Raw genomic sequence first — 109390 nt, 5'->3', positions numbered from 1 at the left:
CAGATTGTGAAACTAATGGAAGCATCCAGTGTTAACTAGTTTTTAATAACTAACGTGGTTGCAGGTCAACCAGCTTAAGAAATGATGGAGGCTCAGACTGGACACCATCCCTGCTTCTAGGACACATCAGTTCCACCCACAAACGCTGCAGGTCTGCAGGACGAAGAAGACGATCAGCTGAGGAAAGAGACGCTGCAGCAGCAGAGATGGAGTCCACCAGGATGCAGACCCTGGAGATCTACAGACCATGGAGTCCACCAGGATGCAGACCCTGGAGATCTACAGACCATGGTGTCCACCAGGATGCAGACCCTGGAGATCTACAGACCATGAAGAGGACTCCTGATGCTGGAGAGGAAAGCTTCAGATACAGCCCAGAAAGGCTGGAGAAGATGGAGATCAGCTGATCAGAAGATGAGACACATGATGAAGATGATGAAGATTATGTGTGTGTACAGTCAGACAGCTGGAAGTTTTTTTTGTATTAATTGTGCAGCAAAATCTGCATTTTTTTTTGTTTTTGTACATGGGTTAAACATGAATAATAAAGTGTGTTAAAGGCATTTTTTTATGTATTTTGACTCTTCGTTGCCTCTTAAGAACATAAACAACCAGCATCAGTTTAATAATGAAAATTACTTTAAATTTTAATTACATTAAAAATGAGAAGTTTGACAGTTTTACTTTTTCATCTAAGTTTTTATTGAAATTCTCAGTCAGAATAAACAGTAGCAGCACAACGTTAAACAGATCAAATTCAATAAAAGGAAATACAGAATATGAACACGTGATATAATGAAACACTGAAGTTGTGGCAAAATATCTTCAAGTAATGTAGAGAGAGAATTTCACCCTAAATTTTTAACCCTGAAATAATATAACGAGCAATTGTGCTAAAAACTGCTAAATATGTGTAAATTAGTCACCAAGAGGACCAATAAGAGCAGATCCAGAAATCTTCTTTATCTGCTGCAGTTAGACCTCCATGATGGCCAGAGGAGAGTCAGCCATAACTTCACTAGCAGCAGGTGAGCTTACCTGTGCAGTGAGAGTGTGTGTGCAGTCCTGCGGTGGAAGTGTGAACAGATCTGCATCCAGACATTCCTGAAATTTCCGTGAGCTTCCAGAGATTTGTAGTTTCTGAACTGTTCATACGTGTAAACACTGATACCATAAATGAGGTAGCTTATGTCCAGCGATGAGGTTGGAGGTAGTAATGTAGCATCGGAGCTCCGTTACTTATCTGTGGGGTCATAAGGATCTAAGTTATTAATTGTTGATAGTTTGGCCAAAAACCGATCCCGGTCTCCTTGATAAGATTGTTCCTGTACGGAGGAAACGGTTTTAAAAGGTAATACCAACTAAAATACTGCTCTTCGTGTTGCTTGTTTATATCTGAGATGCAACCAGCATGGCGCGGAGGGGGGCGTGTCGGCTAGTTAGGGAAAATGAAGGAAGCAGAAAGCGTCCAGAGGCCTTTACTATGACGCTGGATTTTCTCTTACCGGGGTAACTTCTGGGTTAACTCTGGGTTTTCTGGTTCCCGTCTTACCAAGCTGGCTAACCAGCTCCAGAGCAGCTTATGTTCTGGATATGAGATCAGGAGTAGAAAAGCGCCACCTCCTGACAAATCAGATCTCATGAAAAATGGCCTGCCCGTTTTTAGAAGATCCCGTTGACGTTGGTGCACAGATAGTAAAGGAGAGAAAGAGTTTAGGGACAGATCCAACGCGTTGGACTTTCCTGATGACATTCTGCAGCAAAGGTGGAGATTTTCAACAAATGGGCTGAGAAACACGTCAGCTGGAGCCGGCGGAAGCAAACGTCACCCATCGTAGTCGGGCTCTTACTTACAGACATGAACTGTGCTCCTTTCATCCATACAGCAGATACAGTAATGAAGCCTGGTCACCGACCGCTCTGAATTATGTTTCTATATTTCTTCTTTACTTGCTTCCAAGTCCTTTCAGCTCCACCAGGGTTGCTTCTGACATGGAGGTTAATAATAGAGATAATTCTTTTTCACACATAAGGACAGAAGCATTGAGTAATGGAACCTACGACTATCCGTACGTTCATGGTGGAGGAACTGATATACCAACATATAATGCGCTCACATGGGATCCTTTAAAGAACTGGGAAATATGACGTAAATGAAGCATTCCCAGGAATGTTGGTGCTGTCTTACAGGGATCTGAGTGGTGTCAGTTTATATTTTTACCCAAAAATAATTTGGATCATCTGACGAACTTACGCATTAACGGAGTCGGGAATTTCTTGCCAGCATTCCTTCCTGGCTTTTGCTGCAGCAACCGTGTTGCTTTTAGCCTGAATTATACTTTTAAATTCTTCATATTTTTGAAGAATAACAGTCTGCTCCTCCACGTTAAAACATGGCTCTGCAGGTTCGTCCATGTTTGCCATTGGTCAGAACCTCCAAACACCACCCTTTTATGTGAACGTGCACTAATCTTAACTGGAAAACCCTGGGTGGAGTTATCGAGTTGATAACCAGCTTCCTACTACAACTTATCCAGATCCTGAATGTCTGGGTAATGGAGAGGAATCCGGGGAATGTTAATCTAGATTCGTAGTACAGGCCCCAGGTTCAGAGATCTAACGAGTGTCAAGATTAAACAAGAGAACGTCGTTTTCTAATTTTAATTTGCTGTGCAGATGTTGGACAGGCAGGATTTTTTTTTTAGGAGCCATGAATGTGTTGAAGGGAAATTATGAACAGGTTCAGAAATCCAAATCAGAGCAGGAGCTTCTCCAATCAGGTGGACAGGTGATTTACTGTATACACAGGGCCAGATACAGAAAAGTTCTGATGAGGGGTCCAGGCAGGAGCTCTAACCAGGAAAAGGATGGCAAGAATGAGAATCTCATAAGGCCTAGATTTTACTAGATAATTATCTGCTTATTAAAACTTGGTCATCAAATGTGAAATGTGGAAAAACAGTGTACATTTGTCAGTGCTGAAGGAATAAACCCCATCCCCCTGACTTTTGAAAAGCTTGTTACGCCCCTGTGTGCAGAGCAGCTCATACCAACCCTGCCTGGTTCAACACATCCTTACACACTAATATCGCCATAAACCAGCACGACAAGTCACAGACGAAACCACCCAAGCCTTCATTTCAGTTTACTAAGATATTTTGAACTTTTTATGACCACCAGATGTTCCGAGCGATCGATTCTTTTTCTGAACGATTCTTAAATGATTCGATCTCCCAAACGTTTCACTAACGATTATTAGAAGAAAACTAGATTGTTTCGAGTCATCTGTTTAAACATTGTGTTTTTCAGCGTAAGGCCAGTCACGTGACCAGGTACGAGTCACGTGACCGAAAGAGTTTGTGACGTTGCCAGGGAAGATGGCGGCTTCCTAAGAAACGAGGGTGGTTGTGTTTTCTGGTTCAGTTCTCAGCCTCGTGCAGAAACGCCTCATGGCGGACATGAAGACCTTCTGTGGGAGAACTAACCCGATTACCGGAGCTCTGGACTGGGCGGAGGAGAGCGAGGAGTACGACTACCACCAGGAGATAGCCAGGTAGCACCGAGGCGGCACGCGGGGTTAGGATGACATCATGTCATAAACACCGGGGAGGGTCGTTTTCACGTGTTTCCTGTGTTGGCAGGTTAGATGGAAAGTTCAGGTGAGTTTAGTATGAAGGATTTACTGTAGTTCCTCTGCGAGGAAGCTCCATAGATGAGATAAATACCTGGCTAAAAATGAAAAGAGTCCACCTGGATTTAACTTAGCCAGCAGGTAGGAGCCTGATGTAATGAGCAGCTTCTCATTTCTTAAACAACCACATGGAAAGACAAGAAAACGTGTTTGTCTGGTCCAGAATGGTCTCAGATCATCAGCATCAAGCAGAGAGAACATGTCAGAAGAAGCAGAAACTAGAACTGGGTTCAGAACTGTCCAACCATCATAAAAACTGGAAGGATGGAGGGAACCATCTTCTTCCAGGAAGAAAAACATTCTGAATGATGGTGATTTAACGTTTGGTGGAACCAGATGGAAGAAAAACAGCAGTAGAACTCAGGACCATGTTTAATAGTGAAAGTTAGAACATTTCCACATGAACAATATGAAGGAACTCAAGGGACCGAACAGCTGTGGAGCCAGAAGAAAACCACTAACCAGTGAGGCTAACCGGAGAAAAAGGCTTCAGGTTGCTAGGGAGCATAAAGACTGGACTCTGGAGCCATGGAAGAAGGTCATGTGGTCTGATGGGTCCAGGTCTACCCTGGTCCAGGGTGATGGAGCATCAGGGTAAGAAGAGAGGAGGATGAAGGGAAGCCTGTGGGGGCAGTCTATGATCTGGGGTTGCTGCAGTAGGTCTAGGATCAGGTTCAGGTCTAGGTTCAGGACTAGGATCAGGTCCAGGCTCAGGTCTAGGTACAGGTCTAAGCGGCGGTCCGGTAGGTGTTTGGGGAGGAGGTCCGGTAGGTGTTCGGGGTGGAGGTCCGGTAGGTGTTCGGGGCGGAGGTCCGGTAGGTGTTTGGGGTGGAGGTCCGGTAGGTGTTTGGGGTGGAGGTTTGGTTCTGAATGGATTTTAATTAAATGTTCAGAAAATGTGAGAAATGGAATAAGGGACTAATGAGCAGATTTTGGGGTGATCCGGATCACCGTCTGGATCTGGATCAGCGTCTGGATCCGAATCACCGTCTGGATCCGGGAGGTTTTTAACGGATTCTTTACTCTGTGGAGAGGAACAGGGATCATTTTACCAAAACAGCTTCTAACTCTATAAAACCCACAATCAGTGGAAAAAAGGAAGTCTTGGTGAAGGTCTGCGTCTCTGAGAGCTTCTACCTTATTCCTGCTCTAGTCCAGGTCCTGACGGGCCGACTAACCCTAACCCCATCACCACGATGCTTCGCAGCTTTTCTTCCACTGGTGACTCCGCCGCTGTGGCCACCAAACATTTCTGTTCTCGCCTCCACCAACAAGCACTTCAGTTTCTGTTGGTAAAGTTTTTCCGTTTGTTGCCATGGTTTCCTCTTTGATCTGCAGCTTCTTCACACACATCGTTGCGTGGACCTTTTACAGCTGGTTTGGGTGGGACATCAGGCCGGTTCAGGTGCACATTTCCAGATAGTCTGACTTATTAAGGAGAACTTACTTGCAGGTGTGCGTATGCGCGGTTTTATAAGTCTGGATTTGTTTGGGCAGACATACACTTTTAGTTTAGATCCTATTCAATGTTTTATAAATGAGACCCCTGGTTTGGACTTTAGTGTCTATATACCAACATGACTGATGTGGTTTTTAATGTAATTTGCTGGTTTGTTTATCTTTCAGGTCCTGCTATGCTGATATGCTACATGATCATGACAGGGTGAGAAGATGAAGGTTTCTGCTCTGTAACAGCAACTTTGTGGTGTTTAGTCCTGGAAGATGGTAGACGGATCTCAATTTAAAACAGTTTCATCTCCAACTTTTACTCTGAATCTGAAGCATCAGTTTGAGGCTGAATGCTTAAAGGTAGGGTACGAGATGTTGTCCAGGAGCATTTTTTACTATATTGCTTAAAATCCCCTTCACACCCAGACTGCAGCCAATTAATGAAAAGCTCTAACACAAAAATAAAAAAAACTGTCACCTGGTGATCGGGGAGGACTAAAAACACACCATCCTATCAGTTTAAACGACCCCTTCTAAAAGATGGGTTGGTCATGTGTCTCTCAACTCAACCCCCCCGCGCGTACCCCTCTTTGTGCACGAGTCACAGAGCTTTGCTAGCTTACTACATCAATATATGGTACACACTTAAACGTAAGGGACATTATGGTGTTGTCGGGTATTTTCTTAGCTGTGAATGAACCATGAGGAAAGCGTTGGCCAAGGTTAGCCAATCGATGCTACCTTTGGGAACAAGCATTGCGAGTTTCTGTGCTTTGGAGGCGTGGCTTCAGTCTGATGAATTTTACAATGCAGCTTGCTCGAACCGTTCCAGGATCTCCTACCCTGCCTTTGAGTCAGCTGAATGAAATCATGTCTGGCTTATTTAATCCTGTAGCAGTAATCACATCCTGAGGATTTAAGACAAGCGTTTCCGGGTTGGGCTGATGACGTCAGAGTTCATATTTCTCTCTCATGTTCAGTGGGAACAGGAAAAAAAAATCCTCCATGGATTTGATCATTTAGCCTCGGTACTCTACCTCATTGTAATGATGTTGCTGGTTTTGCCCACAAAATCCTACAAGTATTCAGGATGCTTTGTGACAAAGAAAGTCAAGAAATATTTACAATGTGTTTAAATAAATAGTTAAACTTCTACATATTGATTTCCATTTGTTTGTACAAATGGATCCAGTCTCGTACCGCACACACCAGAAAAATATCTGTTGGCGTCCTTTCAGAATGAGAAGTACTATCAGGGCATCCGGGCCGCTGTTGCCCGGGTAATGGCTCGTGGTGAAAAGGTGTTCGTCCTGGACATCGGTACTGGAACCGGCCTCCTGTCCATGATGGCCATCGCTGCAGGAGCAGACTTCTGCTACGCTGTGGAGGTACCAATAAGCCAGCTAACCAATACAAGAAGTTAAGTTTCTGTTTAAACTAACTAAATTAACTAACTAAAACTTACCTCCGTTAATCCCGTGCACTGCGTTTTCATGTTTGTATAAATGGCAGAAAGTCGATGGTTTTCTGGTTTTTCTACAGGTTTTTAAGCCCATGGCTGAAGCAGCGCAGAGCATCGTGGAGAAAAACGGCTTCTCCGACAAGATCAAGATTATCAACAAACATTCAACAGATGTCACAGTCGGCCCAGGTGAGAGACACAGATCACCCCCCCACCCAAGACACGACTCAGCCGTCGCTCGCCCCCCCACCACAGATCACCCCCCCCATCCAAGCCGAGACACAGCCGTCACTCGCCCCCCACCACAGATCACCCCCCCCCCCCCCCCCATCCAAGCCGAGACACAGCCGTTGCTCGCCCCCCCACCACAGATCACCCCCCCCACCCAAGACACGACTCAGCCGTCGTTCGCCCCCCACCACAGATCACCCCCCCATCCAAGCCGAGACACAGCCGTTGCTCGCCCCCTCCACCACATATCACAACTCCCCCGCCAGTTTTAAACAGAGCTTTATAAGTCTTGTTTAGTTTTCACCATAAATACTTTATAGTATGTAATGTGACTTTAACATTAAATTTGGTTTTATTTTAATTTAATTAAAGTTTTCAGTCTGAAAATGGCTTCATTCATATAAAATATATTTATTTATCTGGAGGTATCTTCCATCCAGAGGAAATCTCTGGCTCACGTTGGAGGGTTCTGTAGGAAAACCTGTTTTTCTTTCTGCAGACGGAGACATGCAGGTGAAAGCCAATGTCCTGATCACGGAGCTGTTTGACACCGAGCTTATTGGTGAAGGAGCGCTGCCCAGTTATGAGCATGCTCACCAAAACCTGGTCCAGGTGTGTTTTACACTCTGAAATATTTGTAATCCGCCTCCTTATTTTCCTTCAGATCCACCCAGAAGCATTTTATTTCAAAGGTTCTCAATCTTTTTTACACTGGGCCCCAGTACAAAAGTACAAAAGTACAAACTTTTTTGGGGCCCATTCAAACATTAATACTGTAAACTATCACTCTTAGTTTAATTTGTATTCAAGAACTAAACCAAATCCACTCACAGTTTAACAGCTAAAACTTTGTAAAATATAAAAATGCTAAAAGATTAAAAAGAAAAATCATGTGTGACCTCATTTTACCTCATGAAGGTGATTTTATTTGTCCATAAAGGTGTTTTATAAACTCCTGTTAACCCACTTCACACTGCGCCAACTCCCAGAAGAAACCAAACCAAATTTTATTTGTGGACCGTTCTCAGTGACGTCACACTGTTCGCTTGTGCCGCCATGTTGGGTGGTATAAAGCTAGCTGTTCCTCATCAGGGATGGCGTTAGTGAACTTTCCAAACCAGTTCAGTTCTTATGTGGTCAGACAGCGATATTTAGAAAACATGCACGTTGGTGCTGAAAATCCGTCTGATTTTCCAGATTCCTGGTTAAAAAACTTTATAGAAGGAAAACCAGAGGAAAACGTGTGTTTGCTAAATGGGAACTTACTGGGTGGACGAGCATGAAGCCGTTTTATTGGACGTCCTTTAGTAAACCTGTGGCTGCTCTGCCTGCAGGATGGCTGCGAGGCGGTCCCTCACCGGGCCACCGTCTACGCCCAGCTGGTGGAGTCGGAGCTGCTGTGGAGCTGGGCGCAGCTGCAGCCGGTGGAGGTGGAGGGGGGTCGGCTGGTTCCGCCGCCGGCTGTGGGACGTTGCGCTGGAGCTCACGCCGTCTGCGACGTCCAGTTGAGCCAGGTGTCTCCCTCCAGCTTCACCCCACTGAGTCCTGTCTGCACCATGTTCAGGTAATAGACGGAGACGTCAGCAGTTTTCTGCTGTAAGAATCATTTCCATCATCAGAGTGAACACATCTGGAGAACAGGTCAGGGGTCTACCTGGTCCGCTAGACCTGGACCTGGCGCGTTTCAAATAGTTTGATAATGTAGAATTAAAATGAAGAATTACTGAACAGTTTTTCTACTTGAAGGATAATAAATTCAGTCTGAGAACAAACATTTAACAAGATTTAAACATGATGTCATTAAAAGACACGAAATAAACCGGCTGGTTGGAAACTGTCGTGTATTACAGTTTATGGTTGGAAATTATTCATCATTATTGTAGTTTTTTATGTTCTGTGAAGCGCTAAATATTCTAAAGAAACGTTGGGAAAGTTTGACCATTTAGGTATTTTATTGACAAAAATTTTCAGGCTAGAAAAGTATTTTTTATTCTCAACACTTCAGTTTTTAAAAGATTTCATTTTGGGTTAAATGTTCCCTGTTTTTGTTCCATAATAAAATAGAAAATAAAAAGAATATAGTAATAAATAATTGCTGCCATCTGGCTCTCTGTTCCCTCGCAGTGTGGACTTCAGTAAACCAGTCAGCAGTGCCTTCCAGTGCCACTCTACCCAGTTTGTGGCTCAGTCTGACGGCCGGGCCCAGGTCGTCCTGTCCTGGTGGGACCTGCACATGGATCCCGGTGGAACCATCGTCTGCACCATGGCTCCCAGCTGGACGTACTCGCAGCCGAAGAGGGCGCCAGTGAGACATTTTTCAGTTGTTAACGTAGCTGCTGAAGCGGTTAAATATCCGTAGCTTCCAGCTTTCTGACTACCGTTGTGTTTCAGTGGCGTGATCACTGGATGCAGAGTGTTTACTTCCTGCCGACGGAGAGTCGGGTGACGGAGGGAGACCAGCTCAGTCTGACGGTCTGCCATGATGACTACAGTCTGTGGTACAGCCTGCAGCCTAACAGGTGCACTTCCTACTCTTATAAATTTATATTATTTATGTTTACCTGTGGTCAGGGCTCTAAATGAACTGTAACAAATGCAGGTAAAATCAGTTTGCTGTGTTTAAATAAAAACTTATTTTCCACTTTGGTGGGTCACCATCTTTGAAGCTAACGAGAAGCACTGACGCTTCGATGGGTAAACCATGCAGCCAATCATATGCCAGGGAGACTAGGATCGTACCATGATGTAAAAGAAGGGAGGGGGGGGGGGAAACGCTCTGAAGTATCAGCTGAGACCACTTCTTTAAATGCACCTTTGTGTTGATTCAGCCAACAGGACACACAGGCTGAGGCTCCTCCCTCTCGGCCATGCTGCACCTGCCAGGCTCACCTGGTTTGGACTCGGTCGCGCTTTGGTGAACTCAATGACAGAAGGCGTACAGAGAGCTACGTCCGTGCCCTGCACAGTGTAAGTAGGACTCTCCCACTCTAACATCTGGTTGGACCTCCTCCATCTCCGACTCCAGCAGCTTCTCTGTGCCATCGTCTCTAGAAGCTTCTGCAACGTCACATTTATTTCCATCCAGCGTTGCTTTAATTTCTCTCCAAGATCTGGTGTTGATGATGGAGAATGATGAATAATTATTACAGGTGTTCACCTGACCATTTCTAGCCACCATGGGGCATGCACCCGCTTTAGATTTATAAACAGTAACAGGCATAGGACGTGCGTGCGCACGCTTTTATAAATTTGAAAGTTAAAGTGCGCCACTTTTCCTTTTTCCCTGCGGACGCCCCCAGCAGTCTGCTTTGCTACGCTCAGGTTTATAAGTTAGGGCCCAGGTCTGGACTCTGTGGTGATCCATGTGTGAAATGATTATTACCAGGCTCATCAGGCATAAATGAAAAGGAAATAGTTACAAACGACTTCATGGGAAAATGAATCAAACACTGTAAAGTGCAGAAGATGGTGTTCAAACCAGAATCTTATTTTAAGATCGTGTAATGTGTCAAAATGAATGAAAAGTATGCAAGAAATGAAACAAAAGTTAATTAACCTGCAGTGTTAATTAAACTAATGTTTAGAACTGAAAACGGATAAAGAGGGAAAACTGAATCTCATCTGTTTAAAGCTGGAAGTTTAACTAAGATGTAGAACTGCTAAGGTCACCGTTATAACCAGCCATTCCTTGAGCTGAGACTTGATCCGAGCAGGACTCGTCTGGTTCTGTTTGGATCGAGCTGACTTACGAGCGTTGTGGTGACTCTCCCGGGCAAATGAGGAAGTTGGTGCAGGTGGTTTGGATCCCGAACGACTCCCAAGAAGACCAGAAGATGCGTCACATGGTGGTCCGAAAGGTTTGGATCAGGCCGCTCTGCGGATGCGGACCCTCACGCGGCTCAGCTGGTGGTACCGATGATGGACGTGAATGGTTTGCAGTGGTTGGCAGGAGAGAACAGTCCAGCTTTGGATCAGTCCAAAAGAAACTCTGTAGAACTGGTTCTGGAGCTTTGGTCAGCCTGCGTTAACCACTTATCCCAACTAAAGATCAAAATCTAGGATCAATATTAAAAGTCCAAAAGATAAAAACATAACTAAAGAAAAGCAAAGTATCAGCTGGAAAAAGAAATGAACTACGGAGTTAATCAGTCCAGAAAAACTAAATCAATCTTGCATCTTGAATTCAGGCACAAACTTAGTATCTGGTGATGTTCTTCACATCACGGAAAACTTAATTCTTCATGCCTTCTCTCTCTCTGGCGTTCCGAGAAAGTGTCTGAAGAAAATCCAGCCTCTAGGACCTCGGAAAGAACTCCAGACGAGGTTGAAGACAGACAAACAACTCCAACTAACTTGAAGAGAGAACTAAACTCTTTGTTCTCAGTTCAAAAAGTGTTAGTTTGATGACCCATGAAAGGATGTGGGACCATTATCTTGACCAATAATCAGTCTTGTGGGCTGGTTTTGGGTCAGATAGCAGATGTAGGGCTGGTCTGATCATTTTGTAAAGAATATCAAATTAAACATTTTGTGAATATATCTGCATGTCCAAGTTATTAAAGCCTTAAATGGAACATCATCAAAATCATCAGTGAATCATTGAAAAGACAATAAAATAGTAAGAAGGTTCTCAAACACAGTAATAAAGTTTCAGATCACAAATGAATCAAGCTTGTTTATTAAACCTTGTACAAAAATGATAATGAGTATATGCATGTACATGGTATCAAGATAAAACACATATGTACGTATATATAGGGGTGCAACGGATCACAAAACTCACAGTTCGGATCAGTAAAAAGGAAAAACAAAAAACAAGATAAATGCTTTGAATTTATTTTTTTGAACACTTCAAAACATATATGTTTTAAAACATATATATAATACTTCAAAACATATACACATAAATGTTAAACACTTTTGCCCATTGAGTAGGCCTATTTAGAAAAACAAAACACTAATGACATCTTTGAACTCCAGACGTCCATATAGAAAAACAAAGTGCAATATGGGCCATTGCATCTTGAAAAAAGTAAAGAAAAAGCTAAAAGAAACAAGGATTTGATCCATTTAATTGATTGTTTTATTTTAATATTTCAGATTTTGTATAAATATAATTGTATCAATAACATTTATTAGAACAGATTAATCTGCATATTTAAATTATATAATTTCTCAAAGCAAAAGAGCCAAGACTAGACTGCAGTACACTATTCAGGTAATTCATTCATATTTTTTTACCTCATCACAGTCCACTTCAGTGCCGAGACTGGCCACAACCTCAGCGGTGAGGTCAGAGTAAGTTGTGAGGTGCAGGGAAGGATCGAGGTGGGATAGGGTCGTGAACCTTGGGTCCAATGCAGTTGATCTATGAAGGTAGTCCTGTAGATTAGCGGGATCAGTGTATCTGGGCTCCAGGTCCTCTTTAATGGCAGCCTTGACATCTCTGGTGATGGTGCAGTCTTCCTTACTTGGGGTCAAGGATTGTAAAATCCTTGATTTCAAGGGTAGGATCATGGACACAGACGGTGCTGACTCAGTGCTCAATAGGGATGTGACCATTTTGAGGGGTTTGAGTACCTGGAGAACCTCCTCTGCCACTTTCACATCATCTTCAGACACGGTAACAATATCTCTGATATTTTTTTTTTCAGGACTTTGTCAGTAAGCGCTGAGAATATAGCTGCCTGCTGTTCAAGATAACGCTCTAACATGTCATAAGTGGAATTCCACCTTGTTGGCACATCATGTATGAGCTTGTGGGTGGGCAGCTGTAGCATTTCTTGCTTGGTCTTAAGCAAATGAGCTGCTGTTGAGCTACGGTGGAAATATTCAACCACCTTTCTGACTCTCCTGAGTAGACGTTCCACCTGGTTCACTCTGATTCCCCTTTGGGATGCTAAATTGATGACGTGCAAAGCATCCTACTTGAGGGCCCAATCCAGCCTCATATACTGCATTAATTTGGTTTCTAGCATTATCTGTGGTGACTGGAATGTTGGGCCTCTCTAACTTCCATTCTGCTTCTGCTCCTGTCAGTACCTGCGCTGGATTGGTGCTGGTGTGACTCTCTTAGAGAGGGCGTGTCTGCAACACTGGGCTTCTCATCTCCCACTCCGATGTGATAAAGTGAGCAGTAAACGTCACGTAGCTTTCTGTAGCTCTGGACGTCCACCCATCTGTGGTGAGAGCAACGAATGATGCACTAGATAATTCCTCTACTACTCTGTTCTTTTCCTGCTCATAAAGTTCTGGAACGATCTTTGTGCTAAAGCAGTGATCCTCACTATTTTTTTCACAAGAGCCGCATTGGCAGAGCAAAGTCAAGAGGAGAGCCACTTTTTCGTTGTCCCACAAAAAAAAGAAACAACACAGCCAACACACTTTCAAGTAAGACCATATTTACCTTAATACTGGGATGAACGGAAGCTGGAATGCATGTCCTTGACTTTTTTCATGTTGTATTTGTAGTTTGTTGCAATCACAGTAAGGCATTCAAGATGAGCATGGGTCAGCCGGTTTCTGTCTCCTCTTGATCGTGTTCATGGTTGAAAATGTTGCCTCACAGGTGTATGTGCTCATAAAGAAAGACATCACTTTCTGTACAAGTGGTTTTAGAGTGGGAAAGTCTTCTTCAGAAATCAAATTCCAGCTCTGAGCTCAACTTGGAGAATGTCATTTGTTTGCAGCTCGATTATTTCACTTTCCAGAGCAGCACGATTGTCAGGGCAGAGCTGCATGATGGTTGGAGTAAGAGTGGAGATATCCACATGGAAGGGGTTTTCAATAAAATTGAAAATCTCCTTATGTTTACTCACATCACTGAATCTGGATTCAAAGTCACCCTTCAGCTCCTCCAAGACTTCAACAAAACCTGTAGCTGAAGTGCTGCTGCAGAGATGGGTCACTAGTGGTTGTTGCTCTGAGTTTTGGGAAGTGGATGAGTTCTCTGTCAGGTATCCACAGAGCAGTTATTTTGTTTTGGATTGCTCTGATTACCTTCACCATGTCACTGGGGAGCTCGTCTCTCCCTTGGAGCTGCAAGTTGAGAGTGTTCAGGTGACAGGTGATGTCTGTAAGGAGGGCCAGCTGCACGATCCAATCTGGGTCTTTCAACTCTGGCTGGTGTTTCCCCTTGCTGTCCAAGAAAGTGCAGATTTCAGGAAGGAGGATTAGAAATCGCTCCAGCACCTTTCCACGGGACAACCATCTTACTTCACTGTGCATCACTAAATCTCTGTACTCTGTGTCATAGTCTTCAATTAACTGCCTGAACTGTCTGTGGTTTAGTGCTCTTGATACAATATAATTGACCACATGCACAAACTTTTGCATCACATTATGGAATTCATTGTTTCTAAGCTTTGATACCAACGACTCTTGATGGATGATGCAGTGGAAACTGATAAAATTGGGTATATCATCTCTTATTCATGAGGCCAACAAGACCCTTTTCTTTTCCTCGCATGCTTGGGGCACCATCAGTACACACACTTGAAAGTTTGGACCAGCTGATGGCTTTTTCCTCAAAAAATACCAAAAGTGCATTCAGAATATCCTCTCCTCTTGTTTGGCCAAGAAGTGGTAGTAGGCACAACATTTCCTCTCGAAAAGAATTTTCTTTTGGGAACCTCACCCAAACAAACAGCTGAGCAACATCGGTGCATCTGTGCTTTCATCCACTGCTACGCTGAAACATGGTCACGTATGTCTTTTCCAATGTCTTCCATCCGTCTCATTATTGTTGAATCAGACAACTGTAATCCTTTTATTTGTTTAAGAATCGTATCCCTGTTGTCAAAGTCTGCAAACAATATCTCTGCTGACTCCAAAAAGCAATCTTTTACTATTTCAGCGTCTGAGAATGTTTTTTTTGCACGCCCTAAAATCCATGTTATCTCAAAAGTTGCCTCTGTCAAATGTTCAGCAGTTGAAGTTGTCCTGTGGATAAGATTTTGCTGCCCAGAAAGTGAAGCGGTAAGTTGTGCTATTTTTGTGTTTCTGAGTTGGCTTCCACGTGGATAATTTTCATTGAATTTTGGATGCATGGTTTTGAAATGCCGCTCCAAGTTGCTTTGTTTGAAACAAGCATATTAAGCACAGGGGCTTCACGCCATGAAGGACAAATAAGAATTCTTCCCTCCATTTTCTTGAAATTTCCGATGCTCATTCTGTATAGCTCGTACCTTTCGTTGTTTCTTTGGAACACCTGTTAGCCTGCTCGTTCCCTCTTCGGCATCTTCATGTTCACTTGAGTTCATGGCATCCTCACACTCCTTATCTTCACTATTCCTCCCCCGTGTCTGTTCATCTGTTTTTTGTCCTTTTTTTTATTAGAAAACAATCCATTTTTAACGTGTAGCCTGTATCAAGATGGCTACCGTTGTTAACCTTGCAGCACGTAGCTTACAGCAGTCAAATGCGCCGCTGTTATAAACAATGACATCAGCATGCTGCGTTGCCAGATTTGACAGTTACTCCCTTTTGGAAACAACATTAATTGTGGCTGGAGGAAGAATATAATGACTGTTTGTAGTCTAATATTCTGTCTCTAATATTGTATATTTATGTGGCACATTTAAAGAAAATGTACTGGCTGTGTTATGCCTTTTATATGCTACCATTTGAGCCGCCAATCAAAACATGACGAGCCGCGCAATGAGTATGACTGTGCTAAAGTGTGTGCTCGAGGGGATTTCGTACCGTGGCTCAAGTTCTTTGACCATATATTTAAATCCCTTGTTCTCCACGAGGGAGTATGGCCTCATACCTGCCGCTATAAACACTCCGATGGATTTTGTAATATTTTTAAACCGCTGTGATGTTACAGGGAAAGGCTGCTGAAATGCACTGGTGATTAGCTGCTGTGTTGCCTTTTTTTCCGTCGTTGTCAGTGACACATCTTCATGTGCGTGATCATGAAATAAAACACACCCAATCCGCGGTACACATGTGATCCGAACCGTGGCTAGTGATCCGTACGGCTCCGGGTTCAGTCATGATCCGTTGCACCCCTACGTATATATATATCTATTTAAATGAACATTTTAAAATAATAAGAGTGCAATCTTTTACTCTTCACACAAAGTCTTTGTTTTCTCCGTGCTGGCACAGAGAATAATTAAATCACTTTATTACCCTCTGGAATGTAAGATAAACGTTTCTTGATGTTTCCGGATGTCCTGGCCCAGTTAGGATTGCCTGAAAAAAAAGGTGGAGAACGTCCCAGATGAGTACCACCTGGGAATCATAAAACATTCATTTCGTTAACTATAAGGCAGATATATTGCAGAAGATTCAAGTTCAGAAATTTCCCAGATCTTGTATATAACTTAAAGTACTTCCGAGTCCAGGTGTGGAGGGTTGACGTTTGTTGACCTGTGGAACTGGAAACCAAGTCATAAATCTGAGTCCCACTTTGGGAGTGAGAGAGACTGTTTGTCTGTAAGGAGAAAAATCCTCAAAAATGGTTAATTCAGTCAGGATTAAACAAAAGTTCCACTCTTTATTTTGAAGATGCTGGAATTCGCTACAGTAGGTATTTCCTGTTTTAAAACAACAACGGTGTCCAGTACGGTTCAGTGTCTTTATTAGCTTGTGAGGAAAACAAAGAAATAATTCGATCAGCTTCTCATCAACTCGATCCACCGGTTATTGTTTTTAAAAACGGTGGTTACCACACAAATTCAGCGAGAAGATCCTAATATCCAGCAACACGTGATCCCAAACTGACCAAGAGAACAAGACATGGGAGAACCTCCGCGTAACCGTCTGCGTAGCAGGGGTGCACATCAGGTCTGGAGGAGGTGCACGTCAAGCCTCTGCGGAGCTACGCCGAGCCTACAACCATAAATACGCCTTTAGATGTTTCCTCTGCTTGATGCCGATGATCTGACCCTTCTGAAACAGACTAACATCTTTTCCTTGACCACGGATGTGTCTTTCCACATGCTTTTTTGTTGTTTTTTTTTCGTCATTTATCTATAAATTGGCATTATTAACAAAAAATTTCCCTCTCACATATCACCATGAAGGGTGTACTTAACACATTACACAATTAAAATAAATATACAATTACACAAACATCTCCATATATACACGTGATGTCGACATGATGACGACAAATCATGGACCCAGGTTTCCCTTGCCCGAACGTAGGTCACCGGGTCCCCCCTCTGGAGCCAGGCCTGGAGGTGGGGCACGGAGGCAAACATTTGGTGGCCGGACCTTTGCCCAGGGGGCCCGGTCAGGCTCAGCCCGAAAGGGTGACATGGGCCTCTCCTCCCGTGGGCTCACCACCTGCAGGAGGGGCCATAGGGGTCGGGTGCAGTGTGAGCTGGGCGGCTGCCAGAGGCGGGGACCCTGGTGGTCTGATCCTCGGCTGCAAAAGCTAACTCTAGGGACGTGAAATGTCTCCTCTCTGGGGGGGAAGGAGCCTGAGCTGGTGCGCGAGGTTGAGCGGTTCCGGCTAGATATAGTTGGACTCACTTCGACACATGGCTTGGGCTCTGGAACCACTGCCCTCCAGAGGGGCTGGACCCTCTTCTATTCTGGAGTTGCTCCCGGTGAGAGGCGGTGAGCAGGTGTGGGCATGCTCATTGCCCCCCGACTTGGTGCTTGTACGTTGGGGTTTACCCCGGTGGACGAAAGGGTAGCCTCCCTCTGCCTCAGGTGGGGGGATGGGTCCTGACTGTTGTTTGTGCTTATGCACCAAACAGCAGTTCAGTCATGGACTGTCCATAACGAACATCAGACACAAGAATGTCCACATGTGCACTTGACACCAGGACACTCTAGGCCGCAGTTCGATGATCGACTTTGTAGTCATGTCGTCGGACTTGCGGCCACATGTCCTGGACACTCAGGTGAAGAGAGGAGCGGAGCTGCCAACTGATCACTACCTGGTGGTGAGTTGGCTCAGATGGTGGGGGAGGATGCCGGTCAGGCCTGGCAGACCCAAGCGTGTTGTGAGGGCCTGCTGGGAACGTCTGGCAGAGTTCCCTGTCAGAAGGAGTTTCAACTCCCATCTCCGGCAGAGCTTCAACCATGTCCCGGGTGAGGCGGGTGACATTAAGTCCGAATGGGCTGTGTTCCGTGCCTCTATTGTCGAGGCGGCCAGCAGCAGCTGTGGCCATAAGGTCGTCGGTGCCTGTCGTGGTGGTAACCCCCAAACTTGTTGGTGGACACCGGCAGTAAGGGATGCCGTCAAAGTGAAGAAGGAGTCCTATCGGGCCTTTTTGGCCTGTGGGACTCCAGAAGCATATTAATTTAAAATGTTGTCATTTGCTGCGAGGGATAAAAGGAAGCCTCCCTATAAACAGTCTGTCTCTTTACATCAACAATGTCTTTGTCAAGTTTTTCTCCTTTCAAAGTAAGAGTAATGTGCTGGAATAACTTTTGTGAACTGTGTTGCTCTTTCCTACTTCCTGGTTCATTAACCAATCATATGCAACTCCCCACGGTTGCTAAACAAGGCAGTGTTTGGTATTTTATGTTGGCAAAAGAGCAGCAGCGTGCAGGTATGGAAGCTAGTAAAAGAAGCGGACCAGAAATAATTCCAGAAAAACATAAAAAGCCTCGGCATCCTGCTAAAAAAGCAAAGGACCAAAAACGGAATAAACCGAGGATCAATATGGGAGAATCTTTTGAGAGGTGGAAAAGTCTGACCTGGCACCTCGACAGGTAAGCACCGGAATTTTGCTTAAATTAACCGAAAAGTTTATCTTGATTTACAAAGATTTTAGTTTAATTTATTTCTCGGCACTCATTAAATGAATGTGTGTGACTGTATGGACTTATTAGTGGAGTAAACTGGTGGCCTGTTAGTTTACAACAACAAATGTAATGATGTTTGGACCAAGTCTGTGTTTGTCCTTATAAACTTATGAAATTACTATCAAATTAATTTATTAAGTGAGACTAAGGGAAAACAGCCGCTGCGTGGCATTTGTTGATTAATGTAGCGTTTTACACTATTTTATGCTAACGTAAATTAGAGCATGAAATTAGCGCTAGCATTGGAAAGCATATCAACTAACTGTGTGTGTGAATCATCTTCGCTCTTCATCGTGATGTTTGCTGGTGCTTTGTTCTCCATCCTTCATAGACTGTATAAAAGAACCGTCCTCTCTCTAACCGGGAGGAAGAACGCTCTCCGTGTTTTCCTCTTTCCACTGCAGTTCTGATTTGAAACACTAGGTGTCAGTGCTACTTATTTCACCTTTAAAAAATCCGATATTAAATTTAGAATATTCTATTCTACAGTCATTTAGCAGACGCTTTTATCCAAAGCGACTTACATTTGAGAGCAAGAACAACACAAGCATGAATTCAAACAAGATGGGACGTCATAATTAAGTGTCAGACCACTTTTGAGTCCAGTTGGACCTAGGTGCTGTCATGTAGTGCTAGTGCAGTGAATTAATTTTTTTTTTTTGTAGTCATTTTAAGTAAATACAGGATCACGATTCATTCATCAAACAATATCAACATGGTCATAAGTGCATGATTTCATCACGTAATATCAACTTGGGCATAAGTGCATGATTTCATCACACAATATCATCTTGGGCATAAGTGCACGCAGCTTCTTCAGTGCTTGGTTGAGCCAAAAAGCTGGACAAATCTTTCTAGCTTATTTAGTTAAGCTAAATGTGGAAATGCTCCTTAAACAACTGAGTCTTTAGCTTAGTCTTAAAAGTGGATACGGACTCTGCGGCTCGGACGGAGTTTGGTAGATCGTTCCACCACCGGGGAACAACAGAGGAGAAGAGTCTAGCTACTGATGTGGCGCCACCTTGTGGTGGGAGCACTAGGCGTTTTTCACTGGCAGAGCGTAACTGTCGAGAGGGAGTGTAGCTCTGGATTAAGGAGTGAAGGTAGACCGGAGCCGTTTGGGTTATTGTTTTGTAAGCCAGAAGCAGAGCCTTGAATTTGATGCGTGCTGCAACTGGAAGCCAGTGAAGAGCAATTAGCAGCGGAGTGACATGAGCTCTTTTAGGCTGGTTGAAGACCAGACGTGCTGCTGCATTCTGGATCATCTGTAGAGGTTTAACTGAGCATGCAGGCAGGCCAGCCAGTAAGGAGTTGCAGTAGTCAATGCGTGAAATGACCAGAGCCTGGACCAGGAGCTGGGTCGTGTGTTCAGTCAGGTATGGTCTGATCCTCCTGATGTTGTAGAGAGCAAATCGGCAAGACCGGGAAACCGAGGCAACATGGTCCTTAAAGGTCAGCTGGTTGTCTACCATGACACCAAGATTCCTGGTAGAATATGTAGGCACTAGTGTGATTGAATCAAGCTGCACACTTATCTGTGGCGGTAAAGAAGGACTGGCTGGAAAGACAATAAGCTCAGTCTTGGACAGATTTAGCTGAAGGTGGCGATCCTTCATCCATGCGGAGATATCATCAACATGCTGATATTCACATAGAGACATTGTGTCATCAGGTGGGAAAGAAAGGAAAAGCTGAGTGTCATCTGCATAGCAGTGGTAGGAGAAACCATGAGAGCTAATGACTGCACCGAGTGAGGAGGTGTATAGTGAAAAGAGAAGAGGGCCGAGCCCGGAGGCACCCCTGTTGTCAGCCCATGTGATCTGGATACGCCCCCTCGCCAAGATACTTTGAAGGATCTCCCTGTGAGGTAAGATGTAAACCACGAGAGGACAGATCCTGAGATGCCAAGCTCCAAGAGTTTGGAGAACAGTATGTGATGGTTGACCGTGTCAAAGGCAGCCGACAGGTCCAGCAGTATAAGGACTGAGGATTGACCAGTGGATCTGGCAAGCCGTAGGGAATCAGTAACTGACAGGACAGCAGTTTCAGTAGAGTGACCTTGCCTATATCCAGATTGATATGGATCAAACAGGTTGTTGTCTTGGAGGAACTGTGAGACCTGACTGAAGACGGCACGCTCTAGTAGTTTAGACATGAATGAAAGCAGTGAGACCGGCCGGTAGTTTCCAACCTGGGCTGGGTTGAGTGTGGGTTTCTTCAGCAGCGGGGTAACCCGAGCTTGCTTGAAGGCAGAAGGAAAGACACCGGATTTAAGAGAGGAGTTGATAATATGAGTTACTGCAGGTTTGACTGTAGGTAAAATGCTCTGCAGGGTGTCAGAGGGAACAGGATCAAGAGGACAGGTCGTGGGTTTTGAGCTGACTAGAAGTTTAGAGACTTCGTCCTCATTTAGACAGCGGAAAGAGCAGAGTGAGGCACCAGTAGCTGGTTTGGCAAGGCTGAGTTGGTCAGGCTCAGTGAATTGGTTACTGATGGTAGCGACCTTTTCAGTGAAGTAGGAAGCAAACATTTCTGCAGTCAGCACAGTGGGAGGCTGAGCAGGTGGTGGAGATAGAAGAGAGTTAAACGCCATGAAAAGTTGTCGTGTGTTGGGAGCATTGTGGATCTTGTTCTGATAAAAGGCTATCTTAGCCGCCTTTAGACTGGATGTGAAAGTTTCAAGTTTTTGCTGGTACTCAGACAAGTCAGTGTGTTCTTTTGATTTGCGCCACTTTCTTTCTGCTGTCCTGAGTCCAGCTCTGTGCTCCCTTAGAGCCTCTGTGAGCCATGGACTGGGAGGGTTTTGTCTGGCTGGTTTTGACACCAGAGGACAGAGTTTGTCCAGAGAGGAGGTGAGAGAGGAGCAGAGTGTTTCTGTAGCCTCATTAACAGACAGTAAGGAGAAGTCTGAGTGGGAAGGGAGGGTAGAGTAAACCTCATCAGACAGCTGTGTAGGTCTGAGGGATCTCAAGTTTCTGCAGTAGGACACCATTTTTGGAGCTGCTTGAGTGACATGAGGAAGGAAGACAGAGAATTTAACCAGGAAGTGGTCTGAGAGGTGCAGCGGGGTAACGGACAGGTCGGCTGTGGAGCAGTTTCTGATCAGCACCAAGTCAAGAGTATTGCCAGCTTTGTGTGTTGGAGGAGTCTGAACCAGTTTGAGATTGAAAGAGTAGATGAAAGCCAGAAAGTCAGTTGCCTGTGGTTTGTCAATGTGAATGTTCATGTCTCCCATGACAGTTAGTGGTGTGTCATCATCAGGAATGTCAGAGAGAATCGTGTCCATTTCAGAGACAAACCCATCTATGCTGCCACCCGGAGGCGGTAAATGACCAGAATGTATGCAGTGATGGTGTAGAGACCTTTACTGGTGATACTCAAGTGATGAGCAGTTAGCCATAGGACGGACAGAAGTTAAGTTCCACTTTGTAGAAATAAGAAAGCCTGTTCCACCTCCTCGTCCAGCTGAGCGAGGTGTTTGGGTAAATTCTGTATTGAGAGAAAGGGCAGCTGGTGTAGCTGTGTTTTCTGGACGGATCCAGGTTTCAGTCAGGGCTAGGACCTGAATGTCAGAGACATTTATCAATGAACTGATAAATTCTGTTTTGTTCACTGAGGACTGACAGTTCCAGAGACCAAAGGTAACAGAGGGTGTGCCAGACGTGCACGCCATTGGAAAGGAAAGTATATAAAGGTAATACTGACTCATCTGCAAGTAATTCAAATCTTGGGTTTAAAACAAATTCAGAACCAAAAACTTTTGCAATGTTTTACAGAATTTGTCCATTTAGGAACATGACCGAACATTTATGGATTAGAGAGCCAGTCTCCCTTTTACTTCGAGGGTACAAAGCTGAGAGTTCGGGGTTCATTTTATTTATACGCTGTGGTGTATAGTATACTCGGTGAATCAAATGAAATTGTTACAGTCTAAGGTAACTGTTAAAAGGAAATGTCTGATTCTTTTGACAAATTGCTTTCCAATGTTCATCTTTAAATTTAATCCCAAGATCTTGTTCCTTTTAAACCTGGCACCTACTGGGCCGCTAACAGAAAACTTCTGACATTTTCTACATAGTTTAAACATCTTTATACACTATATAAGTGTCCAATTCCAATGGCTATAAAGACAGTAGTTTACCTCCTTGTTGAACTCTAAAATAATCTCTAACCTGTGGGCACTTAAAAAATGTTTAGACTCCAGACTGAACAGTTAAGGTCAAAATTCTAAGGAAAACAAGGACTCGTGATCACATCGGCCACCAGATGTCTGAAGGATTTTTAGTTTTATTCTAGCCGATTTGCCCCATCATAGAAATTTAGTTACTATTTAGATACTTAAAGGTCCCATATTATGCAAAATTCACTTTTTAATGGTTTTGGAACAGTCATACTGGTCCCCCCGCATGTGTAGGAGACCCGTAAGTGTGAAACTCTTTCAGGCGCTCTCTCTCCCCCCTGCTCCACCTCTAGGGAAGTAAGCGCTGAAATGAGCTTGTTTGAAAGCGTGTACGTTATGACGTCATAAGGGACAATAACCACTCCCCACAGAGCGATGGACCCGTCTACCGGCTCTCAAAGCCCGCCCTCTAAAAATCACCTAGCGCCCAGTGTTTTTCCCTCTTCGGCAACCCTCGTTAGCGGACATGGCTAAGCGACAGAAGCACTGTTCTGTTTGTGGCTGCATAAATGAACACGAAAACGTTTTTTTACTTCCATCCACTGAACCCACGAGGACTGAGTGGATTAATTTTATTTTTGGAGGAAATGTACCCGGAAAACTTCCAAAGGTTTTGCATGTCTGTGGCCAGCATTTCAAAGAGGACTGTTTCCACAACATGGGGGCATGGAAAGCAGGCTTCGCCAACCGTTTGAAGCTGAAGCCAGGTTCAATACCAACTGTCCGTGACACAGCTGGAGAGGTAAGAGCTGGCAGTTATTTTATCGTTTCGGCCTTATTAGTCTGATAGCTTGAAAATATATTAACCTGTCAATCACCTCATGACGGGCGATGCGATGGGCGGAGCCAACAGCTGAGCTGCTCCACCATGGTTCCGCCCACCATAAACGGCACATTTCTGAAGCTGCTAAAAAGAGGGAGGTGAAGAGAAGCCGCTGCACTCAAACTGAGGGTCGATTTGTCCATACCATGGCGGAAATATTTCATTTAGATATTAATGAATGGTCTCAGATTGGGAATAAAGTGTATAATATGGGACCTTTAAAGAAAGATTGAGGAACACGACAAGGAAGAATCCTAAAAAAAAATAAAAACCTAGGAAGTACACTAGTTTTAATACAATTTACGCTACCTGTTAATGAAATAGGTAGCGTTTTCTATCTCTCCAACTCTTGCCCCCGCCTTTTCGACAATGGACAAAATTTTGTAGTGAATGTCTGGTCTAGTTTGATATTTGTAAGCTAAGACATGTTAAGCAAGTACCAGCCCATGAAAATGGCATATTCAGTTTGGGCATAGCTTCTGCAGTTGAATGGAGAGTCATGATAATACTCTTTGTGTTGTTTACCTTGTACTCTGTGCAGGAAATGACATCTCAGGCATAGTAAAAAAAAAAAAAAAAAGCATTATGTCATCAGCGTATAATGAAATGGTATGTTTAACATTTCCAACTACTACTCCATGAATCTGTGAGTTTGATCGTATTGCTACGACTGGTGGTTCGATTACCAAAGCAAAAAGAAAAGGTGAGGCGGACACCCTTGCCGGGTTCCTCTTGGCAATATAAACTGAGATGTCAGAATTAGTGAGAATTGCTGCCTTTGGGTATTGATTAAGGATTTTAATAATTGCCATAAATCTGGGGCCGCAATTCATTTTCCAAAGAACACAGAATAAAAAGTTCCACTCAACATGGTCAAAGGCCTTTTCAGCATCCAAAGAGACAGCTGCAAATGAATACTATTGTAAAACCTTTGACCATTTTCATAGCTAGAACGGTTAATGATGAACCCTGTTTGGTCCATGGCTACTAGATCAGGTATAAGGGGAACTAACCTGCTTGCAATCATTTTGGCTAGAATTTTGCTGCGTAATTTCCCATTAAACAGGGTCTCCTTGTTGATATGGGCGTAGGTTTATAGACAAAAACGTCCTATAAAAATCAATGGAAAATCCATCCGGCCCAGGAGCTTTGCCACCCTTCGAACCTCCTCTTCAGTAACATCAGCTTCTTTTAGTTTTGTTTTTTTCTTTCCATACCTTGAGGGATTGGTGTGTCCACACTCAACTGTAAGATGATAATAGACTGTGTCTAAACAGAAAATCCAGAGACCTTGTGCATGTTTTGGTGGCGCCTGTCAGTCAAAAGTTCCCAATGCTGGAGTTGTGGAAAGCGGGCCCAGAGGTTAATTATGTTAACTCGAACTCAAAAAAATTCAGGATGATATTGTCGCAGATGTGTCTGGGCTGATTTTGGAGAGGTAAAGGAATGACGTTCTCCAACTAGATGGAATCGCAGCGTTGTCGGCAGGGTCCAAAATTAACACTCGCCAGGCGCCAAATGCAAGTAAAATATCCGTTTGGCGAGTAAATCTCAGAGGGTTATCCGCCATATGGCGAGTAAATGCTTGTACCAATTTAGTCATGTTTTTCAGTCTTCATTTTGGTGGCTTTCTTTATGTTCCTCAGCTGTCTGTGTGTATGAGCGACACGCACGCACACACACATACACTGATGCAAACATATGCACGTGACGCGAGAATGCCACCCACAACATCACTTCTCTTTACCAACTAGCTCAGGCTAATTAAGTAGCAGGAATATGTGGAGATTTTTAGCAGGAGTCGGCCAGCTTTCCAAAAGAAAACACGGTGAACTGGAGGATAAACCAGCAGCTTCCAGCTCCAACCAGAAAGTTAGTGAAAAGTGGCACTTTGGAGATGCGGCGTCACAAGACATTGGCTACATTATGATTGCGGTGTCATGCGAATGAGCTGTTCCGTGTGTCACCAGTTTGCTAAAGAGAACAGAAACGACTCATTTGTAGTAGGAAATAAAACTTTGAAGCTGGAGAGCATCCGTGAACATGAACACAGTAAATGTCATGCTGCCTTTGTATCTGTGTCCCGGGCTCAATCTGAGCCTCGCGACACCCTCGGTGGCGGCGCTGATAGCAATGTCGGAGCAAACAAGCTCAAAAGTGAAAACACTGTTTCGCACCGTACATGCCGTTGGCAAGCAAGCAAGGCCATTTCCCGACTTGTGTGAGTAAGTAAAACTTTTGCTTCTTTGTAAGATCTAAGCAGACAGCAATGGCTGAGTAACTTCACAATACAAAGGATCATTTTCAAGAATGCCAAGCTGTCAGTTACACTGCATAACATGGTTTTATATCGATTTTTAATTAATTAGATTTTTGTTGTTTGTTTTTGCAGTTTGGATGAACAAAAAGGAATTGCTGTGCAATCAGCGTACAGGAATGAGAAGCAGGCCAAAGTGTTTATGCATTACGTAGCAGAGGTGGAGAGAAACGACATCAGAGAGAATCTGAAAAACGCTAAATTTCTCTCTATTACCACAGGATGGCTCCACAGACAGTTCTGTGAAAGAGGGGAAGTTTATGTCAGATTCTGTCACCAGGGCCAAATGTTTGTTGGCATCAAGTCGGTGGAGAAGGCAGACGCATCACACATAAGCAAAGCCATCAGTGCCATCATGGATGAAGCGAGTGATGACTGGGGGAACAAGTTGGTCGCTCTGGGAGCTGATGGAGCTTCAGTAATGACTGGAGCCAAAAATGGTCTTATCAGCCAGCGGAAGGGCGACAGGGCCTACATCATTGGCATCCATTGCATGGCACACCACCTTCAACTGAGCTTTTCTGATGCCATGTGGTCAAATGTGATGTTCCAGAAAGTAGAATACCTCCTTGGTGGCCTTTTATCACACCAGTGCACTTAACAGGGCAAATCTGATAAACAGCTTCCAGGCTTTCGGGCACACGCCATTGGTGTCCACCAGAATTGGTGGGACCCGATGGATAGGACACCTACTGCGTGCCCTGGACCATCTCCTGCGAGGTTACCGGGGGCTTGTCCTGCACCTTGAGCAGGTAGTGGCTCTAGATTGCTATGCTAAGTAGCACTCAGTAATCAATAATGTGTAATGTCCAATAAATAACAGTTACATTAAAAACTTGTACCATAATTGATCTACAGCAATTGTCTATTGATGTGTTTGTTGTTTATGTATTTTAGATTCAGTCTCCTGATGCTCAAATATCCGAGGTGTCCAGCAGGCCAAGGCCAGGAAGGACTCCACTGTCAGGGAAGCTGTTTTTGTCCACGTTTGTGGCTTCCTGCCCAACACTCACACATGTGAGCAGCCGGTCTCTCATCACTAAATCAGAGGCCCACAGTGGCCTGTGCTCTACACAGGCAGTACTTGAAGTACAAAACCACATATGTCTGTTTACTTTTAGTATTTTCTTTTAAAAAGGTTATATTGGAAAGAGAGAAAGTGTGTTGCTGTTATTCATCAGACGGGCCCATGATGAAAGCCACATTTGCAGAAGGCTATGAGGGAATGTCACTTACCAGAGCAGCTGATAACAAGGCGCTCATCACCTCCCACAGAAGCTAGTAGAGAGTATGCCTCGCGGCTTCCAGGAAGCCAGTGTAGGGGTTCTGCATGCTACCAAGCTAGTCAGCTTCACCAACCAGCCAGAGTCAGGAGATCAAGCAGCAGGTTGCTTTATTAGAGCAGTCCAGTCAGGCTGTGAATCAAAACTGCTTGCTTATTGTAATGTGATGTATTTGTACTATTATTTTAGATTTTGGTGACACAGAAGTAGAAACACTTGTGGACCACTTCAAGCCTGTCCTGGTGACCTCTGGTATCCATGTTGAAAGGATCCCTGACCAGTGGACTGTCCTCAAGGCACTGATGTTCCAAGAGCCCAAGTCCCTGCTGAAGATGTCCCGGATCAGTGTTAACAGGAGCCTTCAGCATTCCTGCCCTGATTTGCTGGCATTATTTGACTTGATCCTGTCCCTCCCTCCACTGCTGAATGTGAAAGAGGGTTCAACACAATGAAACTAGTCAAAACCGACTGGCGGTCCAGTCTAAACCCTGAGACACTGTCAGATCTCCTTATGGTCCAGCTGTGTTCTCCAGAAATAAGAGAGTATGATCCCAGGAAGGCTGTACTGCTGTGGCACAAGGACTGTTAGGAGCAGGAGGCCAGACTTCATGGACTGTGTGAAAGCACCAAGAGCAGAGAAGGAGTCAGATTAGGTTTCAGTTAATGAATTCAGACGTTGACAGTTTATCAAATAAAATATTTTTTCTTGTTGCTGTTAAATTTTGCTGTGACTTCCTGTCTGTTTGCATCCAACATATTACCATATTATAGAAATAACATGCGGTAACATGAGGTATGTGTGGGAAAATAATTTAATATTTTGGTCGGTAAAAAAATATGCTCGGCCGGTGGATTTTGTCATCTTCCGGCCAACTTGGCCGATGAGTCAAAGTTAATTTTGGACACTGGTTGTTGGGTAGCGCAGGCTGTCGCATCTCTGCAGCAGTTTCTTCAGGTCAGCGGATGCTTTACGGCGCTGCGGACACATCTCCGAACATCTTGATGGTAGCTGCTGTACTGTTTTAGTTGTCGAGCAGCCGGGAGGCGAATAACCAGTTCCCGTGGTCTGTCATGCTCAGCTGGGCAAGGTTGCAGAGTACGGTGGTACATTTCATTTTCACCATCACCGCCTTCAACTCTTTCGGGAAAGCCCACCAAGCTTAGGTTGTTTCGGCGGGCTCTATTTTCCATGTCATCAAGTTTTCCTCTGAGCTGGCCTCAACTCTCCATGTAGATCCACAGCGGTTGCTTCATATTCCATCTGTTCGGCCAAAAGATCCCCCAACTTTTTATTGATAACTGAGTGTTCACTGTGTATTTTCTCCACTATCTTTTTCTACTCAAGCAGTCCTCTTACCATGTCATGTATCCTGGAGAAGCCCTTGTCCATCTCTGAATGAAGGCAGGTGGTGTGTCCTCGCTGGGCTGTGGTTGCGTGCTATTATCCACAGATGCGCCCACCGGCATGCTATCATCTCCTCGCCTTAAACCCTTTCTGGTGCTCATTGCGAAGTAGTGATTCAAATATATAGATACAAAGCCAGAACAACTGTAGAGTAACTTGTCTGAAAGTTTCCACAGTATATCGTCAATTAGAGGGATTTATATTATTATTATAATTATTTCAGTGGAGCAAAGCGAGTCGTGACGTGTCCACTACCTACGTCGCCATCTTACTTTAGCTTTCCACATGAGAATCTACTCATTGCATTAGTTGGGGTTAAATAACTTGTTTCATCTGAACGATAATCAGCGCTGCAAGAATAACCTCTTTGCTTAAATTCAGGTGGGAATGTTTTACTCTGGATAGGAAACGTACAACTGTCTCTAATGAGCCGTGTCCACCGCAGGTTCTCAGAGATGACGGCGTTTGTCTGGCCGTCAGTGATGGAAGTCTGCTTCCGGTGATCGCTCATATGCTTGGAGCCAGAAAGGTACTCTGCTCTCATCATGTGTTTACACACTGCAGCTTCACGAGGCCAACACACCACATTTGTCCTTTTTTTTTTTATTTCCCCTGCTCAGGTGTTCAGTTTGGAAAACTCCAGAATGTCTAAACAGGTTGTGGAGCAGGTAAAGTATTTAGTTTTCTATCAGATCTTTGAGATGTGTTAAATCCATTATTTACTAAGTTGACATCATACTGTGTTAATAAAGACATCAGCTCATTTGCTGAATGTTTACTGAGGAAACTAATCAAAGCCGCAGGCTTTAATTGATTAATTTCCGCTATGGTGCGGCGCCGGCCTATGCCACCGCCTCCTCTGCAACCACCCTGCCATGACGCTTTCACCTGTACCTGCATCCACGCATGTGTTCATGCTGGTGTGTACAGCATCACCTGGAAGTCCAGTGCAGCGCCTCAGTTTGTGTGAATGCTGCTATAAGCTGTCAGGAATCATGAGTAAGTGAAATGATGCTGTAAAGTACTGTTTTGCTGATGAATGCAGGTCATTTAAGCCCCGTTTCCAGAGCAGGGCTGCATGGCGGGTCGGGACACATTTTTCAGTGTTTCCACATGTAAAAACTGAGAAAGGTCGCTAATGTCCAGCCTGACCCGTCCTACTTTGTTGGGGCCCTTCTGTTCTGGTCTGATGGCGTCATGCTGTGACGTAGCTGAGGCATCTATTGCTATCCGGCTGATGCTTCGCCTCTCAGGTAAGGTTACGGTTGCTGTTTACAAAGCACATTCACACCCTAACCGTCCCAATCCGTCCCGACTTAACCAGTCCTGTCCCGACCCGCCGATGGAAACAAAGCTTAAGGCTTTACAATGAGTCACTTCACCATTCTATATTCATGGAGTCACAGAGTCGCCCTGAGACAGCGGATACCATCAAGCTAGCTGCTGGTGCGAACCTGAGGGAGGCCAGGCACTCTATTGTGGTAGATGGTAGAGGATACCATCAAGTTAGCAGCCAGAGCAAGCCCAGGTGAGGCTAGGCACTCCACTGAGCTTGCTGCTATCATCGAGCTAGCCACCAACATCGAGCTAACGAGTGAACGGACTAACTGTTGTTATGCAGTTTCCACTTGCACATTCAGCTGTTTCCAGCTGCTGACAGACGCCTGTGCTTCTGTGCTAACCAGCTGCTGCTAACCCATTAAAGCTTGGCTAACTAGTACCACAGCCTGCATCCTCTGGTACAAATTAAAATGGGACCAAAGCAGCAAAGAAACACTGAAGAAGAATATGTATCCTTCACTCAGATAAAAGGCTTGTTGAATCACCAGAAAGACGTGTTCATTGCTATGTTACAGCAACAGCAGGAAGACTTTGTTAAAGTCATTATGGACTCGACTAATTCCAAGTTGGATTCATTCACGAAAGGAGATCTCAAATTAAGCATGCAAATATACACAGAAAGATGTGAATGAACTAAAGATCACTCAAGCAAAACAGTCTGATCATTGCAACACAATTCAAACAGGCGTTTAATGTGAAGGTCTGCAGGTCGTCCTGGACAAGCCGGAGTACCTGGAGGGTCAGTAGAGGGGGAACAACATTGTGATGGAATACCTGAAGCCCAAGTGACTCCTGGGCAGATTCAGAGGAGAATAGTAAAAGACTGAAGCAGACGTTACAGAGGGAGATAGAGGTGGAGCGTGCTCACCGCACAGGTGAAGCTGAAGCTGCCGGAGAAAGACCACCATCCATAGTGGTCAAGGGAAAGGCTGCGGCCACACACTGCAGACAGATGGCAAGAAGATCACTCGACTTTTTGACTCTTCTGTGTTTCCTGGCAATTGATTTTGGATTCGGACACTGGATTATCCACAGATACCCTTGATTTGACTATTCCCTGGTTTACAACGCTGATTCTTGGGGCTGAAAACAAAGAAGCCAGTTGACTAGTTGGCAAACACTGATCAACACTAAGGCCCATTTATGCTGCTATGTGCGTAATTTGGTCCGTTTTCAGGGAGCTTAGCTATCCGTCGCTCGACACAGAAGACGGAGGAATACCACCAGAAACTGCGGGGGCAGTACTGAGCAGAACAGCTGGACCAGGGAAAGAAACAAACCAGAGAAGAAGAGGACCAGGAAGGGAACAAAAGAGCAGAAGAAGAATGAAGACGAGCACAACTGTAGAAATTGCGCAAACTTTTGAAGAAAGACTGTGCGAGTGTTTAGGGCGTGTTGGGCGGTGGGAGCGATGCATCACCGCCGCTAAACAGCGTCTGAAACTGATGTCGGAACGCGGAAATGAAACTCAGCACTGCCCTCTAGTGGAGGAACGGACTTAACAACCATGGCAACGTAAAACATGCATGGAAGCATGAGGATGGTGACGTATGACAACATGTGAAACGGACGTCGCTGTTTACACTTGTAAGGGAGCAGAAACGGGCCTTTATGTTCCCACCATCAATATAAGACCAAACATTCACCAAAACTGGAAGGAAATACATTTTGTGACTTTGCATGAGCTTGTAGAAACGAAGCTTCTGTGAATGTGAGCTGTGATGAAAGCTGAAGGAGCCGCTGTATGTACAGGTGGGATATAAGTGCATGAAAGAAGCTGTGATGTCCCACATTTTTCTCTGCAGATATTGGAAGCCAACGCGATGAGCAGAGGTGTAGAGCTGCTGGAGGTTAGACCTGAACAGCTGACAAGAAACGACCTCAGAGGCGAACAGGTAACTTCATCTGATCGTCTCTGTAATTCTGCCTCATACATGATTGGACAAAAATCAGATTTACATTTAACAACCTGAGTAGGGTCATGTTTAAAAATAATTAATTTCCATGGAAACGGCCGGTTTAAATGAGACAGATAATCTGTTCATGTGCCTGTCATGCATCAGATTATCTAAGAGTCAATAATCTACGTAGCTTTAAGGGTCTTGCTAAGGACCCAACTGGAAGGTGTTGATGTTCATCCCCTTGGGAAATCGAACTCTGGTCTCCCGCATGGGAGACAGATGCTAACTGAGTTATCCAGCCTGGGTTAGAGTAACTAACTTTATCACAGAGCACCTGTACAGGAGGCAGCATGAGGTGCTACAGTCCAGCAGGTGTTAGCAGACAGCAGGAAGCAGCATGCTAGCATGTAGCATAGCAACATGGCGGGAGAAACTCAGCTAAAAGACTCTGCCAAGCATCGGCATCCAAACCGAACACAGTTCTAACCCCAGCAGTTCTTTGGGAATGTAGAAACCATGAGAGCAGCTCTGTCCAGAGCTTCGGCTAACTTCCCCACTGGAACCCGTCATATGGAGGAAGAGACTCAGCTGGCTCCAGAGACGGCTGCCTCTTCACCAGAAACCAGGCCTTGTTTGATTCCAGCTCTAAAAGTATGTTGTCCTATGACTCTGCCTTAGTTTGAAATGAAGTGCGATGCTCTGCTCATTACCGGCTGCTATGCTCTGGTTTCCACTGAGTCCGGGTTTTCTTTCAGATGGCCGCTTTCTGCTGCAGGTGAATTTACTCTGACACAGTGACAGACTTGTGTGGTAATCTCACACGTCTCGGCGTTCTGTAGAGGCTCTCGTGGTTGTGGAGATGAACCTGATTTATGTGGGTCAGGAGGCAGAAACGATGAAGCTGACCCACCTGAGTCTATGTTGTGTGTTTCTAAGATCTCAGTCCTGATGGGTGAGCCGTACTTCAGCACCAGCCTGCTACCATGGCACTCCCTCTTCTTCTGGTATTGTCGCACCGCCCTGTCCGGTCTCCTGCGACCCGACGCCGCCGTCCTGCCTGGCGCCGCCTCGCTGCACATGCTGGCTGTGGAGTTCCAGGTCACCTGCTGTTCTATAAAACATCTCTCAAGCAACATTTCATGCCTTAAAAATCAACTTCCTGAAAACATGCTTGTTCTCTCTCCTCAGTAGTTCTAGAGTTGGTTGTTTCAGTCGCCTCTGTTTCCATCACGGCCCAAATAAACATCCAAATGTTAAATTAATGATTACAGGTCAAGTTAAAGAGCTCGTACTGTTACATGGAGAGAAATACTGGAACCAGGAATGTTTATAATAAACCCATTTCCTCTGAATGGATGCCAGGGCCTTTCTGGGTTCCTGTTTGGAGGTTCATCTCCATCCCTGTGAAAGTCCTTATCTAAGATTTTAGAAAATAAATGCTTGTTTTTTTAACCAGGATTTGTGGAGAATAAGAGCTCCATGTGGAAACTGTGAGGGCTTCGATGTCTCCCCCATGGATGAAATGGTCCAGGTAATAAAAACCTTAATGTTTACATCCGTTTGGACTTTAATAGAAGTGTGTTACTTTGGTTTATAGTTCCTTCACAGCTCGGTGAAGTCACACCTTCGCTGGCTTCTCATCGTGTATTTCTGTCCTTGTCGCCAATCATCTTAAAACTGACGTGCGAGCGTCGGTTCGGCTCTGTTAGAGTTTTAATCAGCATTCATACAGTCTCGTTTCAGCCTCCAGCTGACGGCAGGAAGCAGCCTGAACCGGAGCTTCTGCTGATATCTGAGGAACATGTCGGATCACAAACCTTCTCTCTTGTCTCCTCAGCGGTCTCTGGACTTCCGCGAGTCCCGCGAGGCGGAGCCACACCCACTGTGGGAGTACCCATGTCGGGCGCTCACTCAGTCCGCCGCCGTCATGACCTTTAACTTCACACAGTGCGTGCCTCAACAGCCAATCAGCAGCCAGGGATCACTACCTTTCATAAGGTGTGTTTTTTATGCCTCTCAATCCTGAATCAGACTGATGCCAAACATTTCTGCTTTCTGTGTCCGTAACGAAGATTAGGGTTGCAAAGGGGAAATTTCCAGAAACTTTCTATGGGAATTTTGGAAATATTCCAAATTGTAAACTTTCCACAGGAATTATGGGAATTATTGGGAGTTCATGGGAATTAACTGGAATTTGGGGATAATTTCGAACTGTTATATCCAAACATAAATATCAAGATTTTGTTTTGTCATAAGTAGACATCCATGCAAAATAAAACAATTAAAAACATGACTTTTCAGCAGATTTACTTCAGACTGGAAAACTTTACTTCCTGTACTGAGCAACACCCCCATTCAAAATGTGAAATGAAAGCCTCCCAAGCCTAGTTTCTGCATGTTCTACATTTTTTCCAGACCCTTTCAGTCAGTAGCCTCTTCCTGGGCCCCATCAACATCCTCCATGTTCGCCTCTTCGGCATCCGACTCCTCTTCCTCATTGTTCGGCCTTGTTGAGGATGGCTATGTCAGGCTCAGACAGCCTTCGGTTTGTCCGAATGGTCGCCGGTTTTTCCACGCTCACATTTGTGAGCCAGCTGCGAACCTTTGTGTCCGTGTTGCCGAACAGTGACCGGTCGCTCTGAGGCGGCTGATGACGGTGGGATTTGGAGGATGATGGAGGCTACAGGTGCAAGGGCCTCAGATCCACCAGGTGGATGCAGATGTGTGCTCGCATGACTGCCAGATTCCTTCCCAAAGGCCTTGCTTGGTTCGGTACTCTGCCAAACTGCCCAGAACTTTACCTGAATAGCATAGATTATCAGGTGTGCTTGCTATAAATCTGGTTTTTAGCCACAATTATGCAACATTTTATTTTCTCAACCATATTTACGTTCTCTGTTACCTGAATAAACCTTACATTTAGTACATTTCTGGTTAATTCCCAAATATTCACGTTAATTCCCATGGAAAGTTTCCAACTTTGACAATTCCCAGAATTTTTCAACCCTAACGACGACGCAGATCAAAACTCAACAGAAAAACTAAACAGAAAACGAGCTCCGGATAGAAACCACATCCCTGTGATCTAGTCTCAGTCCAAAGATCTACACGATGGTGGAGGTCGGCTTTGGAATGCAACCTGTGGAAAGGTCAGGGGTCAGTCCTGGGGTCAGGGTCCGGGATCAGGGGGTCAGTCCCGGGGTCAGGGTCCGGGATCAGGGGGTCAGTCCCGGGGTCAGGGTCCGGGATCAGGGGGTCAGTCCCGGGGTCAGGGTCCAGGGTCAGGGGGTCAGTCCCTGGTTCAGGGTCTTGGATCAGGGGGTCAGACTCAGGTTCAGGGTCCGGGATCAGGGGGTCAGATCCGGGTTCAGACCCGGGTTCATTTCTGCTGGTCATCTTCATCATGTCGTATTATTGACGGTGTGTTTCAGGACCGGTCGCTGCCATGGCGTTGCCTTATGGATGGAGTACCACCTAACTGATGACATCACCGTCAGCACAGGTCTGATTGGGCCAATCAGTGAGCAGGTATCAGCTTTCACCTAGAGCGTTTTTATCTGGCGCTTTTCATACTTTGGCTGATTTGTTCTGTCAAACAAACACTGGACGAGGAAACGTAGAGAAATATTTTCTGACGTTAACGTCGAGCCGTTTTCTAAGTTCAGGCTCTTTCTTTGCGAATCACGGACTCATTCCAGGCTGATTCTACCGCTTTATTCTGGCAGGGATGTCACACATCAGATTCTCAAACAGAAAATAAACTAAGTGCAAACCTTTGCTTTGCAACTTGTTGGTTAAAAGATCAGAAAAAGCTGTTTTCAGTTGAATGGGTAAGCTGTTAGCTGTGCTGGCTACAACGCTCTAAAACATCTTGCATTTTCCATGTTGTTCCTGCAGGGCGACTGCGAGTGGAGTCGACACAGGAAACAGGGCGTTTATTTCTTCAGGTCGCCGTGGCAGAGTCCAGGTGACGGCAGGCGGCAGGTGTCCTACAGCTTCACCTTTCAGCCCAGTTCAGGAGACATCAAGATGGACTTTAGCATCACAGCCTGACTTCTTCCTCCTGCAGCACATTTATTAATCTGTGGTCGTCGTCTTCGTCCATTTTCCTTCTTTACACATTAATAACTGCTTACGTGACCATCATCATCCACAGGCCTGCCAGACTTTACTAACATCCCAGAATGACTTACTGGGACATTTGTAAAACTCTCTGGTTTGGATAAAGTTTTATACTGAACGATGCGTTTGTGTCCTAGTTGTCTGTGAAGGTAGATGATTTCATCCAGACGTTTTCCGTCATGGACATGTTTGCGCAGGAAGCTGTTGCCGGGGGCAACAGGCTGGTGCCTCCTGGAGATATTTACGTACTGATGGAGTAAACTGTGTTTTATATCATTGCATCCCAGATGGTTAGCACAATGCTTCCAGCCAGACTGGGAAATAAAAACCAGACTTTCATGTTAACTGGAAACCAGTAAAAATGTTTGTAGAGACACGGTGAAAAGGGAGGAGTTTCATCTGATAAATAGCTGCTGTTTGACCCTGTTAACGTACGAGTAGCTGCAACTCTACAAAGACCTGTCAGATCTGCCTGTAAAACAGTAAAATTAACTCTGAACTGAAGTTGTTCTAAACGCAACGTTTGTCAGAAAAGACAAATTAGACCAGTGACATAAAACGTAAACCTAAATATATATTTATATCTTCCTGTAACTGGAACAAGAAAAGCATCTTTCCATTTGATCCGTATTGATCCAGATTCCTCAGCAGAAACGTGACCTCACTTGTATAAAAAACCTGATTCAGAGGCAGAAGTCAAACGCTGTGGTTTATTGAAATGGGACTCCTGAATGAAGCAACTGGTTCCCAGCCAGCAGCCGGGAATCATCGGAGGGAGTCGAGTCTTGGATGGAACATGAGGAATGTTTTGGAGCTGAGAGATCTGCAGTTTCAGGCGTCGGTCAGCGCGTTGTTGTCCAGAACAATCTTCTCTCCTGGCTTGAACGCTGGCATCCCCAGGTACGGACAGCTGGCGCATCGGAAGGCATCGCCAAGGTAACACTGCCACAGGTAAAATGCACATCATTATTTCCTCGGTTTGTCCTGCCAGGACAGGAAAGGCGAAGGTATACTCACACTTCCACATGCAGATTTTGGTAAGCTGGTTTTCTCTTTGCTCTCCTGCTCCAACTCTTCAGCAAGACCACACGTGCTGCACAAACACAAAATATCAGTTAAAATCTGCAGCAGCACCAACTTCATGTGATCAGCATCACAACGTACACGGCTGGAAAGTTTTCACTTCCTATATTAAAGCACATTTAGTTACGAGCTCTTTTGTGGCGAAAAACAGCAATAAAGGGTCCAACTACAAGCCTTCATCCAAGTACAATTCATTAAAAAGATCAGCAGCATCAATGTTCTGCTCGCGGTTTGGAGGCGAAAGACCAGATTTTTCCGGTATGCTGACGACTGATTGACCTCTGCTGGGATCTCACCAGTTCTTGCAGGCTTTCTTCTTCTTGGCAGCTCCTTCTCCACAGCTGGGAGCTTTCAGAGAAGATGGATCTGGCTTCTTCAGATCCTCCTCGTCCAGCAGAGAGTCCGAGTCCAACAGATCCTGGAACAACAACAACGGGATCACAACCCATTAACACCTAGATTTATTTACTATCATAAAAACAAAATGTAGAAAAAGACTGGAGTAAAAGAACACAATTGAATATTAAATAGAAAATAGTATTTTAAAAAACTAATTCATATAATGAGTAAAAGCAAATCAGATGAAAAGGCCAGAAGGGGTTAAAATCCATGCTAACACTTAGCTAATGCTAACGTGGTTATTACATGAGGGTCGTATCATGTCAGCGCGAGGGGCATGGCCCACACGGATCTACGTCACCACCACAAACCACGATCAGGCCGGTTCTCACCACATCGTCGTCATCCATGTCATTGGCCGACAGCGTCCACATTTTCACCGTGTTGGGATCCAGAGCCGGTTTCTCTGCTGGAAACAAGTTTGTGACAGAAAACTGTTAACCCTGTCAGATCGTACAGACTCTTCATCATCATCATCTATACGGATGCATGAGCACTGAAATCACATAAACGGCACATTTGCAGGAAGTAAAATCTGGAAATAAAATAATTTTACTTGGAATAAAAGTCATAATCAAGCCGCAACATGAGAGATTTTAGCTTTTCACGCCTTAAACGGGCAAGAAAACCTGAATGTTTGCAGGTGCTTGTTTCTCTTCCTCGTCTCGTTAGAAACCCACCTGGTTTGAGGGTCTTCTTTCCAAATGGCAGCGTGATCTGGCTGGAAGATCCCACCTCGTAGTTGGGTTTAGAAGCAGACATGCGGACTCGAGACGGGGCGTTTCCTTGGTAACCAGTATTCGCTGTGAGGGAGCTCAACGCCTCGGGGCTCAGTTCTGCTTTACTGATCTGAGATGAGACGAGTCAACAAGTGGTGAAACTTTCATGTGTGCTCTCTGATAACGGAAAATGTCAGACCTCGGTGCCTCCGCTGCCCTCTACTGGGACCATAAGCTCAGTTTGAAGGTTTCGCTCTTTCTCAAACAACTGTTTTAGTCCTGTATTATATCTAAACAGCACGGTACCACCTGCAGGAGGGGCCATAGGGGTCGGGCACAGTGTGAGCTGGGCGGCTGCCCGAGGCGGGGACCCGGGCGGTCTGATCCTCGGCTGCAAAAGCTAGCTCTAGGGACGTGAAATGTCACCTCTCTGGGGGGGAAGGAGCCTGAGCTGGTGCGCGAGGTTGAGCGGCTCCGGCTAGATATAGTTGGACTCACCTCGACACACGGCTTGGGCTCTGGAACCACTGTCCTTGAGAGGGGCTGGACCCTCTTCCATTCTGGAGTTGCTCCCGGTGAGAGGCGCCGAGCAGGTGTGGGCATGCTCATTGCTACCCGACTTGGCGCCTGTAAGTTGGGGTTTACCCCAGTGGACGAAAGGGTAGCCGGGTAGCCGGGTCCTAGTCTGAATCACCGGATCTGGGGACTGACAGACCACCTGCATCTACTGCACTGCTTTTCTTTTACGTCTCTTTATAAGAACGTACATCATCACGATCTCTGTCGTCAGTTTCGGGGCAAACATGGCGTCTGTGGAGGAAATTATGATAATGCACATTCTCAGACAGAGACATAAAAGAGGCAGTGCAGTGGACATCATAGTCCAAAGGGACAACAAGTACATCAAGACTTCTTTGTTCCTTTTGTGGGTTGGAAATCAACACTGCCCCCCACAGCTTCCAGTGGTTCTACTCCATTTACTCTGTCAGGCTATTGTAATGGAAAATTTATTCATATACCCTTATAGTTTGTAGGTTACACTTTGTATGTCTGTGTATCTAGATAAGAACTCCTTCTCACACCTTCCCCCCTCTCTCATCCCCTTTGTATGTCTGTGTATTTAGATAAGAACTCCTTCTCACACCTTCCCCCCTCTCTCATCCCCTCAACAGATGTTGAGAGTTTAATGAGCTTCCTCCTTTGCACCCTTCACTCCGTAACATTTGTTAGCAGCTATGTGAGAAATTTAAAACAATGACCTCCTACTGTGATGTTATCAGCTCATGCCTGGTATATTAACTAAGCTCACTGGTATCTGGCAGACTCTCGCAGACAAACTCCTTTGACTGTGTGACTCTCATTGCCGGCCGGCTCTTAATAAAACTACTTTGTTCGATTCTCACTTAGTGTGTGATCTTTGATAACTAAAAATTCCACAACACTACACATCTTCAAAAGCTCTGAAAACGGACCAAATTATATAAGTAAAGGACACAGAAGACGGACAAAATGCTCTGTATCCGTCTTTTTAGGAGAGCAAAAATAGCCTTAATACAACTCTAACAGGTATTGTTTTACTAAAGAGGAGAAATAATTATCCAAACACAAATTTCCTTACTCCCCGTATTAAGTTTATTTTTGTAATTATCTACTCCAGGGATAACTCCGGTCCTCCAGCCCCACTGTCCTGCAGAACTTCACTCCCTCCCCGACTGATTAATGGCTCTATAACAGACTTGTGCAGAGCTCTGTTTAGTCTGAATCAGGTGTGTTGCAGCAGGGAGACATCTAATACCTGCAGGAAGGTGGGCCGTAACTTGGGGACCACAACGCTACTAGATCATGTTTCTCATGTAGAACATAATAAAAGTACAGCAGCATAACAGGACCATTAATTCTCATTGACATCAATGCACCTGCAGGCACAGGTATGATTTAGGTATGTTTACATGAATCTAACCACTCACCTCCGTCACCGACATGAATCCAGACAACTTCATCGCTGACATAAGTTTCTCTGTAGTCCTCACACTCTGAGCTTCTATTTCTGTAACACAAAAACACACACTGTAGCACGAGCAAGTCCCAGCAAGGTCCCAACCTGGCAACGCCCCGACCCGGCAACGCCCCGACCCGGTAAGGTCCCGACCCTGCAACGCACCGACCCGGTAAGGTCCCGACCTGGCAACGCACCAACCCGGTAAGATCCCGACCCGGCAACGCCCCGACCCGGTAAGGTCCCTACCCGGCAACGCCCCGACCCTGAAGGTCCCGACCCGGCAACGCACCGACCCGGTAAGGCCTCGACCCGGCAATGCCCCGACCCGGTAATGCACCGACCCGGTAAGGTCCCGACCCGGCAACGCCCCGACCCTGAAGGTCCCGACCCGGCAACACACTGACCCGCCAACGCCCTGACCCGGCAAGGTCCCATCCTAGCAACGTCCCCACACGCTGCAGTGTCCACTCTGTGGTGGACCCTCTGGTAAACCAGAAGTTGGAGGCGAGAACGTGTGACAGGTGCAGCCAGCCGAAGGGCTACTGGCTCGTGGTTAAGGTGATTCAACTGTAGACAGAATGCAGTAAATGGGAATGTGTCACCTTTTTAAGGGGAAACAAGAAGACAAGGGCAGGTGGAGGGGCATCTGGGTGGAGAAGGGAGCCTGTTTCTTACCTGTAACTGGTTCCTCTAGGACCAGCCTGCCACCAGGTCTGAGCACTCTGACCATCTCTGCCAGCGTCTCTGAAGTGTGGATGGAGGAGCTGCCATCCAGGAGGCAGGAGAGCACCCAGTGGAAGCTGGATGCTGCATGAGAGGCTGGGGAGGGAAGAAGAACAGTTTCTTGACTGTAACCTCCAGACTGAACCATTATTCTGTGGCAGAGGTACATAATAAAGTTTATCTATTATTCTACTTAATGAAAAAACTTTTCACTGGATTTTACAGCTTGGCCAGTTTCTCTTAACGGTTTAATATTCTTCCCAAACTAATAAGCACAAGTTACTGTTTTAATAAACGGCACCTGGTCCTTATCCGATTTCCAGGATTTTCTTTCTAGGAATTAAAACAAGTCTTGGTTGTCAGACTTGATGGAGTAACTCACAGAGCAGCAGTCTCTCCATGTTCTCCACGGCCACCTTTCCGTCTGCACCAACAGCTGCAGCCAGTTCCTCTGCAGAGCGTTTCACGGCTCCTGGCGACGAAGGCCGAGTCCACACCAGCAGCACGTCGTCCCCGGGTCTGATGCCAAGGTCCGCCATGGTTCCCTGGGCAAACATTCACCCAAGCTCAAAAATGATGATGAAACTCAGAATCCAGTAAAACGGTAAGTAAACAGAGCCTGAACCCCCTCATTATAATAAGGACTGTTTACATGTGCAGGATTTACTGGATTCTTTCAGGTGTTCCTGTGGTTGGACGTGAGACTACATGTGGCCCGTAATTACTGGTAATGATGGCTCATACTATGTATGCATAGCCAAGAAAACCCCTGCGAAGGCCGCTGGTCTGTAGGTGAAGCTCCTGGCTTGCGACATGCACAATAATATCTGTATTTCCAGAGGGCTGGTGTCATATGGTACCTTGTTTATGTCAAATTTGTTTTACAGTACTGAACTGTGGAGCTCCTTGTGGTGCCGGATCAAAACTGGCATCTAAAGGGTTCATTCTTTATGGCGCTTCATAAATTAAAAGTGAGTCTTGTAATTAAAAACAAAACGTGAAAAATATTACCCCATTATTTTACTGCAGTCCCAACGTTTTTTTACACGGAGGGTTGAACAACCACAACCTGCACAGACTCGCGCTCCAGTTGAAGCCATCAGCGGTTATTAACGCAGGCAGGATGCACCTGGACTATGTAATGTTATCATTTCGATTCAATGTGGAATGAGGTCACTTTCAGGTCGCGTGCCCTGCGGTCTCGTGTCAGCTGGACTCACCTGGAAGCTTCTGTCTGGCTAATTAAGCTTACTAAATAGTCTTTATTCTGTTTGGTAGCAGATAGGAAATATATGTGTAAAACGTTGCACAGAATCAGAAAGAAGTCATCCACGGTGAGAAAAGGTCTGGATGGTAGTTGAAGGGCGACGCTGATCAGATCCGTGTACGGAGCCCCTTTCACGGCCACCCGGACACGAAAAAGACCGATGCTTCAACACAGTTATTCTAAAATCCCTCCGGGAGCTTCTTTAGTTCAATAAAATACGCTTAATTTGCGTAAACTCTGGGACTTACCTTCGGCCCTGAGCGCAGCTTAAAAAAAACTTAATGAACTTTCCGCTTTTTATTTTCAAAATAAAACGAATCGTGTCGTCTTGGGTATTCACTGTGTGTCTCGAAAAGAGAAGAATGTAACGTAACACACAGCCCACCAATATTACGAAATACTTGATATAAATAAAGGTATTATCTCCATAAAAAGCCTGTTTAAGAATATGTATTCGATTATCAAACTCTTGTTTTCTTAGGCTTTTCCGGTCTTCTTCCTGCGCACATGACTTCCGTTATCTAATCGTCGCGCTCAAGTGACGCAGCTGCGAGCTTCTCGGTCCGGCTGGCTATGGCGGCGTTACTGAGAGGTCTGCGGGCTGGAAGGCTCCTCCGGGGGCTGGGCAGCGGTAAGAACAGGCTGTTGTTTTGTTATTGTTTCTTACGGAAACGGAAATCTCACCAGAAACCTCACACGAGACACTTTCGGTTTTTAGCCTCATTGTTTTGGAAACGATCCAGTGCTGCCGCTAGCTACCAGAGCCAAAGTCACCGGACAGAAGGTGATCATGAAGGACAGATTAATGAGCAGAAAGGTGGATGTTAGTAGTTGAAGCCATTTGGTGTGGTAGAGATCATTCCTGGGACAAACACCACCGCTCCTACAGCTGGGGGGTTAGGAGGGGTCTTCCCTGGAGCTGTCCGTGTTTCTACCAGAGCTGCTAAATATAGCTTTGTTTGTTTGTTTGTTTTGTAGCATGACAAGTGTTGCAATGTACACATGAACACATCATATTTATGTCAAAATTTAATTGTTTTTCAGACATTATAGTTCCTTCAAGTGAGATCCCACAAATAAAAGTTTACATTGATCTTGTCAACTGCGTGTGTAAAATTTAAAGCTGCACCATTTGTGCGTTTGCGTGTAGGGGTAGGACTGGGGGGTAGGACAGGGGGGTAGGGGTAAGTGGTAGGGCCCTTCAAACCAAGGTTTTTCAGAGGCACACTTCAAACGGAGGGCTATGTAAAATGTCAGTAAAATGTTTCTTCGCACATCACGCTTTCTTGAAGTGCAGGGCAACACACACACAAAGCCACAGAGAAAAAGAGTACAGCCGCACACACAATGAATTTTAATTTAATGCAAAAGTTCTACATTATGTCCTACATAGGCCTGTCGGTAAGAAAAAATGAGCGCGATAGGTTTGCAGGCCGCGATAGTTTCATTAGATTTTTTTCTATCTTACGTTACCACAGACTGTGTATGACAGCAGGTTTCACTACGAAGAATCTGGACTGAACACTCTGGTTTCTGCGGAGTGATCTCTGTCATGTCGTACGTGACAGCAGCAGGAGACCGTGGTGAAGCACTAACCTGTACGAGCCATGTTTGTTTTACTGGGCTGCCAACTGTAACTGCGTTACTTTTTGGCCGCGTTACCTTTGAATAAGTTCAGAAATCTGAGACAGTCTCCGGTTCAACATGGTCTAAGCAGCAGATACAGGCGAATCTGCAGGACCAGGGCTGCAAAATAAATCTAAAACCCGACAGCACTCACTTAAAACATTTTAAAAACTTTCACAGAGTGAAACCGAGCCTGAGGAGAGGAATCAAAGGGATTCAACAGCGTTCAATGTCAGCTTTATTGTCAGTTCTGCAGCGTACAGGACAAACTGAGAACTGAACTTACGGTTCTCGCAAGCCTTGATGTGATGAAAAAAAAGTATAAGCCAACAAACAGAACAAGTTCACTGAGTAAAAAAAGGATAAACAGACGAGACAGATGACAGTCACGACTTCAGTTTGTGGTTATAGAGCAGCAGACTGATCGTCTGCACTGGTTCAACTGGTTGAAGTGGCGGTGTGCTGGTTCTTGAGAGGGTAAAAGTTAAGGTGTTGTCGTCAGTCTGTTGTTTTCATCAACGATGACGAATTTATTTAGTTGACGAACCTTTTTTCATGACGATAATGAGACGGTGACGAGCTAAAAATGGCTCTGATGACAAAAACATGACGAGACGTTTGTGAGATTTTGAATGTTCAAGAGCTGATTATCCGACATTAAAAACGCGACATTTCTGCCTATTCTGTGCAATCTGTCCGTCAGCACCTTGGCCACGCCCACCACCTGACGTGCAGCACACAGATGAGCATTTAATTCTTTCATAGATGAATCATGGCGGCAGCGTGGATGAAGGGGTTTGGTGGAAGCGATGAAACGATATATGAACATATTTTAACTATAATCCATCATCATTCCACTGGCAGACCAGGTCACGTTGAGCATGTCTTCTTCATCCTTTGCTCATATTTTGGACATGTGTGTGTTCAGGGTGGAGTTTTACACTTAAGAAAATTCTCAGAAATAAAGCCACAGTTACCAAAGTCAGGATGTTGTTGCCCTTTGCTTTTTAGGAGTAACTGATTCCACAGTTAGAACTTTATCTGTGCGAAGAAGAACCCTGAGTAGATCAGAAAGTATCTGCTGTTGGTTGGAAACCTTCTAAGTCTAAAACATTCCTTTTAATTTAGTGATTATTGATGAAAATAACCAAACAACAAGCTCACAATGTGTTGCTATATGTTGAACTTATAGATCTGCTGTTTTCTTGTGTGACATGTTTGTATGAAGTCGGGCATCAGTTCATGAAAAAAGGTGAAATATAGAAATAAAAGTTTCTGTCCAGCAGCAGGTAAGTAAAACACGGCAGCTTTTCATCCCTGTTGATGGGAAAGTCTCGGCTAAAGTTATCAGTCTGGTAAAGGATCTGGTTATTATGTAAAAGCATTCAGGTTAACTTGTTTTATAATTTACATGTTATAACCTGTCAACCTAGATTCCACTTTTTAATACGTATTATTGACATAAATAAATTTTTTATTTGACTAAAACTAGACTAAAACCTTTTTTGAGTTTTTGTCGACTAAAACTGAGATGCTGCCAAAAACAACCCTGATCAGAGTTTAGGTAGAGATGAACTGGGTCCTGGTATTTTTTACAGCAGCCTGATTTTCAGCATCTTTAACGTCTCCAGAGGCACGAAGCCGGTCCTTCCTCCATTTTCTCTGATGCTTCTCAGGCCCGAGTGTGTTGGTGGAGCCACGGCTCTGCAGCTGATTCACAGCGTTTAGTTGTTGCCCTCCTTCGGTCTGATGATGTCATGTTAGGCGTGGTCTGATGTCATGTGTTAGGCGTGGTCTGATGATGTGTTAGGCGTGGTCTGATGATGTCATGTTAGGCGTGGTCTGATGATGTCATGTTAGGCGTGGTCTGATGATGTCATGTGTTAGGCGTGGTCTGATGATGTCATGTTAGGCATGGTCTGATGATGTCATGTGTTAGGCGTGGTCTGATGATGTCATGTTAGGCGTGGTCTGATGATGTCATGTTAGGCGTGGTCTGATGATGTCATGTGTTAGGCGTGGTCTGATGATGTCATGTGTTAGGCGTGGTCTGATGATGTCATGTTAGGCGTGGTCTGATGATGTCATGTGTTAGGTGTGGTCTGATGATGTCATGTTAGGCGTGGTCTGATGTCATGTGTTAGGCGTGGTCTGATGTCATGTGTTAGGCGTGGTCTGATGATGTCATGTGTTAGGCGTGGTCTGATGATGTCATGTGTTAGGCGTGGTCTGATGATGTCATGTTAGGCGTGGTCTGATGATGTCATGTGTTAGGTGTGGTCTGATGATGTCATGTTAGGCGTGGTCTGATGTCATGTGTTAGGCGTGGTCTGATGTCATGTGTTAGGCGTGGTCTGATGATGTCATGTGTTAGGCGTGGTGTGATGAAGTCATGTGTTAGGCGTGGTCCTGGTCTGAGGGATTATTGATGAATCAGAAGCTGATCAGAATATCTCCTCCAGTTGTGGCAGCACCGACGAACCATCGATGCAGCAGCCTGAGACAAGGCTTCCACTCTGCAGTGCTGAGACTGCAGGACGAATCCAAATCTGACAGGCCCCCTTCCTCCTCATCTTCCTCATCCTCATCCACATCGTACCATGAGCATTACCGGGCTCACGCAGCTGACCAGCATGACCCCGATCCAGCAGCCGGAGAAACGGACAGCAGGTCAGTCAGCAGCAACCATTTCACGTCTTATCCTGATCATGATCATCCTCCCTCTGAAACTTCACTTCGTACCTACGCAGTCCCCGGAGCGAGGAGCAGGACGAGGAGTACGAAACGGAGGAGCAGCTCCAGACTCGCATCCTGACGGCTGCTCTGGAGTTCGTCCCCCAGCATGGCTGGTCCACTGAGGCCATCGCAGCCGGTGCAGGGGTGAGCTGCAGAAGCAACTTGGCTTCCGACCGACCCTTCATTACATTCCACACATCATGTCTACATGTTTTATTCTATCCGTGTTTAATGTGGTCGTGGCGTTTTCTACTTTCATGTTAGTTTAATTCTGCATATTATCTGGTTTTTATGTCTTTTCTACGTACTGTATTTGAACCCTTTCGTTCATAATGTCCACTACACTTAAGGCTGGTTTCTAGCATGTTCATGGCTGTCGTGGACATGTAGAGTCCAATAACCTGCTGATCGCTGTAGAATGAATACATAAATAATTAGACATACCTGCATGGTAATGATCATTTTTACCTGATAGTAAAATATGATTAAGAAATCAAACTGTATTTATAGAAATAAAGTGTATAATGAGAACAACGTGGCTGTTAACCCAAGCATGGAAGGCTTATTCCATTTCTATTTTTAATTCTATTCCATTTTTAACCTCCTGCATTGGAAACAAGTGGAACTGAAAACAGTTTTATTGTTGTCCAACGTAGATGATTTAAATAAAGTTTTCTAGACAGATTTAAGGGAAATGTGAGCCTGAGTGAACTGATGTTGTTTCTTGCAGGCTTTAGGTCTGTCCTCTGCTTCTACTGGGATGTTCTCCAACGGTGCCGGGGACCTGGTCCTGCACTTCATCGCTCACTGCAACTCGCAGCTGACGGAGATCCTGGCGGAGCAGCACCACCAGGTGCAGCTGGGCCAGGCCGAGTACGTAAACCGGCTAATTCAGTCCGTCCGGTGGGCGGGCTCCGCTTCAGGCCTGAATGTGGATATTTAATGGTTAAGTCAGGGTTCGTTTTCATGTAAAGGTAGTTAAACAGGACGAAGCTGCACGTTAGACACATAACTAGACCATAAACATCCAGGACCTGTTAGAGGAATAATTGTGTAAAAAGTGTTTCCAACCTGTTGATTTTTACATTGTCTGCTTGAGAAATGGCAAAAACAGGGAGGAGGGAGTAAGTTAAAATAAAATACTTTGTCCTCAGAGGAAAAGTGTAAAAATTTAATCAGATTTTTAAAGTGTAACTCCACCCCCTACTTTCTGCGTAACTCCACCCACTGCTGAATTTGAAAAATGCCTGAAACTGCATGGGTTGGGGTGGGAGGTGTGGGGTGATCAGGGGGTGGAGAGTGGGCGGGGCGGGACACACAGACAGAACCTCCTCAGCTCCACATGAACCAGGTGGTCCTGAACGTATCAGTGTGAGCCGTTAGCGCTGTTAGCTGTTAGCTGCCTGTCAGCAGCTCTGGAAAGTTGCTGCTGCTACGATATGAGCTGCTGTCTGTCGCCAGAGGAGGATCAGCAGGTAAAGAATAAAGTCCTGTTTTACTTTTACACCCTCAGAAGCACAAATCTGTCCCATTGCAGGAAGATTTCATCAGAAACTCTGTGGAAGAACAGACTTCTGAAACTAGCAGATCTACACCAGATAAGTTGGTGGGCGTGGTTTTCCATCCCTACAAGACGAGGCCCCGCCTACCTGCATCTGGAGGGCGGGGCTGTGGGGTTTTTAACATTTTCCCATGATGTAGAGAAGCACCAGAATGACTCCACATCATGAAAAACATAACCAGGTTTTACCCTGTAGGGGGCGCTATGAGCCAATTTTACCCACAAAATCCAGTTTTTAAAATAAACTGTAAAACAGTAAAGGTGGTTTTCATCACAATGAAATAATTCTGTGTTGTTTACAGCTTAAACATGCATTTTTGGGTGCACTAGCCCTTTAAATCAAATCAATTAAATTGAAATAAAATAAGTAAAAATAATATACATACCAAAAATAAATAGATAAATAAATATATTCCATAAACCTGTTATTGAAAACTTAGAGAAAAATCAAATTAAAAACTTGAGAAAAACAAACATCTTTATTAAGTCGAGATGTTGCAGGAAGTACGTCCAGGATTCTTTATTTAAATGGTCAGCCATGAAAATCCAGTTCGAAGCACATTAATGTGTTTTTAGGCAACTTCAGCCGGATGGGTTGGCAGCAGCCTGGATCCCGAAGCAGGAAAACTCCAGATTTTTAGGAAAAAGCTTTTAGCATGTGGAACGGTGACTGCTGGAAAACGCAACGGAATAAACGAGCTGGTCCAGATTTTTGATTCTAAGCCTCATGTTCAGCCTTGCTTTGCTTCATGTGGGTTTCTGGGGGGAGGGAAATGAACTTTTAGCTGCGTTCACAGACGAAAGAAGACGGCTGAATTCCTCCGAGATGCCGTCGAGACCAGGCTGCGGATGTACATCCCTTATGTGGAAACTTGGCCGCAGGTGCGTCTTCATACGTCTTCCCTGCAGAAATAAGTGGCTTTCTGTGACTCGGTCACAGTTTCTTCATTCTTGACTTTGCATGTGTGTCATCAGGCGTTGAGCATCTTGCTCCTTCCTCACAACATCCCCGACAGCCTGAAGCACCTGTCCACCATGGTGGACGACATCTGGTACTACGCTGGAGACCGCTCCACCGACGTGAGTGGGTCTTATCACCCTCCACCCCCCTCTCCTCCTGCCCATACTTTCCTGTCCCCCCTTCATCACCACCCCCACAGTATCCGGCCCACCACCTCCCAGGTGAGGGTCAGGCATGGTTCTCTATCATCTCTGTGTTTGTAGTAGCATGCTGCTGCCACTAGGGGGAGTCTCAGAGGCATGCAGTGTAGGCTTGCCTCCACCTCTGGAGCAAAGAGCTGCTTTCTGGTGTTAAAACTAATGTCTGTGTTTCCGTCTCTATGGTTTTTACACATCAGTCGTTCTGTGATTAAATCAGTCCTTTCCGGATGTTTCAAACCAACTCAGCCAATCAGCACTTGACCTGTTTGTCGATGTCGAGGATGTAGAGTTTTAGAGGCTTGTGTTGGTTACATATCTAAAATCCTTGACTCTGTGTAGGACAGACAGGCGTGACGCCATGAGTCCACATAAATACTGACTGCAGAGAGTACTAGTCTCTGATTGGATGACAGGAAGCGCTTCAGATTTAATGGAAGAAAACTGACTAGCGAACAACCCGCGACTCTGAACTCGGTGGTGCCAGACTTCCCGTCGGGGAGGTGATGAATGTATTTTACTCCGTCTCCCCTCCACCACTGGGGAGCTGAAATTCCTGAGATGTGGTGATGTGGAACGTTCCAGGCTACGATCATGCCTGATGTACCTGTGAAGTCGTGCCGTGCCCCAGCAGCAGGCGGTAAACGGACGGTACTCGGCATTTCCCACAGACCAGGTAGCAGGTGGAGGTGCTCCCCTGGCAGCGAGGGAATGGAGTGTGGCGTTGTCGTGGTGGTGGGTGGAGTTGGTCATCGGGGTGTATGCAAAGTGTGTGCAGCGGGCCACGTTCAAACACACACTGTCTGAGCTGCCATATTAAACACACACCTGTAAGCTGGTGTGTTGTTCTTCATAGGCCTGCTGAGGCCATTTTAAAGCTCCAAGAAAAATCTGAATGATTCAGCTCAGTCTGAATTCTTTCAAGTAAGTTGTGTAAGAGAAGAGACCAGGGGCGTTGCTAGGCATAAAGCTCTAGTGGGGCACAGGCCCCCTGCCACATATACCCCTTTACCCATATACACACACACACACACACTGCCCTGTGCCACATTCCTACCAAAGTTACAGAGATATTAATGTGTGTAAGAACATATTTAACGAACATGAACACTTTCAACAGCAAAAGCATAAATGCTGTAACACACGATGTCAGAACTCTTCACACACATTCCACAGTAACGGTTTTTACCTGGTTTTCAGGGTGATGGTTCAACTCATTCTGGACAGTTTGTTTTCTTATTAAGCATAAAGCTACTTCCTATTTTTTAGTTCCACAAAGTGGTCGATCATGGACTGGGACTCAGCTTGAAGAAAGTCAGGAAGAGTTGTGTCTCGTTTGGATGTTCATCTGCTTCCATTCTGCTGTGGTTTGAAGTGACTGGGTCACCTGGTTTAGAAGCTATTGGATTTTTTTTTCTTCAATTTTTTAAATCTGTATTAAAATGTGAAGCAATTCAAAAATTGCATCTTATGAAAACAAAAAAAAAAGTGTTTCTCTCTGTTTACGTCAGAGGTCCACTTTTCTTTAGTATGAAAATATTGTTTTATGTCCTTTATGAGAATTTCGTTTCACAGAAAGCCTGTCATTTGGTGGTCCCTAAACAAGACACTGCTCCAGTACAAATATCTGCCGAATATCCAACCTAACCCAGATTTCACCGCGGTCTTACCGCCCTCTTTCTCATCTCATTTGGCTTCATTTATAAAAAATAATATAAAATTGACTGTTCTTGTGACGTTACGAGACCTCAAACTGCGCCGTTCAGCTCAGTTTATTTGCCATTTGCAGAAAAGAAACCACATTGGAAAACAGTTGCAAAGAGCTCAAAGTGCACTGTCAACATTTAACAGATAAAACATACGAAACACAAGCCTAAAAACACATAATACCAAGAAACAATAAAAACACTAAATAAATAGCAGTAAAAGAGGTAAGTAACACAGTAAGGTGCATGTCTGAGGTATTTCAACGTACATCGTTGAAAAAAACTTAGTATGACGAGATGTGGTGCATTTAATAGCGATATCGTTTCCCTGAGGGCAGGAGAACATCTCTGTAGACGGGTGGCCAGAGGGATCGTTGATGATCTGTAGAGCTTTTGTTAAAAGTCTAGATTTGTAAATGTCCTCCAGGACCGGCAGGTCTCAGCCCATCGTCCTGTGAGCAGAGCGAACCACTCTGTTTAAAATTTTCTTTTCTTTCGCAGTGAGATTACCAAACCACACAGGGACAGCGCTGGTGAGAAGACTTTCCATACCACAGCGATAAAAGTTTAAAAGAATAGTTTTGTTTTGAGTGAATTCTTTTAATTTCAAATGCAAAGTATCATTTTTATGCAGATGACACCATTATTTATTGTTGTTCAACCTCACTCACTCAGGGTTTTGAGTTTTTGCAAGCTGCATTTAATGTTATTCAGTCTCGTTTATATGATCTTAAATTGGTTTTAAATACAGAAAAAGCCAAGCTCATGGTTTTCTCTCATTCAAAGGTGCTAGCACAAAATATTACAAATAAAATAACATCCAAAGGAAAACCTGTAAAGCAGGTTTTAAATTATAAGTACTTGGGTTTTATTCTTGATCAGGAGCTTTCGATCAAAGCACATATAAATAATCTTGTCACTAAACTTCGTGTGAAGCTTGGGTTCTTTTTTAGAAATAGAACCTGCTTCTCTCTCAAGGTCAGAGAGACATTAGTGTGAGCAACCTTTTTACCTGTTCTTGACTATGGAGATGTGCTGGATTTGACTGCATCGTCCAAATGTCTCCAGTCCCTGGACAGTGTTTTTCATTCAGTGCTGAGATTTGTCCCTGGCTGCAGTCGTCTCCCCCACCATTGTGATTTGTACTTGAAATCAAACTTGCCTTCTCTGACTGCTCGTAGATATGCACATTATGGCTCTTTTAGGCTTGATTCCCTTTTACTTATGCACGTTATTGCAGACAACAAGCCGTTGCTATGCATTACATCCTTGCACTTCACTTGTTTTATCTGTTCCTAGAGTAAGGACAGAATTTGGAAAAAGAGCTTTCAGCTTTCTGCTCCCCGTGCGTTACAGACTGAACTGAAACTGATTCCACTTGGAGCTTCCCGATCTGTCCTGAGGGAAAGACAGCGTGAGACCACTAAACAGTGCCTGTGTTTTAAATCTTAACTTGTTTGTTGTTTTGTCACAACATTGGCATTTGAAAATACTACTGCACCTCCAAATTTGTATGTTTTTTGTATGTTTTATGTAATACTATCACCTACTATCACTACTGTAACCCTGCCTTCTGGTCTGCCCAAACAGAGTTTCTTGGCTCTTCAGTTACTACAAAATCCAGCTGCACGTGTCCTGACGAAGACCAGAAGACGGGCCCACACTGCACCGGTTTTAAGATCCCTTTATTAGCTCCCGGGATCGATTCCAGATCGATTTTAAAGTTCTTTTACTAGGTTATAAATGCCTTAATGGTTCTGGACCTTCTGATCTTTCAGACCTGCTTTACCTTACAAACTTTTGTGGATCCTGGGATCCTCTGGAACTGGTCTTGTAACCCTTCCTAAAGTCAGGACACGTACCCACGGGGAGGCGTCTTTTTTATATTACAGCCCTGTCTCTGAAACAGCCTTCCAGAGGACGTCCATGTTTTTAAGAGCAGGCTCAAAGCTCGCCTTTTTAATATGGCTTTTAATTAGGCCCGAGCACCGAAGGTGGTGCGAAGGCCTATTGTAATTGCTCCGTTTTTTTCTTCTTCTTATTATTCTTCTCAAAACTCAAACGCATTTTTGGGGTACTGCCCATGCTTGAAAACTCACCAAATTTTGCGTACCCCCCCAAAGGAATGCGTAAATTTACTTATGGTGGGGTTCTCGAGACTGTTCGGGCAAAATTGAACGAGAGCGTCACCTATATATGGTGCCCCGCCACTGCATGTCATCAAACTTTATGAAATTCGCTACACATGTTCTAAGTGGTGGGGCAAACAAAAAATCCTCTTGCAGTACTGCTCTTAAAAAAAAAACAGGAAGTCGGCCATTTTGGGTCAAAGTCGCCATTTTGGCGTTTTACTGACCTCGCATTTGAACGAACTCCTCCTAAAGATATTATCGTATTGACACCAAAATGGCTCAGGATGTTCAGAAGGCATGTGTGATCAAAAGTTATGCAAAACTTTCTCAAAGGAGTAAGGGCGTACAGGGGGCGTGGCCTCAAAGTTTAATGTTTCGCCATGAAACACGAAATTGAAATAACTCCTACATAAAACAACATTTCTGAACCAAAATAGCCACGTATGATACTAGTCCCATCCTCAAGACATCTACGTCCTCATTATTGGATTATGAATAGGCCACGCCCCCTGGCGACAGGAAGTCATGTTTTTTACTCGAAGACCCACTTCTCTGACGTTTTGAACACAACCGGGGTCAAACTGGGTCAGACACCTGAAAACAAGTTGGTGATGATATCCGGTGAAAACTGTTGCTCTACACTGCAAGGCGAGACCGTGGCGCCATGGCGAACTTCTATAAGACGTCATGACATCATAAATAAGTATAACTCCCTCATTTTTCACCCAGTCACCGTCAAACTCACAGGGAATACTCAAGGTCCAGTCCCGAACACACCCATATGACCACTTCCGGTCTAGCCCTTAGCCCCGCCCACTTGTAACAGGAAGTGCTTTTTTTTAGATGCCAGGGTCCTTCTCCTCAGGCATAAACTCCAGACACTTGAAAGTGCTTGACAACAGGTCAAACCCTTTCATGATACCACAATAAAAATCAAGTTCCTTCGCCAAACGTAACCATGGCGAATATTGGTCTGACGCCACCAAACAGGAAGTACTTGTAACTCACCCGGTGTACCATCAATCTCCACCAAACTTGCCAAGAAGAATTGTAGTCAGACGTGGAACTGAGCCAAATTGACATATGCTGGAATAGTGGCTCTATAGCGCCCCCTACAATAATTTAATCAACCAGCCCCGCTCCATACGTGGACCGACATGCATGAAATTACACCACATTGATTTACCATGCCAGGATGTATAAAATTGTCCATTACAGGTATAGGCTAATTTCAACAGGAAGTCGGCCATTTTGAAAAAAGAATAATTTTTAGGGTCATTTTTGCCTGTTTCTTGCCATTGCATTTGAACGAACTCCTACAGATTTTATCATATTTACCTCAAAATCACTGTGAAGCTTCCAGAGGCATGTGTGATCTAAAGTTATGCAAAACTTTCTCAAAGGAGAAAGGGCATGGCGGGGGCGTGGCCTCAAACTTTGATATCTCGCCATGAGAGACGAAACTGATATAACTTACATATAAAACAACGTATGATGTCATTTCCATGCTGACCACATCTACATGTCCAGATGTTGTCAACGCCATAGCCCCGCCCCCTGGAAACAGGAAGTACCACATTTTTTACCATTGAAAGCTTTAAAAACGTACTCAAACTCATCAATATCATTCTTGGAGACCTCATCATTGAAAATATCACAATCTCCTTACACCATCATGATTAAAATGGCTGCCTGTGAGGTTTCAGTCCCTCGCCATCAAACAGGAAGTGGCTATAACTCTGGACTCGGTTGACCAAAAGACGTGATATTTGGCAGTTGTCATTAAAGTCCCAACCTCAACATGTTAGTACATGATCAAACACTATAGCGCCACCTGCTGGCCATGTTGATATCTGCGAATATTAAAACCATGCTTTTCTTTGTATTTATTTCACACAATTGGTCAGAACATGGTCATGAACACTTCTGATGTCATTATTGGGCCCATTGATGTATGAGATGATGGTCAGAGAGAGACAATGACCACTCGAGGCAGAAAACTTTCTTCATCGCTGCTTGCAGCTTTAATTATTATTATTTTTTGTTTTTTTGTGATATTTAATAGATTTTTTTGTAACCTGGTTCCTTTTAGGAACATTTTATTTGAACACATTTTAATAATAACAGTACTTTTTAGTCTTTACTGTTTTTACTATTTTCATGTATTTGCGTATTTTCCGGTGTTCTTTAGAGGGAGCCCTGTGTGCCGGGGTTGGTGTTAGCCATCTCTGCTGTGGGGCCTTCCCTGGTACTGGTCTTGTGGCTGGTGCCTGTGTCGGATCCCTGGTCGCTGTGGTCCGGTCCTCTCCGTGTGCAGATGGCTCTTGTGATAGGGTTTCCTTACCTGGCTCCTCTGTGCTCAGCCACATATTAATCTGAGTGTATGTGTGCGTGTATGGATGTGTGCTGATGAAGATGTGGTGGAGGAGATGTGGTGGCGGAGATGGGGTGGAGGAGGAAGAGCCAGCCAGAAAGTCGGTGGATTGAAGACACTGAACCCTACGTTGCGTTCTGAAGTGTTTATCAGGTGTGAATGTGTGTGCTAGTGGCAGCACTTGGTATATAACAGTAGAAGGGCTGTATGAGTGTGTGTGAATGTGATGTGGTGTTAAAGCGCTTTGAGTGGTCAACATGACTAGAAAAGGGCTTTATAATTACAGTCCATTTACCATAAAACCAGCAGATGTGATGACTGAAGTTAAACAGCCGACACTGATGAAAAAACTGATAAAACTGATGATCTGGATAAAAACAACTTTTTCCTTTAATCATTGAAGTGTGTTTGTGCAGCAGCTTCACCCAAAGTAAACACCTGCTGATAAAACACATCACTGGCTGCTTGTTTTACTAGTTTTTATTAACTTTTTACATCAGATGATCACTTAAGTTGTAATAATCAGTTCAATATTTCATAAAATCTAGTCCTAAAAAAGGTCTCATCTGTGCCCCCCTTTTCCTGGGGCTCCTGGCCCCCCATCAAAACTTTTCTAGACCCGCCCCTGCATAGCTGGAGTATAAACCCTGTCTACCACCAGCAGCTACTGTTAGAGAAGGTCCTGCCAACAACAAGACTTTAAGGTAAATATGTGACGGTGTGAACATGAACGCTAGTTTCCTCCTTCTCAGCTGATCCATAAACATACGCAGCAAGAGAGAAAAGCCGATCAGCTGATCACCAACAGCTGATCACGGAGCAACATGAGGCAGAGTGCAGACACACAGAGAGGACCACAGATCAGCCACATTTATGCAAAGCTCGGATAAAAGATTTTTGAAAGTGAGTGTTAAAACACCACCATCCTCCGCGGGTGTGACGCCATGCGTTGCTCCATCCATGTTGTTTTTATTCTCAGATCTACCCACAGAGCTGGCCAGCTGATCTTGCCTCCATGTCCACCATTATAACAGAGAGATGACGGATGGGTTGGGCTCGTCATGTTAACGACTTCGATCATCGACGCCGTTAACGTGTTCGTTCTAAAAGCCTGAATTAGTTTCATGTCAACGTGGTGGGTTAATGTGTGGAAACCTGCTGCTTTTCACACCACGCCGCCCTCGTGCAGCTCAGAGCGTTCTGTTATCACGCCCATTCATACCCGATAGACACAATCTTCCAATAACGGTACGAAAGCGTTCCATTTTATGTGGTTTATTAGATGTTTATTAGAGGTGCCTTCGGATTTAATGTAAAAAGGACTAACCCAGAGGTGGGCAGCCCACGGCTCCGGAGCATTGGTGCTTTCATCCCTCTCATGCGGCTCCCTGGCTTTTCAAAATAATAAAATGTGTATTCAGTTAAAATGTGTTTTCATGCTGTGTGTCTGGAAGAAGTGAAAACTTTCCTGAGCAGCAAAGGGCTCACACTTCCTGGAACAGCCAGAGTGGCTGGAAAAGCAGCTTCATGGTAGACGTGCCAGCACCTGAACACGCTGAACACGGTCCTCTAGGGCAGTGTTTCTCAATCCTGGTCCTCAGGGACCACTGCCCTGCATGGTTTAGTTCTTTCCAACTCCAGTACACCTGATTCAGATTAACCAAACTGCTTGTCAAGTTCTTTGCAAGCCTGCTAACGAGTCATTCATTTGAGTCAGGTGTGTTAAAGATGGACACCTCTAAAACATGCACTGAAGGGGTCCCCGAGGACCAGGATTGAGAAACACTGCTCTAGGGAAAGGACGCTCAGCTGACTGTGTTACCAGAGATTTACAGAAAGGCTCAAAGAGGCTCACATGATAAATTCAGAGTATTTACATTCTGCAGTCACCGCAAACATAGTTTGGGTAACGATTCTAACCCTAACCCAGAGAGGAAGAAACCTACATTATCCTTCCCTGGCACTCCAACTAAGCCTGGATCCATCCTAACACAGCTTGGCAGGTGTGAGTCCACCTGATCTTGAAATGGAACCGGCCGACCGAGCAGACAAAGACCCGACTTCAGACCTTGAAGACGTTGCCGTCAGAGGGCCGTTCTCATTCAGAATCAGGAAGCGGACAAACTTGTGTTGGAAGCTTGGAAAGCTTTCCCCGACGTTCGTGGGAACATGACGAGGTCTGACCTTGGAGTGCTGCCGACCTCCAGCATGAACTTTATTCAAAGAAAACATCCAGTCCTGAGTAAAGATGAAGCTGATTCAGCCCTGACGAGGTTCAGGAGCAGGAATCAACCAAGTAGGATCAATATTTTAATTGGCTATGATTTAGCATATATTTATATTTTTTCGTTGTTCAGTGAACCAGTTTTATTTTTCGGGGAGTCGCTGGCTGCACGCGGCAGACGACACACACACACATTTTTGGTTTGCTGCCGGTGGATCATTTAAGTTTGATACTTTTTCATAAATACAAGGACTCAAAATAATTTTTGGTATTTTCCTGGAAAGTAACCTTCAACCCAACGTCTTATTATTAAGAATGTTTTTGTCACATGCAGAAATGTGCTGTCGTTTTCTCTGCAGTCGTTCTTTGATTTAATAAATACAACACATTTTGTTTATATAAAAAAATAAAGGCAAAGATAAAAACCTTATATACAGTGTTATTTTATTAGTGTTGTTTATTGTGTGATTTAATTTTAAATGTCAGAAAGGATTTGTGGCTCCCAGTGTTTTCTTTATTGTGGTAAACGGGTCTAAATGGCTCTTTGAGTGGTAAAGGTTGCCGACCCCACACTAACCTTAAACTAATGAAAAAGTCTTTATTCTCACATCAGTCATACTGAGTAAAAACTTAAAATGCATCAGTATTTTACAAGTCACTTTACTTTCTATGTTTGTACCACAAAGAAGAGGTTTCTCTTAACCAAACTTTTGCTTTAATTTTAAGATATTTAGAAAAACCCATTTTTAATATTCTTCTAACCGTATAGATGTATAAAATCGTGTAACGTCTCCAACCTTTGAAAGGTTAATCCTGTGTTTTTCTCCTTCCTGTCACGTCTCGTAGCTTCTTTTATTCCTTTAATAAGCTGCACATTCTCCATGTTTCATGTGTTTCAGTTTGAATTAAGATACTTGGATTTAAAATGAGCACATTGATTTTTGTCTGTTCTGCAGATGAACTGGTACACGAAGCGTGCGGTGCTGACAGGCATCTATAACACCACGGAGCTGGTGATGGTTCAGGACTCCTCTCCTGATTTCCAGGACACCTGGAGCTTCCTCGATAACCGCATTCAAGATGTGGTCAACATGGCCTCCACAGCCAAACAGGTAGAGCTTTAAGGAGATGAAGAAGAGCAGAAAGAAGTCTAGTCATTCAGGATTATTTTAACACTCAAGTTTTGTCCTGAATTTGGGGAAATGATAGACATCTTAATGAAGAGCCAACAAAACAGGATGAGACATGAGACTCTGCCAGATAACAAGTTTAATGTTGTTCTTCTGTTTTGTTGTCCAGGCGCAGTCAACTGGTGAAGCAGTGGTGCAGGGGCTCATGGGAGCTGCCCTTACCGTGAGCATATTATCTATTTTTCATCAGCATTTAATCTTCTCAGAACTTTTAATTTTTAAACTCTGTTTTGTGATTTATGGACAATATCTTCAAATATACCTTAAAACATGGTAGGCCTACAGAACTCTGATAGGTGTGTCCTTAAGCCTGCAGGACTCTGGTTAGCATGTCCGTAAGCCTGCAGGACTCTGGTTAACACGTCTGTAAGCCTGCAGGACTCTGGTTAGCGCGTCTGTAAGCCTGCAGGACTCTGGTTAGCGCGTCTGCAAGCCTGCAGGACTCTGGTTAGCGCGTCTGTAAGCCTGCAGGACTCTGGTTAGCGCGTCTGTAAGCCTGCAGGACTCTGGTTAGCGCGTCTGTAAGCCTGTAGGACTCTGGTTAGCGCGTCTGTAAGTCTGCAGGACTCTGGTTAGCGCGTCTATAAGCCTGCAGGACTCTGGTTAGCGCATCTGTAAGCCTGCAGGACTCTGGTTAGCGCGTCTGTAAGCCTGCAGGACTCTGATTGGTGCGTCTGTAAGCCTGCAGGACTCTGGTTGGCGCGTCTGTAAGCCTGTAGGACTCTGGTTAGCGCGTCTGTAAGCCTGCAGGACTCTGGTTAGCGCGTCTGTAAGTCTGCAGGACTCTGGTTAGCACGTCTGTAAGCCTGCAGGACTCTGATTGGCGCGTCTGTAAGCCTGTAGGACTCTGGTTGGCGCGTCTGTAAGCCTGTAGGACTCTGGTTAGCGCGTCTGTAAGCCTGCAGGACTCTGGTTACCGCGTCTGTAAGTCTGCAGGACTCTGGTTAGCACGTCTGTAAGCCTGCAGGACTCTGATTGGCGCGTCTGTAAGCCTGTAGGACTCTGGTTAGCGCGTCTGTAAGCCTGCAGGACTCTGGTTAGCACGTCTGTAAGTCTGCAGGACTCTGGTTAGCACGTCTGTAAGCCTGCAGGACTCTGATTGGTGCGTCTGTAAACCTGTAGGATTCTGGTTGGCATGTCTGTGTCTCTTTACATGATTTAAAAAAAAAAGCAGTTCATGCATATTAAAAAAAAAAATAAAAAAAAGTCTTTTCACACATTAAAATGGATAAGAGCAATAAAAACCCACTTTGTCTTCCTTCTTTCTGAAAAGTCGGACAGTTTTCCAGCTTTACATTTAGAAGATGCTGCAGAATGAACCCTCAGAGTTATCGCACGTTACCCACCGTCCCATCTGGCGTTCTGGTCCACGCTCCTCACCAGCTGGTGGCCATAATTCACCAAATCGCTGCCCACCGCCATGAAAAGCAGAAGAAGTTGTTGCTTCTACGTAATGTCGGGTTGTGACCAGAGCGGGGTGAAAGAATACGAAAAACCTGTCGGCCTTTTAGATGGAAGTTTGAGAATTAAAACAAAGACGGAACAACCAATGAAAGCGAAGACGGAGCAGGAAGGATCTTAGTTTAACCGAAGCTTCTCTAACGACCTCTAGCTCACCGTCAAGCAGACTGCAGACCCGAACTGGTCTGACAAGGGGGTCACGAACACCAGTGTTATTCTGGGGGTCGTAGCTGAAAAAGGTCCAAGTGGTTCCCAACCTGGGGCCTGGGCCCCAAAGAGGACAGGGGGTCCCTGAGACTTTGAACGTTCAGAGCCATTGTCCCAATTTAAAGAAAAATTATGGGGGGCTCTGTGTTGTTCATTTAACTTTGGCTTCGTCGTCGGCCAGAATGCATGATTTATGGTGACAATCTCGCTTTTGAAAGCATGAAACCAGCATGGTTTCATCACTGTGGGGCAGGGGGTCCGTGGCTTTTTAGTATTTGCATGAAGGTTGGGAACCCCTGGTCTAGGCAAGGCAATTTATTAGTACAGCACATGTCATGTACAGGACAATTCAAAGTGCTTTACATAAAACAAAGACATTACAGATATTTAGAAATAGTAAAAGGCATCAACACATAATCACAATAAAATAATAATTTACATTAATATGACTAAAAGCAAGATGAGTTAAAAGTTAACATGCAGATTTCATGCATAGGCGCATGAGAAAAGAAATGTTTTTAACCTGGATTTAAAAATGTCTACATTTGGGGAAAGCTTAAACTCCACTGGCAGTTTGTTCCACTTGTTTGCAGCATAACAGCTAAATGCTGCTTCTCCATGTTTAGTCTGGACTCTGGTCTGGACCCTGGTCTAGACTAGTTGACCAGAGTCTTTGGATCTAAGAGCTCTGCTAGGTTTATATTCTCTGAACATATCACAGATGTATTCTGGGCCTAAACCATTCTGGGATTTGTAAACAAGCAGAAGGGTTTTAAAATCTATTCTGTGACTGACTGGAAACCAGTTTAAACTGGAAACCAGTGTAAAGATGTTAAAACTGGTGTGATGTGTTCAGATCTCTTAGTCCTGGTTAAAACTCTAGCAGCAGCGTTCTGGATGAGCTGCAGATGTTTAATGCTCTTTTTAGGAAGTCCTGTTAAAAGACCATTACAGTAATCCAGTCTACTGGAGATGAATGCATGGATGAGTTTCTCTTGGTCTTTCTGGGAGACTAAACTTTTAATCCTGTTGATGTTTCTGAGCTGGTAAAAAGCTTCTTAGTGAAGCTTTGATGTGGCTGCTGAAAGTCAGATCTGAGTCTATCAACACTCCCAGGTTACGAACTTGGTTGGTGATTTTAAGAGCCTGAGTCTCCAGGTGTTTACCAATGCTGACCCTCTTCTCTTTGCTACCAAACAGAATAATCTCAGTTTTATTATCTTCATTTAATTGTAGAAAATTCTCCCTCATCCAGGTGTTTATTTGCTCCAGACACTGACACATTAGGTCTATTGGACTGCAGTCACCCGGTGACAGAGACACATAAAGTTGTGTATCATCAGCATAACTTTGATAATTAATGCTATAGTTCTGTAATATTTGACCCAAAGGGAGCATATACAAGTTGAACAGAAGAGGTCCAAGGACTGACCCCTGGGGGACTCCACATGTCATGGCCACTCACTCGGATTTATAGCTGCTGATCGGAACTAAATAACTCTGGCCTTCTAAACTGGACCTGAACCAGTTAAGGACCGCTCCAGAAAGTCCAACCCAGTTTTCCAGCCTGTGCAACAGGATTCTGTGGTCTATGGTATCAAACGTAGCACTGAGATCCAACAGAACCAGGACTGATACTAGACCAGAATCGGTATTCAACCTAATGTCATTTAACACTGTGACCAGAGCTGTTTCAGGGCTGTGATGAGATCGGAAGCCGGACTGAAATTTATCAAGATTTACACTTTCATTTAAAAAGTCATGAAGCAGGTGAAATACAACTTTCTCAATAATCTTGGAAATAAAAGAGGTTAGAGACGGTCTATAGTTGTTCATTATAGAGGCGTCTAGAGTCCTTTTCTTTAGGAGGCTTAATAGCAGCTATCTTTAGTGACTTGGGAAAAATGCCTGATGCCATGTCTAGAGGATATTGTAATTTCCAGTTTGCTCTGATGGGGGCAGCGTTGTCTCCTTCCTAAACCCAAACACAGTGATTTTAGTTTTTGTCCTTTCAGCTCTCAGAAACGGTAAACCAGCACCTGGTTCGGGATCAGCACAGAGGTGGTTTCTCTGATGCTGGAGAGACGGTTCTGGTTTTCATGAATCCCATCATCAGGGCTCTGAATAGCACGACGGGCTAACGTGCGCCGTCCAGCATCCACGCACAAGTCTGAGCTAACGGGTTCGTTTCATTTGGTGGATTCAGCTGCTTCGACCCTCCTGCTGAAAACATGGAGGCAGTTTTTCAAGTCCGATATCCAGTTTGTGAAACCTGAAGGTCTCTTTAGAAACTCAGCAGCTTTTCGCTGACTTTCTAAAGCTGGTTAAAGCTCTCAGCCTCCAGATCTGCTGAAACCTCGTCCATGCCCCAGCACACCCAACAGACCTGTAGCTTTGTGATCATCACAAACGCACCACTTGTTGATTATTGTAATAACCGATGTGAGTTTATTAGCTGTGAGGAGACGGTAGATATATCAAATAAATCAGTCTGGCCGGGGTTTACACTGATTTTTTCTTTTACAGCTGAAGAATCTCACAGGCGTGAACCAGAAGCGATGATGTCAAACTTCTTCGACCCCAACTGTTTGGCTTGTGTCATGAGCTGAAGATCATTTTTCTTTTCCATCTTTTTCTGTTTGATGGATGATTTGACTGAAAGTGTTGGATTATTTCTCTACACCTGCAGCACCGTGTACTCAGATCCCTATTTGTACAGAAGTACCCAATCATTGTAATTTAGCTGTTGAATCGTTTATTCAATAAAGTGGTAACTATATTTAACATATTTTGTCCTTTTTATTTTTTTTTAAATCATCTTCTTAGCATGAAATACAGAAGTAAAATGTTTTTTCTTGTATTCTTCTAATATTCTACAAATAAAAACAGATGTAAGTATAATGACTTAAAGTTGGTCCTATTATGGGTTTAAAATTAGAGCTGCAGCTTATAATAATTTAATTAATTGTTTGGGGATTATTCATTTTATGGTTAATATATTGTTGATGAGAAATCAGCAGCAATCATAGCACATATTTGACTTCATTACTCTAAGTTTATAAAAACAAGGAAATTGTCATATTTTAAAGATGGAGTATGAATGAGGCTTTATCTCGTTTTAATAAGAAACGTTTTATTTTTTTATTTTTTTTAACTTGTAAGGCGTTTTATTTAAAAAAAAAAAAAAAAAAAGCTTATTTAAAAGACGTTTTCTCTGGGAAAAAAAATTCACCCGGAAGTGAATGGAAGGCCCGCCTCCTGTTGCTTACTCGAACCAATCAGAGACATCCTCTACATCTCTTGGCCAATCAGCAGCTGGTAAATATTTCCGACCAGGCCTTCCGTCCAGAGCAACGGTGTCGGTTTCTGGACTTTCTATTCAGGTTTGCGTTGTTTAAACTCCGATAATGCCGTATGCTAACCAGCCGACGGTGAAAATTACAGAACTGACGGACGAAAATGTCAAGTTTGTCATTGAAAACACGGATTTGGCGTAAGTATTTACTTTGTTGTCGTCATATAAAATGCGCTGTGTTTGGCCAGAGAGCCGCCATGATGCTTTGCTCCACCTGGACCTGAACAATAACCAGACTCACTAAGTTAGTCACGAAAAATGTGCTGTAGAATAATGAATGCCGCACGACTCCACGTTGTAATAGAACCTGAAAACCAGGTTGGTGGGGTTTAACCCTGTTCACCAGATTACACTGAAAACACTTTAACAAGGATGTTTTAGTCCGGGACACTGAACAAGTACTGATTTCAGTCGGGTTGGTCCAGACAGTTCGGTGAGTTACTGCTGGAGTTTCTGTCTTGGTTTCGGGTTATTGTTTACATTGCTGGTGTGGGGCTCTGTCCTTTCTAATGGCATGAACGTCTGTCACATCCTCTGTTACCTTCGGTCTCTGGAACTGTCAGTCCTCAGTGAACAAAACAGAATTTATCAGTTCATTGATAAATGTCTCAGACATTCAGGTCCTAGCCCTGACTGAGACCTGGATCCGTCCAGAAAACACAGCTACACCAGCTGCCCTTTCTGTCAATGCAGAATTTACCCAAACACCTCGCTCAGCTGGACGAGGAGGTGGAACAGGCTTTCTTATTTCTACAAAGTGGAACTTTACCTCTCCGTCCTATGGCTACCTGCTCATCACCTGAGTATCACCAGTAAAGGTCTCTACACCATCACTGCATACATTCTGGTCATTTACCGCCTCCGGGTGGCAGTATAGATGGGTTTGTCTCTGAAATGGACACGATTCTCTCTGACATTCCTGATGATGGCACACCACTAATTGTCATGGGAGACATGAACATTCACATTGACAAACCACAGGCAACTGACTTTCTGGCTCTCATCTACTCTTTCAATCTCAAACTGGTTCAGACTACTCCAACACACAAAGCTGGTAAAACTCTTGGCTTGGTGCTGATCAGAAACTGCTCCACAGCCGACCTGTCCGTCACCCCGCTGCATCTTTCAGACCACTTCCTGGTTAAATTCTCTGTCTTCCTTCCTCATGTCACTCAAGTGGCTCCAAAAATGGTGTCCTACCGCAGAAACCTGAGATCCCTCAGACCTACACAGCTGTCTGATGAGGTTTACTCTACCCTCCCTTCCCACTCACCCTTCTCCTTACTGTCTGTTAATGAGGCTACAGAAACACTCTGCTCCTCTCTCGCCTCCTCTCTGGACAAACTCTGTCCTCTGGTGTCCAAACCAGCCAGACAAAACCCTCCCAGTCCATGGCTCACAGAGGTTCTGAGGGAGCACAGAGCCGGACTCAGGGCTGCAGAAAGAAAGTGGAGCTTATTGTCTTTCCAGCCAGTCCTTCCTTACCGCCACAGATAAGCGTGCAGCTTGACTCCATCACGCTTGTGTCTACGTCTTCTACCAGGAATCTTGGTGTCATGGTAGACAACCAGCTGACCTTTAAGGACCATGTTGCCTCGGTTACTCGATCTTGCCGATTTGCTCTCTACAACATCAGGAGGATCAGACCCTACCTGACTGAACACACGACCCAGCTTCTGGTCCAGGCTCTGGTCATTTCACACATTGACTACTGCAACTCCTTACTGGCTGGCCTGCCTGCATGCTCAGTTAAACCTCTGCAGATGATCCAGAACGCAGCAGCACGTCTGGTCTTCAACCAGCCCAAAAGAGCTCATGTCACTCCGCTGCTAATCGCTCTCCACTGGCTTCCAGTTGCAGCGCATCAGATTCAAGGCTCTGCTTCTGGCTTACAAAACAATAACCCAAACGGCTCCGGTCTACCTCCACTCCTTAATCCAGAGCTACACTCCCTCTCCACAGTTACGCTCTGCCAGTGAAAGACGCCTAGTGCTCCCACCACAAGGTGGCGCCACATCAGTAGCTAGACTCTTCTCCTCTGTTGTTCCCCGGTGGTGGAACCATCTACCAAACTCCGTCCAATCCGCAGAGTCCTTATCCACTTTTAAAAGCAAGCTAAAGACTCAGTTGTTTAAGGAGCATTTCCACACTTAGCTTAACTCTTCTACTCAGAATGAGGTAGAAAGATTTGTCCAGCTCTTTGGCTCAACCAGGTACTGAAGAAGCTGCTGCACTTATGCCCAAGATGATGTTGTTTGATGAAATCGTGATCTTGTATTTAAACAAAATAACTTACAAAAAACTGAAAAAAACTGTATGCACTAACAACATGACAGCACCTGGTCCACCTGGACTCCAGCAGTCTGACTACCACTTAATGATGACGTCCATCTTGTTTGAATTCATGCTTGTGTTGTTCTTCCTCTCAGATGTAAGTCGCTTTGTATAAAAGCGTCTGCTAAATGACTGTAGAATAGAATAGAACAGAATAGAATAGAATATAATAGAATAGAGCTGGAGGCCACTGGCCTAAAACTGTTGAGACATTTTAAGCTCTGCACACAAACCAGCCTGCAGAGCAAAGCTAAAACACCACAGAAAGGTCTAAACTTTGGTTTGAAGTTCAGTGGTTTTTGTTTTCCATCTCATTGTTTTTCTCTCCGTTTCAGGGTTGCAAACTCTCTCCGTCGTGTCTTCATGTCAGAAGTTCCTACAATAGGTAAAGTGTTGGTTTCATGAAGCTGCTGCTTAACCGTTAAGCTAGCTTTAGTGTCTCAGGCCTGATAATAAATCATTTAAATTTGTTGAATATTTGCACCAGATACAGTCGTCAGCACTGCAGCAGAGATGCTTAGCATGCTAGCTAAGCATGAACAGCTCTATAAATGTCTGCATGTACAGTTTGCACCTAACCCCAAGTGTCCTATTTCCAGCCATTGACTGGATCCAGATTGATGCCAATTCATCTGTGCTACATGATGAGTTCATCGCACACAGAGTCGGTATGTTTGCTGCAGAATTGTGCTCTTGTGTTGGTCTGAAGACTGATGTTATAATGTCAGTCTATGCTTTATTGTCAGGCCTCATACCTCTCACCAGCGATGACATCGTGGATAAAATGCAGTATTCACGGGTAAGTAGACTTCATGGATGAAATGTGACCTCATACGGTAGAAATGTCTGATTCTAGGAGGGTTTAAATCAGGGGTGGCCAAAGTCGGTCCTCGAGGGCTGCTGTCCTGCAGGTTTTCAGTGTTTCCTGTTTCAGCACACCTGACTCGAATTAAATAAATCCAGCAGCCTATTAAGTTTTGCACAATGACTCATTAATTTGAGTCAGGGACACATTGAAAACCTGGAGGATTGTGGCCCTCGAGGACCGGAGCTGGACACCCCTGGTTTAAACAGTGTCTATAGTTTTCACCACGGTCCTAACTATTATCCTGACTGCTATAGATCAGTGCTTCTTTTTCAACATTGTACCCCTGTAGAAGGTTTCTGATGTGCTTTGCCCGGTTTCTGAGAGCCTTTAGATCAGGGGTCTCAAACACCTGACCCCGGGCCACATCCGGCCCGCCTTCCCACTCAATCCAGCCCGCCCAACACTTGTTTTCCCAAAGAAAGGAAGGTGAACACAGAATGTTTCAAGAACGATGGACATCACAGTATTATTTTGTGGAGTTCGGTGGAAGTCCAGCATGTCTGATATGCAAGGGAAAAGTGGCGGTTTTAAAAGAATATAATCTCAAATGCCATTACTGGACTAAACAAGGGGAGCAGAGCTACGCTGGAGACGAGAGGAATGAAAGAGCGACACACAGAGGATCAACTTCTCAGCAGAGTCTTCTCCATCAGCCCAGAAGGACCTGATGCTGCCGTTAAAGCGAGTCACCTGGTTGGTGAGTTGATCTCCGAAGCAGGAAAGCCGTTACCTGAAGGACCGTTTCTGAAAAATGCTGCAAGTTGCTGGTATCGTGTGTCTGGAGAAGAGAAGCGGTTCAATGATCTCTATCTCCAAACATCTCCAAACTGTCTCCACTTATAATGTGGCATTTCTGCAGCTGTGTGACATGCTGGAGGATAATCAGGTCCATGGAACAGACTGGTCACCATCCCCACCGATGGAGCCCCATGAATGACCAGTAAAAACCAGGGGCTGGTAGCGCTGGTACAAAGGAAGCTGGAGGAGGAAAACGCAGACCCAGCGGTTGTATTGGACTGTACCATGTCATGTCTGTGGTCTGTAAATATATAAATGGCGTAAGATCCGGGAGCTTACAGCACCGCCAGTTCCAACCTTTCTAGAAGAAACTTAGGCAGCATATGGTGATGTACTTTATTCCACAGAGGTGCGCTGGCTGAGCTGGGAGAATGTTCTGATGAGATTTTTATCCATAACCTGAAGCTGCAGAGGCCTGGTCGGCTCATCACAGCAGCCTGTGACAATATGAAAGTGTTCACCTCAAAACTAAAGCTTTGGAAAAAAAAAACTCAGCCGTTTATAACATGCAGATCTCTTGTGGAGGAGGAAACGGCATTCTGTGGGGAGGACTACGTGTCTGCTGTTGATAACCTGCTGCAGGAGTTTGATCTGTGGTGTTTTAGCTAATTTTTTTTCAGTTTTTGTAAGTTATTTTGTTTAAATACAAGATCACTATTTCATCAAATATCATCTTGGGCATAAGTGCAGCAGCTTCTTCAGTACCTGGTTGAGCTAAAGATCTGGACAAATCTTTCTACCTCATTCTGAGTAGAAGAGTTAAGCTAAATGTCGAAATGCTCCTTAAACAACTGAGTCTTTAGCTTGCTTTTAAAAGTGGATAAGGACTCTGCGGCTGGACGGAGTTTGGTAGATGGTTCCACCACCGGGGAACAACAGAGGAGAAGAGTCTAGCTACTGATGTGGCGCCACCTTGTGGTGGGAGCACTAGGCGTCTTTCACTGGCAGAGCGTAACTGTGGAGAGGGAGTGTAGCTCTGGATTAAGGAGTGGAGGTAGACCGGAGCCGTTTGGGTTATTGTTTTGTAAGCCAGAAGCAGAGCCTTGAATCTGATGCGCTGCAACTGGAAGCCAGTGGAGAGCGATTAGCAGCGGAGTGACATGAGCTCTTTTGGGCTGGTTGAAGACCAGACGTGCTGCTGCATTCTGGATCATCTGCAGAGGTTTAACTGAGCATGCAGGCAGGCCAGCCAGTAAGGAGTTGCAGTAGTCAATGCGTGAAATGACCAGAGCCTGGACCAGGAGCTGGGCCGTGTGTTCAGTCAGGTAGGGTCTGATCCTCCTGATGTTGTAGAGAGCAAATCGGCAAGATCGAGCAACCGAGGCAACATGGTCCTTCCACAACCTGTTAAAATTACATCAGAAGGAGTTTGTTCAAAAATCCACTTTTAAAGAAAGGCAGAAACCACCAGAGATTGAGTAGAATTGACAATTCTTTGTTTAGCCAGCAAAAAGAAAGCAATACATATCTCTTAAGAGGAGTTCCGTTAGCTTAGCTTGTGGTCCACTAATACACGAAGTGTTGGGACCTTCGGTTCAGCCAAAAGACCCGCCTACCTAAGTTATCCTCCTTTTATACTGATACAATGCATTGTGGCTATGTGCGTGCATGTTGTGCGCATTCATGTGAATGTGTATTTTGCAAAGGTGTCGTCCCTCCTCCTTCCGGGAATTTGATTCCTCCAGGTCCTCCTTCTGGGGTGCGCCAGAGCTGAGGGGAAAAGAAACACTTCTCCCTGTCCTGTTAACTGTGTCTCTGTGCTGACTCCCTTCTACCTGTTCCCACAGTTTTTACATAAAGGCTGTTCTTTAATAATTTTTTCTGGGTTACTGGGAAATTCTGCTCGGCTTGGAGTGAGTAGATAAGTAAGCTGTTTTGAAGTTATAGTTTTTTTTTAGTTTTTAGTTCAGCTTTTTGTGCTGACTTGTGTTCATCTGTTATGATTTCAGCTAGGACAGTTTCAAACTGTCCATCTTTTCCCTGTGTATTTACATCTTGGACCACTGCATATCCAGCCCTCAACTTCCCCTGTGTGCCCTGGTCTCAGGTGTGGCTTTGTCCTGAGTAAGGGAACAGATTTTGTACAGTGAGGTGGAAGGAGAAAACAAACCCTGGGGCAGCTGAGTGTTTACCCAGTCAGAAGCATCCGAGGCCTGCTTACACATAGGGCCTAAATCTTTAGCAGAATGAGCAGGACTGACTGCCAGAGTGACATGAGGTGCTGCAGAAGGAGACATTTCATAAAAGGATAACTGTTCTGGGGTTAAGTCAATCAAAGCAGCCACACCTTGGGGGCCCAAAACAATGCCAGAGCCAGACAGGTCCCAGGTCCCCACAGCCTCATCTGTCCACCTGTGATAATAATCAGTGCTGATGTCCCAGCGATCATATAACATAGTACAGTGAGGAGGATCGAGAAGGGGTCATAGGGAGCGTGGTGATGGATCCAGGGGGAGCATTGAGCATACAGGGTGAGCAGTGACTGTGGTGAAGGTGTGAGGTCATCCAAAAGAAGCCAGAATATACGTGCATGTTCAGTTTGCATGCTGGGTGCAGAAGCAGGAGGGGTGGAAAGAAGCCATTGTCCATGTGAGGCAGAATGAATGAGACCAGAGTTGCAGTCCACTATATTTCCATTAGGGAATCTGACAGTCACTCCATCTGCAGAACAAAGAATTTCTGCCCTCAGCTTAGTGAGGATGTCTCTGCCCATCAGTGGGACAGGACAGTGTGGAGAGGAAACATAGCGATGTTCAAAATGATATTCAGCTGCCTCGGTGGGAAGAGGAGCAGTTAGTGGCAGATGTTGAACAGTCCCAGAGAAGCCAGTGAGTGCCAAAGTATCAGTGGACCGAAGTTCAGGTGAGACAGAGGTTAAAGTGGACCATTTTGCCCCTGAATCTACCAAGCAAGTCACAAACTTTCCACCCACTCTGACGGTCATCATGGGCTCTGCCTCCTCCCCCATGACTGGATAGGCTCCTCCTGGGCACCGCTATTGCTGAGGTATCCACCCTCCAGTTCCAGGAGGAGGTGGTGGGGGCGGAGCTGCAGAGGCATAGGGTGCCTGATGTGGGGGTGGCTGAAGGAAGGGACACTCCCTCTGCCAGTGTTCAGTCTGTCCACAGCTGTAACAACCCTGCAGCCCAGATCCACCCCTTCTCCGCCCACCCCACGCAGTATAGCCCCCATTGGACTGTCCCTGAAAGCTACCCCGCCCTCTGGGAGGGCCAGAGTAGGTTGGATAATAGGGCTGATGAGTAGCTGGGGGTTGGGCCTGGGAAGCTACAGTCACTGGGGCCTGAAGTGGGGGCGTGGCTACCATCTGTTTTTTAGCTTCTTTGGCCTTTTTGTCCTTATTGACTTCCTCTCTAAGTTTAGTAAGCTGTAGTTTAAGCACAGTGACTTCTATGTCTTCTTTCTGATGTTGCTGGTCCTTCTGCTTTTTGTCATACTGATTAAGATGATGCTTAGCAAACATGCAATAGCGCTCAAAAGCTTCTGAAGGGAAAAGGTCAGGCTGGTCCCCTAATTTGTCCTTAACCTCAATAGGGAGGCCAGACTCGAACGCCTGCTTAAACCATGAACAGTGGACCTCACTACGGCTGTACCCTGTCAATGTATGTAGTAATGCATCTCAGTACATAGTCCTCTGGTGTCTCTTTGTCATCTCTCTGGAAAGTCATTTTAGCTACATCCCCCGCAGGAGGGAGAAATGTTCTGTCAAGTGCAGCTGACCATGATGCAGCATGGTGTCCCAAAGGCGTTTCATTAGGTTTTAGTAGAAGTTCCTGCCAAGGAATCAAGTTCTCTAAAAGTCAAAGTGGAAGTACAAGAGGCAAACATCCCTCGCACATCTCCCAGAGCCAATTGAGTCCCTGCAGTGAGAGAATTCATTTTGTTTCACCACATCAGTCCCCCAGAAGTGAGAGCAGGCAACTTAGAAGTAAGAGAGTGCATATCAGTCAAAGACTAAGGCTTGTAAACAGAGCCTATAGGTTGGTGTTGCATCAGAGGAAAATTTCCTCCAGGTGGTTGTGGCATGTTCTGAAAGTATGGTGCGTTTCCACTGAAGAACTGTTTTCTGTACCTTTAAAAGTGATCAAGTCAGAAGTGGCCATGCTGGCAGAGAGAGCGGGGTCCCGAGAAGGATGCCACGAAGAAGTGGAGTCATGAGTGACCTGTTGATCTTTCAATCTAGAAATGTCCTCTATCCGCTGCAGAAAGGGGTTTGTGCTGGCATGTTCTGGAGTGGCACTCAAAACTCCTGCCACTGTCATAGAAAATGTTCCATTTGAACCAGAAAGTGGTTCAGTTTGGGAGCTAGATGTTCAGTCTGGGAGCAAGACGTGTCCTCAGTCTCCTGAGGTCGGTCTTTAAGCTGACTAGTACCATCCCTTCTGTTAGAACTGTCCCTCTCATCCTGCTCCATTGGTGTAGGATGGAGAAGTCCCGCAGAACTAAGTGATGGATACAAGCTGGTATGAAAAGTCAAAGACTTTTCCCGAGCCTCCTCACAATCCAAAAATCCTCCTTTTACATTAATGATGGGTGCCTGAAGAGCAGGGCTTGGAGAGGTCTGATAAGGAGGTGGACCAGGGCGGGAGGGAGAAAAGCTCAAATCCCCGTGTCTGCTACGCTGGTGTCGCTGGAGTGCATACAATGCTGTTACAGTAATATATATATGATGAATAAAAGCTCTCCAATTCTCGGCTTCTTCAAATTTTTTCTTCTTCTTACTCTTAGTAATCCTACTCGCGTTTTCCATTTCTTTCTTAACAACCTCCTTAGCTCCTACTGCCTGCGATTCTGCACATTTTAACCATGTAAGTACCTTTTGAGGATCAGGGTTTTCCACATTCACCTGGCTTATCTGCATTCTAGTCACACAATCTGACCAAAAAGAATCAAACTCTTTTTCTTTGCCTGCAATGCCTGACTGGGCTTGATTTTTTACACAAGTTAAAAAGTTATCCTTCTTGCCCTCCGCAGGAGGGACTTGCTCTGCTGAAAGAGACATGTTTTAAAATATGGACTCTGATGTATGTGAATGGATCGTGTCCCTGAGTTTTGCTACCTTCACACCACCTGCGAGATCACAGATCAACCTACTTCACCAGACCACTGGCTTATGTTAACACCGCTAGGTTTCCACCAGTGCGATGCTTCAGTCAAAATGTTCACTCAGCGTCCGGTGTGATGTTCGCAAAACCCGGTTTTAGTTCTCCACACAACAGAAGTCAACAATCAATACAGTTTCCCCCACAGAGCAGAAAAATCTATCCAGTAAAAGGTCTGCTGTCTCAATCCTCTATTGTCCGGAACTAAATCAGGACAGCGGAGAGTTTTGTTTTTCTTCTTAAAACACTCAAAGCTCTGTGTTTAAAAACCTCCCCACAATATAATTCCCCCACAATGCAAAAATGTCACAATGCTCACAAAATCATTTCAGCTGTCAACACACTCACACACATTGCAAAAATGTCACAATGCTCACAAAAGGACTTTAACCTCCTGCGGTGGGGACTGGAACCCCACTTTCAAAGGGACTGTAACTCCTATCTTTAAAGGGACTTAAACCCTTTTTACTTTTTTACCATATAATGCATTGCTTTTCTACAGGTGCAGTGACATCACTTCGTGTTGTGGAACGCGGTGGGAACCGTTCGCGCTAGCTACTAATATGAGTGCTTGTGGTCTAAGCGTTAGCTCCTAATGTGAGTGCCCGTGGTCTTAGCATTAGCTGCTAATATCAGTGCTTGTGGTTTAAACCAGTGATTCCCCACCCTGGTCCTCAAGGCACTCTATCCTGCAGGTCTTAGATGCCTCCCTGCTATGACACACCTGATTCAAATCCATGGCTCATCAGCAGACTTATACAGAACTTGTCAGAGATCCATTTAATGTGAATCAGGGGATTGAGGACCAGGGTTGGGAATCCCTGGTTTAAACGTTATCTGCTAATATGAGTGCCCGTGGTCTTGGCGTAAGCTCCTAATCTTAGTGCCCATGGTCTTAGCGTTAGCTGCTAATGTGAGTGCCCGTGGTCTTAGCGTTAGCTGCTAATGTGAGTGCCCGCGGTCTTAGCATTAGCTGCTAATTTGAGTGCCCGCTTCCTAAGATCTCGCCAAACTTTGGTAAGTCACGCAAGAGTAGGTTACTTTACTGGAAATGACAATGGAAAAAAAAAACTGATCTCCATGGACTCAGCTGTAGTGGAGTTTGAGGCCCCGGTTGTCTGGTTAGCCGGCAGTATGTCGAAGAAGGGATTGTTTTTAGGGTCGACCTTTACCGCTGCATCCTAGCTCCCTTTTCTGGTCCCTGAAATCTTTTTTCAGCTTTTCAGTTTATGTAGTCGCTGGTCAGCGCTATGTTCATAGCCAGCTACGTACGTACGTCTTTGTGCGGTTGGCCTTGTCCAATTTATTTTGGATTTCAGCAGACGACCATGATTCAAGAAAACACTTAGTCTCCTCCTCGGGCCAGTTTGATTTGTTCTTGTAATCCATTGCTTCTCTGGTTTGAAGATGTTGGTCCATGTTTCAATTCTCTTATGTCAGCCAGGTAACCCCACCCCCAACCGCTGACACAAGCAACAAGAAGTAGTTCTTAGATCTAGCCCAGTAAAGAGTTAGTGTCAGTTTAAAACTAGTTTTCAGTTTTCAGCAGTGGAAAATCAAAGAACCGGTGCTTAGGGAGGCTCTGGTTCCAAACCAGCACTAGAACCAGCTCAGTCAAAAACCCCTGAAGCCTGGTACACATAAAGATTATCGGGCTGTTTCTGTCCTGATTTTGCCTCTTCCCGACCAAGGACGGCAAATCCCGATTATCTTTCATCCATCCATCCATTTTCTGCCTCTAATCCGGAGTCGGGTCACGGGGGCAGCTGCCTAAGCAGGGAAACCCAGACTTCCCTCTCCCCGGCCACATTCACCAGCTCATCCGGAGGGATCCCGAGGCGTTCCCAGGCCAGCCGAGAGATGTAGTCCGTCCAGAGTGTCCTGGGTCTTCCCTGGGGCCTCTTTCTGGTGGGACATGCCCGGAACACCTCACCAGGGAGGCATCCAGGAGGCATCCTAACCAGATGCCCAAATCCACCTCATCTGGCTCCTCTCGATGTGGAGGAGCAGTGGCTCTACTCTGAGCCCCTCCTGGATCACCGAGCTTCTCACCCTATCTCTAAGGGAGAGCCCGGCCACCCTGCGGAGAAAACTCACTTCGGCCGCTTGTACTCGCAGTCTTGTTCTTTTGGTCACTACCCACAGCTCGTGACCATAGGTGAGGGTAGGAACGCAGATCGACCGGTAAATCAAGACATTTGCCTTTTGGCTCAGCTCCTTCTTCACCACGACAGACCGCTGCAGAGTCCGCATCACTGCAGACGCTGCACCGATCCGCCTGTCCATCTCCCTCCATCCTTCCCTCACTCGTTAACAAGACCCTGAGATACGTGAACTCCTCCACTTGGGGGAGGACCCTATAGCAGACCCGGAGAAAACAGTCCACCCTTTTCCGGCTGAGGACCATGGTATCAGATTTGGTGCTGATTCTCATCCCAGCCGCTTTACACTCTACTGCGAATCGCTCCAGTGAGAGCTGAAGATCACGGCCCGATGAAGCCAACAGAACCACATCATCCGCAAAGAGCAGAGACCCAATCCTGAGGCCACCGAACCAGATCCCCTCAACACCTCGGTTGCGCCTAGAAATTCTGTCAATAAAAGTTATGAACAGAATCGGTGACAAAGGGCAGCCTTGGTGGAGTCCAGCCCGCACTGGAAACGATTCTGATTTACTGCCAGCGATGTGGACCAAGCTCTGACACTGGTCATACAGTGTCGTACTCCCGGAGTACCCCTCACAGGAGTCCCCGGGGGACATGGTCGAATGCCTTCTCCAAGTCCACAAAACACATGTAGATTGGTTGGGCAAACTCCCATGCCCCCTCAAAGACCCTGAAGAGGGTGTAGAACTGGTCCACTGTTCCACGACCGGGACGAAAACTACACTGCTCCTCCTCAATCCGAGGTTTGGCTATCCAACGGGCCCTCCTCTCCAGCACCCCTGAATAGACCTTACCGGGGAGGCTGAGGAGTGTGATCCCCCTGTAGTTGGAGCACACCCTCCGGTCCCTCTTTTTGAAGAGGGCGACCACCACCCCAGTCTGCCAGTCCAGGGGAACTGTCCCCGATGTCCACGTGATGCTGCAGAGGCGTGTCAGCCAAGACAGCCCTACAGCATCCAGAGCCTTAAGGAACTCCGGGCAGACAGAGATCAACAATCAGAGAGCGAGCTGGCTGGGGAACAAGGAAGTAAATAAAGTCCGTGTTCACGCCATCTCCAGTCTGGTATTTTTTTCAGTTCTTTTTTTGGTAACAATAGTCCCAAGACCACCATCATTCCCTCATCCTGTATATCCTCTTCCATGCTATGTTCCAGTTGTTGTTGTTGTATGGTTCTTCTTCTTTTTTTTGCCGGTTGTTGCTACATTTCTTCTTCTACGTTTCGACGTTTGTCCGGCTTGGAGGACTAGATGGTAGATCACTTGTGGGAAAGCATCGTTATGTGTGTGTTGTTCTGTGATGAGATTATCGGAGCCACCACAGTACGATCAAAACTGTTTAATGCCTGATTTTTTTATTTTCACGTGTGAGGTCTCGACCAGATAAATAATCTCATAAGATTAAAAAAAACCCTTATGTTTGTAGCAGGCCTAAGACCTGCTAAGTTCAGAGAGGCACAGGGAAAAGTAGACGTTACCGCACAATTTCTGAGGGCATTGCCTCCATCCTTTCAAAAAAAGTGTTTGGTCTTGTTATGTGCCTCTTTGGAAGCACAGATTTCTCTGAGATGCTTTTCTCCACTAGGAACGTCAATAAATGCAAGTCCAGGTCCAGTGAGTGACCGCCATCTTGAAGCTGTGACCTCTATCAGGCCAAATGTAGCTGTCAGGTGTCTGAGCAGAAGTACAATGCTACACATGAGCTCAGGGATTTTTTTTTTTCATTGTAAAATTTTCACCAACTTATCCATTTTTATTTATTCTGATAAGAAAGAAAAATCAGCACTAAAATTTCAGTACAACTACACATAATGATGCACAGACTGCTGTTTGCATTGCGTCAAATATGTGGGAAGTATTGCTCAAATAAAACAAACGCTTGGACATGCAATTTTTAATCTTGTACTTGAATATTAACATGGCCCTCCTGAGGTGACAATATCATTAGTGGCCCTTAAGCAGTTTGACTTTGAGACTCATGCTTTAGATGGAGGAGATTATATTTGTTTTTACTTTGTGGGAAAGACAGATAATCAGTGTTTTGATGATCTGTCTCTATTCCATTGCTAATTGCCTTATTCTTAGTATTTTTATAGCAACACTCTACTTCCTGCTATTCTGGTAATGCTCCTCAGCGTGAGGCATCAATTCTGGTTCCAGTTCTGCTTTTCTACAGACAGAAGGGTCCAGAAAAGTTGGGACACCCGTGGGAATGGGTAGCACCAACTTTCCATTTCTGCAAGCTTGAAGTTGTTTACACATTTCTTCTGCTCTGGAAAATATCTTTTTCTATAGTTTTCTTCTTTTTTTTTTTTTTTTTACCTCTGTCGGCTCATTTCTCATCTTTCTACCATTTAAAGTTTTTTATTGGAGTTGAACGGCTTGAATTGGGGGGTTACTAAAGCTTGTGACTGGTAGTGTATGTTGGGGAAAATCTTAGCATTATGCTGGCTTTCCTGCTTGTAGCTGAAACTGTTTTAAGGGCTAAATGAACTTTTAAAAAGGAAAAACTGTATATAACTGTCAACTACTATTGTTCAGGTACCAGCTGAAGTATAACAGCTAATTTTAATTTGTCTCTCATTCTTGACCATATGAGAGAAAAAAGCTTATTCCCCTTTAATTTTATTGTTTTGTACATCAGTGTTTGTCTGGGTGTAAACATTTAACATGAAATAGGATCATAAATAAGCAGAAAATTTATTTTAGAGACAGAAATAGTTTCTGCTCGTCTTGCAGGACTGTACCTGCGATGACTTCTGTCCGGAGTGCTCAGTGGAGCTGACCCTGGATGTCCGATGCACTGAGGATCAGACTCGTCACGTCACCTCACGGGATCTGTTGTCCAACAACCCCAGAGTTATCCCGGTGGGTCTTTCCTTCTGCAACTCGGCTCGTAAACCTGCAGTCGAGGCAGAGTAGAAACCTGACCGTGTTGTATTGTGACTTTCCAGGTGACGTCCAGGAGCAGAGACAATGATCCGAACGACTACGTTGAGCAAGACGGTAAAATTTCATGTGTTTTCTTAGGCTGTTAAAACTCTTATCAGATGTCATTTCCTCCCTCATTTCTATCCCACCTCCTTCTCTGCTATCTACCGACACATCGCAGACATTTTGCTGGTGAAGCTTCGTAAAGGTCAGGAACTTCGGCTCCGGGCGTACGCCAAAAAAGGTTTCGGTAAGGAACACGCCAAGTGGAACCCGACAGCAGGGGTGTCCTTTGAATATGACCCAGACAACGCTCTCAGACACACCGTCTATCCACGACCAGAGGAATGGTATGTCTGAACCTTAACACACCTCAACATTAAAGCAACTCGCCCACGCGACATATTACCTTGCGTCAACACGAGCGGCCTATGTGCCAAACGAATGCTAGGAATGCGTGGCAGCCATGATACGTACGCATCGCTAACATCAAGCATAGCCCAGCCCTTCTACACCTGAGCATGTCTACACGTTGACGCGCCTCAATGTGTCTGCATGTTAACACCCTGAATTATTAAATTATTATTAAACCATCATAACGAACAATCTATTAATGATGCAATGTTTGTGTTTCAGGCCAAAGAGCGAGTACTCAGAGATTGAGGAGGATGAGGTTCAGGCCCCCTATGACCCCAATGGAAAGCCTGAAAGGTCGGTTCAGACTTTTCTTGATGAGATTATCATCCTGTGTTTCTGAAGAATCATATTTATTCTCTGGACCAGCGTTGCTTTAGTCAACGATGACGAATTTATTTAGTTGACGAACCTTTTTTCATGACGATAATGAGACGGTGACGAGCTAAAAATGGCTCTGATGACAAAAACATCACGAGACGTTTGTGAGATTTTGAATGTTCAAGGGCTGATTATCCGACATTAAAAACGCGACATTTCTGCCTATTCTGTGCAATCTGTCCGTCAGCACCTTGGCCACGCCCACCACCTGACGTGCAGCACACAGATGAGCATTTAATTCTTTCATAGATGAATCATGGCGGCAGCGTGGATGAAGGGGTTTGGTGGAAGCGATGAAACGATATATGAACATATTTTAACTATAATCCATCATCATTCCACTGGCAGACCAGGTCACGTTGAGCATGTCTTCTTCATCCTTTGCTCATATTTTGGACATGTGTGTGTTCAGGGTGGAGTTTTACACTTAAGAAAATTCTCAGAAATAAAGCCACAGTTACCAAAGTCAGGATGTTGTTGCCCTTTGCTTTTTAGGAGTAACTGATTCCACAGTTAGAACTTTATCTGTGCGAAGAAGAACCCTGAGTAGATCAGAAAGTATCTGCTGTTGGTTGGAAACCTTCTAAGTCTAAAACATTCCTTTTAATTTAGTGATTATTGATGAAAATAACCAAACAACAAGCTCACAATGTGTTGCTATATGTTGAACTTATAGATCTGCTGTTTTCTTGTGTGACATGTTTGTATGAAGTCGGGCATCAGTTCATGAAAAAAGGTGAAATATAGAAATAAAAGTTTCTGTCCAGCAGCAGGTAAGTAAAACACGGCAGCTTTTCATCCCTGTTGATGGGAAAGTCTCGGCTAAAGTTATCAGTCTGGTAAAGGATCTGGTTATTATGTAAAAGCATTCAGGTTAACTTGTTTTATAATTTACATGTTATAACCTGTCAACCTAGATTCCACTTTTTAATACGTATTATTGACATAAATAAATTTTTTATTTGACTAAAACTAGACTAAAACCTTTTTTGAGTTTTTGTCGACTAAAACTGTACTAAAACTATCAAACTTAAAAACTTAAAACTAATTAGCATTTTCGTCCTAATGACTAAAACTAAGACTAAAACTGAGATCCTGCCAAAAACAAACCTGGACTGGATGGATGTTTATTTCTGATATGATCAATCTTACTGGAGCCCAGTTATAGAACTAAGCCATCAAATAAAGCAGTTTCACATTTTAAAGGAAACCTGGCAGAAATATAACGACTACGGTTTGCAGAAACACAAAAACAGAGTTAGGGTTATTTATTCATCATGCTGGCTTCTTCTAGAGCAGATTTTTATAAGACTTTTAATTGTCAGGCAGATTTCCCTAAATTTCACTAAAATGTTTCCGGACTAAAACTAAAATGTTTGAATTGTATTCTTAAGTCCTTTGTTTAAATACAAGATCACTATTTCATCAAATATCATCTTGGGCATAAGTGCAGCAGCTTCTTCAGTACTTGGTTGAACCAAAGAGCTGGACAAATCTTTCTACCTCATTCTGAGTAGAAGAGTTAAGCTAAGTGTGGAAATGCTCCTTAAACAACTGAGTCTTTAGCTTGCTTTTAAAAGTGGATAAGGACTCTGCGGCTGGACGGAGTTTGGTAGATGGTTCCACCACTGGGGAACAACAGAGGAGAAGAGTCTAGCTACTGATGTGGCGCCACCTTGTGGTGGGAGCACTAGGCGTCTTTCACTGGCAGAGCGTAACTGTGGAGAGGGAGTGTAGCTCTGGATTAAGGAGTGGAGGTAGACCGGAGCCGTTTGGGTTATTGTTTTGTAAGCCAGAAGCAGAGCTTTGAATCTGATGCGCTGCAACTGGAATCCAGTGGAGAGCGATTAGCAGCGGAGTGACATGAGCTCTTTTGGGCTGGTTGAAGACCAGACGTGCTGCTGCATTCTGGATCATCTGCAGAGGTTTAACTGAGCATGCAGGCAGGCCAGCCAGTAAGGAGTTGCAGTAGTCAATGTGTGAAATGACCAGAGCCTGGACCAGAAGCTGGGTCGTGTGTTCAGTCAGGTAGGGTCTGATCCCCCTGATGTTGTAGAGAGCAAATCGGCAAGATCGAGTAACCGAGGCAACATGGTCCTTAAAGGTCAGCTGGTTGTCTACCATGACACCAAGATTCCTGGTAGAAGACGTAGACACAAGCGTGATGGAGTCAAGCTGCACGCTTATCTGTGGCGGTAAGGAAGGACTGGCTGGAAAGACAATAAGCTCCACTTTCTTTCTGCAGCCCTGAGTCCGGCTCTGTGCTCCCTTAGAACCTCTGTGAGCCATGGACTGGGAGGGTTTTGTCTGGCTGGTTTGGACACCAGAGGACAGAGTTTGTCCAGAGAGGAGGCGAGAGAGGAGCAGAGTGTTTCTGTAGCCTCATTAACAGACAGTAAGGAGAAGGGTGAGTGGGAAGGGAGGGTAGAGTAAACCTCATCAGACAGCTGTGTAGGTCTGAGGGATCTCAGGTTTCTGCGGTAGGACACCATTTTTGGAGCCGCTTGATTGACATGAGGAAGGAAGACAGAGAATTTAACCAGGAAGTGGTCTGAAAGATGCAGCGGGGTGACGGACAGGTCGGCTGTGGAGCAGTTTCTGATCAGCACCAAGCCAAGAGTTTTACCAGCTTTGTGTGTTGGAGTAGTCTGAACCAGTTTGAGATTGAAAGAGTAGATGAGAGCCAGAAAGTCAGTTGCCTGTGGTTTGTCAATGTGAATGTTCATGTCTCCCATGACAATTAGTGGTGTGTCATCATCAGGAATGTCAGAGAGAATCGTGTCCATTTCAGAGACAAACTCATCTATACTGCCACCCGGAGGCGTTAAATGACCAGAATGTATGCAGTGATGGTGTAGAGACCTTTACTGGTGATACTCAGGTGATGAGCAGGTAGCCATAGGACGGAGAGGTAAAGTTCCACTTTGTAGAAATAAGAAAGCCTGTTCCACCTCCTCGTCCAGCTGAGCGAGGTGTTTGGGTAAATTCTGCATTGACAGAAAGGGCAGCTGGTGTAGCTGTGTTTTCTGGACGGATCCAGGTCTCAGTCAGGGCTAGGACCTGAATGTCTGAGACATTTATCAATGAACTGATAAATTCTGTTTTGTTCACTGAGGACTGACAGTTCCAGAGACCGAAGGTAACAGAGGATGTGACAGACGTTCATGCCATTAGAAAGGACAGAGCCCCACACCAGCAATGTAAACAATAACCCGAAACCAAGACAGAAACTCCAGCAGTAACTCACCGAACTGTCTGGACCAACCCGACTGAAATCAGTACTTGTTCAGTGTCCCGGACTAAAACATCCTTGTTAAAGTGTTTTCAGTGTAATCTGGTGAACAGGGTTAAACCCCACCAACCTGGTTTTCAGGTTCTATTACAACGTGGAGTCATGCGGCTCTCTTCGGCCCGAGACGATCGTCATGTCGGCGTTGGCTGTTCTGAAGAAGAAGCTGAGCGACCTGCAGACGCAGCTGAGTCATGAAATCCAGAGCGACGTCCTCACCATCAACTGAAGAGCTCCCACCGGCCGGACCTGCATTCAACCTGCTTTTCCAGGGAGCTTCCAGGTTTAACTGCAGGCCGAGGATCAGGCCTGTTATCAGACGGGTTGACCCATAAAATTTGTATGAATTCGTTTCTAATTATAGAATTAGTTTAACATGCATTTTTCAGGTGTCAGCAGCCAGAACTGTGTCCTCTGCCACAGGTAACGGAGGTTGATAGAAACATACTTCAGGTTAAACTGATGGACGATTATTTTCTTCATTTTTTTTATTTAATAAATCTGCTTTGAGGATTGTTGTGTTCTGTCATTACTGTCTTTTTAATCTTCTCAGTAGGTTCAGATTTATTTTTATGTAAGTGAAAAATTCTAGATTAAGATTTAATGAACATGTTTTTATAAAATAATTAGTGCTGGGCAACGATTAAAATTTTTAATCGCGATTAATCGCATCGTTTTGCGCAAAATGTCTCTTTCCTTTTAAAAAAAGGCCTACAGCTATAAAAAGAAAATGCAGTAAGTTTTGGTTTACAAACACGACATCAGGCGTCTCCAACCTGCAACTCTGGAGCTGCAAGTGTCTCTCTGGACCTTCCACAACGCCTCTAAATATGTGGCTAAAATATGTTTTTAAATCCATCTTTCTTGTCATTAGGTTGGAAACCATGGACTTTTTTTCTTTCTTTTACATCATTTTCCACAAATATCTACATTCCTTAGCAGAAAGTCTGTCTATCCTCTTTTTTTCTAAAGGTTTTATGTTTTTCTTTATTTTAAAACCTTAAAACAGAAATAAAAATGTGGTTCTTCAAAAATAACAAACATCCTATGGTGGCTCTTCATTAAAAATATATATTAAGTTTCCTTTTTGAAAAGTCTGGTAACATCTGCGTCTCTAAAGTAGTTTTATTTAGCTGGCTGAGGGAAAAATGGCTCTTTGGATTGGAAAGGCTGCAAACCCCTGCACTAAACACATAAACAGGTTTAGCAGCAGTTTTCTCTTTAAACACCAACAGTTAAAATATTTCTTCATATATAAAATCACATATTTATGAGAAAGAAGGATGAAATGTTCAGGATTTACTAACTAAAAGGTAAAAAGTTAGCAGGATGGATTTAAAGCTGTGAAGCTGCTTCCTTCTAAACACAGAAGGAACAATATGTGATGAATATCAGCATCAGGTGAACAGACAGAAAGCAGGATGAGAATCTCACAGCTTCTAGATGGTGAGGAGAGAGAAATATTCACAATATGTACAATAACTTCCATCCATTCACCTTCACTGCTTCATTATCCACATTTCTGGCCTTTAAATTCTCTAAACTTTCATTCTTAGCTTGACTGTTTAGCTTCACCTCTGCACCTGCAGCCTCCGCTACCGGGAGTTAAGGGTTAACATCTGGTTTCCGGGTGTAGCGTCAGGTCTGTAGATGTAACTATAAACATGTGTGGTATCCACAGAAAGTCCAGAATCTCAGCTAATAGCTCAGTAAAACCATTTCTATCACCAACACACACAGTTAAGACAACAAATTATTTAAAGAGCAGCTACACAAAGTCCGAACACACATGTAAACACAAATGATGTCTCCCCGTGTCCACCCCACGGCATGAACACGAACAAACGACTCCTCTACTGAAAGCTCACATCTCACAGATTCCACAGCTGGAAGTTTCATCTTAATATGACCAACATGTATTCTGACAAAGAGAAACGTTGGTTCTTTTTTTCTTCTTCCTGTTCCAGACAGAAAACATCTCTTTATTTTAATAAACCCGCTCTCTCCCGATCACGTCAGACGCACCGCTGCAGCAGGGAAGGGAGACATGGACGCCATGTTTGTCATCAAAGCCAGCGGCCAGAAAAAAAAAAAAAAAAATTTATTAACGCGCGGTTAACACTTTATTAACGTGTTAACGTGCCCAGCACTAAAAATAAGGTTTTATTATAACTTCAAAACCGTGTAAAAAATGAATTTATGAAATGAAGCACCTGATCTACATTAATTCTGAGAGAAAAGAAAAAGTGGTGTTAGCTGCTGAGCTGCTTCTGGGCGGCTGACGCCTCCAGACTTCTTTAGCTTAGATTTAGCTTTTCTAAGAGATCATTAGCAATAAATGGAGACTAATAACTTCATTAATAGTAGTTTAGTTTCTTTTAACCATATTTAAATCACTCATTATTAAAATCAGGATCATTTGATAAAGTAGTTCAAGAAAACTGGTGAAATAATCAGTTCAACAACACAGGTGTGTTTTACCTGACAGCGTCTCAACAGTTTAACTACTAACTATAGTAACTGTGGGGATATAGCTAGAGTAGAGTTTCCACTTACTAACAAATACAGGTGAAAATAAACCTGCCTGGCCCATGGTGTGGATCTCTAATACCTGAAGCAAAAGTTTTCTCCATCACTGCTTCACATTTTGATCATTTAACTGTTTGCTTAACTACATGTCAGAAAACACTGATTCTTATTATTGTCCAAAGAAAATGAAAAAATGCAGATAAATATTTTTCTTTGTGTGAACTTTACACATTAAGCTTGCAACATGTGTTTTCCTTATTTTATTTCAGTAATAACTTTGCTTCTCAGTAATAAACATCTGATTATATGAAATAATTTTAAACTTATTATATAAGCTATTTTAATGGATTATTGAAATAGTTTTTGGTGACCGTGGGATTAAGAAATTGATATGTTTGCACTATATTTAATAATAGTGGTGCTCCAGGGTGCTAACTAGACCTGCTGACCCCAAAACCCAAAACCAGGTTTTAGAGAAATTCACACATTTTCTTCAACCATCTCAGTTTATCTTCTCCAAGAATCTAGAAGTTTGTTTTTAAAGGGCCCCCTTCTCTGGGCTGGGGGCCCCCCATCAGATATATCTAGATCCACCCCTGTTCTGCGACCTTTTTTTTTTTTTTTTTTTTCTGATGATGATTTCCACTGACCTGCTGTGATGCAGGGGATGGTGAGGTCAGCTGTTTTCTCCTGCAGGAGAAGGTCCTCCTGCAGATTTCGAGTTTGGGGTATTTGTAAATATTCATTATGAACATCTATCCGGTTAACAGGGGCAATAAAAATAAAATGACATCACGTGCAGCTTTTACTGCACTGTGCAGTGGATCCTGCTTAATGAAGCTCGCATGTTGTTCCTCGTTCTGCTTGTCCCTGTTTCACACGCCAGGCTGCTTAGAAATAATATGGAAGAAATGCAGGTAAATATCAGCAGACACAGATTACTGGTCGTCTTGTTTAAAAAAATAAAAAATCAATTGTGGTCTTCATCCTAATAAAATTGTTATTTAACAGCTTTAACCTTGTCCTGTTCCGCACGGAGGCGGCAGAATGATGGTCTGGTTGCTGTGTTGTACTGAACAGATTAACTTTGCCAAGAGGAGCTTCATGGGTTTAAGGTTCCTCTTGATAATCTATCTTTTTATTTCTTTCTTTATTTAAATATATTGTTTTATCTTATTCATTTGGAATTATGGAATTTATGTAATTGTGCTGGACTGACCAGAGGGGACAGAAAAGAAGGAGAATAATGAAGAGAAGTAAAAAGTGGGATAAAGGAAAAGGAAACAAAGATCCATCAGATGGAAACAACGAGCTTCAGTCCAACCTAACAGCAGACAAGCAGCTGCTACACCTGTACAGAAACACAACAGAAATTTCCTACGGCTTTTACAGGTAAACTAAGCAGACAATCATCAGGAGTTCCTAAAAAATAACCAAGACAACAACAACAACATGTATCACAACAAGAACCAGAAACACACACACCTGAAGCATCAGTGTATAAACCCACTGGACACGTCAGTGCTGAGTCAGCATGCAGAGGACGATGGCGTTGTACATGGCCAAAGACACAGTGCCTATTTATATGGTGGGAACACCTGGCTTTATTAACCTGCTGTTAGACCCCAGGTACGTGCTACCTAGCCAGAAATATTTTGCCTCTGTGATGTGACTGTGTGGTGGTGAGTGTTTATGGGTACATGGCAAGGGAGGGTGTGAATGTGGGGTTATATGGGGTGGAGATTGGAGTAGGTGGGGGGGTGGGGGTAGACGGCGTCCTGGTTCCCAGGGTGTGCGGCTGGAACATCGGGGTGTGTGCTGGCCTACGCCGGATGGTTGTCTGGGGGCCTGGTCCTCCTAGGCATGGTGCAGGCCCTCTGCCTCTGGGCTCCTGGGGCCTTGGGCCCTTCGCTTGGGCTGCCCTGGATGGCCGGTCCCTGGCGGGGCCGGCTGCTGCTGATCTTGGCCCACTGGGACCTGTGCCCCGGGACCGTGGGGGGCTCTTGCTGGGGCTCTCCTCTGCCGCCCTTCGGGTGGGGCTGGAGTCGTCTTTGTGGTGGGGTGGCTTGGGTTGTTGCTCCAGGTCTGCTGCTGGGGGCCAGGGTCTCTGGCCCTGGTCTGCCTCTGACCTCAGTGGAGGCGTGGTCATATCAAATTCAAATTCAAATTTTATTCGTCACGCACAAATTATACACAGTACAAAATGCAGTGAAATGCTTAGTACGACTGTCCAAGATGTAAGAAAGATGTAAGAAATATACTATTAACAATGAGTAAAAACTTTAAAGGATTTTAGATTACAGGGGGGGGGGGGGGGGTAGAAATAGTAAAATAAAATAAAATATGCATATAGCAAAAATATAGGATTCCAAAAAAAATAAACAAAATAAAATAAAATATATAAAAATATATAATGTATATGAAATGTAAAGAAAAAATGTAAACCATATATAAACATATCTGCAACGTAGAGAATGTAAAACATGTCAAATATAAAGTATAAATGTGCAAGGCTTGAGAGTCCGAAAGTGTCTGTGTGCAGAGGAAAAGTGACAATGTCTGTAAAAATGCCAACGTGTCGTGTGCAACAGTCAGCCGAGGTAGATGTTGTGTGTATGGAGTCTACAGTGTCCAGGTACTGGCGTTCTGGTTCAGGGCCCGAACGGCCTGCGGGAAGAAGCTCCTCCTCATTCGCTCAGTGCTTACTTTCAAGGAACGGAAACGTTTCCGTGACCGCAACAGAGAGAAGAGTCCATTGTTGGGATGGCTGAGGTCCTTCACTATCTTCCTGGCTCTGGTCCAGCACCGCTTGCTGTATACAGTGTCTAGGTCAGGAAGCTCCATACGGATGGTACGCTCTGCTGATCGTACCACCCTCTGGAGAGCTCGCCTGTCCTGTTTGGTGCTGTTCCCGAACCAGGCTGTGATATTTCCCGCCAGGGTGCTCTCAATGGTGCAGGTGTAGAAAGTCCTTAGCACCCTTGAGGGCAGTTTAAAGTCCTTCAGGCGTCTGAGATGAAAGAGACGCTGTCGGGCCTTCTTCACCACGGTGTTAACATGACAGGACCATGTCAGATCCTGCGTGATGTGAACACCTAAGTACCGGAAACTGTCCACTCTCTCCACTGGGGTCTCGTTGATGTTCGGGGGCTGGTAATTCCTCTCCTGCTTAGTACTGAAGTCCACTATCAGCTCCTTAGTCTTGCTGACGTTGAGGAGGAGGTTGTTGACCTGGCACCATAATTCCAGGTTTCTAACCTCCTCTAGGTATGCCGTCTCGTCGTTGTTAGAGATCAGGCGATGTTGGTTGAGCTGGAAGTGGCTACACAGTCGTAAGTGTATAAGGAGTACAGCAGGGGGCTCAGAACACAGCCCTGGGGGGCTCCAGTGCTGACGGTGATAGAGGTTGAGACATGGCTGCCCAACCGTACCACCTGTGATCTGTCTGTTAGGAAGTTGGAGATCCAGCGACACAGGAATGGGCTGAGGCCTAGGATCGCCATCTTAGTCGTGAGTGTGGAGGGGATTATGGTGTTGAACGCTGAACTGTAGTCAACAAACAGCATTTTCACATAATTCCCCTTTCCGTTGTCCAGATGGTTGAGTGCTGTGTGATGGAGGTGTACGATGGCGTCCGCTGTAGATCGGTTTCGACGGTACGCAAACTGTAGAGGGTCCAGGGTGGCCGGCAGGGAAGAAGTGATGATGATATTTGCATAATCTCACTCACCACTCTTCATCTCTGATCACTCCTCTTCCTCATGCTCTGCATGCTGACACAGTCACTGAGTTGTCCAGTGGGTTTTTATACTAAGAGATAATTCTTCTTTTTGTTTTTCCTGTGAGTTAGTATCTGGACGCTGTTTTGTCTTTTTGATTTGGTTATTATTTAAAAACTCTTAATGACTAGCAGCCCTGTTTTTTCTGTGTGTGTGTTTCTGCTTTTGTAAAAGTTGTAGGAAATGTTCTGGTGTGTTCATGTACAGGTGTAACAGTTTGTTGTCTGGTGATGGTGTGGATTGAAGGGTCGTTTCCTTCTGTCTGTGATCTTTTTGTCTCCTTTCTTCTTTCCCTTTTGCTCTTTTTGCTATTTTCCATATTTTTCTGTCCCCTCCGGTCAGGTCCAGCAAGATTACATAGATTCCGTGATTCAAAGTAAATAAATTAATAAATGAATCATATTATCAAGAGGAGCCTTACCCATAGGCCTCCCCTTGGCAGAGCAAATTTGTTCAGCACGATACAGCAACCAGATTATCAAAGCTCTTAAAGACAGCGGGTGACCAAATCTCCAGCGCTTTGGGCATAAACTACACAATGCCATAGGTAAGAGTCTAATCTGTATGTATATACTTATTTTGTATGTGATATATATATATATATATACATATCTAATATAACCTTTTATTTTATTTCTGATGGGATATGCATTCATGCTGTTTTTCCCACAGAGAACATTCACATGAGCAGTTAATCCATGAAACACTTCATGTGTTTTAGTCTAACACACAAAATACATGCTAAATGTACATGTGTGACCATTAATGTAACATGTGAGTAAGCATGTGTGTGTCTGAGTGTGTGCGTAACTACATCAGTAAAATGTAATCTGAAGAAAATATGTTTGGACATATTGACCGCCAGTGGCGTGCACAGATGGAGCCTTGGTGGTGCTGAAGCACTACCTGAGAAAGTGCCTTTTTATCAGAATTTTTCTTTATATACTGTATATGGCCCACCATGTTGATGCGATCACACACACCCTACACACACGTGTACACTCATTTCGTCGTTTCTTTGGCAACATCACCACACAAAGTGGGCGCCAACGAGGCACGTTGTAAGCATGTGTATTGCAGCAGCTGGACCGTCTGAAGTTACCTCCCACTGCTCCACCTGCCGCTACTCAGGTTAACCCTGAACTATTTGAGGCACCTTTTGCTCCTAAACTCAGCCTGATACAAACTATTGGTCCCTGTTGTAAAGTAGCCTGTCTGTCTCATTACAGCCTGAACGGCTGAGTCTGAATTAGCCGACTGCCTGGTCAGCGAGCTTAATGCCAGCCATGACCAGTGGTAACTTGCCAGATGTCAGGCTAAGTGGTTGCTACAAACGCAGGTGTTTGGCTTTTTCTTCCGTGAAGTTTTCATGACATATTCATAAACCACATCGCACAGCGTTCTCCAGTCGTCCATCTCTTGTCGTAGACTGTAATAATTTAAAAAATAGTTTTTTTCTTTAGTCCAAGCAGACTTATTCTAAGCAGTCTATAAATCTGGTGGCCTCGGCTTTTATCAGTTGCAGCCTAGAAACGAGATATGAAGAAACCAGAAGCTACACCAGCAGCTCAGGGAAGCAGCTCTCTGCTGGACTGGATGAAGCCTTCAAGCAACAAGGAGGATGAGGAGGAAGATGATGAAGGAGAAAGGTCAGAGCCAAGACCAGAGTCATGTTTAACGTCTTTTGATAATTAATAATAATTCCTTACTTTCTATGGCACTTTTCTAGACACTCAAAGCATCACTCTGTTCTCTCTACTGTCCCACAGTAGACCCTCTACCAACATGGAGGATGAGGAAGATGGGGAGAGCAGTGTCAGATCAGGTTCATGTACAGTCACATGTTTTAATACATCTGCAAGTACATAAAAGCCTGTAATGTTTTTTTTCAAGCTATAATTAAACACAGGTGGCGGTTCCCCACGCTCTGCAAAGTGCCCTTTTTAAAACTGAGCACCTGGCCCCCAAAATGTCTGTGCACGGCACTGTAGGCCACAATGTTTGATGTAGCTCATTATAATAGTAAGCCTGATGCGTTTGTGTTTTCATTATTATCCAGAGAAGGGTGTGAAGGACCCATGGACTGAACATGCCATTGGGGTTTGTAAAAAGACTGTTGCTGCATTTTCCTATAGTTGGAAAGAAAGAAGGGAGATGAGTGAAGTACCAGCTGAGCTTGGTCTACCCCCTCATCAACTAATAACCAGCCGGTGTTCCTGCTCAGGGAATTAACAGGTGTGACATCCCCCATCAGAACTGACAAGGTGCTGGATCTCTGCTATAGAAACATACCAGGTGCATATATTTCCAAAGCCATTCAGCCCCTTGGTTCAGATTGAAATGTCATCCTCCTACTTTCAAAGTGCAGAAAAAACTGAAAACAGACTAAAAACATCAAAATATGGGACAACTGTGTATAGAGCTGGATAGAACTGAGTGACTGGGATGTTTCTCAAGAGCAAAGATTCTGATATGAACCAGCTGACTGACACAATTTCTTCCTATTTCACCTTCTGCTCTGATTCTGTGATTCCATCTAAACAGGTTAGACTTTTCCCAAATAACAAGCCCTGAAAATATGCCTAAATATAAAGAAGCTCTCTGAGAGGAGACAGGCAATGGCCAAATGAATGAACAGGACAAAGAATTCAGACAAAAATCTCTGCAAGCCCGAATCCACTACAAGAACAAGTGGAACAACATTTTACAGCAGGGAATGCAAGGGAGGCTTGGCGAGGGCTCAACACCATAACCCTAACCCTAGCCGGACCCTGCCTCATCTGCAGGTCAGTTTTTAAATTAAAAAAATAAAATAAAAATCAGTTAAACACTTTTTAAGCAGATTTGACAACCAACAACAACCACTGAGAGACTGGACCTCCAGGAGTCCCAGCCCCCCTCACAGTCCAGTCAAAGTTGAGGAGAGCAAGGTGGTCTGCATCATGTCCCTCGGAAACCACCTGGCCTGGACAAGTTAAAGGGCAGAGTGCTGGGGGTATCATGACCCCACTTTTCAACTGTTCCAGGACCCTGGTTTTGCTCCTCATTCATGGAAAGAATCAATCATCATACCCATACCAAAAATCACGAATGCAAAAATCCCCAAAGATTACAGACCAGTCACACCTGCACTGTGTAAATGCATGGAGCGGGTGGCGTGTGGCCTGCTAAGCTCTTCAGTTGATAAACTGGACCGTTCCAGTTTGCCTATAAGGTAAGACGAGGGGTGGAGGAAGCCTTACTGACACTTCTGGACACAATCACAAAAAACATGGACCACCGCACTCATGTTCCAGGATTTTATTCTTCGACTTTTCCTCTACCTTCAACACAGTCAAGATAAGCACCTTGATCAGCTGCCTCATTGAACCATGGCTCAGTCCGTTACTGGTAAACTGGATCAAACACTTCCTACGAGGCAGACCTTAGCATGTTATAGTAAATGGAAAAACATCACAACCACGGGGGTCCCTCAGGGATGTGTTTTATCCTCCATCCTCTTTTCCATCTACACAAACAGCATAACCTGCAGCACAGACAATATGATACACCTGAAATATGCAGACGCCAGGGCCCTGGTGGCCCGCCTGGCCGACGCCATTGGCCTAGCAGCAAATCGCCATCAGGTGGACTCACTAATCACCCTCATTGAGCGGAGTTCAGAGGAGCTTTGCTACAGGAGAACATCTGGAGATGCTGCCCTCACACTGCTCCATCCTCTGCAGATTAATGGGCAGGTAGTGGAGCAGGTGGAACATTTAAACACCTGGGCAATGAGGCTGACAGAGCGCTGTCCTTTTCTGACCACAGCAGCAGCTTTTTCAAAAAGGCTCATCAGCCTCTTCCCGCTGAGAACACTGAGGATGTTTAATGTAGCAGAAAGGTTTTAACAGTTTAGAAATCACTCATGGAGTCAGTCTGACTCACAACATTTCATCCGGGTACATTTTTCTCTCCTTCAAAGATAAATCTAAGCTGTGGAAAGTCATCAAACATGCTACTACAATAACAGGCACCACCCAGACCTCATTGACAGATCTCCACACAGGCAGTTAAGCGTAAAGCCAACATCATCATAAAAGATTCCTCACACCCAAGGCAAACAAATTTATTTGTATAGCCCATTTCATGTATAAGACAATTCAAAGTGCTTTACATAAAACAAAAGTATTACAGCGGGGTGCAGTAAGCAATAACAAGAGTATTAAAAACAAACTTATAAAGAAATAAATAAAGTTCCAGTGTGGGGAATTAACAGCTGTTCTGATGAAAGGCAGCAAATAGAAAAGTTTTAACCCTGATGTAAAACTGCTGAGTCAGCAGACCTGCAGTTTTCTGGGAGTTTGTTCCACATCCACAACAGAAAGTAGACCTGACCCTGATGACCTGGGGGATCAGGTTGCTTCATAACCAACCAGAAGATCCTGAATGGATTCTGGTCCTAAACCATTCAGGTCTTTGTAAAATAACAGCAGGAAGCCAGTATAAAGATCTGAGGACTGGAGTTCTAAGATCTACTTTCCTGGTCTTAGTGAAAAGTGGAGTTCCAGGATCTACTTTCCTGGTCTTAGTGAGGACTGGACTTCTAGGATCTACTTTCCTGGTCTTAGTAAGGACTGGAGTTCAAGGATTTATGTTCCTAGTCTTAGTAAGGACTGGACTTCTAGGATCTATGTTCATGGTCTTAGTGAGGATTGGAGTTCTAGGATCTATATTCCTGGTCTTAGTGAGGACTGGAGTTCTAGGATCTATGTTCCTGGTTTTAGTGAGGACTGGAGCAGCAGCGTTCTGGACTAACTGCAGGTGTCTGATGGACTTTTTAGGGAGACCTGTGAGGACAGCATGACAGTAGTCCAGTCTATTAAAGATAAATACATGGACCAGTTTTTCTAAATCCTGCTGAGTCATCAGTCCTTTAATCCTCCAGATGTTCTTTAAGTGATAACAGGCCAACTTCATAACTGTCTTAATCCAGGTCTGAGTCCAGGACTACTCCCTGGTCTGAGTCCAGGACTACTCCCAGGTCTGAGTCCAGGACTACTCCCAGGTTTCTGGCTTGGTTGGTAGTTTTGAACTTTGCTGTTTAAAGTTGAGAACTGACTTTTAATTTTTCTTCTTTGGCTCCAAAACCTATTATTTCAGTTTAGTCTTCGTTTAACTGAAGGAAGTTCTGGCCCATCCGATCTTTAATCTGATCCATGCAGGTGATCAGAGTCTGGATCGGACTGTAGTCTCCTGGTGAGATGGTTATGTAGATGTGTGTATCATCAGCATAACTGTGGTAACATGTTTAGTTGTTTCCATAATGTGAGCGAGTGGCAGCATGTAGATGTTGAACAGTAGTGGTCCCAGGATGGAGCCTTGGGGAACTCCACAGGTTATTTTGGTTTGCTCAGATTTATAGTTTCCTATTGACACAAAGTAGTTCCTGTCTTTTAAATAGGACTCAAACCAGTTAATTGCAGTACCAGAAAGTCCGACCCAGTTTTCCAGCCGGTCTAGTGACATGTTCCGGTCAACCGAGTCAAATGCAGCACTGAGATCCAGCAGTACCAGGACTGAAATGTTCCCGTTATCTGTGCTAAGGCGGACCTGAACTAGAGCATCTCAGTGCTGTGGTGTGGCTGAAAACCTGACTGGTTGTCATCAGAACAGGTATTTAGTGTCAGGAAGTTGTGTAGCTGCTGGAAGACAGTTTTTTCTACAACCTGACTAAGAAAGGGGAGGTTTGATATCAGCCCATAGCTGCTCATGAGGGACGAGTCTAAGTAGTGGCTTGATGACGGCTGTTTTTAGGGTCTGAGGGAAGATGCCTGAAAGCAGAGACGTGTTTACAACCTGGAAGATAACTAAGGCCATGTAAACTGAAACATTCTTAAAAACCTGATGAATGATGAATATCCGGGCATCCAGACAGCTGATTGTAGTTTCAGCTCCCTCAGATTGTTGCTTCACAGCATTGTTCTGCCCCACATGCAGGATGAGCTTTTTCACATCTGATCCCATCTCCTTAGGAAAGCTCAGTACTTTAGTACGTTTTCCACACCTTTCTCATGTCTTTCACACCAAAGTCACCAACAACTACAGTCTGAGGCCCAGACGTCTGCTTTTACTTTCTGAGCTGTTCTTTGGTCTGACCCTGGTCCTCTTACTGAGGAGTTGGGAACAGTGTGAACCACGTTGGAAAAGGTCAAAGTGTTTAATTGGTGGGCACAGTGTGGGCATTACTGGTGTCAGAAAGGCAGAATAGTGGCAGCAGGTGGAGATGCTGTCATCACAGTGTCCGAAGGGAAGACACGCCAGAGGAGTCGGAACGTACGGCTGGATATCTCAGTCGGTAGAGCATCCTTCTGTCATGCAGAAAATCAAAGTTCAATTCCCACAGTGGTGAACAGTATCACCTTCCAGCTGAGGTTTTAGGCAAGACGCTGCAGCCCACAGTAAATCGTTCTGGAGAAAAGCATCTGCTAGTTGACAGTAATGATGTTGGTAATGTATTCTTTTGTTTTAATGTATAAAATAAATATGTACAGATACATCTGAGACTGGTAGCAGTTTATTTAATGTTAAATAATATTTCTTTATAGTTGCTGGGTGTTTCAGCCGGGTGGGCGGGGCTACAGCTAGGTGGGCGGCGCAGAGGGACGCCATCACCGCTATTAACCAGGTGGGCAAGAAGTTTAAGGAAATAAAGACCATATGGACAGAAATTAGGACAACAAAAAAGCATTGTGTAAGAATAAATAAATAAAGGAAATCCTCCTCTTGTGTGTCTCATTAGCATAGCATCACTTCTAGACCTCCAGCCTCCAGTCTGGTCCCGCTCTGCTGGAATGAAGGACCAAGGTCTGCTCTACACACCTGGTCTCTACACACCTGGTTTCTACACACCTGGTCTGCCCTCACATGTTCTTCTGTGCTTCTTCTATTCAGGCCCTTCTCAAAGTATTCTACTCAACTCGGCTCTACTCTGCAGCTTCAACCTGACATGGTAGTCTGCTTCCTCTCCGGCTTTGTTTGGCAGAAACAGTCATTAATGTCCCGTTAAACTGAATGTAAAACAGAGAAATCCACATCCAGCACTCTTCATTACCGAGTCAGAAGTAGATGAACCAGGCTGACTTTGAGGAAAAAGTCCTCAAACTCAAAATTTTTCAGGCCCTCTGAATGCCTGGCTCTACTGAAAACAAACCTAATGCCAACCCTTATTCATATTAATCACACAACAGAGCTAAATTGATGCTAGATGAGGCGTAGATGCCAAAGACGCAATGGAAATGTTGACCAAACAAAGCTGTGGATCAGTTCTGAGTCGTAGCATAAATGAACAGATTTCTTCATCTGAACAGTAAATAAATAAAGACAGGTCCATGTTATAGCATTAAATGGATGACATGACTTTTTTTTCTTGCATGTATTTTTGTGGTGTTTTTGACCTCCTTTTTACACAGTATGTGATTGCTCTGCCTCTGCACAGCTGCCGCCCCTAGATCTTCTTCCTTATGCTGATAGAGGTGAAAATATCCATCCATCCATCCATCCATCCATCCATCCATCCATCCATCCATTTTCTGCCGCTTATCGGGAGTCGGGTCGCAGGGAAACCCAGACTTCCCTCTCCTCGGCCACATTCACCAGCTCATCTGGAGGGATCCCGAGGCGTTCCCAGGCCAGCTGAGAGATGTAGTCCATCCAGCGTGTCCTAGGTCTTCCCCGGGGCCTCTTTCCGGTGGGATGTGCCCGGAACACCTCATCAGGGAGGCGTCCAGGAGGCATCCTAACCAGATGCCTGAGCCACCTCTTCTGGCTCCTCTCGATGTGGAGGAGCAGGGACTCTACTCTGAGCCCCTCCCGGATCACCGAGCTTCTCACCCTATCTCTAAGGGAGAGCCCGACCACCCTGCGGAGGAAACTCATTTCAGCCACTTGTACTCACGATCTTGTTCTTTTGGTCACTATCCACAGCTCGTGACCATAGCTGAGGGTAGGAACGTAGATCGACCGGTAAATCGAGAGCTTTGCCTTTTGGCTCAGCTCCTTCTTCACCACGACAGACCGATGCAGAGTCCGCATCACTGCAGACGATGGACCGATCCACCTGTCAATCTCCCGCTCCATCCTTCCCTCACTCGTGAACAAGCCCCGAGATACGTGAACTCCTCCACTTGGGGCAGGATCCTATTGCAGACCCGGAGAGAGCACTCCACCCTTCTCCGGCTGAGGAGCATGGTCTCGGACTTGGAGGTGCTGATTCTCATCCCAGCCGCTTCACACTCGGCTTCGAATCGCTCCAGTGAGAGCTGAAGATCACGGCCCGATGAAGCCAACAGAACCACATCATCTGCAAAGAGCAGAGACCCAATCCTGAGGCCACCAAACCGGATCCCCTCAACACCTCGGCTGCGCCTAGAAATTCTGTCCATAAAAGTTATGAACAGAATCAGTGACAGAGGGCAGCCTTGGTGGAGTCCAATCCGCACTGGAAACGATTCTGATTTACTGCCAGCAATGCAGACCAAGCTCTGACACCGGTCGTACAGGGACCGGACAGCTCGTACAAGCGGGTCCGGCACTCCATACTCCCGGAATACCCCTCACAGAAGTCCCAGGGGGACACGGTTGAATGCCTCCAAGTCCACAAAGCACATGTAGATTAGTTGGGCAAACTCCCATGCCCCCTCAAAGACCCTGAAGAGGGTGTAGAGCTTGTCCACGGTTCCACGACCAGGACAAAAACTACACTGCTCCTCCTCAATCTGAGGTTCGACTATCCGACGGACCCTCCTCTCCAGCACCCCTGAATAGACCTTACTGGGGAGGCTGAGGAGTGTGAGCCCCCTGTAGTTGGAGCACACCCTCCGGTCCCCCTTTTTGAAGAGGGCGACCACCACCCCAGTCTGCCAGTCCAGGGGAACTGTCCCCGATGTCCACGTGATGCTGCAGAGGCGAGTCAGCCAAGACAGCCCTACAGCATCTAGAGCCTTAAGGAACTCTGGGCGGACCTCATCTACCCCCGGGGCCCTGCCACCGAGGAGCTTTTTAACCACCTCAGCGACCTCAGCCCCAGAGATAGGAGAGCCAACACCAGGGTCCCCAGACTCTGCTTCCTCATTGGAAGATGTGTTCGCGGGAATGAGAAGGTCTTCGAAGTATTCCTTCCACTGCCTCACAACGTCCCGAGACGGAGCACTGCTTTCCCCTCCTGAGCCGCCAGATGGTGGACCAGAATCTCCTTGAAGCCGTCCGGAAGTCATTCTCCATGGCCTCTCCAAACTCCTCCCATGCCCAAGTTTTTGCCTTAGCGACCACCGAAGCTGAGCTCTGCTTAGCCTGCCGATACCCATCAGCTGCCTCTGGAGTCCCACAGGCCAAAAAGGCCCGATAGGACTCCTTCAGCTTGACGGCATCCCTTACGACCGGTGTCGACCAACGAGTTCGGGGGTTACCGCCACGACAGGCACCAACAACCTTACGGCCACAGCTGTGGCTTGCCGCCTTGACAATAGAGGCATGGAACACAGCCCATTCGGACTCAATGTCCCCTGGCTCATCCGGGACATGGTAGAAGCTCTGCCAGAGTTGAAACTCTTTCTGACAGGGAACTCTGCCAAACATTCCCAGCAGGCCTGACCGGCATCCTCCCCCACCATCTGAGCCAACTTACTTACCTGGCAGGGGAGACACCATGATCACGAGAGTGGTTGTTTGGGTTTGTTTCTGCCTAGAGAGTATACACCAGCTGTAACGTGATGGCCTTCAACTTTACTGGTTCCAGGCGGAATGCAGTGCGCTTCGATTTGCAAGGAGAAACTGAAATGGATCGCTTACAGTTCAGCAGGAACGTTATCCAAAAGGGACTGGGATTCACGCCAATACAATTGGACTTTATTTTTGCCTTTCCTGGAAAGAAATCCTTTGAGGTAATCTTTTCTACACGTGTATTCTTTGAAAAATGCATTCAGGCTTTCCATACTCAGAAAGACTCAAAACCATACTTAAAAAACATTACAATGACCCCACTCTCGGAAAGGGAACCAAAATCTGTCACGGTGATTATGTACTCTGAACAAGTGCGAATGGAGGACATTCACACCTGGCTGTCATTAAGGTGTCAAGTGTTAAAGGGCATGGAACTTCGAGACCAAGATGGAATTAAAACTGGAGCAAGACGCTTCCTCGTACAACTGCAAGTAGATGAAACAACTGGGAACGTTAACCATCTGCCCCAAACCATACAACTAGGAGCAATCAGAGGTTACGTTTTCTACCAAGGCCAACCAAAGACCTGTAGAAAGTGTGGCTCCATATCTCACCTGGCGTCAGAGTGCACCTCCACTTATTGCAGGAACTGTGGCAGTACGGAACACGTCACCATAGACTGTTCTCTACCAAAAAAATGCAACTTATGTAATTCTGACACGCATTCTTTTCGAAACTGTCCAAAATCATACGCCAATAAAGCAAGGAAACAAACTGACGAGGGACAAGAGGGAAGTGAAGAACTAAACCTGCAGCTGCATGATATTAATGGAGACGAGGACAACCTGCAGCTGACTTCCACTGACGAGCTTCCAACTACAAGTCAGCAGGAGGATGACACGGAGGGAGCAAGGGACGTCTCGGACACCACAATGATACCACAACCCTCAGTGACAACGGATCGGGAGACGAAGGATCTATCTCAAGCGGGAGAAGGATCATCGCCCCCCCTCTGCCAGACCTCCCTCCCCTTCCCCTGAACTTCACCCTCAGGACCAGATAACATCAGAAATAACGGCAACGGAAGTACAAGACCATCAAATTAGAGAGAATTTACCCCCCCCTAACAACCACGAAGGAATGTAGAGACTTCTTGGACTTAATGATAGCGGACTTTGCCCTTGATGACCAGAGCTCTACAGACCTGCCAACCCCCAACACCCTCCCTATTGACCCGAATAGAAAGAAAGATGAGGAAAAACCAAAATCTTCCTTGTCGATTGCTCACCCTCCGCCAAAGGAGCAACAGAGACGACCGCGCCCCGCATCATCTGGTTCCCCCGGTGAGGACTCGGACATACAAGGTAATTGGTTTCCCCCATCTGAGTCGACCCCGTATTTAGACCCACAAAACATAGTGTTTTTTTTCAGAAATGACAATGATGAAAAGCAGTGAAGCCGCAACCAGCGACTCACAAATGGACAGTGTGGATTTTTGGAAAACACAAAAAAAGAAAAAGAAAAAAATCAAATATCCCTAATATTGTATGATGAGTGCTTTTCTTATTTGAATATATTATCACCTAGCCCATCAAAAACAAAAAAGAATAAATATACAACCCCTTTTTAGTAACCAGAATACGTTAGTATCGATTAATATAAGAGGCATCAATGATCCTACTAAATGCTAATCAATTCTCTCAACCCTGCACGCAGGAGGAGGAGACATTTTTTTGTTACAAGAATGTCATTTAACCTTCAAAAATAGCTATATTAATTTCCAAAATAGATGGCCTCATGGCCAATCCTTTTGGTCTGGTGATAATAAAAATAAAGCCTCAGGAGTAGCCATTCTTATGAACAATACCCTTCTGTCTCTTAAAAAATTTTAAATAATAATAGATGGTAGAATGTTACTGTTAGACTTGGAAAAAAATGGTTTTCCATTTAGAATTATTAATGTGTACGGACCTAACGATTCGCAGGAACGGATATCCTTGCTTCAAATGCTTCAGCCTTATATTGGCTGCGGGAAGGAAGTCATTATAGCGGGTGATTTTAATTGCATAATGGAGAAAAAGGACAGAACAACTGGTACATCCATAACAACCCGACTGGACGTGAGCTCGTATTCTTTAAAAAACTTAATATCCAATTGTAATTTAAAAGATGTCTTAAAAGACATGTATCCTGACAACTCGAATTACACCTGGTCAAACGGGATGGTCTTTTCACGCATAGACTACATATTCACAACAAAAGGAATATCACCACTCGAGGCAAAAAATGAGGTAGCACCTTTTTCAGATCATAATAAACTAACAGCCACTTTTGCCTTACCAGGAACCTTTGAAGCAAAAAGAGGTCCTTGAAAGTTAAATACCAGTCTCCTCAAGAATAACTCCATAGTGAAAAAATATAAAGGAAAATTGCAACAATGGCTCTCCCTACTTTTTCTATATGATTCAGTGGGTGAATGGTGGGAAGACTTAAAATATAGAACTAAAACATTTTTTTAAAAAGAAGGAGTGAGAATCGTAAAGACAAAAAAGGAATGGATAAATAGACAACAGGCAAAACTACAAAGAAATTATGAACTTCTGCAACAAGGTTACCCGATAGCAGAAGAGATTGCTAGACAAAAAACTGAAATAATGGCAGCTCTAAATGAACAAAGTAAAAGTTTTCTGATAAGAAGCAGAGAAAAATATATAGAAGAAAATGAAAAGTGTACGAGCTATTTTTTCAGGAAAGTACTCCACCCCAAAAATTCTATTCAGTCGGTAATAGACGAGACTGGTAACATCCTTTTGGAACCTAGGGATATATTAAGGGTGACTCATGCTTTTTACTCCCAATTATATGGAGAAAAACACATTGATGAACAGGAAATGAATTTTTTTCTTTCTAAAGTAAAGACTAAACTAGGAAGCATTGAGAAGGAATCTTTGGAAACAGACTTAACAATAACAGATTTGACAAAAGCCTTATTCAGCATGGAAAATAATAAAACACCTCGACTAGATGGATTACCCAAAGAATTTTATGTTACCTTCTGGGACCAATTGCAAGTACCCATGCAAAACATGTATAAAGAATCCCTCCAAAAAGGTACATTACCTCTATCCATGCGTACGGGCGTAATTTCCTTACTGTTTAAGAAAGGAAACAAAAGCGATCTCAAAAACTGGAGACCACTGTCCCTTTTGGGAGTGGACACAAAGATTTTATCTAAAGTACTTTTTTTCAGATTGCAAAAGGTCATTAACCAGTTAATAGGAAAAGAACAAACTTGTGCGATTCCAGGGCGGAAAATAACAGACAACTTAGCACTGGTTAGAGACGCATTTCTATATTGTGAAGAAAGACATCTACTTTTGTGTATATTGAGTTTAGATCTGGAAAAAGCCTTTGATTGTATAAGTCATGCTTATATAGAAAGAATCCTGGACACTTTTGGTTTTGATGGGACTTTTAGGAAATGGTTAAATCTTCTTCAAGACAATGCTGTAAGTAGAGTATTAATAAATGGGTCGCTTACAAATACGTTAGATATAAAATCAGGAGTGCGGCAGGGGTGCCCTCTTTCCCCCACTCTGTTTGTTTTAGCCATGGAACCATTGGCATGTGCTCTAAGAGAAGCTGCAAGCATAAAAGGCCTATCTCCCCCAGGTAGCAGGGGAGATGTAGCCAAGTTAAGTCTATATATGGACGATGTAATCCTTCTTTTAACAAACAATGACTCTATTCAGGAGACGCTAAGGCTGAGCGAATGTTTTTCCCTGGCATCAGGTACCAGACTAAATAAACATAAGAGCGAGGTCTTATACCTCAATTGGAGAGAGACAAAAAACTCACAGGGACTCACTGAAAAAGAGGATTTTATTAAAATATTAGGAATTCAAATAGGCAAAAATATGGAGATTAAAAATTGGTCGGATAAAATACCAAGGCTACAAGGCAAACTGTGTCAGTGGAAAGACAGAGAACTATCACTATTCGGGAAAGTCTTAGTAATTAAAACAGAAGTCATTTCTACAATAGCACAACTTGCAACAACTTTGCCTCCACCACATAAGGTAATAGTTTCCCTTAGGAAAATGATTTACCGTTTTATTTGGGGAACAAAACAAGAGAAAATAAAAAAGGAAATCATGTATAGACCACCCGAAAAAGGAGGAAGAGCGGTACCCGAAGTGGAAACCAAACTAAATGCTATGTTTTTGACACCCATACTTAAGGCCTGTTTGACGGAAAAAACTGAGCTAGTGTGGGCTCATTTTGCCAAATTTTGGGTAGGGAGAAAAGTAATGAGGAAATGGGGTGTACGGGTGAGACTGGATACTCCTTACTCAGAAGATCGCCCAAAAATTTATGAATTTCTTCTAAAAAAATTACACCCAGATCTTACTCAGATTTCTGCTGAAATATTGACCAGGAAAAAGATAGAGGAGAAGTTATACGACTTAAAAAGATTAACGCCAATAGGAAAGTTGACGGAAGAACAATGTCTAAGAACTTGGAGAAATATTAATTGTAAAAGTTTATCTAATTTGCACAAGGATCTAGCGTGGTACATAGTACACCAATGTTTACCAACACGTGTTTTTTTGAAAAAAAGAAATCTAACGCGGAGCTCAAAATGTCCTAGGCCGTCATGTGGTGATGATGAAACAGTTGAACATCTTTTCTGGACATGTCCTTTTGCTAAGGGGGTATGGCGTCTCATGAATACATGGCTCCAAAGTTTACAAAAATGCTCATTATCCTACGAAAAAATTGTATATGGTTGTCAAGCAAAAGAACCAGAAGAAAACATTTATTGTTGGTGGATTCTTGTTAATTGTACAAAAGACGCAATCTGGAAGGCAAGGAATATATGGGTTTTTAAGAAATTTAGTATTGAAGAAAGAAGTGTTGTAAAATCTGTGATAAATTTAGTCAAAGAATACATAACAAGAGATACAATTGGTAGAACCGAAAAAGACCTGTATAAAAAATGGCAACTACCAAAAGACCAATAGGCTAGAATCATTGTGAACCAGTTTATGCTACAAAGGAATTTTTGTTGTTATTCGCCTTTTTAATTTAAAACATTTTAAATTTATACTGTGTTTTGTAACATTATTTCATAATTTGTTTTATTGTTAGAAGCTAAAGAAATTAATTATCGCCATAAGGGAGAAATATATTCCTTAATGTAACGAGTGCCACCTGGGGGTTGGTGGTTAACTTCCTGATGGGGAAGGAAGTGGATAAAAGAGGCAGGAAGTGGAGGGAAAGGCCAGCTGTAACCTATTGAGTTTGGGTGATGAGGTGAGCCTCATGTCGAGGGTGAGCTTGGTAAGCAGTCTTGGTTTGTAAAATCAGTGTTTTTTGTCGATAACCAGATTGCTTGATATTTTAATGATTGTTTGAAATTTTAGTGTGGCCGCACAGGATTTTAGAGGGCAGTGCACTACGGTTTCTGCGTATGAGGGATACCAATACGCCAGGTGACGTAAAAGTTAATTTTAGATTTTGTTTTTAATGAAAGACTGATGAAAGCTGTTTTATTGGCAGATGTGTAGTTAATTTTGTTTATGTTTTTATTTTTTTCAGTTGCCGGACGGCTAATGCCACTGTTTCCTGCTGTCCTAAATTTGTTTAGTTTTTTCCTTTTGCAGTAGTTAGTTCCGCTTGAGTGGGGTGCTTGTGATTGCAAAGACGTAGTTGTACAGTGGACTAACTACTGCCTTATTTTTGTTTTTGTTTTTTGTTGTTTTGTTTGGGCTACTCCCTCGTCTAAGCATAATACAGTAGGTCATCACACAGCTCAGTTCCTGGGCTCCTTAAAACCGGTGTGAATTTGAGGTGTCTTCACGTGTGAGGATTTGTAGTGGAAACTTCTTCCGTGTGCGGTGATGTGTCATTTCTAGGGTTTATGGTTATGGGGTTATGCCTAGAACTGTAGGGTGTGTGACAAGCCTGAATTAAGCTGATGAGGAGTTCCTCTGCATTTGTTAATAAAATCTTTCTAATGATTTGAAGCTTCCGAGGTGTTATTGACACTTGAGTAGTAGAACCTGTTACATTAAGTTTTTGGCCTTTTGCTTTTCTTTCTGCTTTTGTATCTTTGGGCCAATGATTGTAAAAAGCCCTTTTGTTTGTGAACAAATAAAAACTTTGAAATTGAAATTGAATCTGAGCCAACTCACTACCAGGTGGTGATCAGTTGGCAGCTCCGCCCCTCTCTTCACCCAGTCCAGAACATGCGGCCGCAAGTCCGACGATACGACTACAAAGTTGATCATCATACTGCGGCCTAGAGTGTCCTGGTGCCAAGTGCCCATGTGGACACTCTTATGTCTGAACAAGGTGTTCATTATGGACAGTCCATGACGAGCACAGAAGTCCAACAACAAAACACCACTCGGATTTAGATCAGGGTGGCCATTCCTCCCAATCACGCCCCTCCAGGCCATTGCCCACGTGAGCATTGAAGTCCCCCAGCAGAGCAAGGGAGTCCCCAGAAGGAGTGCTCTCCAACACCCCTTCCAAGGACTCCAAAAAAGGTGGGTACTCTGAACTGCTATTTGGTGCATAAGCACAAACAACAGTCAGGACCCGTCCCCCCACCCGAAGGCGGAGGGAGGCTACCCTTTCGTCCACCGGGGTAAACTTCAAAGTACAGGCACCAAGTTGGGGAGCAATGACCATGCCCACACCTGCTCGGCGCCTCTCACCGGGAGCAACTCCAGAATGGAAGAGGGTCCAGCCCCTCTCAAGGACGGTGGTTCCAGAGCCCAAGCCGTGTGTCGAGGTGAGTCCAACTATATCTAGCCGGAACCGCTCAACCTCGCACACCAGCTCAGGCTCCTTCCCCGCCAGAGAGGTGACATTACATGTCCCTAGAGCTAGCTTTTGCAGCTGAGGAACAGACCGCCCGGGTCCCCGCCTCTGGCAGCCGCCCAGCTCACACTGCACCCGACCCCTATGGCCCCTCCTGCAGGTGGTGAGCCCACTGGAGGGGGGGCCCATGTCACCCTTTCGGACTGAGCCAGACTGGGCCCCATGGGAAAAGGCCCAGCCACCAGGCGCTCGCTTCCATGCCCCACCTCCAGGCCTGGCTTCAGAGGGGGGCCCCGGTGACCCACGTCCAGGCAAGAGAAACCTTGGTCCTTGCTTTCTCATCATCATAGGGGTGATTTGAGCCACACTTCGTCTGGTCCTTACCCTAGACACCTGTTTGCCATGGGTGACCCTACCAGGGGCATAAAGCCCCCGACAACATAGCCGCTAGGATCATCAGGACACACAAACTCCTCCACCACGAGAAGGTGGCAGCTCAGGGAGGAGAATACTGGAGGAGAATAATTTTCTACAATTAAATGAAGACAAAACTGAGATGATTCTGTTTGGTAGCAAAGACAAGAGGGTCAGCATTGGCAAACACCTGGAGACTCGGGCTTTTATAATCACCAACCAAGTTCGTAACCTGGGAGTGTTGATAGACTCAGATCTGACTTTCAGCAGCCACATCAAAGCTTCACTAAGACAGCTTTTTACCAGCTCAGAAACATCAACAGAATTAAAAATTTAGTTTCCCAGAAAGACCAAGAGAAACTCATCCATGCATTCATCTCCAGTAGACTGGATTACTGTAATGGTCTTTTAACAGGACTTCCTAAAAAGAGCATTAAACACTGCAGCTCATCCAGAACGCTGCTGCTAGAGTTTTAACCAGGACTAAGAGATCTGAGCACATCACACCAGTTTTGAAATCTTTACACTGGTTTCCAGTCAGTCACAGAATAGATTTTAAAACCCTTCTGCTTGTTTACAAATCCCAGAATGGTTTAGGCCCAGAATACATCTGTGATATGTTCAGAGAATATAAACCTAGCAGAACTCTTAGATCCAAAGACTCTGGTCAACTAGTCCAGACCAGGGTCCAGACTAAACATGGAGAAGCAGCATTTAGCTGTTATGCTGCAAACAAATGGAACAAACTGCCAGTGGAGATTAAACTTTCCCCAAATGTAGACATTTTTAAATCCAGGTTAAAAACATTTCTTTTCTCATGTGCCTATGCATGAAATCTGCACGGTAACTTTTTTTTTTTTTTTAACTTGCTTTTAATCATTTTAATGTAATTTATTATTTTATTGTGATTATGTGTTGATTATGTGTTGATGCCTTTTACTATTTCTAAATATCTGTAATATCTTTGTTTTATGTAAAGCACTTTGAATTGTCCTGTACATGAAATGTGCTATACAAATAAACTGCCTTGCCTTGCCTTGCCTTACCAGAAACAGCTGGTAGTCTACTGGCAGCTCCTGGCAGGGCAAGAAAACCTGCTCGACTGCAACACAATCAATCCTTTTACTCAACATATAGACACTGCTCAGAAAAGTTAGATTAGATAGAGTTGGATATGTTCAACTTTCTGGTGGAATTTACAGAAAAGATAGAGTTGTTGCTTCACTGGTCTTATATCATAAATGTGGGAAGTTTCAGTGGAATCATGATGGTGATTCACTCATCTCCAACAATTTATTTTAAAGAAAAGCTACCAAAGGTGATGGATAAACCAAAACATGTCAGCGTGTTGGTAATGTGTTTGGTTAGGTCCTGGTCTGATGATGTCATGTGTTAGGCATGGTCCTGAGAAACGATACTCACACACACACTAGTCTCGTATACCCATGACCCCATTCTGCACCAACTTTAATGCCCAGTTTTCGTTTCTAACTGAATACAAACACAGAAAAATTATTAATAGAAATAAACATGTGGCTTGGCACAACTGGACAAGGACCTCATCCCATGACCACAGAGGCCATTGTCACAGGAACCACACTAATCAGAGGTCATTTGTCACAATTTTAGGTTGGGGTTGGAATTTCCCAGCCGCCTCTGAAGGCATCTTACCTCTGACTGATCGCTTTCCCCTGATTGCTAATGCCTGTGTTGCTCCTGGACAAGCAGGAGTCTCTCTGCTGCTCTCTCATCAGTTTACTCATGTACTCCTGTACATTCCCAGCCCTTCTCACCTGCCTGTTGACCGGTTGCCTACTTCAGCCTGGTAACGTTTTGCTCTGTTTTTTTTGTGTGGCTTTCTCCTGACTTTGACCTTCAGATTATTTTAGGGATTGGATTTGGATTCTGGACCAAGTTTATTTCCGTTTTGGATAAATAGGAGGAAATACTGGACCTCTTGGTGTGCTCTACCTGACTCAGAATAACCCGGGGCTATTAAGCCTCTAGTTCAAGTTCCACAGCGTGGTGAATAACATCATCTCATGGCGGACCTCAAGGCTGATCCAGATAAATCCAGGACCCATGTTCGGACAAATTCACCCTGGGCCATGGGGCTGCCCATTTATTTACATCTCTATAATCTTTGTGTGAAGTACGATTAAGTCAGACACAGCTAAAACCATCTGTTCCTCCATGTTGGAAGTGTTTGTCTAGCCTGCTCTGGACTCATTGGTCAGTAAATAAAACCTGTCGCTGGTTGAACGACCAACGAGCGCAACATTTCACATGCATGAATGTACATGTAAAACATTCTTCTTTGCAAAACTTTATTAAAATACTTCATGTTGTGTCACTGGTTTCTTCAGTTTCATTTGCTGTGTTTTCTGTGAGAAAGACGCCTAGTGCTCCCACCACAAGGTGGCGCCACATCAGTAGCTAGACTCTTCTCCTCTGTTGTTTCCCGGTGGTGGAACGATCTACCAAACTCCGTCCGATCTGCAGAGTCCTTATCCACTTTTAAAAGCAAGCTAAAGACTCAGTTGTTTAAGGAGCATTTCCACACTTAGCTTAACTCTTCTACTCAGAATGAGGTAGAAAGATTTGTCCAGCTCTTTGGTTCAACCAGGTACTGAAGAAGCTGCTGCACTTATACCCAAGATGATGTTTGATGAAGTCGTGATCTTGTATTTAAACAAAAAAAAAATTAGCACTGCCTCTAGCACTACATGACAGCACCTGGTCCACCTGGACTCCAGAAGTCTGACTACCACTTAATTATGACGTCCATCTTGTTTGAATTCATGCTTGTGTTGTTCTTCCTCTCAAATGTAAGTCGTTTTGGATAAAAGCGTCTGCTACATGACTGTAGAATAGAATAGAACAGAATAGAAAGAAAGGAAATCTTGAATTCATACATGCAGCTTCTGTGTGAGAGTATAAAGACTGTGAATTTGACTGCGATACAAGGGGGACAAATAAAATCTGGTCCAGAGAGACAACAGGATCATGGCCATGACAACGAATAAAACAAAAAACATAAATGTAAGAAAAACATGCCAGAGGTCCAAATTTTAAAATGGAAGCTTATGGAGTTTCTACAAAGTGCTTCACAAAGCTGGCAGGCATATAACATCTGGTTATCTGTATTTTCTCCAGACAAGACCGAGATCCCTTTTCCAGTGTTCCCACTATGGTCCGAGGTGATGAGGTAGAAAAGGAAGGGAATCCCAAGGGGTGATATATATTTGCAACAGTACATAATAGCTCATGCCCTGTGAAAGGCTAGTCTTTTACTGACCAGTATGTTTGTTTTATTGGGTCTAATCTTGCCCATTTTTCAGATAACGTCACCCAGGCTGCAGGAAATCCAGGTATAATATTTGATTCTCACCTTCGTTTTGATGCTCAGGTCAAACACATACTCTTGTTGAGGCAAAAAAAGTTACTCTGTCAAGGAATGAGGAGTCCGGTTCTGAAGTGAAGAATGATTACAAGTTTATTGAGCACAGAATTAAAATACAAAGAATAGAAAGAATAGGATTGCAATCCGAGAGACTGTTCAGAGGTCTGACAGCACAGAGATCTGAAGAGAATCTGATAAGAAACACACATGCAGCATCTTTTAAGCAGAATGATCACGTCACAGCACATCATATATCTTGTAAGATAAAACAAAGAGACTGTCTGTTCCTCACACAGGATTAGACACTTATTGAGCACATAAACAACCCCAGTGACATTAAGGCAGGATGCCCTGCTGGGTCATCCTGAGGCGTCTGGCTGGTATCAGATAAGTCACACAGGTCAGAGTGAACTGCTCTAAGGAATGCATCAACTTACGATAGAAACAGGCTACTCAGTATTAAACTTAATTACCAAGAACTTAAACAATCTGTTTACCCTGAGAGTGATCAGTAGACACAATATAGTAAAGGGAATAA

The 109390-nt window shown here is 44.5% G+C and overlaps 4 protein-coding genes and 1 long non-coding RNA gene across 9 annotated transcripts; 4 read left to right on the top strand and 1 right to left on the bottom strand.

Annotated features, from left to right (window-relative positions):
• The first annotated feature begins 3156 nt into the window (after positions 1–3156).
• On the top strand, positions 3157–36098 carry prmt7 (protein arginine methyltransferase 7). Of its 3 annotated transcripts, XM_041995984.1 has the most exons (17): positions 3159–3553; positions 5318–5354; positions 6379–6528; positions 6683–6791; positions 7333–7445; positions 8168–8397; positions 8958–9138; positions 9225–9352; positions 9662–9800; positions 29062–29145; positions 29237–29284; positions 31763–31852; positions 32795–32956; positions 33315–33389; positions 33696–33856; positions 35290–35386; positions 35756–36098. In XM_041995984.1, the coding sequence occupies exons 1-17, from the start codon at positions 3450–3452 to the stop codon at positions 35909–35911; spliced, it is 2064 nt and encodes a 687-aa protein (XP_041851918.1). In that variant the 5' UTR covers positions 3159–3449; the 3' UTR covers positions 35912–36098. The 3 variants fall into 3 exon arrangements, with proteins under 3 accessions (XP_041851921.1, XP_041851918.1, XP_041851920.1); XM_041995986.1 differs by lacking the exons at positions 3159–3553; positions 5318–5354 and adding an exon at positions 5371–5500; XM_041995987.1 differs by lacking the exons at positions 29062–29145; positions 29237–29284 and having other exon boundaries at positions 3157–3553.
• Positions 36099–36676: 578 nt separating this feature from the next.
• ciapin1 (cytokine induced apoptosis inhibitor 1) lies at positions 36677–42463 on the bottom strand. 3 transcript variants are annotated; one of them, XM_041995992.1, is made up of 9 exons: positions 42419–42463; positions 41286–41448; positions 40856–40999; positions 40149–40228; positions 38143–38311; positions 37795–37868; positions 37360–37481; positions 36998–37073; positions 36677–36922 (listed from the first exon to the last, which is right to left on the bottom strand). In XM_041995992.1, exons 2-9 carry the CDS (start codon positions 41440–41442, stop codon positions 36812–36814), a joined length of 933 nt encoding a protein of 310 aa, XP_041851926.1. In that variant the 5' UTR covers positions 41443–41448; positions 42419–42463; the 3' UTR covers positions 36677–36811. The 3 variants fall into 3 exon arrangements, with proteins under 3 accessions (XP_041851926.1, XP_041851923.1, XP_041851925.1); XM_041995989.1 differs by having other exon boundaries at positions 37795–37871; positions 42419–42456; XM_041995991.1 differs by lacking the exon at positions 42419–42463 and adding an exon at positions 42124–42387 and having other exon boundaries at positions 37795–37871.
• Positions 42464–42651: 188 nt separating this feature from the next.
• Positions 42652–63324, top strand: coq9 (coenzyme Q9 homolog (S. cerevisiae)). Its single transcript, XM_041995988.1, has 9 exons — positions 42652–42801; positions 46259–46466; positions 46547–46676; positions 47263–47405; positions 48891–48975; positions 49069–49173; positions 58644–58799; positions 58987–59040; positions 63072–63324. Exons 1-9 carry the CDS (start codon positions 42744–42746, stop codon positions 63105–63107), a joined length of 975 nt encoding a protein of 324 aa, XP_041851922.1. The 5' UTR covers positions 42652–42743; the 3' UTR covers positions 63108–63324.
• A 540-nt stretch (positions 63325–63864) lies between these two features.
• On the top strand, positions 63865–82710 carry polr2c (RNA polymerase II subunit C). The gene is made up of 9 exons (XM_041997837.1): positions 63865–64038; positions 66570–66619; positions 66834–66902; positions 66981–67033; positions 77922–78050; positions 78137–78188; positions 78295–78463; positions 78750–78824; positions 82282–82710. Exons 1-9 carry the CDS (start codon positions 63953–63955, stop codon positions 82424–82426), a joined length of 828 nt encoding a protein of 275 aa, XP_041853771.1. The 5' UTR covers positions 63865–63952; the 3' UTR covers positions 82427–82710.
• A 20799-nt stretch (positions 82711–103509) lies between these two features.
• LOC121647117 lies at positions 103510–104305 on the top strand. The gene is made up of 3 exons (XR_006011788.1): positions 103510–103547; positions 103631–103699; positions 103806–104305. It is a non-coding gene; the product is annotated as an uncharacterized LOC121647117 (long non-coding RNA).
• The last annotated feature ends 5085 nt before the right edge of the window (positions 104306–109390 follow it).

The sequence above is a fragment of the Melanotaenia boesemani genome, chromosome 10 (genome assembly GCF_017639745.1).
Source record: "Melanotaenia boesemani isolate fMelBoe1 chromosome 10, fMelBoe1.pri, whole genome shotgun sequence".
Lineage (NCBI taxonomy): Eukaryota > Metazoa > Chordata > Actinopteri > Atheriniformes > Melanotaeniidae > Melanotaenia > Melanotaenia boesemani.
This window is presented reverse-complemented; position numbering and strand designations above follow the sequence as displayed.

Bases quoted from the DNA above. Each gene is read 5' to 3' on its own strand.
- prmt7 (XM_041995984.1), top strand. From the start codon at position 3,450: ATGGCGGACATGAAGACCTTCTGTGGGAGAACTAACCCGATTACCGGA. The intron at 5,355-6,378 runs GTGAGAAGATGA...GCGTCCTTTCAG, and splicing joins TGCTACATGATCATGACAGG to AATGAGAAGTACTATCAGGG. The intron at 9,801-29,061 runs GTAAGTAGGACT...TGTCCACCGCAG, and splicing joins ACGTCCGTGCCCTGCACAGT to GTTCTCAGAGATGACGGCGT.
- ciapin1 (XM_041995989.1), bottom strand. From the start codon at position 41,442: ATGGCGGACCTTGGCATCAGACCCGGGGACGACGTGCTGCTGGTGTGG. The intron at 37,872-38,142 runs GTGGGTTTCTAA...ACTTGTTTCCAG, and splicing joins AAAGAAGACCCTCAAACCAG to CAGAGAAACCGGCTCTGGAT. The intron at 37,074-37,359 runs GTGAGATCCCAG...GTGTTTGTGCAG, and splicing joins AAGAAAGCCTGCAAGAACTG to CACGTGTGGTCTTGCTGAAG.
- coq9 (XM_041995988.1), top strand. From the start codon at position 42,744: ATGGCGGCGTTACTGAGAGGTCTGCGGGCTGGAAGGCTCCTCCGGGGG. The intron at 48,976-49,068 runs GTGCGTCTTCAT...GTGTGTCATCAG, and splicing joins ATGTGGAAACTTGGCCGCAG to GCGTTGAGCATCTTGCTCCT. The intron at 58,800-58,986 runs GTAGAGCTTTAA...TTTGTTGTCCAG, and splicing joins TGGCCTCCACAGCCAAACAG to GCGCAGTCAACTGGTGAAGC.
- polr2c (XM_041997837.1), top strand. From the start codon at position 63,953: ATGCCGTATGCTAACCAGCCGACGGTGAAAATTACAGAACTGACGGAC. The intron at 64,039-66,569 runs GTAAGTATTTAC...TCTCCGTTTCAG, and splicing joins ATTGAAAACACGGATTTGGC to GGTTGCAAACTCTCTCCGTC. The intron at 67,034-77,921 runs GTAAGTAGACTT...CTCGTCTTGCAG, and splicing joins ATAAAATGCAGTATTCACGG to GACTGTACCTGCGATGACTT.